At 40.5% G+C, this 143,400-nt stretch overlaps 9 protein-coding genes across 24 annotated transcripts in view; 5 read left to right on the top strand and 4 right to left on the bottom strand.

Annotated features, from left to right (window-relative positions):
* Positions 1-5,946: 5,946 nt before the first annotated feature.
* Positions 5,947-49,009, bottom strand: kif21a (kinesin family member 21A). Of its 5 annotated transcripts, XM_044035598.1 has the most exons (35): positions 48,563-49,009; positions 32,578-32,800; positions 31,106-31,288; positions 30,018-30,158; positions 29,518-29,649; positions 29,007-29,177; positions 28,309-28,424; positions 27,819-28,014; positions 27,498-27,687; positions 27,225-27,291; positions 26,488-26,691; positions 25,790-25,861; positions 24,775-24,862; positions 24,580-24,694; positions 23,728-23,916; positions 23,406-23,605; positions 22,992-23,099; positions 22,828-22,896; positions 22,402-22,550; positions 22,051-22,195; positions 21,603-21,797; positions 21,254-21,355; positions 20,606-20,771; positions 20,009-20,029; positions 19,308-19,365; positions 18,805-18,859; positions 18,514-18,716; positions 17,761-17,886; positions 12,757-12,893; positions 11,935-12,109; positions 11,437-11,601; positions 9,914-10,031; positions 9,516-9,686; positions 8,558-8,757; positions 5,947-7,856 (listed from the first exon to the last, which is right to left on the bottom strand). In XM_044035598.1, the coding sequence occupies exons 1-35, from the start codon at positions 48,604-48,606 to the stop codon at positions 7,766-7,768; spliced, it is 4,785 nt and encodes a 1,594-aa protein (XP_043891533.1). In that variant the 5' UTR covers positions 48,607-49,009; the 3' UTR covers positions 5,947-7,765. The 5 variants fall into 5 exon arrangements, with proteins under 5 accessions (XP_043891533.1, XP_043891530.1, XP_043891529.1 ...); XM_044035595.1 differs by lacking the exon at positions 25,790-25,861 and having other exon boundaries at positions 17,761-17,874; XM_044035594.1 differs by lacking the exon at positions 25,790-25,861.
* Positions 49,010-51,861: 2,852 nt separating this feature from the next.
* On the top strand, positions 51,862-60,363 carry LOC122776112. 3 transcript variants are annotated; one of them, XM_044036492.1, is made up of 5 exons: positions 51,862-51,970; positions 54,817-54,914; positions 55,021-55,101; positions 55,521-55,705; positions 55,909-60,363. In XM_044036492.1, exons 2-5 carry the CDS (start codon positions 54,827-54,829, stop codon positions 56,788-56,790), a joined length of 1,236 nt encoding a protein of 411 aa, XP_043892427.1. In that variant the 5' UTR covers positions 51,862-51,970; positions 54,817-54,826; the 3' UTR covers positions 56,791-60,363. The 3 variants fall into 3 exon arrangements, with proteins under 3 accessions (XP_043892427.1, XP_043892425.1, XP_043892426.1); XM_044036490.1 differs by having other exon boundaries at positions 51,863-51,970; positions 53,302-54,914; XM_044036491.1 differs by lacking the exon at positions 51,862-51,970 and adding an exon at positions 53,253-53,829.
* Positions 60,364-61,640: 1,277 nt separating this feature from the next.
* Positions 61,641-73,583, bottom strand: exoc3l1 (exocyst complex component 3-like 1). Its single transcript, XM_044036014.1, has 15 exons — positions 73,324-73,583; positions 69,415-69,590; positions 69,072-69,291; positions 68,653-68,865; positions 67,608-67,807; positions 67,299-67,517; positions 67,123-67,193; positions 66,497-66,614; positions 66,261-66,386; positions 65,852-65,952; positions 65,645-65,761; positions 64,950-65,220; positions 64,196-64,351; positions 63,792-63,925; positions 61,641-63,218 (listed from the first exon to the last, which is right to left on the bottom strand). Exons 1-15 carry the CDS (start codon positions 73,364-73,366, stop codon positions 63,032-63,034), a joined length of 2,352 nt encoding a protein of 783 aa, XP_043891949.1. The 5' UTR covers positions 73,367-73,583; the 3' UTR covers positions 61,641-63,031.
* Positions 73,584-76,041: 2,458 nt separating this feature from the next.
* Positions 76,042-89,197, bottom strand: si:dkey-30c15.10 (uncharacterized protein LOC559353 homolog). Of its 2 annotated transcripts, none has more exons than XM_044036013.1 (23): positions 89,080-89,197; positions 88,398-88,497; positions 87,954-88,121; positions 87,562-87,654; positions 87,128-87,300; positions 86,793-86,885; positions 85,760-85,841; positions 83,421-83,740; positions 83,238-83,332; positions 82,905-83,034; positions 82,473-82,608; positions 81,793-81,981; positions 81,320-81,446; positions 81,042-81,090; positions 79,936-79,989; positions 79,826-79,858; positions 79,707-79,728; positions 79,422-79,531; positions 79,108-79,161; positions 78,760-78,846; positions 77,719-77,826; positions 77,475-77,623; positions 76,042-77,211 (listed from the first exon to the last, which is right to left on the bottom strand). In XM_044036013.1, exons 2-23 carry the CDS (start codon positions 88,489-88,491, stop codon positions 77,049-77,051), a joined length of 2,529 nt encoding a protein of 842 aa, XP_043891948.1. In that variant the 5' UTR covers positions 88,492-88,497; positions 89,080-89,197; the 3' UTR covers positions 76,042-77,048. The 2 variants fall into 2 exon arrangements, with proteins under 2 accessions (XP_043891948.1, XP_043891947.1); XM_044036012.1 differs by having other exon boundaries at positions 88,398-88,522.
* A 1,487-nt stretch (positions 89,198-90,684) lies between these two features.
* adpgk (ADP-dependent glucokinase) lies at positions 90,685-96,008 on the top strand. Of its 3 annotated transcripts, none has more exons than XM_044037025.1 (8): positions 90,685-90,951; positions 92,037-92,308; positions 93,039-93,264; positions 93,353-93,415; positions 93,701-93,821; positions 93,931-94,127; positions 94,424-94,522; positions 94,648-96,008. In XM_044037025.1, exons 2-8 carry the CDS (start codon positions 92,085-92,087, stop codon positions 95,209-95,211), a joined length of 1,494 nt encoding a protein of 497 aa, XP_043892960.1. In that variant the 5' UTR covers positions 90,685-90,951; positions 92,037-92,084; the 3' UTR covers positions 95,212-96,008. The 3 variants fall into 3 exon arrangements, with proteins under 3 accessions (XP_043892960.1, XP_043892959.1, XP_043892961.1); XM_044037024.1 differs by having other exon boundaries at positions 90,686-90,951; positions 92,068-92,308; XM_044037026.1 differs by having other exon boundaries at positions 90,690-90,951; positions 92,068-92,308; positions 94,651-96,008.
* Positions 96,009-98,343: 2,335 nt separating this feature from the next.
* On the top strand, positions 98,344-102,927 carry ppib (peptidylprolyl isomerase B (cyclophilin B)). Its single transcript, XM_044036874.1, has 5 exons — positions 98,344-98,603; positions 100,277-100,390; positions 100,768-100,861; positions 101,614-101,798; positions 102,563-102,927. Exons 1-5 carry the CDS (start codon positions 98,469-98,471, stop codon positions 102,683-102,685), a joined length of 651 nt encoding a protein of 216 aa, XP_043892809.1. The 5' UTR covers positions 98,344-98,468; the 3' UTR covers positions 102,686-102,927.
* A 14,432-nt stretch (positions 102,928-117,359) lies between these two features.
* Positions 117,360-126,125, top strand: oaz2a (ornithine decarboxylase antizyme 2a). Its single transcript, XM_044035928.1, is given in 6 exon segments — positions 117,360-117,563; positions 123,268-123,334; positions 123,336-123,416; positions 124,629-124,801; positions 125,282-125,367; positions 125,836-126,125. Coding segments are annotated over 6 exon segments (558 nt in total). The 5' UTR covers positions 117,360-117,543; the 3' UTR covers positions 125,967-126,125.
* Positions 126,126-130,290: 4,165 nt separating this feature from the next.
* LOC122775776 (proteasome subunit alpha type-4-like) lies at positions 130,291-133,565 on the bottom strand. Its single transcript, XM_044035927.1, has 9 exons — positions 133,505-133,565; positions 133,023-133,053; positions 132,763-132,805; positions 132,516-132,678; positions 132,069-132,146; positions 131,889-131,977; positions 131,455-131,585; positions 130,780-130,903; positions 130,291-130,574 (listed from the first exon to the last, which is right to left on the bottom strand). The coding sequence occupies exons 2-9, from the start codon at positions 133,023-133,025 to the stop codon at positions 130,420-130,422; spliced, it is 786 nt and encodes a 261-aa protein (XP_043891862.1). The 5' UTR covers positions 133,026-133,053; positions 133,505-133,565; the 3' UTR covers positions 130,291-130,419.
* Positions 133,566-140,014: 6,449 nt separating this feature from the next.
* The window catches only part of LOC122775378 (unconventional myosin-IXAa-like), a 120,650-nt gene continuing 117,264 nt past the window's right edge, over positions 140,015-143,400 (top strand). For 6 of the 7 annotated variants that reach the window (XM_044035211.1, XM_044035214.1, XM_044035217.1 and 3 more), the window contains exon 1: positions 140,015-140,357. The gene's annotated coding sequence lies outside the window, so the exon portion shown is untranslated. The remainder of the gene's footprint in view (positions 140,358-143,400) is intronic. The other variant, XM_044035218.1, reaches the window with a different exon arrangement.

Below are 143,400 nucleotides of genomic sequence, written 5' to 3' on the forward strand. Positions count from 1 at the left end.
TAGAGGTGTACTAGAGGTGAGAGACTCTTCCACCCTCTCTTTCCAGCCATATTTTGACAAGCAAAAAAAAACAACAATCTGCTATTTTCTTATTTGATCACTGTATTTGCTTAATGCAAGCCTCTCTAATCACGTTGATGAGATTGACCTATACCGTCAACCACAGGCATTATATTAAAATGAAAGAAAACGAAAATCAAGGTAGAAGAAAATGTAAATTGGTGTTCTCTCTCTCTCTAACACTTACTGCAGGACTCCAACGGAAGTATTTTGATAAAGTACAACTTTATACTAATAAAACTAACACCGAAGTCTATTGAACGTGGTCAACTTTGAATTGATTAAAGATGCGTACTGGGTTAATTCATTCATTCAAATTGTAAGTTCCTCTTCAATAGCTGTCAGGTAAAAAAACAAAAAAACAAAAAAGAATGAGCTGGTGTCAGATGGTCAGACCCGAGAAGTTTGACTGGATAACGTTGTGATTGGACAGCAGAGTAAAGTGCCACACTGAGTGCAGATGACAAAACCACCTGAGCAAAACAAATTCAATTAAACAGACCGCCATGAACCACCGAGCTAAAAATAGCAACGAGTGTGTCAGCTTCAGTTAGTCTGAAAGAAAAGACGTTAGGTTGATTCTGTACATCAAACACCTGTCAGGGGAGCTACACCATAGAGTAGTGAAGTATAGGTCTCACTACATGCATACTACGTATACTATTGCTGAGATATTTCAGTTTCAAACCAAAGTGTTGGACGAACCAGCTGACACAGGCACGGAGGACTTCTTACTTGTGTTTGAATAAATACTTGGTTTTCTACAGAAAACAAGACATAAACATGAATCGGATGAGAACGCCGTTGTTTAAATGTGTACATTTAAATTTAGGAGTGCAGCTCCTGCATCCTGAAATTGACATCATGTGCTATTGAAGAAGACCTGAAACTAGCAATTGAGACCATCATGACGTGTATGTCAAGTGAGTATTAGGTTTATTTTCCCGTAGACTTCTTTTTGCAAACGGCACAGTCAGCACTGGTGAACTCCAGCAAACCAGAGGACTATGTCCACTTTTATTGTAGGTCGATGCAGATGACATAAGGCGATCTCTCCATCTCTGAATCTTTTTGCCTACATTGATGGATTAAAATGCTTTGCTTTCTTTGCATTTTAATAATTTTACAAAGTTGCTGCTGCAGTCAACGGGAGGTCCCTCTTATTAACATTTATGTATCACATTATCCTGTTTTAAGACAAGTTTTTGTTGCTGTACTGATTAAAAAGTGACTTTTTGATTTCAGTACATCCCTACCTTTTCATCATTTTTTAATCTTTATACAGCCAAACTTATGTAATGACACGTAACCCAAAATCCATTTCATCCTTTAAATAGAAAAGTCCGACCAAACCATGACAAGGTTAATTGAGTTTTGCCCTCTCTTCTCTACAAGGTAGTTTTAAAGATTCCTTTTTTTTTTGTTTGGACACCAAGTCATTTTTGATGAGGAAGCTCAACGTTGCTTCCAAAATTCTGAAGTCTGCTTACACCACAGCTCTCATCTGCACCTGAATTCAGCACCTGCCAATTTGCACAAACAAGAAAGGAGCTCGAGATGTTCAGACAACATCACATAGTTTTCTCCTTCTAATTGTATTCAGAGAGAATCGACATCAGCAAATGACTCTGAGAATTCTGGTTCTGCGTCAAGCCAGGGGAAACCGAGACATTTGAAAACCTAAGTGCAAAAAAACAGCTTCACACGTTTAATTGCGTTTCTTCCAGATTGCTGTCATTGACAGGTACACTGTGTTCAAATGAAGGACTGTTAAGAATGCAAGAAAAATAAAGGTAATAATAACCATCTGCGTACAAACACCTTTTAAGTGTCGTTCTTGTGTGTAGACCCTCTGAACCCGAGACATTTTCTAAATGTTCGGATGCATCATATCTTTCAGTACTAAACTAGTGTGTTTAGCATGGCAGCAGCGTGGCAGAGGAACATAAGTGTCGATCTGTCATGCATTCACTCAGACAGATCACAACAACAACTTCAGAGCCGACTGCCATGTGGTACAAATATTTACGCAGATGGTGCATCCTACAGACAACCTCGGTGTCCTCAGCAGTAAAAGACACAAGTATTGTTGTTGTTTTTTCCTCGGAGCTGTTGTGTTACAATAAGCATTTTTATGTGGAAAACAGGAAAGATACTGAGTCTTTCCATTGCTGTGCGTTCTTCTGCAAAACCTCTGTCCAGGTGGACGAGACAAGGGCCAGTATAATCTCTTTCATCCATCTCTTTCACACTGGGAGATCACTTTTAACATCATAATGACACAGGTGTAGAGTGGCGCAGTGACTAACATGCTCACCAGTCATCAGGTTAACTGGACACTCCTAATTGACCGTATGAGTGTGACAGTGAATTGTTGTTTGTCGCTGAATGTTGGCCTGTGATGGACTGACAACCTTTCACACTGTGTCAGCTGGAACTGGTCCCCTGTGATCCTCATGTGGACAAAGCAGTAGAAAATGAATAAATGAATGAATGACAAATTGAGAAAATAAAAAAAGTAATCAATTTAAAGGAATTCCGCACTTTTTAGAGCCACTCGTATGGGGGCGGGACCTCATTCACACAATGTAAACAGTGTCCACCATCTTTGCTAACAGTTACACTAACAGGACCAAGTGTCACTGGTGGGCACGAAACAAAGAAAAGAATGAAGATAGTTCTTGACTCAGGGAAAACTGTCGTTGGGAAGCACAATTTTTTCAAAAATACTAACCCTTCTCTAGTGATACAAAGCTAAATGCAAATCGGTGAAGTGTTCCATTTGGACGTTCACCTAAAATCTTCTGGAGAGGCTGTATGTGAGTATGCAAATGTCCATGAATGACACTGAGGACATTTTCCAGAACTTTTTCCCCGTCTGCTTCCTGGTGAAAATTGATTTTCATTTTCTAAACATTAACAAAATCCCGATGTGCTCATTGTAAGCACTTTCCTGCTCTTGTGGACATTTTCTGCCACACCCCCTGATGTCCAATCTCAAATGTCTCAACATATTTCTGCAGCTCACGTCTACAAATAGCTTTTGATGACGATCCCCTGACTTTTCCCACCGAGCTAACATTGGTCGTTTTGAGTGAAATGATGCCACGAGAAATGTCAAGCCCATCAGCTGTAAGCTCCACACAACTCTCTTTGTTTCCCAGTATAGCAGTGGTGTGTGTGTGTGTGTGTGTGTGTGTGTGTGCGTGTGTGGTGACACAATTCATTTTATTTAAAAGCTACACACTGGAGCTTTAACTTTACATGCATTCATCCTCTCTAAGGATAAACATCATAGTTGCAGCATGTGAACATGGCAGAACCTCGCAGACAGAAGCACGGCTGTAGTCAATCTGTTGCAGTTCTGTTGGGAGTGATGGGCCTGATTCATTTCACCTCACTATTTGCACTATGTTAGCTGATACTGCAGCAGAGGGGGTGATCCACAGAAAGGTAATTTGGATCATTTGTAATAATAAAAGGTTGCTGGTGATTTAGAGATGACTTTAAACCCCTCGATGTGGTTTCTTAATAAATGAGCTTTATTACAGGAGAACTTTTTCATCACTGCTTGTACTTCCCTTAAATTAATTTCACATCATTGCTTTGAAATGAGTTCTTTGGCAATTCATGCTGGTTATGAAAAACCACCGAGGATTTGAATTTGATCAAAACAACTTTATTGAATCGCAAACACATCATTTTTTTGGCACTTATTCTTTATTATTGCATCTGAAGTTTGAGTCGGGCGAGTTTAAGTCCTATCAAAATGTGTGCATAACATAAAGTTTGTGCTTGATTCGTCGACGTGAAAAGGGTTTTAGGGTTTAATCTTTCAGTGCAGCTGACTTGAGAGAATTGTATTGTTTTCATGCCCCAGAGTCACAAGTAGATTTCAAATGATCAGAATGTGAAGCCGCTCTGGCTGCTCCTAATCATCGTCTCTTCAGTCTTCCCTTCCGTTGATTAGCCAAATCGTCTTACTGTGATAGATGGGTCGAGCTCTTCTAAAGTGCATTATCCTCCTCCGCCCTGCCTGACGGCTGAATACATTATAAACTAATGATGTGCAGGCAAAGACACACAACTTTACATCTGAGCTACGGACCCCAGAACAGCAAATATACCAGTTATGTCCATAATAGATTGACCTCATGAGCCAACTGTCAAGTGTGCAGTTTTACTTGAAAAAAACAGCGATTTTTCAGCAATGATTATACAATAAAGTTTGTTTCCGGTGCAAGTTACAACATTTTAGACCTACTTTCAGACCAAAAACGGTAGTATTAACATTACTTCAGTGACTTACTACTGCTGATTAATGTGCTTTTCTGAACAATTAAAGCCTCATTAAGGCTTTCTCAGCAGTCTCAGTGAAATCACTCACTCTGATGTTGCTCCATACAGTTCTAAAGGGTGTTTCAAGCCTAGTTTATGCTGAGGTAGGTTAAAACAATCTTTCTCTAAGGGGCAGAGACCTGCACAGTAGTGAGCAGCAGCGGCAGCAGCAGGGCAGAGTAAAAATGTGCACATCTTTGCATCTTGGGGAACAGCTGGTTGTGCAATATTTTTCTTTTAATGAGGATTAATCGACTTGCATCAAAGGACGAGGCTGCTGACCAGTGACGACCTGTGTTTTCTGTGCAAAATCCATCTATATATAAAATATTAATAGTATCTATATGGAGCAAATGAAGGCACTGGTTTTGTTAAACTAAGTCATTTAAAGCAGCCTTTGGAGTTTAAAGTCTGTATACATGAAGGTCATGGTGGAAAAAGAAGGCACTGGTGAGTGTTCTGAAGTTTTCTGGGTTACATTCAACTCACCGTAACTTCAGTGACATCCACACACACTCATCACTGTAACATCACATCAGGTGGCCGGTGATTGGCGCCGCTTGTCAGTCGGTCCTGCAGATTTCTGATGGCGAACCCTGATGGACTCCTGTGTTGTTCATTAATCATCTGAACAAAAGTTTGAGTTTGTTCCGACAACATCACACCTCTCCGCGTTAGACACTGTAGCACAAATAAAGTGTTTGTACAGCATACAGTACATTGATTCACTTGATGGTGACTTTAAATGGAATGAGATTGCATCATCACAGTCAGCATGCAGATGGGTAAATAAAATGTTATTTAAATAGATCTATGGGAAAATGATGAGGGATAAAGATAGGCATCACTCAAAATTAGAGCACATAACTGAGCAAACATTAAGTTTAACAGAGTTTGAATAAAAACAGTGTGAGAATAGTTAACTGTAAATAAGATGTACTTGTCTCCTGTGATGTCTTTTTACTTGACGAAGAGGTGTGGAAGCAGTGGCTATTTTTCTGCCACAGCTGTTGAATGTAGAGCTGGTTCTAAGTAGAATTCAGTTTAGTTTAGCAGTTACATGCACAAAGTCATAAGATAAAGGGATTTTATCTTATGACTTCTCATGTTTTCTCATTATGTTTGATCCAAACATAATGATCTAAAGTCCATCAGCTATAACATTTACTCTTTGAGCTGGATCTGGATCAAATCCCAGCAGGCACCGGCTGCGTAAACTCTGGACAGTCCCAGCTAATCACACGGTCAACGTACAAACAACCACTCACACTTGCACCTACAGGCAATTTAAAGTCAACCAAACCTCAATCAGTAATATGTTTGGACCATGGGGGAAGGTGTAGTGTTGAGGAAAACCCACAGAGAAATTGGGAAAACACGTAAACAGTAGACAGAAAGGTCCAGTCTGAACCACTAACATATCATGGTGCCCCAGCCTAATAGAGCTAATCTATAAACGATCCAAAACAACTAGATCTATAGGTTAACTTAACTAGCCTGCAAATTCTGTGTGTTACCTGCAGAAAAACCATATCAAAAACTACACAGTTGTTTTTGACAGATGACATTTATTCTCACCAGGCATCTGACATTAGAATCGCTACAGCCTGCCACAGGAGTGGCTACCAAAATTCCACAGGAAAAGCCCACACTGTGAAACAGGGTAACAGCACAACAAAAATAACGCAAAAATAACAATAATAATAATTATAATAATAACTTTAGGCCATCAAAACATAAAAGATGCTGCTCGTCAGTGCCCCTGCCAATCCTGGTCCTAGCGGCTCTCAGAAGAGGCCGTGTTCAGATCAGTGGTCCCACAAAACTCCCATTCAGTCAGGTTTCTTTTGTTTACATACATTAATTATGTATTTGAAAAATTCCTATAGCCGCTGTTTCACAGAACATTGAAAAGTGACAGCACACAATCCTGACAGACAGCTGGTTACACGAGGGAGACTGTGAGTGTCTCCAGAAAGGCCCCACAAAGATCAGAACTGGGAGACAGATGTCAGTCAACATGGTCAGGCTCACAAATCAGACAGAATCCGACGGCCCTGCCTCTCAAAAGACATTAAAATTGTATATACTGTACATACACACTGCTACGGTAGCAGGCGGACTTCACCTGGAGTCCACGACTAGCAGCCCTCTTAAAGGGTGGAAAGAGGTGAGCACATGACTTAGTGGCACAGGAAGTTAGACAATGACACAGTAGTGTAAGTTCAGTGAGTGTGAAGAAGCAAACATACATTTTTATATGACGTCAAACGTGGACAAGTGTAGAACATTCTCAAAATCTCAACCCGCTCATGTGTTCAAGCGATTAAGTGTCAAATACTGATCGTGTCTGTCTTCACAAGTGCTCGAGAGTTCAAGGAAATACATTGTTTTCTACCTGATAGTTAAGACGAGGATATCAACACCACTCTTGAACAGTAGATATAAAAGCTATAGCCGGCAGCCAATTAGCTTAGCATTAATCAAAATCCATACATTTCAGACCAAAAACAGAGTAAACAGAGTGGGGGAAAAACAATCATGTGCGTACACAATTTCTAATACAGGTTTTTATACAAATTAGGCTGAAAAGACATTCAGTGTCAACAGACTAGCTGTAACTCCATGCTAAGCTCAGGCTGTTCTCTTACATTTACCACACTGACACATGACAGATATGAGCGGAGTAATAATCTTCTCATCTCACAGTCGGCGAGAAAGCAAAATGTGGTGCAGTTTACTTTTAAGTGTGTGCAGGACAGTGAAGTCTACAAGTGAGGAAGGGAAGTTCGGGGGAATGGTGATTTGTCTTTTTCACATGAAGACACTTGATAGTTAAAGTGGAAAAGGGGGCGTGGAGACATTGGTCCTGCTTCAAGTGTCGAGAAACAATCCCAAGACACTGGAGAACTGGGTTGTGAAGACCAGCTACCAACCTGTTAGCTCTGCCACCTTTTTCCTCCTCTACACTAAACGTCCTCCAGTTTACTTTTACCTAATCTAGCAACAACACATTAATGTGTGTTTTATAAATGTAGTTTCCTGGCATAGCACTTAATACACAGGAAAGTTGTGTTAAACACCTACATAAACGTTAACTGTCTGCAGTGGAAAAGAGAGAAAACATTTCCAACTGCAAAGACTCACTAACAGCACAGAGGACTAAACGTGATAAAGCGAATACCTCTGAGAATACAGAGTAAGTTTGAGATGACATTAGTTTCCTCCTGTCATAAAAGTTTACAGAGCAATGAAGGTGGGTGTTGAAGGAGTGAGCGTCGGGGCTTCAGTGGTTTGGTTTGCGGGTCAAAGTGCAGGGAAGCAGCATCAGAAGATGCTGTCAGTCTTTCCAGAGGAGGCGCTGTGTTTAATTGCTCGCCACCTCATCCGCATTGTCAACCACTTCTAAGGTGCTGTCCAGTCCGCCACGCGCACGCCAGATCTTCACCGTCCGGTCACTGAGGGAGAAATACAGAAAATAATGGCACACATATTAGTTCATCAAGATCATTCCTTGATCCTTTATTTGTTTAGATGATATCTGGCTTCATATATCCTGATTAGGAATATAATAACTATCATTTTTGATTTTATTATTGTCTGTGGAAAAACAATGTCAGTGGCCCCTGCTCATCACGGAAGACTTTCCAGAGACTGTTTGACAAAAGTGATTGGACTGCTCAGGGCAAAAGGAGTGACTAGTGTCACATTTCCACAAACAACAATCACTTCCAAACTGCAGAGAGTTCATGCAAGAGTTCACCAGATTTCTCTGCCCTTTTTTTTTTTCCGCGTATCAAAAAACACTGATGGTAAGAAATTCCTGTAGTTTTGCTCGTATGACCTTTTTGAATTGCACCGTCCAAATACATATTGTGCACCGCGTGGTACTGCAAGTCAGTGTGAATGCATCTTACACATTCAAATGTAGCAAATGTGAGTCTATAAATACACTAAGACACGGTGACAAGGTCCATATGGTTCAGCTGCTCAGACTCGGAGTGAGAGAGAAATTCACTCTTTTGGCTCCAGAACAGCAGAGAACAGTTTTGCCTGGGTGACTCGCAACAAATACACTTACCAGGAAGTAATACTAATATAAAATTTAAAAAAGTGGAGAGGTTTTGGCGGGTTGTGTGTGTCTGTGTGTGTGTCTCACTCTGATGCAGTGAACAGGTGGCTGCTGTTGGTAGAGATGCTGTTGATTGGGCTCTCGTGACCCTTGAGCTCCCCCAGTGCCCCTAATGTGTCCGTGTGCCACAGCTTGAGCACTCCTCCTCTGCAGCCGCTGAGCAGGGCCGGAGAGCCGGGAACCACTCCGAGTGCACACACCCAGTCACGATGAGCGTTTGGGACTTGCTGATGGAGAGAATGTCACAGAAGGAATTGAGGAGTTGGTGCACACACCATCTCTCGACACTTTCTCATAAAAGGAGTGAAAATCTCAAACATCAGGGGACTGATTCTTTACTGTGGGACTGTGTCATAAAAACCTATTTACTGCCAATTATTTGTGCGCTCAAATAAAATACAGTATCTTGTTAAATGATACAATCTGTTATGATATAATAGCTTTCTATTTAGCACGTCTGCCACTGAGATTTTAGACCGTGTCTATCCTTGCAAAAAACAAAGACAGCAACATTTAACAACAATGTTTATCAGTAAAAAAACAACACACACTGGTCTAAAATGCAGCTACACAGGGTTTTAGCTGAAGCGATTAGACGTCTAACTGGCAGGGTAACTATGTATTGGCAAAAAGGCAATACAATACATATTCTCATACACGGGTTACAAGACAATAACGTGATGTATCTGAATACTGTAAGCAAGGAAATGGACAAGCATTGTGTTTTCCCCTCCAAACATACTCTATTTTAAGACGAAAAATATAAAAATAAGTCAAGAATATTTCCTTGCACCCCAATGACAAAAAAAAAGAGCTGAAAAGAGTCATATATAAAGTCACAAATAATTAAATATAATTCTAAATTTACAATGGAATACATAAGTCAATGAATATGTTCTGTTTTATTCCACTAGAGGCCAAAATGTTTCATTGCATCCTATAACTCTCCTCAGTCTAATCTTATCTCTTATATGCACATCCTAACCTGCAGCAGGTCTTTGCGGTCCAGGTCCCACTTCTTGATGCCATTGTCTCGAGAGCCGCTGAAGAAAAAGTCTCCCTGCACCACCAGTGACTCGATACCATCATAATGTGGAGGTTCAAAGTTGTGTGTTGGGCCGATGCTCCCCAACGAGCCCTCGGTCACTTCAAACAGCTGCAACAGCAAGGACATAGATATATATGAAAAACAAAACATGAAAAATATTGTTGTGAAAACATAGAGCATTATGTAGCATTCTATAATGGCTATAATCCCTCTTTGTATATACTGTATGTATAATATTTTAGTTTTATAGTGCTCCAGGGACTCTACATCTTGTCCCTATATTGAATAAAACATGTGGCTTTCTCTCCCAGGGCTCATACACACTGTTAACTCACCTTAATGTAATGATCCTTGGACCCCGTGATGACCAGGTCTTGGTTGCTTCCGGACTGATCCACGGTCAGACACATTACGGGGCCAAGATGACCAGTAAGTTTACCAGTGGATGCAAATCTGATGTGGGGGAAAAGGATTACGTCATAAAAAGAGTTACAGCCTTCGTGACATAATATGGTCACTGACATTACAGTAAGTGAAAGAAATATTCCAACAATAAAAAACACTTTCATTCATTCATTTAGCTAGTGTGTCTAGAGCTCCAGTGTTCAGTCTCAGCCTAAATGACTGTGTTTGTGCAGGTCACATTGATTCAAAGTTGATTTAATCTTCCACACTGTCTCAATCGACTGTTTTTATTCTCTTACAGGAATAAAGAGGAAATTCATCAAGGCAAACAGCAGCTGAGACTAACAACAGCTGGCTGACTGTGATGAATGATGGTATAGATAGTATATCTGTCAGACTAAATCTTCCAACTACAGACAAACAGAGAGGTGTGTGCATGTTTGTGTTTTGAGCATCTGAAGCAGTGTAGTGTATCAAAGTGAAGAAGAAGAAATGAATACAAATGATAAGCAGGGTTCATATCAGTCCAGGTTTCATTCGCATGTTCCTCCTTTTTCGTGACCTTGCAAATATTGACTAATGTAAAATTATAAATGTTATAACCGGAGTAGAAAGGTTATTGAATATTGTAAGTGGCGTTAGACTCAAGTAAATAATATATTCACCTTTCTTGATTTAACAAGGTGATGCGGTGACAGAGATGTATGACTCCCAACTCCAAGACCAGTCTCAAAGCTTAAATGTTTGGAATTTTCAATTCAAATTGAGCATGTTGTTATTTATCAACATTTGCACTGGATTTCTCTCATGTAGTTTATAGGCGCAGCCTGTCATGGTTTCATAGAAGTAGATAAGTAGAAGAAGAGTTGTTGATTAAAACAGCTATATGTATAAAACTATCTTGCTGAGTGAGGGCAGGTCTACATCTGCAGATTAAAAGGGAGCAAATCACCTTTAAACTGTAAAAATTAAATGCAGTAGAACTGCAATTAATGATTATTTTCATAATCAATTTTCTTGATTAATAGGGTAATTGTTTGGTTCATAAAATGGTGAAAAATGTTGCTCGGTGTTTCCCAAACTTTGAAAGATGATGTTCTCAAATGTCTTGTTTTGTCCACGAATGAAAAATGAAAACAGTTACATTTAAGAAGCTGAAAAATCAGATATAATTAAATATAATTATACCTGAATATAATTATAAAAAACCCTCTAAAACTGAATAATTGATTCTCTAAATAGTTGACGATTAATTGAATAATAATTACAGCCTTTAAATGCAGCCAGTTTTGAGAAAGATTACAGTGTTCAGTCACTCTACCAATCTGTTAAAATAAACCTCATTTATGCTTCGCTCACACTTGTTAGACTTGTTCTCGGTTTGTCTTTTTTCTCATTTCTGCATTTTAAAGAAATTATGAATACGAGAAATCTATTTAAAAACCAAGTTTACCTCCTCAGATCCCAGACTCTGACCGAGTTGCCAGCAGCCGCGTAGAGAACTGACCCGTTGGGGTTGAGAGCAATCTCGTTGATCTGGTTCTCGCCGGGTGGGATGGTGACAGTTCGACTGGTGTTCGACCCAGAGATGTCCCCAACGTTTACCTGACCAGAAGACCTAAAGACACACGGGAATGCAACATGTATGAACATGCTTTAGGTAATCAGCGGCGAGGTTTACACAGTCAGCCACACATCTTTTTAAAAAGACTTTTACCCGTGAAAACCTTAAAATAAAATCAAAAATAAAAAAGTGCTGCTGCTTTAACACAATTGTTTGTCACAGTCCGTCACTTGACATAGTTAATAATAATGGGGATTTCATTATATAATAATGTACATAAAATATAAAAAGGGAATCCTGTTTCTGTTAGTGGTGATGACAACATACTCTGATCAACAAAGGGATTTCAAACTGCAGCCATATTATCTGTTAAAAAGTCACACTCACGTCAGCGTGCGGATGCACTTGGCCGAGTCACGGATGTCCCAGACTTTGATGCAGGAGGTCGACACAGTGAAGACTAAACTGGAGCTGTAGCGGACCGACACCACATTGTTGGGGTGACCAGCAAGGGACATTATCTCCTGACCAGTCACCAGGTTCCACACCTTACACGTCCGGTCTGCAGGACAATACACCTTTTGTTATGTCTATCAGCAGCATTTATTCTTCATTTAAAAATAGTGTTACTCCTTTGACAGGAAGCAACAAAGAAGGACTGGAGTTTATCTTACAGAGTTTGAAACACACTCATCCTGAACTTCACAAGTCTTTTTACAGGGACTAATCCCATATAAAGGGGTCTGTTATGCATCTGTGATTTGCTGGTCTGATTACTGCCAATTTAATATGGTTTAAAGGTTAGTGTCAGTGTCAGATGTTGTGTTATCAAGTTGCTGATGAAGGATTGTTAATCAAGAATTGTAAATGTTCAATTGTAAATGTGTATTTTATGTGGACCCAGGGAAGATGATCTACCACCACTGTGGAAGCTAACAGGGACTACCCATATAATTACCTCAATTTATAATGCTTAAAAGCTCATTGACTTTTACGAGTACATTATTTTATTTCATCACCTCATTTGCATACTGTGCATGTGACAATTGAGCACCGTCGAGTTTTATTTGCGATGATATAACTGCATGTGAAAATGTAATAAAGTCGCAAGTCTGTAATGAGGATATATATACATGGACTACTGATGAGGAGAGAGAAAAAAACGATTTGTAGAGAAGCAGAGAGGGAGCAAGGACTGTGGGTGTCGACCTTTGGATCCAGTGAAGAGAAGGTCATCAGTGCAGTCCACACAAAGAACAGCTTTGCTATGTCCCTCTGCCACATGGACACACTGCAATGTCGCTGAACGACTGCTCTTGGTGGATGGCACAGGGTTAATGACGCCCCTGAAAAAAGGCACACGTTATCACCTTGTAAGCATCTAAAAGGAGCTCATGTAATAAGCACAAATACATTCAACAAAAGTCATGCGCCACATGCTACTCTTATGGATGATTAGTATGATGCTGTAACTCAAAAAAATAGACAGATGAGAAGTACAAAGGAAAGCAAGGAGATCACTCTATCACAGTCACCATTTTGTGCTGAAGAGAGGAAAGAAAATGATTCCACAAGAACCCGATACCTTCACATAATTCCCTTTTCCACGGTGACAGTGACAGACATTCAGTGCTGGATCATCAGGGGCCAAAGGGTCAATAACATTACACAAACACGCTCAATCACTAATTTGCTGGTCATTCTGACAAAGTGGCAACTGACGGTGAAATCAATACAATCACTTCTCTTTAACAGGTATCTATCGGTATCCGTGGAGTGGCAAGAGCAGGTGCTGTGCCACAGAACCAGACATCGATATTCAGGAGTTGTGGATGAAAGAGGTCTGTAGTGTGAAAAAAGAAAAGCTCCACTGAAATGAAAAGTGACTGATGAACAAGGGATTAGTGAAGATTCTGGCTCAATAGCAGTAATAAGCTTAACAAGATTACTCTGTCTGGGTTATTGTCACTATCTATTGATCCCAGACATCCCAGGATAGTCATCCTTTGTTTTTCTACCATATTAACTGGTTCAGTCTGGCTCTCGGACAACACCACCACTACAGCTGTGTGTAACTAAACTCCTGATTAGCAGATGGTCGCATGAACCGACCCTCTGCTGTACAGCCGCGCTCAAAGTCGCATCATTTTTAAAACGTATATGTTATGTTGAGAAAGGGCTGCAATCCACAAGTTCATCTGTGTTTCATAATCACCTTTTCCCCAAAAAACACCAGAGGTGAAAGCCTTAGAGGTCCACATGACAGAATTAAACACAAGAAGATATACTTTGTTGGGTCGGAGAGAGGATGTGAAACAGCTCGGTGTAAGCGGCTGGAGGACGAGTGGAGACATCCATTCTTCCTGGAGTAGAAAAGAAGATCTGATATGTCTGAGAGATTATTACCTCTTCATCAAAATACTTACTATTTTTTATTCTTATCAATTTCCAAAAGATTATTTATGCTCTACAACATAACATAGCTACAAAACTACAAAATACATTCATAATCATGCCGCTTCAGTGCTGTAGTACATAAAAAAAGCCTTAGTCTTAGCTTTAACATGTTCTATCTTCTATGCAGCCACAGCTTTCAGGTTACACCTGAACAAAAGTTTTTCTACTGTCAGTCATCTGCAATCCAGTTTGCTATATTTAGGTCTGCCATTTTATTTAAGGGCCTGAGTGTGTGCCCCAAATACTGTAGTGCCCTCAAAAATGTCCTATACAGCATGATAAACTAGTGCTCAAAATCCCACAATATAATGCTGAAAATTGGAGTGTAAATTATTATTTATACACACTCAAACTGATAGTGATGATGCCAAGTGTCCAAGGTTTAAATGAGCATGCTTTACTACAATACAAAGTACATTTGCATGTTAATTACACTGAGAAAGGTAGTGATTTTGGACACAATACAGCAAACCACAGGAATCCATTTGCAAGCAGAGACTTCACCTTATTCTGAAAATACTGCTCTTTTAATGAACCAATAGGACAAACAATAAAGCAACAACAATTTAGAGGGAAGGGAAGCCTTCCGTCAGCAGACAACCAACAAAATTAACTACAGAATAAATGATATGTTCTCATGACTAAACTGATGCTATTATATGATAATGGCACATAATGGCAACAACAAGGACCTTTCTGAATGGAGTTTACATGTTCTCCATGTGTATGAGTGGGTTTCCTAAAGCGTAAATCATAGACTAGACTAAATCTAGACTACCTGTGTTCAGGCACGATTACTGGTCTTCAGGTAATTTGGCCCCTGGTGCCCCCTTGAGGCTGCACATGGAAACAAATTCTGTTATTAATTCTTCACTGCCGGCTGTACTATTCTCGAAGTTGGAGAAGCCTGGGACTATTAAGAGTGGTCTGAGTTTAGGCCTAAAGAACTGTTAGGATTCAAAATCAAATCAGCACAGAGATTAAATCATTCCTTTCTTCCTTTTTGGTCAGATTCAACCATCACGCCTGGAGATAGAAGGGCTTCGTTTCAATTCAACATTTAAACACAGCAGGATGATTTGCCTCTTTTGACTCATTAAGAGACACTATGTCTGAACTAAGATTCATCATTTTTAAACTCTTTCTTGGAAACATGACTTCTTTGACGTCCTGACTCCAGGTGTCTTATGTACGTTTGTTTGGTCATAATATTGTCACCCCAGAAGCTGGATATAGGACTGTCTGTTGTCGATTGGGACAATCTATCTATGATCCATGCCTGTTCTGCTAACAGCAGACACCAATTGATTCAATTTAAAGTTGTTTACAGTCTCCAGGAGGACTTTGATCCATGTGACTGGTACTCTAAGGCCTATAAAAGGCCCTCCCCATTAAACCTGGTCTAGCCATCTTTGGTTGCTCACTTGCTTCCATGTGCCTCCCCTGCAGCCATGCAACAATCTCCGACGCTGGGAATGACTGTGGCCAAAAGACTGATTCTGAGAGAATGGAAGTCACCTTCTCCCCCTTCTTTCAGAGGTGTGAAGCAGACATAACATCACTCATACAGATGGATTCTCATCTACTTCCTTACTTGCCTACTTGGACGGGGCCAGAGGGACTGAGAGATTAGCTCGTTCTGCCTGCTATGGACTGATGCACAGCTCTTTCCTTTTGTGTATGTCTGAAAGTGTCTGGGGCCATTTGTTCTATTGTATTCTCTTCTATTAAAAATAAAAAGTAAAATAAAAAAATTTAATATATAACAACAAAATAATAATAATTATAATCTGTATTCAAATGTGAATTTACACTCCTAATTCAACATGTTTACATTAACAGAAAATAGACTGTAACCCTGGTAATGAGGCATTGGCCAGCATTTGACAAAATGATTAATTTTAGAGTAGAAATCCCTGCTGTTCATGTTTAGATTCTCTTTTCTGCAACAATCTGATCCTCTGTCAAGCCAGTGTCAATTTAACTTAACTTTAATTTGTACTTATCCTGTAGGACCTGCTGTATGGCACAGATAACGCTATCATATGGCTAAACATGTGGTTTCAGGGACGAGTGGTGGAGGAAAGGGAAGAGGAAATGGTGGGCTGCTCGTCAGGTTCCTGAGGGCGAAGCTGTGATGGAAGACAGTGGGGTTGCCAATTAAGCTGCAGCATAATTAAAGTGTGTGCTAAGCTGTTTACACACTGGCGGTGGAAGTGTGGGAGGACTGTGTGATGACAGATGGGAGATTCATATGCTGCACTCATGTCAAAGAAGAGCAACTGACAGGACAACATAGCTGCAAAGTGCTCACGTTGTTTATCAGTTTTACATTTCAGACCAACACTGTTCCGTCAAAGTTATAGATGGTCCAGTCTCAGACCTCCTCAAAAATATTTTATAATAGTAAATTAGTAGTTATTATTTAAAGTAAAATTAAAGCTCCATTGAATAACTTCTATTGCCACCTGAGGACTTCTGCCATTTTCAGCCATAGTCATGCAATATGCAACCATATATACAGTATATACCTTATGTTTTACTTAACTAGCACTGTGTAGCTGTTGAGCTTCCACCTCTGACATTCATATGAAAACAGGCTCCATCACCTCAGACTGGACTGAAGGGAAGAAGTCACTTTTGAAACCTAACATGGACATTTCTTTGTGTTTACAGTAATACTCCAGCCTCTTTTCAGCCAAATGACTTAACTACCGCAACGTTGCCGTTGCCTCTGCTTGTGTCGACATACAATGAATCACATCTTGTGTGCAGCTCGGCAATGTTGCCAAATGACACGACATCCAAGCACCACGATAATGAGAAATGCAGAGACAAAAAAGCTTCACATCGTTTACATTCACGCCTCTACATGGCCTCCTTTGAATTTGTCAACCTGCAGCATTTGTTTTGTAGCCTCTAAGTGTAACAAGACAAAAATCTATAGAAAGCAGTTTGTGTTGTAAATAATACACAACGACATATAAAATAATAACGCATTTTGCATCTTTGCAACAGCCAAGCATACGAAAAGCTAGAATAGTTATTACACACAAGAAAAAATATCGATTCAAATGCCATGTTTAGCCTCAGGGTGGTTGTGGAGTAAATACTGTGTAGTGGCATTAAGGATTCATTCTGTGGTGTGGTGTGGTGCCCTAGTGGCCAAACAGTGTAGATGCAGCAGCCTAGTTCATGCCAACAAAAGTAAAAAACAACTAAACTATTCAGACTTCATAAGGGACTATCATTATTATTATTATTGTTATTATTATTAGACTGAAATTGAATTGATCAACTGTGTAATTCTTTCTATCATGCACTATGAATACAAATGCCATCATATGATCATTTCCAGCAGACAAGAAGAGTTCACCCAGCACAAGCTGCATCCCTCACAACAATTGACCCCCAAGACTAAGACAGAGAGAGGCCGGTGATTTTCTCAATCAACAAACTCAGCACCGAGAATCATGAGCAAGTTGAACACTGAATTTGAGTCAAAAGAAGCAGAAGTAGTAAAAAGATGTCTAACTTCCACCATTACAGAGAACCACAAACATTTGACCTTAAATTCAGTAGAAAACTTGGCAGATGAAAGGTTATCACACCAAGCATTGAGCATTTCAGATTCAGTTGAGATCACATGCGTCTTCAAAGCAAGAAACCGAGAAAAGGAGTATTAGTAGAGTTGATGTTATTTCTTTTCTCTTTCTTTTGGCTTTTGTAGCCACAGTGTCGGCAGCAAGCTCTTACTGTTTAATCTCCTTGACCTTTGCCCTGTCGGCTGCTGCATGCGCCCTGTCATACGTCTTCCTGCGAGAGAGTGGGGAAGGCTCCGGAGTTCGCTTTTCCAATGCTGGTGATGTTCTGGAGCCAGAACTGACCATTCAATTTCATGACGTCATTCACAAACAACAAAAAAGACAATGTACAGAAATAATAATAAACAACTGATGGATTTTTCAACAAACAAAAAAAATAATGCAACAATTAGACAGACGCATGCAGAACATACAGAAACACAGTTACCTGATATTTAAAGTCCCCAAACAGTGATGGTTCTTCACCAAGCTCATGTCTAACTACCGAGGACACTGTAGCTTTTGTGCAACTCTCAAACATAATACAGCCAAGGCTCTTTAACAAACAAGTCAATGTACACTCATGTTTGAAGCATGGCCTTTCATAAACCAGTGATCAGGTTAGTAAGTTTGTATACAATATGTAACTCAGCAGGTAGAAGGGATTGGAAAGAAAGTGTATGCACTGGATAATATCTGTGAAGGCATAAGCATGTTAATATAAGTTTATTTAAGTTTATATAAGTTTCATGCTTTTAACTCATAGGACTTATCAGGTGGAGGAAGGCATAGCTAAGAGACATATGAAGGCTAATGGACAATGTGAACCAAAGTTAAATAAAGCAGAGGATGTAGCAGCAAAGATTCAGGCAACAAGGAAATGCCAATAAAAGGTGTTAGCAAAGAGTGCCAGGCCTGGACTTACATGCTGCCCATTTTAGAGGAAAAGCCAGGGGAGAGAGCTGTGTAGTCCCTGACTGATGAGCCTGATGTGTCCATGTCTCCTCCTCCATCTGGTGTTTCTGCTAACAGCAGCATTGGACTGGAGAAGTCCGTGGTTGGCGCCTCAGGGACAGAGTCAGAATTTGCATACAGCAACTCCATCTGAGTGGTGGTCCTCCTTCGAGCCTGCAGAGCACAGATACATGACAACCTGAGTGAAACAATTGTTGATGTAGAAAAAATAGGACAGAAACACAAACTGTAGTGGTAATACCTTATTCCTGGTTTTGGTTTCTCCACATAGTTTCATGAGGTCTGACGCTAAAGTGCTGAAAGGGAAAGGTATATGTGGATTTTATACACGAGTGTCAATAAACACAAAACTTTATTCATTTCTGGTTTGTTAACAAAAACATTTATCATAAATCACCAAAGGCTCAGGGAAAGTCCAGCCCAGGCCCAAACTAAATATCAGTATGTTTAGTTGGATATATAGTTGTGTTTGTCTTATATATTATTTGTTTCCCAATACCTTTACACACAATATAAACATATAGAGACAAGAAATAAACACATATCTAAATAATATATCATTAAGAACATATTTTAACAAAATGTAATGCAACATAAAGTAATGTCAATGTAACTCAATGTCACTGTGTAACATACAGTACATTTGTATGATATAACAACAAAATGTAGCATAAAGTGAAGTATTATTATGGTGACACAAAGCATGAGATCATTCTCATCATATCTTTATTAAAATGTACTTACGTCCCCTCTGCTGAAGGGCTCTGAGCAGACTCATCACTGCTGCTATCATCCCCATTTTCTGTCAAATGACATCAATGAATACTGTTAGGATTACAAAAACCTTCTTGGCTAATGAGTACAAGATGATGCCTAAGCACTTTGTCAAATTCACTTTACCTAAGACTAAATCATTTATAACGTTTCACCACAGGACAAAACACTCTTCAATAATCTGGAATTTACTGCCAAAAACTGGATGTAGAAAAGATGAACGAGGGAAGCAGATGAGGGCAATATCAGTGCAATGCCATGCCGTTTTTAAATCGACAAACAGAAACTTCCTCACTGAGCTCAATATGATTGGATGGATTGAAAAACGTGAGACAGCAGTCAGGCTCTGGATGGGTCAGCTGACCTACAGGGTCTGAAAGAGCTAAAATATCCATGTTGTACGGTTCCTGTGGGAGGGTCTCAGGTTATCAGGGTGCTAAAGCATAGAGGCTGTAGCACATGGCGAGCTTGGAGAAAGAGGAGGAGGAGGAGGAAGAGTGTGTGTCCAGATGAAGGGAAGTGAAGGGTCATCAGACAGATGGAGAGAAGTCGGGTCGCATTGCAACTCATGCACCTGTTAATGTTATGTTTTGTTAGTTTTCAAAGCAGAGGGAAGGAACCATGCATCATTACATCATTACACTGTAAGAGTCTAATATGATATGACTTACCAGCTGGGATGTTACCTAGCTCTGTGAAAACATCAGAAAACAAAAAAAGAAAGAAAAGGGGGGAAAAAAAAATGGGGGAACAGAAAAAGGCAATGCAAAAAATCAAGAACACATTCCCCCAGACTTCTAAAACAAATGAATAAAATAATAATAAAGTGCATCTACTGTAAACGGTGCATCCTGCAGAACAAAAGCTGGCAAAAATACTTCAAAATTAAAAATGTATGTTAATTACAGACTTTTTGCCTCATGATAACGGTGGAATTAATTCTGAATGATATTAGGTCAGCTTCTATTCAGCCGAAGGCAACAGGCAAGAGAATCTCAATACGCCCAATCATGCAACTGACCATTAACCCAGTTCACTTTCTGAAAGGCAAAATGCTTTGTAGCTGACTTAAAAAAAAAAAAAAAGACTCTGAGAAACCTTATTAACAGCACGGTCATCCCATAGTAAAATCTGATCAATCCTACTTTCACTTGATGTGATACTAGCAACGCTCCCAGGAAGTGGACTGAGTTAAGACAGGGTCTTTGTATGTTTTAGTCTCGTCTTCTCCCACAAACCAAACTGCCAAACTGGTTTTGTTTTCTAACCTTGCAGAGCATTCCCCAGCAGGGCATCCAGCTCCGGGTTGAACTCTGCTTTCTCCTTCAGCATATGGAAGAGCAGCTGATTCTGTGTGGCACTGGTGATCTCGGTCTGCTTCAGCCTGCCCTCCATCACCTTCACCTGGGACTCTTTCTGTGCTGCCTGCAGACCCTGAAGAGGTCAGAACACACATAATTAACCGTGTCCGTTTAAAATTCACACCAACGTGTTGCCAGTACGTCACAGGACAATAAAGAAGAAAAAAAAAAAGCTGCACCAATATATCTCAATTACCATGTTTTGATATCTGTTGGAGACTGGTGTGTTTTTCTGAACTTTAACTGACAAAAATCCATATTTATGCTTCACATTTAAACATTTGTATCAACAAAATCTCTACTCTAGTTTGTCCAGCTGCAAAGACTCAGCTGCACAAACTACAGTATATTCACAGGTACACTACTCTTGGCGCATTGGCTTATCTATGCACAACAGTGTTTATACAGTGCTGTTATTGTTGCTCCATCACACAGGCTCAGTGTTGGGCCACATTATCTATGTTGCCTATCAATGTAGCCGTTATGCTACAGTACAGTGAACAGGCACTGTATACACATTCTCTCATAACCTGGTCATTATTAGCACTTATTTACCTTATTTATGGCCATTGTCATGAAGTGATCGAGAAGGAAACGAGACTCTCCCAGAGTACATGAACCTATCACAGCAGAAACGTCCACTGTGTCACCCTCCTCCTGGAAACATAGAGTAAATTTATGTTTTAACCCGGTCAACTAATGAAGGCATGAAAGCATTTTTATGGGGAGCTAAGGTCTCTTACTCTTGCTGAGAATATTTATGTCATTACACAGTAAACTTCATATGAGTCATTAAGTGTAAAAGATAGAAGATAGAGATAAAACTTTCTTTATTAATTTAACTAAATTGTACAGCTAAATTAACATTTTTAATATCGAACTATCGTCATCATCGCTTTCTCACCTTGGTTTCCTCCATCTGCATAATGTTGGCCTGACAATCTGCGATGCTGTCATTGATGTAGTCGATGTTGGCCGTCAACGCGTCCACTTCTTCGTTGAGGGGAGGCACTGCCTTCTCTACCTCTGCCCCCTCCCTGGTCAAACGGTCCTTCTTTCTGAGGACCTTCTCCTTCCGCTTGGTCAGTTCCTCTCGTTGCTGCACTCACAGACAGAAAGGACAGGACATTTTTACACTTAGATTTGTGTTTGCAACTCACCGATAATTAATCACACAACAATAACAATTACACAATTTCTGAATCTGAGTATGAGGGATCCCACATTTCTGGGCCATTTATCATCTGGGCCTGGTCACTATGGTCTATAATGTGTAGTCAAGGTCACATGATGTTCTGCCTTCTTCAATTCTGGGCGTGTGCTTCAAACTGTGCTCTGCAGCAGGACTTTACCTTGAGAAGGCGGTTCATGTCGGCCTCCATATTTGAGATGGTCATCCTCTGCATGATGATGTCACAGATTCGTCTCTCAAGGCACTGCCATTTATTACGAGCAACTCTGGTGGAGTAAATCCCCACTGTACGCCTGTAGTAAGAGCTGTACACACACACAAACAATAAGTTGTTGAATGATCTCAAAACACCAATACTCATTTAGAGACAACATTGATGAAAATGTTCCAGAACTGCTCAACAAAGGAGATATCAGATTTCACAAATAACTCAGATATTTTGTGTGTTATTCAGGAACACTTTTGATATCGACTCTTCTTAAATGAATGTGTAAAATCCACACAGACTCACCGGTTACCATTCGGAGCTGCATTGCCAGAGGAGTACATGCGGCCAGACGGGGGTCTGTGGGCCGAGTCCTGTGCTGCTGGTTCTGGGAGACTGACTTTCCTGATGACTTTACCAGAGGTGGGCCTGGCCTGCCTCCTCAGAGCTGTCACCTGAGACAGACAGACAGACAGACAGACAGACAGACAGACAATTGAATGCTATCGGCAAGGCAAGGCAAGTTTATTTGTATAGCACTATTCATACGCAGGGCACACAAGGGCTTTACAAAGGCATAGACATACATTAAGAATATCCCAGAATAGGGGTAATACATTACATTAATTACATTAAAATCAAAATTAAAATTAAAATAGACATTAAAATTATGAGATAAAAGTCTGTATTTTTACTGTTTGATGTCAGGAATAAGTGCATATAGCTGCTCACCTCCTCAGTCTTTCTCCTCAGAATGAGCTCCTGCTGTCTCTTCTGAGCCTCCAGTAACTTCAGTTGATGCTGACAAAGCACATAATCGATAAGCATCAATTAAAGACCTGAACTGGTTGCAGCCTAAAGGTCAGGAGGCAGTAGGGGACCTTCCTGCCACTAACCTCTTGCTTGCGTTGGTCTTTCTTCAAGGTAGCAATTTCACGGTTTCTGCGCGATTCGTTCATCCTGTTCTTTTCCTGTTGCTCCTTCATCTGCTTCATGAGACGGACCTGGTCCAATCAAATCAAAGATGAAGAATATATTACATCTTTTCATTATGTCTTCTTAATAATTAGAATGCTGCTTGTACGTGCCATCTGTGACTAATCTGGCACAATGTACAACGTGACAACATAGGACTTCATTTAATTAAGGCACTGGACTACATGTTTCTTAACTTCCAAGTATCATGTCAGCTGTTTTTGGTCAGATACACAGCACAAAAATCACAACCACCTCAGGTTTCCAAATTCTAGCTTCTAGAATAATGATAATGACATTTGGAGTGGGCATACAGTACAGAGCACTGATCATACCTTTGTCTTCTTCATTTCTGCCACATCCATCTGAAGCTTCTTCAGCTGCTTCTCGTACTGTGATTGGTTCTTCAGCAGACGGGCATGTTCCTTCTGAGCAGACTGGAGCTTATGAAGCTCCTTGTTCATGACACTCAGCTTCTTCTCATATTCAGCCTTGATTTTGCGAGTCTTGTCTTCTGTGCCAGTTTCTACTGAATCTGAAAGTACGGAACACAATCAATCATGGACAACTGATATTTACCAAATAAACTGTTATTATATTTTGCTTTTTTTTAATATCATCATACAGTCGAGATACACTCTGGCATCCTGGTCTTACTCATGTTTTGGAGGACTCGGTCCCTCTCCAGCTGGGTGTCCCTGATCTTGCACTGCAGCATCATCAGCTTCTGTTCATACTGCTGTTTGAGTGTGTGAAGACGCCGCTGGCTGTTTTCCAGCTCATCAATCAGCTTCTGCTTGATGGCAATCTCACAGGTGATGTTGGCCAGATCTGCTTGGAAGTTCTCTGTAGGACAAAGACAATATGATTTGACCTCAAAACCTGTCCGTTTGTTGATCTGTCAGTCAAAAACTACAGAACTAATTTCAATTACAATAATCAAAATGTTTTTCTTCCTTTAACAATACATTTTACTGAATGTGTCAGTGGAGGTTTAAGCTCTCTAAGCACCTTTTATACATCTTTGGGGAATGATTTTTAACATTCCATTTGCTAATGCTTTAGAGTAATGTTTTCAGGCCATGTTTAGAAACCTGGTGATGTTTCATTATGAAGTCCCACATTCTTATTTGTTCAGTTCCTTAGCATGAGGAGCCACTTTGCATTAGACACCACATAGATCGACGAGCCAGAGTGGTTTTCACAGATTATTTCATAACATTTCCATGTAATTTACAGGGGAATCAGAGGTAAAATCATTTTTTCTGCCAGTATTTTCCATGTAGTCTACTTACTAATATTTTTGAGTGGTGTTCATGTTTACTGAATACAGGACATAAATAAAATGCTGGCAGGTGTATCATTAATGCATCTTAAATGTCCAAAACCCTTCCCTCGATTGCATAAATAGTACTGGTTTGCATTAGCACAGCTCCCCCATGTGGGCAAACTGCAGCACACTCTTCTAACAAAAAGAGAAATCAGGAAGTAGGACATTGGTCTAAATACCTTTTTCGTCTGACTCCGAGTCAGAATCATCAGAGCTCTCTTCCACATCCATCTCCTCCTCTTCCTCCTCTTCTTCCTCCTCTCCTTCCTCATGATCACTGGCCTCCTGGATGTCCTATGTTCAAATGAACTGAATGTATTTTGATGTATTTTTTAAAATCGATACAAAGATGAAGTACGAGACATCAGCTGTACCATCTCTGCGTCCCCGCTGACTCGCTCCGTCATCTCCTTCTCAATGCCCTTTTCTTGCTCGTTGTCGGGAATTTCTTCCTTGTTGACACTGAAAGATTTCGACATAATGAAGAGTCAAACACATCATGTACCTGCCATGAAGGTTTGTTTTTTTTTAACGGTCATTTTTAAAAGGTAACTATTACACATAATGCAAGTACAATGTGCAATCTTTTTAGTATCAGCCATTTTTAAGTTGGTACCGTGCAATGTTTGTTTGGTCTTTTTTGGTAAATAAGATTTTTAAAATTGCACTGGTATATGTAAACAAAAAAAAGACTAAAAAGACTTGTTCTAAAAAAGAGAAGTGTAATTTTCTAACAAAGGGAGTCTGAACAAAGCCAAAAGAAAATGGAAGGAGGGAAAATGCAGCAAACAAAGAACATTTGTGAACCAAATCCTTGAAGCAGATCTGTTGGATAAATATTTTTATCCAAACTCGGCTTGGGAAGCCATGGTGATGTTTCAAACAAAAACAAATAATGATAATAAAAACATTAACACCCAAGAAAAAAAAGGGATTTGTCATCCAATTTAATCATGTTCCAATACATTTAATCATAAAGTCATCTGTCAGAAGTGACTGAGACACACTTTTTGCCCATGTGCTCAACCATAAGGCACTTACATTTGTTTTGATTATTTACTGTATTGTGTTGGGAAATTTCTCAGAATAGACTCCAGTTGAAAAGTTTCAAGATGTTTTCACTGCATATAACAAAAGTCAGCAAAAGACACAAAGAAGCAGGGATGTAGCAGGATGGATCAATTGATGAGCAAAGGGGTTCACAGAGAAGATCTAAAGAGAGAAGAATAAGGTTTATTTTGTGGGAGTGAAGTGCTGCTACAGAGGCATGTGTCACTCCAGGTGGAGAAAAAGTACCTGCCAACAATATATGACAAGTCAAATAAAATGCTGAGTTAGGGGAAGCAAAGGAATGGAAGAGGCAAACGGAGGGTGGAAGCTCTGACAAACCTGGCATCCTCAACCTCTTCCACCACCTCCTCCCTTTCCTCCATCTCTCTCTCTTCCAAGAGCTGCTGGAGTCTTCAGGGAGAGGTGAAGGATCAAACGAGAGAAGGAAGCAAGAGATGAACGAAGGAAGGAAGGAAGAATGGAGGGAAGAATGGTCAGAGAAAGCTCTGTACTGATAACCCCCAAACTTCATCCCCCGCAGCACTTAACATTACTTTCAACCTGCGGCCTCTGTTCAGTCTCTACTGCTGCTGAACAGGAGTGATCATGGGCAACTTCTTCAACAGACATTAATCTTAACATTCACAGTGGATTATGGGCCTTAATCACAGCAGAAGGTCTGCATGGTTAACGAGGGCTGAATACCATTTAACTTCCTCAGGTTCAAGGTGCAATAAGGACTGTCATCCTGTTCTGAATACACCTAAAACAGGCCAAAGTGTCTGCGCGGGAAAAAAGGCCTATGAGCACATTTTGATTAATTTACAGGTTAATGGAGTGAAAACATGGTTGGAAATTTAATTTTGTTCAGATGTGCAAATGATCTACTAGTTCAAGAAATAGTAGGACTTGAATGACAATACTAGTTTGAAGTTTGAAACTCAATCAGATGTAAAGCAAAATATGCAACAAGACATAACAGCAACCCTAGAACACATGTTTTGTTAGTGACAATTCACCTCCACTAATGTCATTACCTCTTCTTTTTCTTTTTCTCTCGTTTCTTCAGTTTCTCCAAGTCTTTCTTGGCCAGTTCAATGATGTCAGATGTCTCCTTCTCAGGAGCCAGCAGTGAGGAGGAAAAGGAGCCAGACCCTCCATAGAGTGACTGACGGTTGGAGGCACGAGACAGATTTTTCCTCAGATTTTCATTCACAGCTTCACTCTCCAGGAGTTTGGCTCTAGGGACACACACAAGACAACATTCACATCAGATCCAGGTTTAAGAATGTTTGTACAAGCACGTTCCCAAAAAAAATTTATTATATTATGTCCAGATCTTCCTTCACTTCCTTCTCACCAACACTCAAACCACAAGAGAACCAACCAACCACTGTGCAACTTTCACCATGCTCAGTTTATTACATATCTCTCTAAAACTACTACAATCAATGATATTAATGTCCTGCACTAAAGTCTTTGTTAATAAAAGTTATAAAAAGCTCAGTTTTGTTGACACTCTTTAAAACTTGATTGGTCATTCTGGAGGCTGCAGTATATGACGCATATAAAGAGTAATTACAAAACCCACTCACCTCACTCACGTTGTTAAAGGTTTGAGATTTTTTAGTTTATCTTTATGTACAAAATAAAAATTGTATGAACTACTCCTTTTAAATAAACAAAATCAAGATGCCATTATGATTTAAGAGGTGCCATACATTTGCACTTAAGACTGACGTATAGAACACTGTGGAGACTCAAAGATGTCTACCTGAGGTCTTCAATCTCTTTGATGTAACTCTGAATCATGTTTCCAATCTCCTCTGTTCCTCCTTCCCCTGGGAGAAAAACAACATTCAGATGAGATACTGTGGGTAAAAAGCACAATGGCTTCATATTTACAACTACAAAATATCAAATGAAAACTGAACCATGACACAACCTGTCATGGAACTGCAAGTCACATGGGGGTGTACGGTTTAGCTGAACTGCACTGTTCTGCTTGGTGGAAACAAGGATTAGGAGTGCACTTCTGGACCCTTACCCGCTCTGGCGAGGACTTGGTTGGCTTGGTCACTAAGCAACTGAGTGAGCCGTGCCCTCTGAGCATCGATGGTCTCCTGCATGGCCTTCACCCTCACCCTCAGGTTGCTATTCTCTGTGTGCAGCATGGTGTTCTCATGGAACATGTCACTGAAGCTCTCCACACCGTCCTCGCCCACCATGCGTTTACCCTACAGGGGAGAGAGAGGAACATTACACCAAGAACAGTTGTGATTTTTATATACAGATATCAGCATGTAAATGGCTGCACCGTTAAGTTAAAAAAAATAACCACTTCACAATGTTCTGGTACACTCCTCACCGCCTTGTACTCCATCAGCTCCATCTGCAGTCGAGCTATTTCCGTCCTCAGAGCGCTGATCTGCTGGCTGGCCTTGTCCTGGTTCACCATGACCTTGTTCTTGATGTTGCGAGCTCGGTTGGCATATTTCAATGTGTTCAGCGTCTCCATGAAGTCACGATCAGATGGGCTGATACATGCTATCATCACTGTTTGGCTTAGAACAAAAAGGAGGTGGACGTCAGTATCATTCTTTACAAATGCTGACATACTGCTGAACAATATAACTGAGCAATGTTACATTTATGATAACTGATTACATGCTGCATGCTTTCACAGGTTGGAATATCAATCAACATTCTTCATGTTGCTGGACATTCTTTCTATTCCACTTCCATGAAAATAATCAACTTCAAACATAAGCATAAGAGTAAGCAAGAGCTCAAGGTCAACTTACAACAGAACAACACAATGAGAGACATTATTGATAGGACAAGGTGAAATGAGAAACCTGTTTCCTCCTAATGAGTCCTGCAGAAGCCGGGTCAGCTTGGAGTCTCTGTAAGGCACATGTGATGACCGCTTGCTCCGGTCACCCAAAGCACTGATTACATTCCCCAGAGCAAGCTGCAGCAAAAGAGAGGGCAGAAGAAGAGTTTCAGGTTAATACAGATGTTTACAGATAAAGAATCTTTGATATACAGTATACGCACATTTACATGTCAATTTATGGCTTTTTTTTTGGTTTAACCCTGAAAGCATGACAGCAAAGTTTGATCAAACAATAAACAAGTCAAAGTACCAAAGATTTTTAAGTGAATGATATTCAAAATTTCACAACCTCCCTTGTTATGAAAGAAATTATCAAATATCCTTGACAAATAATAATAACATCTTTAGATTTTAGATTGAAATGCTTGTTTCCTTATGAAGCAAAACCACATATAAATCAATGAATAATTTAATCTTAATTAAGTTCCTCACAATCAGATATAAAGTGTGTTTTTTGGTTGGTGAAACAGAAGAGTCTCCTATAAAGGGAATTTATAATTATTACACTATTACCCATTATTATTTTGTTGGGACAACCTTTGGACAATCCAGTCACTAGATGGCAGTAGAACTCTAGAATATCAAAGCCTCTGTGTGACACTGGAGGATTTTTATTTTAAGTGCTACAGCAGCCAGGCAGAGGAGGGAGAAGCTCACCAGTCCACAGTTGATGGAGATGCCCTCTTTGGCTCGATCGCCTGTCGCTCCAGTTCTTTTCAACCTCTCAGAACCGGCCAGATCAACAAAGTGAAATTTGGCTGTCAGCGTCTCATACTCGTCCATCTCAGAATTTCCGTTGGAGACTCTGTTATCGGTCTCATTTTCTTGCTGAGTGATAATGACACACGCACACACAAACTCCATTAGGGACACCAGTGTTTCTTAGTCATCATTGCAACACAGGGTTTGTCTTTGTCATGTGAATGTTTGTGCACAATAAGAAACCAGTAACCTGAGGCTTACTCATTACAAAGTAACCGAGTGTGCCAGTGTGGCAAAGGTTTTCATTCAAGATACAATTACTTAACTATTTAATGCTGACAACTGTAAACAAGCTGAGACGGGCAGACAAAATTAACCTGGATACATTTCTCTGTATGTTTTAATTAAAACAAAAGGAACATTATGGTACTTGTTCAGTTGTTGTACAGTGTGAGAGTGCACCAACATTGTCAGAGGCACAAACGCGGACTTGGCACAGGTGGATGGTGAAGATGGCGTGTGATCGAGAGCTCTGGACGTTCATCTGGGTGCTGGCTGTGGTGCGAGACAGAGCGCCCAGTTTCAGGCACTGCATCATCTGAACAGACCGGGAAAAGTGTTGAATGTAAATATGCTGCTTGAAGTCAGCTTACACACTGTGGAAAAAAACACTAACAAACACTCTCTGGCATTTAGAAGAGTAAACACTGAGTGCAGTAATAAATTATATATGAATAATAAATAAATTCAAGTGAATTTTTAAAAGCCTAGGCGAAGACGATCACGATCAATCGGCTGTAAATCTAATGAAAGTGTCATAATCAAACATGCATTCAATAGTCAGACTCAATTTATTGATGCTTGTGAGAGAAACAGTAAGAATGTATATGACTCACAATTTTAGTTTTGTATAAGTCCATTTTTCTAAAGACTGATTAAGACACACACACTCTCTTCGTCCCATACCTCAGCCTCTGAGGACACGGTCCGTGTGGTCACACCAACTGTGTAGATTCCTCCCGTGGCGTCTTCGTGGATCTTAATGTGGGATTTTTGCTTCATGTCTCGTGTGGAGTCAAACAGGTCCAGAACTTCTTCATTATAAAGCTTCATGGAGGCAAAACACACACAAAAAAGACAGATTACTTTAAATCCTGGGCTGAATTATCAAAAGTTCAGAGAAGATCTTTATGTTTCACTGTTGGCACATTTCAGCGACAACCTTCTGATCTAAAGACCATTAAATGCACCTCCAGAAAACAACACATTTGTAATTTTGAAAAATGCTCTTGTAATAACCCTCAGGTGTCTGTAGAGAGCATGAGCATGAACTATATCCAGGCTATTCTAATATACAGTAGGTCCCTAAAATGAAAGCTTTTATTTTCAAAGCGCAATAGAAAATTGCAGTAGAATCTGTTATCTACATGTACCTGCAACAATATGTTTCTTAACTTTTCCCTCAATGTTCCATTGTTTGTCTCTGTGCCTGGTATCAGCAGACTCCCACCTCTGTCTAACCAACCAACTGCTGCCCATAGTGTTGTGGGGGGAGGGGGGGGTTGTTCCGGGTGATTAAAACACTTAACACAGTAACTCCTTTCCCCTGAACTACTGCACAGACAGCCTTGAGGTGCTGTGCTGTCTGTTCCTCTTGCGAGAAGAATAAAACTCACAAAGGCAATTGTTTTTATTTCTACACTCACCACAGTCCTGTTAAAGTTTTGTCACAACTGTAGTTTTCCATGGGTCCGTTCCTGTTTTTTCTGACCTGTTTTCTATTTAGAGCCTGTAGTTAAAGTATCATTGCCTATGGGTAATTTAAATGTTTGTGTCAAAGAAGCTTTTATCTGGAGAAAAAAAGTGAAAAACCTGGCATTTCCGAAAAGGTTCACTTACATTACATTAATGTAATTCAATTAATCCAAGAAACATATGAGCAATATAAGTTTGACCATGACAGCGCTGTAAAACAAGTTCATCATTTTTGGCTCAAAGCAGCAGGTAAAGTAAGAGAATGTTATTGTCTATGATACAGTGAGATGAGTGTGAACCTCAAGGAACTGGGCGTTGATCTTAAACTCCGGCATGGGGCGTCCCTGCTCCTGGGCGGCCTGACGCCGTTGCTCAATGCTTTTAAAAAGGTGATGGACGGCGCGGGGGATGATGCCCAGTTCTTCCTCTGCAATGTTGACATCAAAGCCCGTCCCCATAGTGTAGGTCTTCCCTGAACCCGTCTGTGGGAGCACATGAAATTTCAAAAGAATAAGCACCATGGAAATGTACATAAACATTTAGTAAACAAAGTTTTATGCCATTTCAACTGAACTAGTGAACTGGATTGATTTAAACTTGGTGGCAGAGTGGGGCATGGGTCAAGAAGGACCATTAACATTAGACGTAAATCCAAATGGATATCGGGCATTTAGTAGAGGTGTGTGTTCGGAATCCTTTCTGCAATTTTGCTTTATACACATTTCCTCAGCCATCTTCATTTTCTCAAATCTTTTCTTTTAACATGCCCTACAAAAGGCATGTACAGTACTTAAGTGTATTTACCTGGAGGCTACATATGCAGTTGGAGAACAAGTTTTTCTTGTCAAAACAAAAAATGTGCAGCATGGTGACTCTAAAACTTCAGAAAGTAGAATAGACATGGCAGGTTTCCCACAAAATAACAAAAGAAGCAATATTTTTCATCATCACCCACATCTGTGCTGAGAACAAACCAAAGAACTTTTGATAAGATAGAAGATTTATTTTGAGTGTTTATATCTGCAATCCAACTGGCTGAGTTCTTGTGATGAAGCCAAGTGGATTGGTCTAAATCTAGATTAGTCCCAATAAAGCCACAGAGGAAAACAAGTCTTATCTAGGACATACTGTCAGAAGTAGGCCAACAGTCACAGAAACAGTGAACTTGGGAGATGTGGATTAATATGGACACATTTAAAGATGCACAGTAGGTCACTGTGTGTGTGTGTGTGTGTATGTTATTTCACTGTGAGTGTCAAGCAGCAGGAGTTCCATTACCAGGGTAACATGAGCAGAAGGCGAGGTAACAGGTGGAGGGCAAGGTTATGATGCCCAAACAGGCAGAGAACGATCATATTAAGTTTACAAAAAAGATGTAAAACCTCCCTAATAAAGATGATCCTGTATATAACATCTAAATCAGATCAGTTCCGATAATGTAGTGGTTTCTTTCTTAAGTCATGCCCCACAAGCTCTTTGACAGGGTTAGTGATAATGATCCAGCTTTTGTGCAAGTGATCATGAAGTCAAACACATTTGAATTGCACAAACACACTTTTAACTGCATTAAAACAGATGTAATTTGTTTTGTACTCTTTAACCTCTTCCTATAGTCTCCTTTTGCCCAAACATCATTCTCCATCTCTTTGATACCACTTCTTTATACCCTCAGCTTGACCTCATCCATCCACAGAAACCAACTCTCTCCATCCACACAGCTATAAAGCACCGTCAGCCATGCAGGCTTGAGAGACCAAAGACAAAGACTCGCCTGTCCATATGCAAACACAGTGGCGTTGTAGCCTTCGAAGCAGCCTTCAATCAGCTTCTCGGTGCATGTGCTGTAGATGGCGTCCTGCTGGGAGTCCATGTCGAACACATAGTCGTAGGTGAAGGACTTGTCTTTCCCGAGGATCACCTGAGGCTCCCCGGGCATCACACATGTACAGATGTGACATCCTTCGATCTTCTCCCTGGCCAACTGAGGACGAATCCTGAAGCAAACACAGAAGAAAGGGATGAGGTTTTTGTTGGTGTATAAATTAGGAAATAAAAAAAATAAAACTGGCAATTTGTATCAAACACTGAAGAATACATGAGGATAAACAATTCCATAACAAATCATATCGATTCAATATTTTATAAAGGTCTGCTGCCACATTGGATGCAATTGTTGATTTTTGTGTGTTCCTATATGCCTGTTGTTCTCTGAGCTTTTGTACTATGGCCTGGTCTTGAGATTTCAGGGTGATTTATTTGTATTTTAGGTACAACTTACAGTTCAATGAAAAAAAAAGAAACAGAAACATTTTCCTCTATTTCTATTCCATAAATCAGGAAATACAAATAAGCATATATTTGCCAATATTACTTGACAGCTAAATGCAACAAAATGTGTGCTCTGTATACATAATCAATAAACAATACAGGGAGTCAGATGTCAGATTTATGTCAAAACTTTACCCCATCTTGCAGCATTAAAGTAGACAATAATTATTATATTTTATTTGGTATGAAATGTGTGAATGTCATACGTTGATTTTTTATTGCAAAAAATAAAATTGAAAGCAATATCCAAAGTTTACGTTGCTGCACATTGAATATCAATACTCTATTTAGTTTCTATTACAACAGGATGTTCAGTTACTGCATTACAAAGATTCATCAGGTGACTCAGCAGCTTTCCTCTGCTTTACTGTCCAGAACAAATCACCTGAACATCTAGGTTCTCCTCTCTCACTGTGACAAAAGTGTAGCAGTCTTTTCATTGCATCACATTAAACGAAGTCTCCTCATGGGTACAGCTCACAAAGAAGCTTAAAAGAAAAACACCTGACAGCAGGCCCTGCAAATCTCTCCATCCCATGTGGATAAAGGCCTCATTGTGCCCCCAAGTTTAGAGGAGAACAATACTGTGAGTGGAGTACAGTGTGGCCATTGTGTTCATCAGAATGACACTGGATCCCAGCGCTGACACCGACGCCACGGCTGAAGGATTACACAGCTGAACGCGGGCGAGGGAGGAGAGGTAATGTCCTGTGTGGGGGTCATGACATATCCAAGGATTATGGTCAGTGATTTGGGTCAGAGATTAAAGGAAAGACCTTAAAATTCAGCACTGTAATAAATCTTTTTAAATCTGCATTAAAGTACAAACATGAGCATCATTTATTAGGTAATGCTGAGAAATCTGGTGCTCCCAGCTCATTGAGAGGCTGCCTTATTGATGATTGTAAGCCTTATAATGAAATATCCATCTATGTTTGGACTTGAGCTGTTCCACACAAAACTAAATTTGGAAAAGCACAGGTAATAATTTCATTGACTGATGGGACCAGGTGAGCTACAAGGTGTTTACCACTACTAACGTAGCCACGTAGACACATTTCTTTTGCGTGTGGGACTTCAGTTTGTTTGTATATTACATCCTCTTTTATTTTTATGATACTAAACTGACGATGGCAGAAAAAGCAGCAGCAATACAACACCCGAAGGCAAACAAGGGAAAAAAGAATGCATGCTAGTAAACATGGATGTACAGCAAATAAACCATTCTGATTATTGTGCAAAATGGCACAGGGCAGGAAGATTACTGAACATAATAATGTAGAAAAATCATGTCCAGAGATCAGCTTTTTCTATGATATATAGGGCGGTAGAGTATTACAAATCTAATGTCAACCCCATATAACTGTGGTTTGTGTAAGTGCAGTACAGTGGAGGGGAGAACCATCCTCTAAAGCTTAATCTCACACAGATTTGCAGCCAAAGCTTAAGTTTCTGAATTTCCAGTCCAAATAGTCCCAAGGAGTTTGCTGGTGTGACTGTGATTGGACAATAAGTCATAAATGCTCAGAATATAATAAACCCTAGTTAAAGAGATTACACAAAGAAAAAAACATCTGCTCTTAGACGTTACTCTATAGAACGTGTGTTTCCTATTTTCTTTCAATTGAAATGATTCTGTTGTAATGTACAATAAATGTAATCCTTGTCAGAAAACCAATTATCACTCCTATAAAAAAAAATGTTTTCCCCATTATATGTTTGCCTGTCCTGCAAGAATGTTCTCTAATGCTCTGCAGTTACCCCACAGGGAGGGTTCTTTGTTTAAGATGATTTACCACACTAATTGGGTGTGTAATCATGTCTGTTTCAGCACTCTCCCAAAGTACTTGCACACCCAGGAACTCTAAAATGATTTGATATGCATGAGTAAGACGGCTATACTGTCAAGATTTTTGACAAGGAATTTTTCTAGCGAGCATGGTTTTAATTTTGCCATGGAATACGCCAGGATCCAACTGTTATGTCGGTGAAATTAGGCATTTTTGTAAAGAACACTTAAGCTCTTAGAATTGACAACATCCTAAACACTGTCTGAGATAATTACCTTTTTAGTTAAGAAAATATCAAAAACATTGCTGAGTTAAGCCATCTTATCCAGCCCTACATCGTCTATACAAAATTGGTGGTAGCTGTACAGTAAGCCATATTGAGTCACACTCACAGATTCTGTCTTGTATGTGATCATTAAAGTGAATGTCTATAATTAGAGGATCTGCTCCTTGCATCCATGCATCTTGTCCTTCCTTTCTAATACAAGTTAAAGACATTTTGTAATCACAACTCGAGTCAAATTTAGCTGCGGGCAGTCAGCACACGTGCAACATGCAACTGCAACAACCCCATAAAAACCACCTCCCTTACTGCACTTAATGCACCATTGCAAGTGCTGCAAATAATTGAAAGGAAGGGCTGTGTACATGTCTGTGTGAGACCACCACGTGTAAACTTTCATCTGAGGTTTCAGTTCCTATTTAGCTGTAGAATCAAAAGTAGATAGAACTAACGATTATTTTAATAATCGATTAATCTGTCGATTATTTTCTCGATTAATCGTTTGGTCTATAAAATATCAGAAAACCTGAACAAATCTTGATTGGTGTTCGTCAAACCTGGAAATTATGATGTTCTCAAATGTCTTGTTTTGTCCACAAACCAAAATGATGGACTTTTAATGATTTCTTTGTTATCCAGAGCAAAGTGATGAAGAAAATATGCACATTTAAGAAGCTTAAGCAATCGGAAATCTTGTTTTAATCATATAAAAAACCCTCAAACCGATTATCGATCATCAAAATAGCTGTCGATTAATTGTGTTGCAGTAGGTGTAGGAAATGATGCATCACCAGTGGCGCTATTCTTCATTGGTTAGCTGTAGCCAATGGGACTTTGTCAAGTTTGAAGACATTTTATCTCATCATCCAAGAGGCTTCTTCAGTTCTTAAGTTGTGAATATGGTTTATTTGCTGCTGCTTATTAAATTAATTGACTACTTTGTTGTCGCTAATGCTTACATCTTAAAAACAAATGTGTCCAGCTTACACTGAAAGTAATGTGCTTCATAAGAATGCAATTGTTGTTTCAGTTTAGTATTTCAAACAAGTATAATGTGAAATGTTACTCTATGGATTCTTATTTGGTATTTAGTAGATAGTGACCTGTGCAGCAGAAAACCGGGCTTGTTCCAAGATAGAGAGAGAGAAGGTGGAAAATAAGACTCAGAACAACCTTTGTTCATGCACACAGCCAAAAATCAAAGCCACACACACACACACACATACACATTGGTGAAGCTCCCCTCCCTGTGGTTTCTGCAGAGAGGAGAGTAAACGCACCAGATCTCATCTTTGTGTGGAGATTTGCTGAGGGAAACAGTCTGGCTGCTGCAGTTGACGTCACCACTGTGCTGTTCACTCAACTTAAAGTGTAACTACTCACGGTCCCTCACAGAGGACACAATAAGGTTGGGCGGAGGACAAAATACAGAAAGAGTAGTATGTACACAAGAGAAAAGGTATTAAGCAGGCAAGTGTGCATGTCTTCGTCACACACACACGTTTGGCTTGTTGCCAGATGTTGCAGGCAGATGTCTACGTGCCTTTTCTTATGGCTAAATTCAACATGAGGCTACATTGCAGGAGGCGATTCCTCTACTTCCTTTCTCACCTTTCACTCACTGCAAGTTACATCAGGATCATTCAGATTTAGCTGCAAGTTATGGGAGTGTAACTGATAACCTTTGCAGCTCTATGCTGTCAATTATGGTAAAGAAAATGTAAAAACCAATACAGCCTTACCTCTGTGTGTAAACCATTGCCTTCATTATTAATAGTATTGCACTATGTCAGAAAATAGATCAAATTCAGCATTCAATTTCTGAAAAGCAAAGCGTCTTTGACAAAAACAAATGTTTCTCTAAACACTTTAAGTTTCAATACTGTTCTGTTATTATTGTACATGCAGAATCATAACTTTACTGTGCATTAATATACTATACTGCATAAGCTATTAATGTTATAACCTTCAGCACAGGGAAGGGATAAGTGCAACACAGCTCAGCTAATGTGTGAGGAGAAGGGGACTGTGTGCAGTTTTACAGTAAAGGGAAGGACCTAATGACAACTGTAATGATAATACTTATAACACGAGTATATATTTAAGGGAAATGAGGCACTGTGTCATTGTGAACAAGTGGATATAAATATATATTGTCCTGGTTTTCACAGCACATTTGATGACTACTGCAATTTGGTCTAAAAAATAGCTGCCTAGCAAAAATACATGAAGGAAAAATGAAGACAGAAAATTCTTGTTTGCAGTACAAGCGCAAGACAAATCCATGACAAAGGTCCTGTGCAGCTTCAGTGGAGAGGAATGCTTTTCAAGTACCCCACAGTGGAATGAGAGGGTACATTTTTAGTATCAAAAACCCTGCTAAAAGTGGTTTCATGGTCAGCTCATTCAGCCAGGCAGGACCACCTACAGCACCAGACAAAGAGCTCTGCAGGAAACCCTAACCTCTGCAGGAAAACCACAAGCACATGCAAGCTGTGTGACAGTCAAACACAAATCCATCACTTATAAAAGCTTTACATCAAATCTGTGCAGAATTTGTCTTCCCCCCCCCAAACTGTCTCAAAGCTTCCTTTTGTCTGCACTTCCCTAAAACACACCATGCTCCACACGAGAAAGGATGAGGTTGCCATGGCAACGGATAGTAGAAGCAGTAGAATTGAAGAATTAAAGTCATAATACACTCCCAGCAGGATATAATTCTGGTCTGGTCTACTCGCGGGTGCAAGGGGAGGGGGCATTTTGATGAGAGGAATTCGCTTGCCAAACCAGCTGCCCATCAAAGACTTCAGGAGGAGGTTCATTTAATGCCATCCCAACATTTCCTCAGTCAGTGCCTTCATCCCTGTGAGTTGATCATATAATTATTCTTAAATCACAGAGATGATGCATCCTGCTTTCGAGTGCATCCACTTACACGGGCTTGTTAATTACACCAAAGCTGCCACCTAAAGAGGAGTTTGGCTGTGTTCATTAACGGAGTGTGCCTGAGTGGTGCGAGTACATTCTTCAGGCTGCATCACACGTATGAGCAGCATAAATTGAACAAAGGTTTGGAACTCAAGTGAAGAACCATAAAAATTCAACTATCCTAAGGCCCTAAATTAGATGGTGAGGCCTCACTCTGTCAAACATGTAAATGTCACAAGCCTGAAGCAAGACAATGTCCTGTGTGACCCTGTAACACGAACTCTGAAGTGCCATTTTTTTCTATTTGACAAAGGTTGTATTGACATCAGTGCTAGGACTAATCCTAAAACAAGTAAAAGCTCATCCCTCCAGGAAACAGAGAGAAAACTCCCAAACTCCTGCTCCTTCAAGTCCTTCCTGCAAAACTTCAAACTGTAGTAAAACACAGAGGCGATCGATGCTGCAGTGAAATATGATAGAACTGAAAAAATGGGCCTCGGAAAGCCAACCTTTCATTTGCACTTCCAGCAACTCTTGAGCATGACACAATACAGAGCACAATCATTTCTATTCTCTTCAGAGCAGTGGAAAGAACTGCGTCCACATTTCAAGATAAAAAAATATGTGACTTGAACAAATGTTTTCATTTATTCTCTACGATTTCGTCCGTTACGGGGTTGTAGGTGGCGCTGGAGGGAATCCCAGCTGGCACTGAGGGAAAGGGATGGGGTACATTCTGGACAGGTCAATCATCCCATCACAGAGCCAGCATACAGAGACAACAACTATTCACAACTACTGTCATTTTAGAGTCTCTAAATGAACTAAACCCGACTTCCATGTCATCAAAGACTGAAGGAGGGAGCCAGAGGACACACAATTACACTGCCAAACCCTAAACTAAAAGACCAGTTTAATTGTTCAACACCTGATTACCAAACAATAGTGGAACTGAACTCAGCATTTAACTATTTGTCAACATGGACTTGTTTCTGGGTGTGTTACAGAGCAACTGTAGGGAGAACTATTTCACCACATATTTTAACATGAGGCTTTAAAAACAAGATACACACCTCAGATGCCTGGCAAAGTGCAGTCAGTGCATGTGTTTTCATACGTTCACAGAGGGCTGGTAATGCCCTGCAGCTGACCTGAGCTTAACGCATCATCTTCTTCTAATAAAGCTTTGGATATGCCTGGGCATGGCACCGATCGTGGAAAATGAATATATTTTCAGAAAACAAACGAAGCTGTGCCGGGTTGGTGTGGCGGGCCGATAACGGTTTTATTGCTTCCTGCAGGTCAGGGGTCAAGGAGCAGACCACCGTATCATTATCGGGGGCGGGGAGGGGAACAACAACAACAAGGTGTTAGCAAGGGATCATGGGTAGCTGTCAACGTGGAGAGCTACCACTGTCAACAGACCAGCATCAGTGTTTGAGGGAGACATGCTGTAGATCCTTGGAGATCCTCTTATTTGCAGACATAAGCAATTAAATACAAGTAGCGGAAAACATCTGTGGCTTTTCCCAGTTTCTAAAAGTCACAATTAGCAGTATCACCAAACGTTTGCACGTATGCACGTATGCACGTTTAAAATAAAACTTAACAAACACTCTCGATACATTTATGGGGGTCATAGCCATAATCACAATATTTAATAACTGTTTAATAGACTCAGAGCAACTGCACATACATGAGAAAGCATCATTTCATTTACACAATACAAGTTTGGAAGAATACAGGTCACCTCACGAATGGTGTATTTTAAAAATCACACTGTTCCCACCTGCCACAAGAAATCTGACCAAAGCGTATAAAGTCCAAACAAAGCCTGTGGTGACTACAGCCACAGAAAAGACACAAGAACAGACTTCAGTTTCAAGTATCATGTTACTAAAAACCAACGGTGCTGCAGGCTTTTTAAAGCCTCCCTCTTGTTTCTAGCCTGACTGAACCGATTGATCATGGACACAGTCACTGTTCTTTAAGGAAGCATTCTTTTCAGGACTGGAGACATTCACCCAAACATACACACGTGTACATATTTAAAACGTCACCGTGTTTTATCACCATCACTAACACACTGTAGTTGCTGGAAAGTATCTCATATAGCGGCAGTCATCAGAAGTTTAACCAGGTAACATCCCAGTGTGTTAAAATGTTAAATTGCACTTGGCCAGACTAAAGTAAATATAACATTTGATTTACTGTACACAAAGAAAATCTGCATGTATCAGAGAGCTGAATCTGGAGCACAGTGTCAGTGTTAAACAGGTCCCAGAAACAAAAACTACGACTGAAAATGTTGAAAGTGTGCGTTGTTTGCGGGTGAAGTGAAGTAGACATAAACTACGCCGCCATCTGCAGCTTTCAGAGCAGTCAGATAGCAGATAATAGGTTAGACAAACATATCAGTCAAGGTCGAGTGGAAAGCAGTTCAGCTCTGCAGTTAACCATTTGCATCACGGTCAGATTTGTATTTTATTTCGGGAGAAGCCGAAAGAAAGAAAAAAATAAAGTATTTATAATCATTATTTGGCAGTGGGTGGCCAATCAACACTACAATGTTAACAAAAAACACCCACATTCACACTTGCAGCAAAAATCAAATGACTTGCGCTGCATGAATATGCAGATTCAGACAACTGCTCCATGATCCTTGCAGATGGCTGATGCTACTTTCAGAGGTGTTTTACACATGCTTGCATTCAGGTGCGAGACTGTCTGACACATGAAGGTGTCTATGAACTTCACTCACACGTGTGTGCGTGTGTATGTGGTAGGCTGTGAGGACAAATTTGAATTCGAAATGATCTTTGTGGTCATTTTGACCATGTGCAGACATTTTGAATTGTCCTTTGAATTGTGACAGTTAAGGTTAGGGTAAGGAGCAATGAAATGTCGATGAGTGTCCTCACACAGTATGTTTTCATGTAGGCAGGTTTACCCACCAGAATGACAGCTAGTAGCATCCAATAGGTGACCAGTTGCAGGTGAACTTCTGCTTGCAAAAACTGTCATGGAGCCTTTTGCAACCAGAAGATTACATCAATTTCTACACATACAGCCTATAAGCCAGAGCTAAAATCATCTATTTATCACTGAAATTAGTAGGATTTCTGTAAATTGAAAAATGGTACAGTACGGTACAGAATGATTCATGAATCAGCTTAAATTCATCCGTTACCATTAACTGCAGAGACAGCCTCTTGACATAAATAACAAGGAGGCAGCACACTATGCAAACAGAGCTATTTGTGACTGTCAGAGACCTATTTGTGACGATCTGCTGGCAGTTTAATGATGGAAGTTAAGTTGCATCCACATCTTATTTGTGGCACTAGGTCCACATTTAGACGTTACCCATTTGACCTGCGCCCTTAACTGGACAGGTCTGTGCAGAGAGGATAAGACCAACATCAAGAAGCGCTGAAATCTAGAAACTTAAGGGAGAATGAGGACAGAGTAAATACCAGAAGAACAGAGAACAACATAATTGCAATGGGTGTGGTGTGCATGTAAGTTACTCTATAATTACAATGTGCATCCAATCAATTTCACACAAAAAGCACGTTTCTGAAATACTTTATAATGAGGAGAAGGAGGAGGAGGAGGAGGAAAAGGAGGGAGCGAGGCCATTCTTTCTCATAAACATGTCCACATGTGGTATATGTGGTTCCACAAGGCCCTCTGCATTGAAACAAGTGCGTCTGGCAGAAATGTGCTGACTCCTTAGAGGTTGTGATAAAGATAACTGAAGTCTTCCAGCAGTGGCGGGGCAAGTCATGAATCTATTCTAGAGGAAGTAGAGTTGAACTGTAGGCTATGATTAGGATCATCTTGGAATGGAAGAGACTCCTGTCTGGAAAGAGGTCATGAAGGCTAAACACTGGAAATGTATCAGGGTTCCACTCAAATTACTGTATTACAGGGAAGCCTGTCACTGTGACATGGTTGGTCATAAACGATAATGTGAATATTGAACTATTATGGATTGTTTTGACAATGTTTTTGTTTATAATAGCTTCAACTTTTTCCCAAAAGATAGCTTCAGACTACTTATTTTGACTGATTTTGTCTTAGGGTGAGCCCAGACAGCCTGAGGAGAAAACTCATTTTGGCCACATGTATCCACAATTTAGTTCTCTTGGGCACTACCCACAGTTTGTGACCATAGGTGTGGGTTGGAACATAGTTTGTCCGGTAAATTAAGAGCCTCGCCTTTCAACTCAGTTCCCTCTTCACCCCAACAGACCGGAACAGCGTCTGCATCTCTGCTGACTGCCTCCGACTGCCTGTCAATCTCTCACTCCACTCACTAATGAACAAGACCCTGATATACTTAAACACTTCCACTTAGGAAAGTGACTCCCCACCGACCTGAAGTGGGCATTCCTCCTTTTTACAGCTGAGTACCACGGCCTCAGATTGATCTCCTGACGCAATGCAAATTTGTCGCACGCCAAGATTACATACAAAGTCAATGCACAGATGGGCCGAGCAGCGAGATACACGCGGTGGGAGCATCCGGTGTGACCACAGCTTTGCACTCTGTCCACACTAAAAACTGTTCCAGAGCAGGTCACTGTTCCATGAAGCTAGAAGAACTAATAAGACGACATCATCTGCAAAAAGCAGGGATAACCTCCCTTTGCTTCCCAAAATATGATTCCCTTCCCTAATATTATTGCAACTGTCTTGGAATTTGAACAAGGACAGTAGGCTATGTGTTACCTGTTTATCACAGTTTTATTAACTCACTGCCTTTATCATAGGTACAGAACATATATTAGTCTATTACTTAAATAGAACTGCAGAACTATAAAGCCAAATTGACTGGCAGCCCGAGTGCTCCATTTGCTGGGCCATTAAATGTAAGTGATTTACGTCCAGCTATGTTAAACTGTAATGACTTCTGAGTATATTAAAAGCTCCTCGCACACTTCTCTTGCAGTGACAGGCAAAATAGGGTGTTTATTCATAGCTTCCGTCCGTGTCACTTGACGCGCACTTTAACACTTTGGCTAACACTTAGCATGTAAGTACCATGTAAAACAACAAATGACGTGAGCAGGTTTACACCGATTAATTACTAATCAAGCATTATATCAATTTCCAACATTTTTGATAAGTGAATAATTATGAGTGTTTTTAATAAAATGAATCTAACTTCTCTGATTTCAGCTTCTTTCATCCTTTGCTCCGCTGTGACAATAAACTGAATTTTTGGACCAAACACTAACCATTACTTGAGAACAATAATCAACAGACGAATCAAAAATAAGCGTGAGTTGCACCCTAGATGTGAGCTCTCTTCAAGCTCTTTTTCAAATATAAAGATTTATGATCATAGGAGACGGATGCAGAGCTGACATGACGTGTGTCACTTACATCACACAAAGCAACAAAGTAGAATGCATAAACACTCCGTCAGTTCACATAAAGCCAATATGAACAGTGGTTCAATCTTTGCCTTTTTAGAAAATACAGATGATTACCATACCTTCCTACTACTATGTATAAAATGAGGACCGATAAATGTCGCATGCAAGTTGGTGACTGAAACTGATTACAGAAGTTATTAAGTACTAGTGGAAGCATACATTTCATTAAACGTTTAAAAAGATGTCATACAATTGTCACCCAATTTTCTCTTATTCAATCATCTATAAAAGGTCAGAACAGAAAATGTACCAATATCCCAAAGGTTTTCAAAAGTGCTTGAGACAAATCTCAGAAGCTACAAACCCAAAAGTTTTTAATTTCACAACTGTACATAATACATAAAAATCGATGTTTATCATGCTTGCTTGAAAAACTCCATTCAAGTAAAGGGTTCTCCTTATAATATCGGGTAGTAGAATACAATCATTTCACCAAAATAGAGGGGGTCAGTACATATTGACCTGCAAATTTTAACTGAATACTAAGACAGGAATATACTGTCATCATATTAAGCAATGGACCTGTGTGTTCTTTGCAGTAATTGGTTTAAAGTGGGTTTTTATGCCATCATGAAAGAGTGTGTGTGTGTGTACAGGCTTTTATGTGCACTGGCAGTGAACACAATAACATTCAACAGGTAAAGTAATTAGCCCAAAGACATTCCCAGGGAAAGTGTCATCTTTGACACCATGGATGGTTATTACAGTGATAGAACAACGGGAGTAAAAAAAATAAATTTGATACAGCTAGACACCAAAACACACAGAGGTTCACAGGACCATGGGTACGTGGCTAACCGACTGACTTGGCTCAGTGGATGTGAACAAAGCACAAGGTCTGGAGAGGCTTTAGACTCCACTGGGGCTTTTGTGTTTGCATGGTGCTGCCATGGGTGATGAGAACACATCTAAATGTCCCATATCTGTCCTCCCACTGCTCCTCTGTCAGTTCTCTACTGGCCCTGTCCATGTTTTTGCTCTGTTCTACTAAAAGGTATTCTATCGTTTGGCCGTGTTGTGTGAAAAATGTCCATGTCTTTGTACTTAAACATTTGGATGTCATGTTTTTGTACTCAAAATGTAAGTTTGCAATATATCTTGACAAAAACATTATAAACACTGGCAAAGATATAGCTGTTTAGCAAAAGTTATGAGCTGTTCATTGTGAATACTGTCACATTTGTAGCTGTTCTCTGGCTCTTAGCTTCTGTTTGCAGTGTAAACCCCCACAGCCTTTGTCAGCTGCTGTCTCTTGTCAGCTATGGCCTGTCCTGGTCTTTAGGTAATAGTAGATATCTGCTCTAATCATGCAGCTCATTGTAACAAGCTTTCTCCCCCACTGTTAACCCTGTCCCTACACTTGGATCATGAACTACAAGCTGGGCTTACACTGAGTGACTTACACCAGTCACTGCATGTCTCCATGCCATTAGATTAAGGAACGCCTGAAACTTAAGCCTTTAGAGGTTTAGAGGCCCATTAAATTTCATTATTATCATTGCTGTGCCCTCGAGCGAGAGATCAAAAGCAACCAGGTCTTAAAGGGAAATAGGAAGAGAAACTTTCATTGATGTGATACGTCTTGTAACTTTGCAGACTGCTTCACATTATTCATTGGTTAATGCTCTTGGCAACGGCCGCTAAACACTTAAGTTGTAACAGCATAAATATAAACATGGTCTAAGCCATTCCGCCTCACTTTGATCCAGGCTGCTCATCTGTCACCACCTTAAAAATAAACGATAGTTGACTTGTGTTTGCAGTTTTGCAGTAATTACCTCAGCTGGCAGGTTCAGCAACTTCTCAGCCCTTCCCATCAATGTACACCTACCATTTAAGCCTATCTATTATGACGTCATGCACTGAGCAAATAAGCTGACTTGAGTACAATATACAGTGTATATATATACTGTAGCCAACAAGGAGCATTGTGCAATTCTTTCTCAAAGCACTAACAATACTCACATTTTCGGTATTGCATGGGTTAACATGCCATCAATGCAAATGCACATTCTAAACCAATGTTTTGGACATTTCACTCCTTTGAAAGGAACAGGGCAGCTTCTGTTGAGATAAGCTGGGGCCATAAACTGATTACAAAACCCACCATGTTTACGGTAATAAGCACTCTAAGATCTGGCATCATGCCTCACCATTGCACTGCTGGTCTCCAAGAGAGGCTCAGGTGTTTTTCCATATACATGTGGCACATAGCAAGCGTCTAAGCATACACAAATATCTGGGAGCTAACTGGGATCATTTGGATTTGAAGCAGCGGAGAGGATGAACTCTCACACTCAATCTGAGCCGTTGCACATGTGCACGGTGAGACATGTCAACACTGCCTTGACAAACTATTTTGCCAGCTGGCAGCAGTTAAAACATGCCGATGTATAAGGCTGGATGTCACAGAGAGGGAAAATGATCAAGGTGTAAACCTCTGTGTGACAACACTGGTTATAATGGCATTGTTGCAGCCTGAATGCACAAAACAAAGCTCAAACATACCCACATTCATTTTACTGAGAAAGATTAACTGTGCCTCAGTTTCTGAAACTGCTTTCCACACAGTGAAATGCAGTGTGCTAAAATCAGAGCTGTAATCTTAGTTTCTCGAGCCAGAACACAAAACATCAACCTCTCCCTGGATGAATGCCATCCATACTTGCAGTTTGCCTTTTGACTGGGTCTTGTAGAAATAATAATAACCTGTGGAAAGTGCAAGTCATTTTAAACATATGCTTGCATTATAGAGACATTTACTGTGATTTTTCTTTGCAATTTTCCTCATCCTGTATACTTTACACAGAGCCATGAATCATGAAACTGTGTGTGTGACACATGGGTTATTTTAGCTCTGTGGTCAGTTTTATGGCTGTTTGTTTGTAGTCATGTTGTATACTCCATAATATACATTTAACTACCAGTTTATCAGCTACAACCGGTGGAAACTAAGCCAGTGTCATAGTCCTGCTTGCAACAAAGACATCCAACCTTCATGAGAGTTTAAAATGTTGTTTTATTTAGATCCAACTAGCCAAGTAACATTTTATTTTTTTTCCACCCCCGATAGGCTGAAGAACAAAAACAACATCAACCTCAATCTCAAGCAATCACTGAACTCTTCATGTATATAGATACCAGTTTATTCCTTCACACTCTGAAATGCAAATATTTTGTTGCTTAATCTGAAGAAACTACACATTTCTAATGAGGTCAACTTTCAAAGACCTTTACAAGGCAATTCAGATTTATGACATCAGTACAGCTGCTGTTCAGTGATAACAGCATAAAGTTCATTTCCTGAAACTACGCAACACCAGAGGGATAGAAAGTGACAAACAGATCATCTGCTATTCCACAAAGAAATGATATTGTGTATTCGGTATTTGTTCTCCTGTAATACCTCCAAGTGCTTCATCCAAACAAGCTGACATTAAATGACATTGTAAGGTCAAAAAGTCATATTTGGGTATAAAATTGGAAAAAGAAATAAAAGGGCCATCATTCTTTGATTATCAATGTCACCAAACATGACAATGATTTATTTCCCCTCACATGATTGTGCAACAAAGAGTTTACTACCCTTCTAACAATACAACATATTCCCTTCAAAACCACAGCGGCAGCCCACAAATGTCAGCTGCATGACAAGCAGCATCAAAACGTGGATTTATCCCAAGAGGGACTTAGTAAAAGAAAGGCTCTAGGCTAACCCGACTCCTCAACGATGAGTCACTAAAAATCACAAAAATGGACAAGACAATGGAAAACGTGCAGATATCTATGAGAGACAGGGAGGTTTCAGTCACTAGTTTCTCCGTTCAGCCACTGTGTCTGTGTCACCTCACCACATGGGTGGCAACAGCCCACTTCAGCACAATAGCACAAGGCCTAAAAGGCCAGAATGAGGCCTGATTCTGTGTGAAAAAGAGCAACGATGGGGATCTCCTGAATGTACATAAAGAGCAGACTTGATGGTAATCTACCCATTTTCCTTGAAAGAGAAGCTCTTCTTTCATTGATTAGCTGCTTCCCTGCAGGAGGTTTTGACAAGAAGCCAGGTTTCAGGGGAAAAAAGCTGTCTCTCTCCCTACACCATCACTGTCTTTCTTTCTCTGAATCCTCAGCCACATACTCATGCCAGTGTTGAGAAGATGCTGTGTGCACCTGTGCTCTCAGTGTGATGCTTCAAATATTTTTCTGTCAGCACACAGAAATTATATTGTGAGTCACACAATGAGGAAACTGCAAATGTTTGCCAAGGGGACCCACAAACTGACCAATGATGTGTCCTTAAAGGCCTGCAGCAGCAAGAGGTGTCCGGTGGAACTGGGTCACAGTGTTGCTCAACTGACATGAGGCAAATAATCTATCGATACAGTGTATGTGTGAGTATATTTCTGGTATCAACACAGGATCAGTTGTCCTCATGGCAAACACAGATCCTTAGTAAGAGTCAGCACCTCATTTCTGTGGAGCTGACTGCAGTTAGAATTAAAATACAAGTTGTGGTTGGATTAAGATTAGGGTTAGGCATTAACTTGCTGTGGTTAAAAGATAAGGCTTTGGTTTTACCTGTCTAAATTAAAGTAAGTCGATGCAGTGTCCTAACAAGAATAGCTGTGTAAACATGTGTGTGTGTAGTCATTTCTTGTAACATTTACAAGCTCTTCTCTGGCATAAACACTGACCTTGTCAGGACCAGGAGTCCTAGTATGGACCATGGTCAGGTTCGGCATTAAGATGTAACTTGTGGTTAGGCTTGGGTTATCTGGTTAAGGTGTGGGATAAAGTCCTGTGTCATAAAAACAATAGCTACGCAAACCTGTGTGCGCGTATGTGTTAGCAGGTGCTGCTGGTGACCGTGCTGTGTTTTATAGGCCCACGGCGCTGACTGACAGGTGGCACCGGCTAATTAAGTCGCAAATACATTCACGCATTTGATGGGAATTCACATTTACATTCTTCTCGACTTACCTCAGTGCCACGCGGACTGAGCTTTCGTCCTGTCCCGTCGTCATGGTTCCTCATGCAGAGAACAGAACAAAAAAAGCGGATTTATCAGCCTTGGCTGCTCACTCTGTAGCAAACCAGCGAGAGGAGGAAAATAAGTGCGCACTCCACCGAGCAACGGAGCCGCTCACCTCCGCTTAAACACGGCCATTTCAAAACTAACGCGCACAAAAGACAGCATTGCATTAAATATGATATGAGCGTGGAGGTGAGGCGGCGCGTCCGCATGCAGCGTCTACGTGCGCTGCATCTTTGCGCAGTTCGGTCCGGATGCTTCAGTTCATTTGCAGATGACTGTTGCTGCCGCTGCGCGACTCATTGCTGCGTGCGCGAACCACGGCGCACACAAAAACATACGCAGATTTAAAAACACACAAGCGCGTGCGTGCCCCCCGTGTGTCTGCTCCGTTTACGCACCGGGAGGAAACCGCAATGCGTCAGCAAGCCACGCCCTCTCCGAGGCACCAGCTGTGAGATGACGTCATAACAGGGGAGTTATAAACGTTTAAGAAAGCAATACAGAAAAAGTAGTTGTAATATAAATCAGTTTTCTACCGATTTATTTGTCCTCATGGGGGTCGAGGGAGAGCTGGAGCCAGTGTCAGCTGAGGTACGGCGAAAGGTGTGGTCCATCCTGGACAGGTGGTCGCAAGACCATCGCAGGGACAACATATGGGGACGCACAACCGTTCACTCTCGCAATAGTCTCACAGTCAGTTTAGTGTCCAAATATTCCATGAGTTGTGCATGTTTTTGGACTGGGGGCGTGGGGCCAGAGAAAATCCAGGCACCCCACAGACAAAGCCCTCAGTCGGACCGGTGACCTTCTTGCTGTGAGGAAATATTACAATTCTGTTTTAGATCAGTACAATTATAGCTGTGGGTCCAATAACTGCGGAAGAGTATTAGGGCCACATGTTAAAAAAAAAAACATTAATACTGAGATTAAAATCAAAATTCTTAGATTAGTCAGAGTTAAATTACTTTAATCTCAGAATTCTGATTTTTAATCTGGAATTCTGACTTCCTTCTAAAAATTCAGATTTTTTCTTAGAATTCTGACTTTAATCTCTGAATTCTGACTTTTTTTTAGAATTCTGATTTTAATCTCAGATTTCTGACTATACTGTACTAAATGGACTGATGTCAGTAAATGCTAATCAGTCAGTCAATCACAGGAAATAAATCAATAACTGCTTTGGTAAAAAAAACTTTGGTGACTTTGCTTGTGGGAAAATACTAAAATCATAGAGAGAGATTTTTTAAAAAACCCAGGGAAAAAACCCACAAAAACAAAAATAAAACAGTCAAGTATGAACAATCAAGAAACACATGTTTTAATGTAAAGACGTTAATGGTGCCTTAAGATCAAAATCATACTTTAAAAAACACATAAGGTTTGATGATTAAAGGTCAAATGTGACAAACATGATGTCAGGTTGTCAAAATGATCTCTGAACTGTGACACAATCTGGTGCGTTTCAGATTAAAAAATAGATGACAGAAGAGACAGTGGGACCTAAGTGATATCAGCATGAAGTTAGTTTTGCATTGTGAGGTGACTATTAAACCGGTTGGATGACAACAAGCAGTGAGCCCCACCTGGTGGCATACAGAGGTATTACAACAAGCTCATGCTCTCAGAAAAAAGCTCTAGTTTCTGCCTCATTAGAAACTATCAATGTGTTTACCCAGAAAAAAAACAATAAATCATTAACATGCACAGTTTGACTGTGCAGAGCTTGTAGTGACGTCATTAAAGCTGTCATTGCTGTAAAAGGAACTTCAACACACTTTCTACTATTGTAGTAACATTTGTCCTTAACCCACGAGAAAGGGCTAAACTGTATATCACCCCTTGTGTGTCTGAATGCTGGCTAGATATTTACTTTTTAATCACAGCCATGTATGTAAGTGTGTCCTCTTTCAGTTACCACTGTCTGTCTGTCTGTATGTGTCTACCATGATACCGTGACTGTCTATTTGATAAACTCCAGACTTCCTACTCTGACAGCGTCTAAAAGTCAACAACATGCTGTAATCTCCTCTGGTGCCATCGACAGGAAAGAACTGTGCCCTTTTTAACATCATCATCCACCGCATGACACATCAGCTCTCTGGTGTGTGTGATCAGCACTGGGCCACCAGATGTTCAGTCCTCTTGCAGTTCTGCACCTGCTGCCTCAGTGAGAGATTTACAGGAGGCAGCAAATCTCAATGATGAGCCGAGGAGCTCAAGGGGCCTCTTTCAGATGCAAATGTGCCGCCCACCGATGCAGCTCCACGCTGATGCAACAGTTTGCATCACACCTTTCCTCTGTCTCTCTTGACCAATAAAACACCACCTCTCAAAAACATCCTCTTCTACTTTGTGGCATTTAGAGGATTTATTGTGAGGAAAAGGTTGAAAGTGAACGGGAAGATGTCCACTTAAAGCCATGACCGCTAAAGATTCAGCTCATCTTGAAAAAGCACCCTCTCTAAAAACAGTAACTATTGACTGAGCAGTAAGCACAGCATATGCAGCTCAAAAGAAATTATTTAGTCTCTACAGTAAATTGGAGAACATAAATACATTTATTTGACAAATACTCAATTAAGAAATTAGTTTTTTTTCATAAATTTAACTTAACTTGAGTGGCGGTGGCTGCTCACTACAGTGGAACAGTGACATTCATCACATTTATATTCCATAATGATTTACAACTAACCCTATGGAGATAACTGACTGCTGTTTTTACTTGGTCTATTATTCCTTATCTCAATCATTTTTTAACTTACTAACTCAACTTAATCCCCAGTAACCATGTGTGCCAAACCTATTTTAACATGTTGAAATAAAGGAGTCAAAAGGATTTAGCTTTTAAATTGTGTCCTAACCTTGATTTCAGGGCATGTGTGAAATACTGGCTTCAATGAAACATATAAATTCATCGACAACATGTTAAGGTGGTTTAAATAATGGAAATAATCCACAAGCTCACCTTACGTACGCTAATTATTTCGGACCCAGAGGAGCTGAGTGTGTTCTCATCACATCATGGGAGACGTGGCCTTTGTTGTCGGCCTTATCTCCTGTGAATTTCCCTGCCTGCTTATTGACAAAGGCAGCCAGATACACTCACTCTTCATTATGGAGAGCAGTGACATCAGTTGCTCGGTGTGTTACCAGGATACCTGGAGAGAGATCCAGACATCCAATTAAAACACAAGAAGAAGGGAAAAAAAGAAGACGATGAAGGGGGAGATGTAAAAAAAAACACAGGCTCCAAATCAGCTCCCGGATAATTGTTTTGAAACAGAGCAGCAGCTCAGTCAGTCTGCTGACAACTGAGAAACAAACCAACAACCATCACCAGCATCACAAACAAGGTGAGTCCCTTAATAAACCTAAAAGTGTGAGGTGGAAAAAGTTGTAGCTTTAGATGTCACAGCAGGAAAAGTGTAACTTTATTATTTTTCAGATGGCTCTTTCTTATTTCAACAAAGGGGAAAAGAAGAACAATGAGAAATACTGCTAAATCAAAATGTTCAAAGGGCAGTTTGTCTGTTATTCAAGTTAAATGAAAAGCAACAAGCTGTTTTCACAGATTTAAATTTTGAACACATTCTATAGAATCCAATCATCTGATGTTATTCTTATTCTTGGTGCTTTTATCATTCAATTCTGACTGTAAACTGATAAATAAGCATCTCTTGAATGGAACACACCCCTTCACAGTATGGACAATATTGTACTTTTTTTGCAGTGCAGATTAACAGGCTGACTGCACTCTCTAAATTCATTATGCTGCAAACTTTCAAGTGAACATTAGTTTGTTATAAATGTGTGTGTGTGTCTGTGTTATTTGGTCGTGAGACCAAAACCTTCCAATGTGGTACAGAGAGAACAAACATGCGACTTAATTCCTGATTAACTAAATATTGCTGAAAAAAATCAGGTAAAAATCAGAGTAGTATGTGGTGTGTGCAACGGTTAAACAAACTTTAGTTGGAAATTCTGACTCAGCATGACTTACTAATAAATGGTGGGTCTTCTCAAAACATCATTATTATTATTATTATTATTATCTACCATATTCCTGGAGGCGCCTACTGGAGAAATGACTGTTGGTGGAGCTTCCGGAGCAGAAGCGGAAGCAGCAGCAGCAGAAGTTCTGCACCAGGCTTGATGATAAGGGACACTGACTTGGCTTTTCGTCAGCCCTTAACTAAATAGGATTGTGTTCCACCTCCTTGAACAAAATGCGACAGACCTTATTGCTGCATACACACTGACATGCTGCCTCTTTATTCTTTACATCTATTCTTATTTAAGTAATACGGACACTGTTGCATCTCATTGTTCTAAGCAGTGGTGTGCACACAACAGGGGGCAGGCCAAGTCCTTAATGGACAGTGTGCTTAAGTGTCCTCTTGAGTGGTAAAAACATGAGCAAAGTGTCCCACTGGCTGAAATGGATTGTTTCTAAAGGAGTGCATTTCTAGAGGAGAAACATGATGCATTTCCCTATAAAACGCCATTTGTTTTCTGAATCAGAATCAGAATCAGAAGAGCATTATTGCCAAGTATGATTTGCACATACAAGGAATTTGTTCGGGTGTCTTTGGTGCATAACAAGCATACATAATTTTAAAAACAAGTTAAGTGAAACAGTATACGTATATATACACAGTATATAAATGTTTTTTGTTTTCTCCAGGTGTCCTTCCAATCAAAAAGGTTGATGTCATGAAGTTCCTTAGTGTCCCTACATAACAGTGTCCCAAAGGGTGTCCTCAGAGGAAATTATCGTCAGTGATGTATAGAAAATGCACACCTAGGTGATAGAAATTAATTGAACAATAATGTGTGGAGGTCCAGATAGAGGTCCACGTGTAATTCAGTCCACAGGACTGCCTCTGGCCCCAGGTCACATTTTGTACATGTCTATCTTAAGTGTACACCAGTGCACATTAGGTGCCCTTTACATTCTAAGTTCTACAGTGATATTTATACAATAATTATACAAAAAAAGCAGTCTGGCATTGTTAAAGTAACCCTAAACAAAGCCTTGACTCTGAGCGTTACGTTAACACTTAATGAGTTTAATTTAACACAAAGCATGATTTATCTTGTCCTAGATCAGAACTGGTGTTAGTTTGACGCTTGTACTGTTACTTTCACACTGCGATTTACTGTGTAGAAGACGAAGAAGACAGGGAACATCGTCCCTTCTGAGGTGAAACAGGTGACGTTACCAGTTAACACATGTTTCATTTCACAATCGCCCTCAGTGATTAGCGTCCAGTTACCATGGAAAACGCCGGCTCTGCTTCGGAGACGTTTGTTTTAGTTATCTAAATCAGTGCTGTCGGTCGCTGAAGTTAAACTCGCCTAGCCCCGCCCGTCTGAAAAACGCAAGTACTTTCACCAAGCAAGTCTTATCAACGAGCACTTTTCCCACAAATTGTTCTTACAGGTAGATTTTCTCTTTAGGTACACACGATTACACACTCTTTCTTATTCCACCCACCCTCGCGGTCACTCCTAACTTATTTACAACAACATATCAACCAAACCGTTTGGTTAGTTTACGCTGACATGAAGTTCAGTTTCATCGCAGCCTGTAAGACTTCGCGCAGGGTACAGCAAACACACAGCAAAGCTCCGCTGGTGACTTTGGAGGGTGATGTAGCTCGACTGGCTGTGCTGTAGAGCAGCCTACAGAGCTGCACACTAATTAGCTCTACCGCGATGTTTGTCCGCGACATGGATTGCCGATAAACTCATAGGTTGTGGTTGTACGAGTTGTCAGGGCGTAATGAGTCGTAAGCATCCGTACAATCGCTGCAAACGGCGGGTAAATGCGTTTACCAACTGCGGCTAGCTCGCCTGCGTTTAGCAAATGTTAACCAAAAAGCAACAAACGCTTTCGGTCGTCATGTTTGCACAGTCGTCCGATGTGCACGCTTTACTTTCCCGCGGTGTCGCTTCTGCACTCGGTGCAGTGGTAACGGACGGGTAGGGTCCGCGTCAGCTCCAGCACCATGACCCCCGCTCAGCAGTGAGCTAGCAGGCTGCTGTTAGCGGCTAACTTCGTAGGTGATGCTAGCAGCGGACTCCGTCCACGCCGCCCGCTGTTGAAAACCACGTCCGTCCCATGGAGCTTGAGTGTCGTTCGGCTTGCCGAAGATGACGGGCCGCCTGAGCCGGGTTTTTGTGCCTCTGTCTGCAGGAGGCGGAACATGGAAGCCGAGGAAGAGTGGAACAAAGAGCTGAGTGCGCACACACTGCTGGATAAGAAAGTGCTCCGCAGGCAGAATGGAGGGATTGGTAAGGCCGATGTTAAGTACTGTTCTGCAGCAGATCTTCACTGTCACGCTTCCATGCTGCTGTGCAGGATTGTTATTTTTACAGCAAGGTGACCTCTCACTTCCAGGTATAGTGAGGACTCTTCACAGCCTGTTGAGAACCCAGAACACACTGCAGATTCAGTCCATCACCCGCTCAGAATGTGCAGGTAGGTACAAAACAACTCAACTGAAAAAGTCTGATCTCCACAAAACACTGTCAAATCTAGTTCATTATACACTGAGGTGCTGGTAGTGGTTTCAATCCAGCCATCTTTTTAATTATGTTTGGTCATTTAGTTGCTTTTACTGATTGTTTGTTTTCCCATGTGTTTATTTTCACTAAAATGGTGAGTATAACACACATAGTCATTGCTGCTTATAGATGTACATTAATAGCAGTTGTGTAAGGCATGTAATGGTCAGGTATTTCTGCCAGGCCATTTATTACAAGACATTAGGTTAGAGGTTTTTCTTCCTCAAGAGCTAAATACATTGTTAAGAGATTCAGCTGTGTGGCAGTGACCCAAAGTGATGAAGTCACCACAGGCAGATGTCACTGATCTAATCATTTAACGTCATGTCCCAGGCTCCTGTCCAAATCTGATGATGAGTAGGATTGAGCACACAGATGCGAGGCCCATCCCCGTGGCCCTCACCCCCCAGCTCCCCCCGAGAGCTCACAGGCCCCTCTGCGTGTCGGTCTCCTCCGACAGCAGTGGACGCTTCAAAGCTCTGGAGACGCAGGAGTGGAAGAACAACCTCAAAGCTCAGGTACATCCAAGCTTCTGCAGCATTATTTCTTAAATTATGGGGTGTGTAATCCACACTCGTAACTTTTTTTAATCCTAATCCATCTCTCAGACCAGGAATAATTATTATAGAGCTCACTTCATGCACTTAAAGCTAAAAGTAATGTTCAAATACATGTAACAACCTGATATCTTGACACTAGAGGTGTTTGTGTGTATTTGCAGATGGAGCAGGCCCACAGTGCAGGAGCCGCCAGCAGCACAGGTTCTCTAGAGCGAGCATCCCTGTTCTGTGCTTCAGCTTCCACAACAGCGTCCAGCTCCGGCCTGTCCAGTCCGGTGGAGAACCTCAACAAGAGCAAATCCTCCAGCCGCTTCTCTCTCTTCTCTCCACCCTGGAACAGCAGCTCTGAGTCTGACTCTAACCCACCGTCGCGTTCAGGCTCTAAGAAGTTGCGCAACTACAGCAGGAGAGCAGCCACTGGGCCGGCGGGAGCCAGAAGCCCTGATACACCCGAGCCCAAAACCAGCGGCCCTGAACACTTCCAGTACTCTGAACCTGTCATCTCTAAGGTGACGGACTACATCTATGTCGGCAACCTGAATGCGGCATACAACGGACGCACCCTGTGCCGCAACAACATTGACAGCATCATCGACATGAGCAGCGTGCCGGGAGAACCGGGGCCCAGCCTCAACCTCATACCCTGCACCTGCTCCCGCGGCGCCCGCCACAGCTGGTCCCGTCTCAAGGTGGACATTGAAGATGTGCCGGACGCTCTGGGCGACGGCCCCGCCCTCAAGCAGCGCTGCTTCGAGGACATCAACGAGTGCATCGACGCCTCCACCGAGAAGAGGAAGCGCGTCCTTGTGCACTGTCGGGACGGGTTCTCGCTGGCTCCAACGTGCATCATCCAGTACCTGATGGTGAGGCAGAACATGAGGCTGATTGCCGCCTACGAGCTGCTAAGGGCCAAGTACCCGGTCAACATCAGGGAGTGTCACCAAAACGTGCTGGTGAGTCTGGAGAGGGCACTGCGTCCTGGGGGCAACGTTAACCCTGAGTGCTTCAAACAGGCCATCTCTCGTAAGGTGGCGTGGACCTGACTTTGTTTTCAGACTTGCTCAGCTGCTGCTCATGGATTTACATATTTTCCTAAAAACAACATGGGCAGCTGAACATTCCCCCCCGTAGACTGATCTATTGGATATTATCGTCCACACTTGAGTTCAGTATCTGTAAAACTTGATGTGTTTCCTCTTTAAACCTATAAATGTGATGTGGCCGTGATGCCCTATCCCCCCCCGCCTCACACAACAGTAAACGCGATAGACTTAACTCTAATGTATACAGCTTCATGGTAAAACGATGTAATAGTGATGGCTGTATAGTCCTGCTTCAGTTCTGTGCCACGTCGTCATGGTGATGTTTTATATCAGGGGAAATTCTTAACGGGAGCTCTCAGGAGATGATTGATGTCATTCCAGTACAGGGTGGGGAAATTACTCATTACACAAAATTGCAGCTGCATTCACACCTGGAAATAAAATGCATCTTGGTGAGCTGCGTGTGGCATTTAAAGATATTCTTGAGATTTTTAAACAATAGAGCAGATTAGGTGTGAAGGAGGGAACGACTGAGGAGTAGAGATACAGCAAAGGGCTGCAAGTCGGCATTGAAACGTGGTCATTGTAGAAGGCTGCAGCCTCAAGGTGGCCAGCTCCAACAGGTGAGATATTTGCTGCCCTTGTTTGTGGAAGTGAAATCAAAATACAAGTTGCAGCTCGAGATGCATTTTAGGAATCTTTCAGGAATGCACGATATTGGGTTTAAAATGTATTATCGAATATCAGCAAACACACGAAGATGCGCCGACTACTGACTGAAACAGTAGGATTGTGCAAAGAAGTTATTTTATATCCACATCTGCTGCGACATGAGTATGAAAAATATTGTGTTCATTTCACTACAGAAGAGATTAAATGACCTCTGCAGTTCGGCAAAAGGAAAGACATATTGGTCATCAGCCCAAGCACTCTCGATATATCGGCAAAAATCCAATATCGTGCATCCCTAATTGTTTCCAGGGGTGAACTTCGATCCATATCATATATTCGAACATATTATCATATGTTCGAGGCTTGATTTTCTTCCTAAATCATCTGTTGTGCTGGTTAGTTGTTTGTAGTCGGTGGGTTAAAAAGGTTTAAATTCTGACCCTTTTTTGTAAAAAAACAAAACAAACAAACCTGCCCCTCTGAAGGACTTGATGTGCGAGTTGTCACCACTGGATACATCACCACTAACTGGATATTATCACTGATTAATCGGCTTCTATCGCAAGAGGGAACTTTGCACACAGACACACAATTTATACCACTAGGCTTCTGTTGATTGTGACCTTTTGTTTTAACGCCGCTGCGTGTTTTTTCCTGAGGTCATACTCGACGGAAGATGGACGTTTTTCGACCTCTCCTCTGTGAGGAAGACTGTAGCTCCCATCTTCAGCCACAGTTTGTTCGAGTCAGTCTCTGGTGGTGCTCGGACTGTGGCTTTGTGAATTTGAACTTCAGTGTATGCAGTGAGGCTGGGTGTTGTGCATCTCTGTGAATTTTTCAGTATTAGTGTATCGGTGCCACTGAACTGCAATTCAGGGTTTTTACACTGCGGGAGATGATTTTTGCACTACTCACAGGGTTGTTCAATGCAAGCATTGCCTTTTTTATTATTTTAATATTGTTTAATTGTTTCTTTTTTTTTTAAATATCTGTTTAACAGCATTTTTACATGCGCCTAAAACTCCTAAAACACATTTAAGATACGGGCATATTTAAAATTGTTTACATTCCCCAAATAGATATAGATTACCAAAATCCTATATTCAGTTATCCATAACTGGCCTAAGAAAACCAAGGTGTGACATTTTTTTATAACCTAAGGATTGTCTGATAATCATATGATGAGTGTGTGTGTGTGTGTGGGTACATGAGTATGCATCCTTGACGATATAATTTGGCGGGGAATAAAAATAAATCAAGTTATTGAACGCACTCATCGGTTAAGCTCTAATCACATCTGCACTGGTTCATGGTCCTTGTCTCCTGCACGTTTAATGAATTAAGAGCTGCATTTCTGTCGTCATCCTGTGATTTTCTGGACCGTATCATTTGCAGAGATTGGCATTTATTGTAGTTTTATGCATCGAAAACGTGCAAGCCAGAACGGTTAAAAAGAGGTATGCAAACTAAAGTTAAATTAAAGTTTTGTTTCTTTGATTTTTTTTGTTGTTTTTCAACAGGTTAGACTCTGACTGCTCTTGTACAACATCTTTAAATTGTTTCATCACCAAACCTGAAAGCAGATTATTTCTTTGCTCGAAACTGGAGCCACTTTCTTCGCAACAGTTGACTAAAGCAGATTAATACAGATGGTTATTTCATGACTTGATGACTCATCAAAGCTAAAGTTGTTTTACCATAGTACAAATCAGGTGTGATTCAAGGAGTTCGACTGAATTTGTCCGTTAATCATTTCTGCTCCTGAAAATTCGCCTCTTGCACACATTTCTGTCACGTTCCGAATGCTAAAACTGTGACATCCCACCTTTTCACTTTCAAAAGTTTCTCTCTGCTCGGCTAACAATTTGCCTCCCCCCCTTTTTAAATGTGTTTACGTCTTCCTCAGTCGATGCAAACTAACCTCCCTAACATTTAACTTTGCTTGTTATCCACATTTTAATTTGGAAACAGCAGCTAAAACTTAGTACTTAGCTAATGGCTCCGTTTTTGCTGTTGAGTTTATTCTGACTCTGATTATTCTTGATTTGCGTTCTTCGCTGTCAGTGACAAAATGACCTTGTGCAAAATTTGAAGGTGTATTTGCGGCACAAAGAAAAAATGTCAGTCATTTTCAGGAATGTAAAGTGTTTGAAAACTTCATCGGCGGTAGAACCACAATACTGACCACAAAGAAAACCTTTTTTCTTTGTGGTCGACAAATCATGCAAATTCTGAAGTGATCTCATTCGTTTACGTGACTTTGGTTTGTTTTTCGCTCGGCCTCGGTGAGAGTCAGTTGGAAGCAGCAGTTCAGTCTGGATGTTAGCGTTATGGTAGGAGTGGGAACCTTTAAAACAAAAAAAAACAAAACAAAGTAATTAAAAAAAAAAAATTAAAAAAAAGTATGGTGCCTTCATTTGAAGTCGTCTCGTGACTGTATGGTGAAATTTGCACACTTTGTATGACTATCACTGCTCTTACTATGTTGTGAAATGTTGAATATTTTTGGATGTCTTATTTTGACCTCCCCCACCCCTCGAAAAACGAACATGATATTTGTGTGACGTGGTCCTTGCTATAATATTTGCTGGTGATTAGTGTACAGTATACTGGTGTTTTACTAATGCAGCTGGTGAGACTGAAGGAGACGATATAAATCCTCCCGTGGATGTTTTAAAGCTCACTCACGGCACCGTAGTAGTGGACAGAAGTGTCGACAGAGTCGTCATATCAAACTGAATAGGTTTTCTAATTCGTTCTCTCAGGTGATTCCTCAGTGGCCCAGAATGTTCTCAATGAATATGATGTTCAGAAATGTGAAGCAAAGTATTTCTCATGTCATGTTTCCTAAATCAGATTTAATTTGTACTGTTGAAATATTAAAGAAAACCATGTACCCAACTGTTGTTTTGCCGTTGACCTTTCACACGTCTACAGTAATGACTGCAATGGCATTATATTGTATAGTACCGAATATAACAGGGGCATACAGGCCACAGCAGGCCAGAATCAACAACAACATGATAGACTCTGTTTTAAGAAGAAAAGTATGATGTAACATATATATATAATAATTATATTATATACAGTGTTTAACAAATAACCACCCAAAGCCACAGCTGCTCTAAATGAACAGCATTGGTAATTATCAAAATAATTTTAATCATGTTTCTGGAATGGTTAATACACCAGTATGTAGAAGCTCTTTAACCGAAATTGAAATAAGATTATTTTTGTTATCTATGAATTTTCTAATTTACCAGAAAAACTGAAGAATAGTATTATTTCTTGATTAAGATGACAAATTATAGTTATTTACTTGCAGAAAAATTAGTTTTAGTGGTCGAATGTTATGCTTGGTTGATTTATTTATGACTTCTCAGAGAAGCCCAGTGAATCGACTCAAAATTAGGTATAAAAAGGTGAATCCAGTTTGTTATTTCTTTTTAGTTTTAAACAAGGTTTTGAATGATTTCTAAAATATTGTATGTTTTCCTCATTGATTGTTTAAGAAAACAGTGTAATATATAAATTATTAATAGCCTACATGCTTTTGTTTTGTTTTGGGAAGACATTTTTCAAGATCCTGATACTGATGCTGCACCCTGTCCACTCATTGCTGTTTTACAAGTCCCCATTCACCACCCAGAAATGAAATGTCTTAGCATTTGCTTCTTTGATTGCCCGTAGATGCATATCCTCTTACACTAGAAGTCACCCAGACCCTCATCAGAACATGCCTGAATAAGCGTTGTAAAGTTGTTCCCAGAATCTAGTAAAATATCAAATTTTCTCTTCAAACATCAACTAAGAAGTTATATAGAACATGGCAGACTTTCCGCTCTTATTTTGATAAAATATCTTCAGTGCCCCATAACTTTAAACCAGAAGAATGTGGATATATATTAATAACGTGTTTTTTTTGCTATAGTACCTTTGATTATGAGAGTGGAACAATGTGGGGGGTGAGGCTGGGTGGGCTTTCTCCTCCTTTTCTCCTTTCCTGGTGTTAGTCTTTGTTTGTCATCTGTCGGTTCTAAAACTGGACACATTTAAACCTGCACAGAAAAGATATGTATAGTGAAACTATGTCCTAATAAAACAAATTATAACAAAAAAATGTGTAATTCATCACCACTACTACTACCACTTATAATAATAACAATAATAATTGATAATTTACAAAGCAGTTATGTGAGCATTTATTTAACAACATGGCATCAAACCACACAAGCAAATTACCCTTTAAAAATGCCACAGAAGAAAGAACACACACAAATACATAAATACAATAAATATATTTAAATCAAATATAATACCAAATCTAAACAATGGCACACATCTGGAGAAAGTAAAAAAAATAAAATGTAAAGGTGATGTTCAGGTTTGATTTAAAGCTCATGATTTGGGAATTGCTAGCACGCAGTTTACATACTGTACTTTACAACCTACAGTGCTGTGCAAAAGTCTTAGGCCACCTTGTTGTTTTAGAAATGATATAATGAGTATGACAAAAATGACCTTTTATCCTTACACACGACCCTGGCTCTCAAAACTGAAGTGGAAACCAAATTAGTGTTGTTGATAAAACCTCTGTTCTACCATTTCAAGTTTAGAAATATCTGATTTGAAAAAGTTCTATTAGACGAGGGTTTGCACAGTAACTTAATCCTCGTCTGTTACTGTATATTCTACAAAGCAACCACCAGAGCCTTTGAATTTGCTGACATCCTGTGAGTAAACGCTTCTTTCTGGGACATTTTACAGTTGAAGGTTTCCCTATTAGCTTTAGTTCATGAGTTTATCAGTGGTGTTACCAGATCCTGGTTGAATATCTTTAATAGATTGCATCACACAAATGGCTTGACGTAAAGAATCTGTTTCCCCCCCCAAAACCAAAATAAAGAAAGAGTGCTTCAATACATACAGTCTTCAATTGCATGTATTACAGTTTGAAGGTTAAAACTTCTGCTGCAACGACAGAGTCCTACATAAACACTGAACTTTTCCTGTGGCTTTGACTCTTCTATACTTGTGCTGTGGTTAAATCATGTTATCTTTGCCATAATATAGATAATTCAGACCCCAACAACCCTGTTTAACACAACATTCTTTCAATATTCTTGGTGCCTGAGGCTGCATTAAATCTAGAACAGCCAAGAACAGCTGCTAACAGAGCTGTTCTACCCGTAATGTTTCTTAAGGCTTTATAGCAGCTGAACAATCAGTCGTTGTAGCTCGTAGATTTAGACTGATTGCTTTCTTAGGTAAGGAAAGGTAGAAACTGAACCAGCACGGACAGCTCTAAATTAGTGGTAAACTGAAGGTGCAGTGGAAACAAACAACAACGACCATAAACCTGCTGCAGTGGGCAGCAAAGGAAGACTGTGAAAACCATGTGTGTAAAACTGTGAGGGTCCAACGAGGAGACTAAGGAGCTTTAGTTTTCGCTCCCCGGAATATGTAAATAATGAAATGACTGCAGTTAAATGCAAAACAAAGCAGGAACAGATTCTGGGGAATCAGGTCCGTTCTGATGTCAGTGAGAGGAAGTGAGTTTCAGTTGTAGTTATGCACACTTGGCAGTGGGCAGACAGAAGGCCATGGTGGAGGGAGGCACCAGGATATCAGTGAAGATAGGCCGATATCCTGCTGGCAGAGGGGGGGCGCTCTCCTCCAGCAGGTCCAGCACAGCCCCTCTGATGTCCCTGGAGACATCACCACGGATGTCCAGCAGAACAGACACATGCTCTTCACTGAGGGAGCAGACACAAACATGTGAGTGAGTAACTAGTCTCTATGTGGTAGAAGATGGATAGATTTTTGCTATATTGTTTTGCCAGTATACAGCCTTTTTTTAACCTGGAAACTTAAGTTTTGTATTGCTTAATATACCATTTAATATTTGCCATAGAGAAAATCAGGGATTTTACATCATGGCACAAAGTAGTGGTTGATCCACTGCTGCCTCCATTAGTACATTCAAATCTATCAACCGAGGCAGCAGTAGTCCCCAGCTGCTCCCATGTTCCCACAAGCTAAAACACTGATTTCCTCCATGGACTTTGGTCTGAGAGAGTGAGCAGTTTACAAACTTGCGTTTCCAGTAAGAAAAGGCTGTGAAACAGCAAGACAAATCAGCAAACATATTCTCAAGAGTCCGTAGATCCAGGCAGGCATATATTTTATTATCTGAGCCTCTTGTTAAGCATCTAAAATGTGTTGCCACAGGGGTGTGTGCACATCAAACTGTCAGTACCTCATACAACTACACTTTGAAAATAAAATGAACTATCACTCAGAGGGCAGAGTGTGCAGCATCAGGTTACCTGATGTCTGGGTATTTGGCTGCGAGTCCAGACACTTCCAGAGTGAGCATGCTGGGGTCTTTGAGTCGGATGAATTCAGCCAGGACAGGAAGTATAGCCAGAGGGTTCACTTCAGGTACCGAGCCTTCGCCCTCCTACACAGACACATGGTTATCGTTACACCACAGCTTGACTGACTATGGGATTGTGAATGATGTTGCCGTCGGTTACAGTTTTACTCGTTCTTGCACCCGTGTCATTGATAAATGTCTGTAAAACTCCACAGTTTAAATATGAATGTATATTTATGTTGAATAAATATTCAATAAGTTTGGGTGCATGTGAGATGAACGTGACTCATATTTCACACCAAACGTCTTTCCACTGCAAAAGGCTGCGAGTTTCTCACTAGAAACGTCTCTCACCAAGCCGTGGAGGACTTCTCTGAGCAGCTGTTCGTCCTGAACCATCTGCTGAGCGAGCTGCCTCCTCTCATCAGCGCTGCGACACACCAGCCTCTTCTGCATCAGAGCTCTGACATACTCCACCACCATTAGCCACTGGGCCTCCTCCTGCAGACGCTGCAACACACAGACATACACATATATAAATGCAGTTTGACTGATTACACAAAATACGGACGTGTATTTCTGGGACACCGGGATGGAGTGAGACATTTATATTATTATTAATTTAGGGAGAAAACCATTGCCTCTTGCACAGAGCAAATAGTGGTGAAGCATTTTAGTACAATTCTAAAAGTACTTTAAGCCCTGATACTTAAAATAAATGTTCGCTTTACATAACTTCCAGAAAAATACTCTTTTACAGTAAGTCACTCTAACGCAGGGGTGTCAAACTCAAATGACCCGAATGTAATCGATTGGAGGGCCACATGTGGCCCCCGGGCCACCAGTTTGACACCCCAGCTCTGACGCTTTGTTACAGCAAAGAGTTAGCCAAATAATTGAGCAGATACATGATTTAAGTAAAGATTTTAACCAAATAAACCAAATATTAGAGAAGTGTTCCACATATTCCTCCTCTTTTGCTTCACATCTGGGCTTCAGTGTGTTGTGATCACACAATCTGCAAGCTCCACTCACGGTTGAACCCCAAAGAACTAAAGCTAAACTACAGTCAGCACACAGCATGTTTGAAACAGAGCAAAGCTGCAACCTGTCGGCAGGGTGGCCGGACGCGGCCGTACAGCTCCAGGTGGTGCTCCAGGATGTGGCAGAGTTTGGGTGTGGGGCCTCCCTGGACGAGCCAGGATCGGGTCACCAGGCCCGGGAGGAGGGGCTGAAGGTCCAGCAGGAGCTGATCCATCACCAGGCGACATGCACGTCTCACTGCCCGGTCCAGAGCTGCCAGCGGGTTGGGAGGAGTCCGAGAGAACTGGCCTGCTGAGCGGGACGACTGCTGCTGCTGCAGGCTCTCTGTGGACTTTCTGCGTTACACACAAGAGCACAGTGAATGTTCTGTCCACATGCTAAAGGTTCCATTCAGATTTTGCCACTGCTTTTATCTGGAACGTTCTTGAGATTATTTACGTATTTTGTCATTCCTAAAGGTCCAGTGTGTTATGTTATTAGTGCAGCAAACAGAAGACTCTTCCATGCATCCCTCCCTTTCCCTAGCATGTTAGGAGACTAGGATGACGTTCACATTCCAGAAAGGATATAAACATTCTTTCTCAGCTCTCGCCACATTTCCACTGTCTCTGCTGCTTCTCTCCTTCTTCTTTGTTGGTTTATGCATCAGATTTATGTGGGTGGAGCCATTCTCCCAAATTTGCATACTAAGGATTTGCTTAAAAATGTGAAATGTACATTTATTTGGCTACTATAGAGACCTATTCTTACTAATCTTACTTGAGAATGATGCAGTTGCAGATGGAGGCCAGCAAATAGTGGAGGTAGAACTTGTTTTTGTTGTTGCTCGGATCCCTGCGATGTTCTTTGCCAAATTCCACCAGAGCTTCCCGAAACCTAGAGATCAAGAAATAAGAAAGACATGAAAAGTTGACAAGGAGGCAGTTACCTAAATGTGGTCGCAAAGCTAACACAAACACACTCAACCTGTTTAATAGGTTCTCCATCTCGTACAGTCCCATTTGTATCGTCTGATCTCGTAGTGATTCTCCGATCATCCGGGCCACGCGGGCGTTCTCCTCCAGCATCTATCACAAAACCACGTACATAACGGAGTGTAACATGTCACACGACCCATGGCGTTGTCACTGTAGTGATAAAAATATTAAAAGCAGCCTGTTTTGTTTTTCTTTTAAAAAAAAGATCAGTTTAAAGGAGCAATTATCATGGTGTTACAACTGTGTCTCCAGTGAGTGGACAGAGATTAAAATGTTAGATTACTGGACGATTCTCACTTTTCAGCCTAAACTCTTAACCTCTACCATTTTGACTGAGTATAGTCCCTTTTTGGTCGACAGCAGTTGTGTTGTTGCATCTTGTGCTGCAGATTTCAAACCTGTGTGATGATTGTAGGCAGGCTGGTGTGGTAGAAGCCTTCATGGTCTGTATCCGGTTCCTGGTCTCTTTGCCAGTCTTGCAGCTCCACCTGTAGAGCTTTGTGCATCCACTCTGACACACTCTTCTGTAACAGTGACAACACGCAAACACACAGTCAGCTTTGACGAGTGTCCAGTGCAAAATAAGTAGTCCTGTATATCTTCAGACCAGGACCCGGGACCCTGGTCGACTCACTCGAACACTCTGCACATATTTTCCCTGCAGCTGCTCCAGGCCTTCAGTGGAGATGAGAGGTCCCAGCTCTTCTTTCTCCAGCTCAGTCACTAGCTCTGGGTGACCCATCATGTCTAGGCTGCCAAAACAAGATCAAATATAAAATAAAAACAACATAAAATAATGATTATATGGCAGTTGATAAACGTGTGTCCACAATGGTGTCATGGTGGACTATAAATCTAATACATTATATTTGGATCGGGATTGTGGCACTGAACAGGCTAAACTCATGTGAAGCCTTGGCCTTGTCTGATGTGTCGTGTTGCCGTGTCTTTTGTGGCATCCCCCAGGGATCCATTTCGGGACCACTCCCAGATTTTAATGGAAGAATAATAGTCTATTCTATTTTGTGCCACTGAATTATGTTTTCCTTTTGTCTAATGTGTGAAACACTGAATATTAATTTAAGATGATTCCACCACAGAGCATAGCTGCGCCATTGTTTCTGTTTATTTTTGCATTTCAGCGTCTTGAGGTGCTAATTAAAGAAAAGAGCCTGTTCATTTGTTGAGATGCATTCAATCCCGTAACCACTTGTAGCAAAAAGCCACAAAGTATTGAAACAGAATCTATGCAGACCTCACCTGTTGTAGATATGTAGCACCCAGTTGAGCACAGCAAAGATTTCCCCGCTCTCCAGATCCCAGCTGCTAACCTAGGCCACAAATATCACTTACATATGTATAGTGAGGTCCTTTCAAATGATTATCAGATAATTTGAATATTAATGAACAATATCAAATTCTCTCACAACACTCACCTGTGCAAGGTGAGCACGTAAACATCGATGGCTGGCCCTCAGGTAGGCTCCTGTTAGCCGATAATGTGGTGGCACACAGTGCTCCAGTAGGTGGCGCACAGTGGCCAGGTCAGTCATTGTGGCATGCTGGAGCGCAGAGAGATGTCCTGCCAGACCTGGACCACGTGTGTGCAGGTAAGAAACGCTACGAAACCTTGCGGAAACTGCCTCCTCTAGTACCTGAAAGGTGAGGTTGAGAGAGAGGATGGACTATGACACACAATCAGTAATTCAGAAGTAAACACGGTGTCAAAGGTGACTGTCCCTGACCTGGAAGAAGCATGCTCTCCAGCATCGAGGTCGTCCAGGGGGCAGAGGCCTGCTGTTGCCCCCGGTGCTGCCTCTCTCCTCCTGCAGAGCTTGGTCCAGAGCTTCCTCCCGCTCCACTATCCTCACTGCTGATACAAATGGTGTGGGATTCTGTCGGGCCAGAGCCAGAGCACTGCTCACCACTGCCCACAGCTCCTTACCTGCAGTTACAGGGTGGATGTTGGGGATGGTGCACCAAGAAGACTCGATTTTCAATAATGCTGCCGGTATTCGCATCACTGCTCATATGGTCTGATATTTTTTCCTTTATTTCCTACAATTCTTTCAGTGAATACTTCATGCCGCAAGAAATTTGAGCAAAAGTTTCAGCAGCACAGTCACAACTACTCCAGGCCAGATATCTTTGTGGTCCCACAGTGATGCAGAATAAAAAGAATAATATGTATGAAGAGCTAGTCATGGATAACTGCAATGTAGGGCTGTAATACGTTCAATACGTAATTGTCTAGAGATGTTGGCTGCAGAGGTTTCGTGGGTCAGAGCCTCTACAACACCTTGAGTGCATCACCGGACTGAGAAGAAGAACCATCACCAACATCAGGAGGATTTGTTCAGGAGCATTATTGAAGAGTGTGAATGCATTTTATCAGTCAGTTGATCTCCAGCATCAGTTAAAAACCACACATTTTTTGTATTAACAACGGCATAAAGGAGCATCGATCACCCTTAACTTAATCTCAGCCCCACAGCTTTTTTTCTGTCATGTGTGTAGGGCAGCACAATCGCAAAAACACAGAAACTGCAGTATGGCCAAGGGCAATATCCAAACTAAAAGACAACTGTGAGTATTTGATAAAGATAAGACACAACAACAATGGTATTGCAGTGTTGCAGAAACTGTTTGTTTGTTGGATCACAGAATCGAACGTCAACTCACCACAATTTCAATTTTTTTCCATCATTAAAAATGATAGGTAAGGTGCCATTTTAGTTATGATCCAACCATATGCAAATTACTAAACCAGTAACCGTGAAGCGTCCTCACCCAGGGCGTCCACAAGCTGCCCAACACCAGAGAAATATTTGGCCACCAGCTCTTTGTCTTCGCTGCCGAGTGCACTTCCTGTCGTCCCAGAAGCTCCATGAAGCTGCCAGAGAATGTCATCCTGCCATTGCTCCAGATCCATCAGCAGAGCGTGGGCCTCCAGGAGCCGCCGGGATTCCACCAGACGCTCCGTCTCCAACACCATGCCGCGCACTGCAAAGGTCAAAGCAAGGGAGCAGGAAACTGTCAACGATGTACACAACTGCTTGCTGCCACTTGAGGCAGTTTAAGAGTGAACTTGTCCATTTTCATTTCCAGATCATAAGAGCCATGTACAACAAACATGATGGACCTCATCAATGGTGAAAAAAGTCATTAGGAAACTGATTTTTTATTACTGAACCCTGTGCAAGTCTCACCAGAGTAAAGCCGAGGCAAGTTGCTGACAGCGGCGAGGAGCTGCCGGTGGTTGACTGACACTTCTCTTAGTCTCTCCAGTGACTTCACTCCCTCTGCGTTTTGATTGGATTCCAGTCCTGCTTTCCTCAAAGCATGTGACACCTCCTTCAGCTCTGATCTGGCCTCCTGGAGCTGCTCCAGACCCCAGCCTACACCCTCCAGGTAGGACTGGACCATGGACTGGGAGGAAGCAATAGAGTAGTACTGATTCAAGGATTCTAGTGCATATTAGCAATCATTTAAGAACACATTTGATAACCTTAGATGCATGCGTGTGTGCGTGTCCCTACTGTCTCTTGTCACCTTTAGCCTGGTGTGTATGGAAGTCGTCCTCTGACTCTCTCTCTTTTTGTAGTGGCTCAGTCGCTCCAAATGCTCAGGTCGACAGAAAACACCCGACGCCCACTTCAGGGCAGCACCGCGGGCCAAACGCTCGGCCCTCTCCACCTCTGGCCATACCTCTGCCGCTGGCACTGTGTCTGTTAGGAAGAGCGAAGACACATGTGATAGACCTATGAAACCACAAACATGCTACAGTCATTTTGGGTTAATGCCCCAAAAGTGTAGAATGTTGTACACGATTACACTCACCTTCTCTGACAGAATATCTTCTGTAAAGCAAGACCCTTATACATATATATATATATATATATATAAGATATATATTAAAAAAACCAAAACATTATTATTTTTAAGTGATTTTAAGTGATTGTAGTATATTCAATTTCTGCCAATAAACCCTACTAAATGTTATACAACATTTAGTTTAAAAAGTTGACAAAAACATATCGGCTACATTCTGGCTACAAACGCGTGTTGTGATGTTTACCTAATATTCTTGTGAGGTGATTTGTTAGTCTCAGTGAACGTATGTACTAATGAAATCACATTCACACAGCATGAGGCCATAGTGTCTATGACCTTTGACCCCAAAAATCTAACCGGTTCATCTTTGACTCAGTAAACCATTGTACCAAATTTGAAGACTGTCATGGCAAAATCCTAATCTCATGAGAGATTCCTACGTATCCCTGAATATTTGCAGAAGAGAGAACACCACAGACCTTCTCTCATTCTTGCAAGATCATTTCAATCACAAAGACATTCTCGAGCAGACTTCCTGATATGTCACATGTGATCGGACAAAGGGGCACGTTCAGGTCTCTATATGTAACAATCACTATTATTATAGTTACAATATGTGTTTATATGTGTAATTAGGGCGAGAGCACACAAAGTGCGGCGGACCCTATTGAAACGGAATTATTTATTTGACTATATGACATCTCATTCGCATTTTGTGTGTTTTGGTGTGTTTTTCTCACTGAATCTGAACTCCTGTTTTGTCGCCTCGAAATTGAACTTTATTTATTGGGGAACTTTACAAGTATTAGTGTCTCTCTAAACAATGTACAACTTAAATGCATAGGAATTGATCTATGTGTGGCTAATAAATGCATTGCAGTGTCATGGAAACCTGATTCCCCTCTCACTATTGACATGTGGTCTTTGGAGATGAACTGTTGTATGTTGTAAAAATCATTTAGGTCTTGTGTTATACCATGTTGTTAAGTTGACATGTGTATATGAAAATATATATATAAATTGGAAAATAAAATAGTCCAAAAAAATATACATAAACTTATTTTTTAATTTGTTTAGGGGCTCCACGTGTGTCTGACTGTGTTTTCCGGCCCTTGCCTCAGGAACACACCACAGAGTACATGTGATAAGATGTGTTCTGCTAATTTTGCCTCATGGTCCACTGGCTGTATATTCTGTGCATGCGCTGGGAGTGGAAACAAAACAGAAGTCTGTGATGCAGAAACTGCAATTTCTTCAGTAGTTACTTTCAAGCAATTGCCTTTGCAACTGGGGCACAACCTTCCCAGAGAACGAAGCAGGAACTAATCTAATTATCAGCCATATGAGGTTTAACTTAGTCAGCCAGCATCCTTAATAGTTCTGTTTTCCACAGCAGCTCTGCCTCGAAGAAATGTTTGTTTCAAGGTGAGAAGATTATTGTTTCTCATTTCTGCACTGTCCTCAAATGCTCACGCAGCTCTCTCTCATGCTTTCACTGCTCAGTGGCTTGCTGAGTAACAGCAATATTGACGATCAGGACACGAGATATGCTGTACACTCTGAGTCAAACACATCGCTGTGTCCTCATGGAGAGGGATTCTTTTACAGCGGTGTGCGCTGACGCTCTGCTGTCAGTCTGGGGCTGGATATTATTTGCCATCTCTTAGCCTGCAGTAGAGGCAGCTCAGCAGCCGTCCACGTCTTAATCGGACTTAACTGAATAATGACCTGGTTGGTGACTCAGCAGAGAGTAATGTGCAGTGTTGGGTCACCAGCACAGAGTAAATTACAATGACACACAGAAAAGAAACAGGGATTCTGTCTGAAAATTAGGGTGAGGTGGGTCTGAAGATGACTCTGTTACACAAAAAGGACAGTGTCTGCCTGTCTGTCTGTCTGTCTCAGAGGAAGGTTATGGGACTCTTGTCAGCAGTAGCTGTTTAAAACAGCGAACAACAGACGAGTGTCAGGATCAGGAGTGTGGGGAGAGTCATTTAAGCTGCTGCTGCAGCACATTAAAAACAGCCACAGCTGCACTGAGGACGACACAGCAGTCCCTCACTGATCATCTGTGACACGGACATTCTGCTGTAACAGCGTGCAGCTTTAAAGGCAACGCGACAGAGAGAAGAGCAACTGCAACCTCTCCTTACTTTAATTATACTCAAATGGTTTGTTAGGAAGACGTCATCCTCATAAGATTGAGGATTTACTGTCAAACCGAGTAATGAGTAATCATAAATGTAGTTTCAAAAGCAGGCTGCAGAGTATCACCATGTTATACTACTGACAAATCCAAATTACCCCACCGGCAACAGAAAGAGCTATTCTAATATATTCTATTCTATTCTACTCTATTCCACAACTTTTTCTAGCTGATGTGTTGTATCCAAATAATTGTAGCCTTGAAAGGAGAATTACACCATCATTACATTTTAATTTCAAATCAACAGTCATGGGACAGTCAAAAATCAAAATTGAAAATCATATATATATCTATATATACATATAGATATATATATATCTATAGATATAGATATAGATATATATACACCGAGCTCTCAGTGCTGATGTCTCACCCTGTTATTGTCAGTTATTGTCAAGCCATCAGCCACCGGGGTATGAGCCACATATTTTAGCATCACTTTTGGGAGCTACTATTTTGTCCACATTTATAATGCATAGTTTTTGGAGCTTGAGCCATTCCATGCACTAAAAGTCAGGATCTACAGTATCTCATCATTTTTTGTTGTGCTAAAACAAATGCAAGTGCAGGATTCCCCCTTTGAAATATTTCCCTTGAAAAAAAATAGAAAAAAAATGTTGTTTCCTTTTTAGGATTCGGGAAGTCATTAAAATGTCGACCTTCTGCAAATATATTCTTGGCTTTGGAAACAGTAGTTGAGGTAGTCTCACCCTCCCAAACTCCATTTGGAACGTGTTGTCATGCTTGCCATCATTTCATATGACGACAGTCATCATTCAGTGAGTAAAATGTTTTTGTTTCTAAGTAAGCTAAAATCCTCCACAGTGAGAGTCTGACGTCCTCGCACTTGTGTCACGTGTTTTACGTTGACTTTTCTGCACAAATTGTGTTAACCATGTCTGCGCCATCTGTAATATGTGTCGTAAAACTGCAAAACACAAATAACTGGACCAAGAGATTCTGCTCATAAAGACGACAATAACCACTTAAAGGACTTGGCGGTGACATTGTTTTCTCAGCTGTTTAAAACTGCATTTGAACCACCAGGGGACACTAAAAGTTTCTCTTCAAACAGAGTGATGGACACACACACACACACACACACACATACAGTAGAGCTCTTTGTTAAGTCAGAGTTAACAGATTATTCAGCCTGTTCAGTGTGCGGATGTAAACAGGAAGGAACCTCCGTCACACTGAGGGTAGATTACACTCGCTGCTTTTCAACATGTAATCCAAAGCACAACAGCCAGTTACTCTGACCCTGACCACTCAATATATGGACATTGAAGAGTTCATTCATTTCTCTCACCGAGAAGCAACACACAGTCATGCACAGCTCTGTTATGGATTTAGACGAGGAAGTGGGTGTTGGCCTTCACCAGTGGCCATCAAGTGTGTGAGAGTGTGTTTCCCATTACCTCCTGGTTTGTCACCACCATTCTTCTGCTCTCCTGCTGACATTGAAGTTCACTTTTCAGCTGCCCATCCACCGGACGAGTCTCCTTTCCCACTGTGGGCGCCCGGGGTGCGACACTGTCAGAGGAGGGTGAAGGAGGACAGATGAGATGGAGGAGAGGAGAAGAAAGGGTGGAGGAGAGAGGGCACAAATCCATTCTACTGACGGCTTTCCTTCTTTTCCCCTCACACACACACTCTCTCTCACCCAGACACATCCTCTGCTGAGAGGCCAGCAGGAAAGGGAGGGAGCTGGGGAGGAGGAGGGGGGTAGAGAGAGGGTGGTTAGTGGAGGAGAGAGAAGAGGAAGAGGATAATGCCTGAGGGAGGGGAGGTGGGAAAGGGGAGGGGAGAAAGAAGCAGGGACAGGGAGGGGACCGGTAGACATGCTACATTCAGGCACATATGACGAAGATAGTAAATAAGACGATATTCACCTCAGTGTCCTGATTCCTGTCTTAGAGAGCAATCCCAACTAATTATCAACTCACTAACATCACATCTGTCATGTTGCATCAATGTGGCATTCGTGCCTCCTTTAACCTTTACCTTTTAGAGAACACTGTTTTCAAAGGACAAAAATCATGGCATGGAGGAAGTCTTTACTGCTCTGAGCTTGCAGGTCAACTGTTCTGTTTCCATGACAACGGAGCAAACCACTCATAAAGGGAATGCGTTGAAGAATTTGACATTATTCATTCAAAGCAATTTTCTCGGGTATAGGGACTATTTTGGTCTGTATTTTGTTTTTGACATTTTGGAAAACTGTAAAATGGAGAGATTGCATATTATTTTTGCATGATATGAGATTAAAGCTAACAGCTGTTTAATCAGCAGACTTACAGTTCGCTTATGATCGTGTTGAACATCATTTGTGCAATAATTCATATTAAAGTAAGTTAATATACGTTGTCTAAAGAGAATTATTAGCATATAGTGGACTAACGAATACAGAGGGTGACAGAAAGGGAGAGTAAGTGGCAATGGTGATCTTTTGTGAGTCTGAAAATCTCCTCGAGATGATGTATAATGCATAGGTTAAATGGGATTGGACAGCCAAGCACTAATGGAGCCATTACTCTTCCATTTTCAGGCACTTTACAGGTGCCTCAGATGATTTAAACCAAACAGGAGTCATGACTCTTCATAACTCGATTAGCCAAATCATTAGGCGTTCACTTCCTTGAACTCTTTTTTTTTTCCTTGTTTTTTATGAAAAACAATCAAACATACTGTGTCAATCAAAGCCTCTGATCCTCTGCAACTGTCTAACCAGATGAATCCTCTGACTCCAACACCATGTTTATGCCTCTAAGCTTTAAAGAGCTTTTCATTCAAAAAAAGAATTCAAGGCTCTGATTTGTGAAAGAGATTTGTTTTGCTTTTGAAAACCCACTTGAATACAGATCTGTGTTATGGCCACCTGGGGGCAGTGGAAACAAGCTGTTACATCCAGTATACACTTTTGTAAAGCTGACCCATAAAGGTCAAAGGACAATATTTCATAAAGCACAACATTTTAGATAATAGGAAGGGTGGGACAACACTTGTTTGTGACGGGACAGAAGCCAGAAACTTGGCATCGGTTCCATGTAATTTCCTGTTTCTGTTTTCTACCTTGAATTTTAAACTCAAGTTTGAAAGCATGGAAGAGGAGTTTAAAACCTTAAGGGAATAATTTGGTCAAGGGCATTCATGGTGTGATACTGAGTCATTTTTCCAGTGTTCTTTATTTATCATAAAAAATAAAAACCCAACTGATATTTACTGTCAACAGCGAGCTGATCCATCCATATAAGGTCACTCCACCTCCCACAAGTTTAAAGGTAAAATATAGTCAGATTATTAGTGGTTTATAGTTAAGTTCTTTAAATAGTTATGTTTCTTTTCATAACCTGGATCAGGTTATTATCTAATACAGTGGCAGGTGTGGTCCTATCCTGCTGGAGCCCATGTGTTTCTAAGTTTGATGCGTTGTGTTCAGGAATGGTCCTCTGCATACCTTGGTTGTAACTCTTTTTCAGACCATTCTCTCTAAAACCTACAGATGGTTGTTGCATAAAAATCCCAGGAGCTGGTCTTCAGCAGGTCATCTTGACCATGTCTACACGCTTAAACGCATTCAGTTGCTGCCACGAGATTGATTGGCTGATGAGATATTTGCCTGAACGAGCCGTTTAACCTGTGTACCTAGTACAGTGGCCAGCGAGTGCAGACACATCTGTATGTATAGCACCATTAACCCCATGGCCTGAACTTAAATTTCTGACATAAACCAGTCAAGGCTGTGTTCTGTGTCACCACCCAGTCTCTAAGGGCAGTAACAGTCAGTGCAGTGCAAGTCCTTAAAGCAGAATGAAGTGCTCCACCCCCTTGTTGTCATCACCTTAAGCTCCATAACATCCAGCGGCGCCTCCACCCAGCGTGGCTCTGGGAAGAACAGGATGTCTAATTCTGGACCACTTCCTGTATTACATTCCTGACCTGAGCTGCCTTCCTGCCAGACTCTCTCCTGCTCTGTACGTAAAGACGATCCATGTCTCAACCTAGAATGTACAAAGGGATGAGGAAATACTTAATAAGTGAGGGAGGAACACATGATGTACCAAGTAAATTGATGCATCAGCTACTTACATCAGCACGTGCACACAATGCCACTGGTGGGATTCATCAAGTGAAACTTTTTTGTAGCCAATTTATACCATTTATTTATTGGTGCAGAGAAGGAGAGTCAACATGTAGAATATTTCAACAGTGACAGACCGATAGGTGGAAATACATGGAAAAGGAAAGGACGTCAGACAGAACAGACGACATTCATTAGTACAGCATCACTGCAGTGCCTTCTCTGACTTCTCATCTATAACATGGTTTATATATATATATATGTGTGGCTTCACATGTGCAGTAACACAAGTTAGATCTGGAAATCGAGAAGACTTCAGGACACTGGGAAGGAAAAAACACCCTCAACACACCAGTGACACTTTGTGTCAACAATAAGAGCAGACAGATTGTGACGGGTTGTTTCAAAAACCCAAATTAACTTCTACACAGAATGGCTCAACTGTGTCAGTGAACAGATACTGTAAATCTAAATGACTACACAGCTCCCACTCCTGCACTAATATTCCTTCATTTCTTGCATTTGCAAGTACATTAAAGTTAATTGTATTATCCTTCATCGATAATTATTAGTGTTTCTATATAACTTTGTTTATGCTTCCAGTTTAAGTGATACAAAATAGAATCTGAATACAAGCTAGTGTTAATTATTCCAAAAATATATAAGCCATCCCCCTTTACCTCCTGAAAGTGACTACACGTCAGTGCCAACAATGGCTAAAGCAGCTTATTGCCATTGGAAAAAAAGTACCAAAATAAAAACAGATTCTGACAAAATGAAAAAAGAAAAAATCAAATGGCAACTGTAATTTGAAAAATAAAAGTGTAAACCAACAGTAATGATTGGATTCAGATTAAAAGAAATAAACAAAAACTCAAATCTCCAAATCTATTAATAACTCATTAACATTAGAGGCATAATATTCTGCCTGGTTATACATTCATAAAGTTGGCCGTTTCATTTCAACAGTGAAACAGAGCCTGTGAAGAAGCTCGTCATCATTTACCAGACACTTAAAAGCTGCTTCCAGACACTAAATGTGAGTGCTGGTTTAATGATTACTTAGAGTATGCTTTCTCTCAGGTTGCCACTGCTCGTGTTTGACTGCTGACTTTCAGTTTTGGTCGCTGATGTTCGGTTCCACGTGTGAAAGTCCAAAAGAGCTTGGCTGAGTTTCTCCATCCAGTCCAGTCTCTCCTCTTTAGTGTCAGCAGAAAACCAACACCTGAGCAAGAAAAATAAACAGCAAATCAATTTGTGTCACCTGATCAGGAAGAACACTGCAGAGCTGCTCTCAGCCACAACCCAACTATGACATCATGTCAACTGCCGTAAGTACAACACCCACAGTGACATCACTCAGTGCTGTGCATTTATACATGGGAAGTATGTAAATCATGATCAAGTAACACACAAAAAAAGCCAAATTCCATAACTAGAAATATACACTTCTTTAACTCCCAAATATCTATTTTTATTGTTTCTTACTTGGCCTTGGCTTCCTGGCTGTCGTCCTGCTGCTGGTGTGGGATGTTGCTCACCAGCTCGAAGGTAAAAGGTCGAGCACACGAGTCCCTCTTGACCGGCCTGACACACTGACTGGGAGAGCTGGACAGGTAGAAGCAGCCCTCTGCTTCCTGACAGATTAAAAAAAAACAAAAAAAAACAGAGTTCAGAATCGAACCTGATGACTTCATCTGCACATTTCACCTGTCTGTCTGTTAACTCATACCTTGGTTTCTTTGTCGTTGGGGTGGTTCCAGTAATACATGCTGCATCCCTCCAGGACAAAATATCTGCGATGCCACACCCCATATCCACTGATCAGCTCAAACATCGTCTGGGAACAAGACCAGGAAAAACAGAGGCGTGTGAGTCTACTGCTAAATGCAAGAAAAACACTAAAGTGTAAAGTGTTGTATTCCCACTGGAGTCGAGTGTTAATCTCACACCATTTGCTTTAAATGTCCCACTGTTTAACGACAAGGAGGGTTTATCGGCAGAAACCGAATATACTACGCAGAAGTATGTTTGTACACTCTACTTATGTCTGTATTCATCTTTACATCATAGTTGTGTCATCTTTAATATTTATACTAAAATCTGCACATATTCATATTTGTGTCTGCACTACTCGCAGTTATATACATATTTTTACCTCATTGTATTTTTTTACATTCTATATTGATGTGTTTTTTTTTCTAACTTATATTGATGTGCTGCTGTACCTGAATTTCCCTGAGGGATCAATAAAGTTAGTTTCTATCCTTCTATCTATCTGTAAGTGTAAAAGTTTGACTTTCACTTTAAGTACTATAAGGAAAAAGCCTCACATTCCTGAGGCCGCCAGCAACGGATAAACCAGCCAAACCATGCATCTTGCATCTTTAAGCAAAAGGTTACTAGACAAGAGAAGATGAACATCTTTTCTGGTACACAATGGCCTCTGTAGTTTCCCCAATACACTCAAGAGTGAAAGTGTAATAATAAGCCTAATCGTTAGCAAAGTGTGGATAAAAATTACCACTGTTCCTTTGTGTCTTAAATCGTCACAGTGGCTAACAGAAAAGCATAGTGAGAACAAGGCATTATGGGCACAAAAACATTGTTGTGTTTTTATCACCGTTAGATTGTGCAATGACTTTTAACATTATAGTGATACGTTTAAGAGAAAAAGAGTTGTCCATTCCAGCTTTAAATTATGTGTAATTCTGAGTTAACATATTCATTTTATATAGCTACAGCTGAATAAGAAAAAAAACCCATCACTGACCAAGAAGCCTTGGTGCTGCACATTAGAATGACTCTGGCTGTCCAGTCGTAGGTAGATGTTGCCCTCTAGAGGAGAGAGAAAAGGCACCTACAGGCCAGAGGAGAAGAGAGGGATCACACCGTCAAGATGGTTTGAATGTTGAAGACGCAGAAACACATGACAATATTTTGAGGCAATTCATTTCAACATCATCTGCCTTCACTTTGTCAAGAAACACAAAGATAAAACATGCTGATTTTGCAGTCCAAATACCGACAAAACTTATTTAAAAATGGAAAACAGAGGAAATTCAAATGCAATGAAGACTGAGTGAGAATGTGAGAGGTGAAGGGGTGAAAGGGTTGACACCTTTTCCTGAAACTCATCTCCCAGCAGCCTCCTGATTTTGCCCTCGAGTTTCATCTGAGTGGAGGAAGCAGGACAGACGGAGGGAAGGGAGAGAGACAGATACATTACATCACCAGTGAGCCCACCATGTGAATTAACTTTTAAACAGAGAGACTGTTGTGCTGTGATAGCTGTGCTCAGTTTTGTGTTGATGATCAGAAACATATTCATCCGCAAAGGCAGGTGACAGTGAATGTGTGATATGAGCTGTACCTTCCTATTATTAACATGTTTTAAAATGAGACCTCAACAATGAATCACTCATACTTAGTTACCTTATCCAGAGGGAACTTGCTGTGTCCCAGTGAGGTCAGGGTGAGCTTATGGGAGCCTACAAGACAAAAGTTACTGGAGCGCCGGGGGTTGAGCGCAGGCAGTGCAGCAGCTGAAGAATGAAAAAGCACAGAATGAAACCTCAAAACAAACACAAAGAGCTCATGGTCAGCTTTGTTATACCAGGCTTTAAAAGTTAACAGGTTAATAATTGGTTACGTCCCCAGTTGAGTTAGGGAAAAGGGAAAAATTGCATCTAAATTTTGACCGAAATAAACTGGACTTACCTGCCAAAGTATTACTGGATCTCTGTGGGAAAACAAAAAAGATTCAGGTCATTCTTCTTCGAAGAAAGAAAAACACACATACAACTATATTTGGACTTTAAATAACAATGTGTACTCACTGTGATAGTGTTCAGTAGTTTTCTTGGTGTAACCTTAATAGGTAAACAATCCATAAGTTAGATAAACATAAATAGGTATGTTTTTATTCATGAGAAATTCCCTCACTTACCCGTGACTTGGTGGTTGCACGGTCCATGCTGCAGTGACCACCTGAAGTATGGGACTAGAGGGCACAAAAATAGGCATGTTTTTAACAAATAATCCACCATATTATCGCAGTTACAATATTTGTCACAATATTTTATAGAAAATCAAAATAAAAGTGTTTGTTTTGATATTGAATGAAGAAAATAGTTTAGAACAGGGGTCGGGAACCTTTTTGACTCAGAGAGCCATGAAAGCAAAATATTTGCAAATTTATTTCAGTGAGAGCCATATAATATATTTTAAGACTGAATTTAACTAAATGTGAGTATAATAAGCCTCTGAATTTATTCTTTTAAATAATGTTGTTATAATACTCTTCACGCAGTGTGTCACCAGCAGCATATCTTGCAATCACACTGAACTGCAACAAATGACTTACGTCTGTTGACTCATCCAAAGCCAGGGAATAGAACGGTGCTGCATTTATGTCATTCACTTGCGTTTCCTCCACTTCCAAAATCGATGGATGGATTAAAACAAGTGATAATATTTTATGTTTTATCTGAAAAGCCGAAATCTGCGAGCCAGATGCAATCATCAAAAGAGCCACACCTGGCTCCCGAGCCATAGGTTCCCTACCCCTGGTTTAGAAGAATGTATTTATGATGCAAAATGCCATATAAAAAAATCTGACAAAAATAACTTAATATTAAGTGAAATGGAGGCCACAAGTTTGAGACCTCCGAGTTATGTGGATTTAACAACTTTTAACATTTGGGAGTTTGGGGAAAAATAAATCGGGACTCGGTGTGGTGGCTGCCACTTTTATAGTTGGTTGGTTGGATGATGTCCATTACTACTTCTTTCCTTTTATTATGAACTAAAATAAATGATAAATTCAAAGATCTCAGGGGTCTTTCACTGCTTCTCCTTGTCAAACACACAGTGACAACAACACTAAGCAGTATTTTCCTCTCATCCTCTACTCCCACGTGTTAATATACAGGAATATACAGGAAAAATGAGAATCTTCTAAATATAAATTAATGATCATGAATGAAAACTATTTTATAGTGGCAGTCAATCTCATAAATTACTGTAGATCAGAGTGTCAAGTGTTGGTCTCACCAGACTGTAGACTTCCACATCAATCTCGAAGGTTGAGCGGATGTCCTTCCTGAAAAGAACAAAACCAGACAAGATTTAATCTACAACACAGTTTTAATACAGACTGATTAGAATGGATCGATTAGATCAAGAAGCACATCATATTTCAGAATCTCTACAGGAAACCTGTGCAGAAGAATATACATTTTAAAAATATATTTCCATTAAGAAAGCCACATTATTATTCCAGGAGAATACATCAGATAAACAAACAAACTTGCAGATAAAGCGCAGCTTACAGAGTGACAGAGGTTGGGAAGGAGATGGTGTCTCCATTCTGAGCGTCAGCAGCTGTGGCAAGTGGAGTGGCAATGATGTTGCAGGGTCCGTAACGGATCAGGATGAAAAAGTAGTGACTTGGCCGACCTAAACAGTAAATAAACAGTTATTTTTAACAGGAGGTCTTAAAAAGGTGCAGTAAATGCAAATAGATATTTTTGCTGGGAAATGTTTCATTTTTGACTTTCATCTGCTGGTCTGTTTTGAGACCGTAGCTTTCGGTCCTGAGCATCTGACACATTTTGTGACTCTTTTTTATTTTTTTTTAGGTTTCTTGGCAGAGCAGGGAGGAGCTGCTTATACTGGATTAGCGAGATTTACGAGTTGAGTTAGGACTGTATATAATTAACCAAGAGGCACCTAAAGTGTTGTGGTGTTATCCTACATTTGAAAACAAAAAAACAACTGTGAAATGGTCTCCTTGCCATCATACCTGTCCGGCTGTGGGAGGAGCAGACAAATTCAACCTTCAGTGGCAGCTGGATGTTTGTGATGCCGACGGTCCCTCTACAAGGTTGCTGAGAAATATGCTCCCTGTCCTCCTTTGCCGAGTCTCCAGTCTCAGAGTTCCTCTCTGCCCTCAGTCTGGACACCTCTGCCTGCAGAGCAGAGCGTTTCTCACCTGATGCGAACAGATCAATCACAGGAAGAAAGGAGTAAAAATGACTCATCATTTTTAGTTGGAGAGCCTTAATAAACAGATACATATACAAGTATTTTATTATTATTACGCCTGCTGCTAATCTAATGATTAAACAGATATAATAACTGAATATAAAATGCATTTGCTGATGAGGCAACTATTTTTATTTAAAAAAAACACAGTAATAAATCTATATTGAATAATATGAATAGTCTGTATATGCCTGCTATAGACTGTGTATACACACACACACATATATATATATACACACACATGTCTATATACACATATACACACACACACATATATACATACATACATACATATATACAAACACATACATACATACATGTGTGTACACACACACACACACACACACATATTATATACATACAGTATATATATAAATGTGTGCATGTGTAATACATAAATAACATAGATTAGACCAGTTAAACATAAAGCCTACATACAGGACACCAGCAGTAGTTTTTCTGCTTCAGCCTCCTCCAGTGAGCCTCGTCCATGTTCTGCATCAGTACAGCAGCTCAGAGCCTGCAGTGTCTGGTTGATCACAGTCTGCAGTTTCCCTGCTTCTTCATTGAGAGCCTAGAGAGACACGGATCAATAACTGGTGTCACAGCTAAATAAATGTGTTTAAGATTTAACGCAGCACTTAAATAATGATATTCTGACAGCCATTGTGAATGTAGAGTGTTTGGTCACTCATTTTGGTTTCTCTGCCTCAGTAAAACTAGGGAGAAACTTTTTGAGTAACTCATAACACTTTAATCAGGGGAAAGAACTCCACAAAGAGGCGGTCCTTACTACTTGTGAAGATTAGGCATAGTAACAGATCCAGTGCGAGAATAATTGGATCAATATTCAAATACTGTGCTACACACCGTGATCCTCTCCTTGGTGTTGACAGAACTTTGAGGCTGTGACTTCTCTGGAGCTCGTCTCTGAGGCCCCGGTGTAACGCTCAGAATGGTGGGCAGTTTACTCTGCCTTTGTGTGCGGTAGGCATCAATACTGTCAGGCACAGAAACATCCCACGTCAGATACACACTTTCAGCAATTTCATCAGGTCACCAGTGTGATGATTTCAATGGTGTAATATAAAGACATATGAATGTTGCTTGACAAAAGATAACTGATTCGAGAATGAGAATTCAATTTGGGATTATTCTAAACAGGGTTTTTAGAAATGGCTGTGCTACTGCAGTGAGCTATACCTGTACAGAGGGGCAGATTCAGCAGGAGGGGTGGAGGTCTCCCCAGGACTCAGAAGCAGAGATGGAGGATTCGATTCCTGACTGGCTGCGAACCGCTGTTGGTGAAATATGTAGCATTAATACTTCAAATATTTTCCCAGTTGCTGTATCTAATGGCCTCCCCGGCTTTACTTGTTATTTTACCAGAGGGGTGACCACAGCCTCCACAGACTTGCTGAGAGGGGAGAGGATGCCACTGGGAGGGAAAGTGAGCAGGTCATCTCCATTGCTTTCAAGCTTCTTGCTCTCATCACACTCCTCTTTGGCCTCTCCCTCTTCTTCACTTTTCTCCTTCTCGGACTCAGTGTCCATTTTATCTTTGTCCCCGGAGCAAACCCCAATGCCACTATCACCATCCTCATCACCGCCCCTCTCCATCCTTCCAGCATATTCCAGTACCTCCTCAAACATCCGATCAATTATTTCAGCAGTGTTGGTCTCGTCATGAGAGCTCAGCTCAGCATCTAAAAACAAAACATTTTTAAAAAGTTCTAAAATTACTTTCAGAGGCAAATTGATGAGATTTGTAATAACAGGAAGGCAGGGCTGGTGAATTTCGAGAAAAAAAGTCATTTAAAATGTAAAACATCCACATCTCAGTTAGGGTTAGGTGTTGCTTTTAATTCCTTCAAGCGCAACTGTGAATGTACAGGTATTTTTCCACATTCAGTCTAATAGTTTTGCAAAAACACATCCATACAAATATCACCAGTTTGTTTGTGCCTTTGTGTCTTAACATACAAGCAATTTATCAAGGATGATGGATTTCTGGCCAACCAACAACTTCACCTCTGTGTTCCACCTCCCCTCAGGCAGCCCAGTGCTCACACGTACAGTGCATTTTCTTACTGGCCTTACCTGAGAAGCTTGTCTCTGCCATGTGCTCCACAGAGTTGCTGGTCTGAGACAGTGCTGAGTCATCGATAAGCTCAGGCTCCAGGATAAAAGTAACTTTCTTTCTGCTCTCTCCTCCTTCCTCTGCCTTGTGAGTTTCATCTGACTGCCCATGCAAACAACCCTTTCTTTCATCCACTGATTCTTGCTCCATTTTTTCTGTCAAAACACGATCTGAAACCTTGGCCTCCGTCGAACCCAGAGCTGTATCATTTGCATCAATGTCTAATGGCTGCTCTGCCTTTGGCTGTGCTACATCTTCAGTGTTTCTCTGAAGGCCTATTCTTACTGCCTGGATTTCTGACTCAGCCACAGCAGGACAGGACACTATTTGTTTCACTATGCCATTTGACTCAATTGGTTTCACTTCATCATCAACTGTCTGGATGTCTTCTGACTGTTGACACACATCTTCCTTGTGGATAAACCCCTCTGGATCTTTTTGATCTTGCAGTATTGTAAAAATATCAGGATCTCCACTAGTTGCTTCCTCCTTATGTGGTTCAAAGGACTCCATGTTCACTTGATCTCTGTTTAATGTAGACTGAGTTTCTTCTGCTCTTGGTTTCTCATCTTCCTTCAATCCAGAGGAACTGGTGATCTCAGAGGAGCCTAAACATTCACTATTATTACTGGCAACATTGGCTGCTTTTTCCTCTGCCTTTACAGATGATTTAATCACATCTTTTTCCTCTTGAGCACACAACTCCTCAGACAAGAGAGACTCTTCCTCTTTACACACCTTGTCCTGAGGATATCTCCACAACTTAAACTCCTCATCTGTTGAGGGTTCAATCTCCTCCTCATTGAAGATTGAATCATCATCCATCGGTTCATCGTCTTCAAGCAAAAAACTCTCTGGGCTGCTCTGCTCAGGGACAGTGGAAAACCCACCCATTTCTGTCTTGTTTGACTCATCAGCAGGAGTCAATTGTAGCAGTCTCTCTTCATTGTTTGACACTTTCTGATCTTCACTGAAAGACAACTTCACAACAGTCTGTGCTTCTTGGGACCCTAGCTGCTCTTCCTCATTTCCAATCAATGGCTTGTGGTCTCTCTCTTTCTTGAGGTCTTCACCCTGATGAGCATTTTGCTCTTTCCATTCTGTTTGCAGCTGCCCTGCTACAGGTGCTGCCGCGGTTTCAGAGTCACAATGTGCCATTTTACCTGTTGAAAGATTAATCTTACATTTTAACACTAAGTGCCTTCACATAATACCCTTTAAATCTGCAGGATAAGATGCTCAGTCAATGATGTTTCAGTCAATACACTGCAATAACAAGTATATTATATGGTCCAAATGCTGAGCTAAGCTTGTGCTCAATCACAGTGTAGTAGTAGTCACATTACAAGTGTACAATTCTCTAAGACACCATTCATATATTGAAAGTTACAGATAAACTGTAAGGTATAATTAAGACCGTTTATATGCTACTTTGGCTTACATGCAAACATCACTCAGATGTCACACTATGAAATGGCCTACAAAAGTGCAGCTTTGTGGTTATTTAGTCTGTAGAAGGAAAAATAAGTTATACATTCCATTAAAAATACTATTCTGGGGGAAAAGATCATTTCAGACGTCTCACCTGTTGTATTAATAGGTAGATTATCTGCACCTGATGAAGAAGCTTCGGTGAAGCTGCCGTCTTTCATCTCCTTGTCCTCATCCTGACAAAATTAGAATAAGAGGAAGATACAAGCACAGCACTGTTTTATGCAGGTTGTTGTAATTAAATAAGTAAAATTCAAACAAGAGAGGAACATATAAAGCTCCAAATATGCCATTGAACTAACACAAATCTACCATCTAACACACATAGACATGCACTGTAGTTAATTAACTGAGAAAGGACAAGGGGGAATAGTGCTAAAAATAAAAAGAAAGTATTACCTGATACAGTACACCAGACTACACAGGTACACCAGACTATAAGTATTTTGACTACATCAAATAAAAAACCTGACAAAAAGTGAGAAAATACCTTCTTCCCCAGAGTGACACCATAGACTTAGAATGTGTATTGACTCTATTTAAGTGAGAGGTGAACAGGTTTGTCTGAGGAGATGGAAAGAGTCTTATCTTGTGATACACCATATTCCCAGTCAAAATGATTTCCTGTCAAGTCAAGACCACCTTGTGTGTTGGCTCAGAGTATTGCCTGTGTGTGCAAAGTAACCACCAGTGTGTTATTGTTTTTTAAATCCCTGACTCACATCCCAGGGCTGCATAGGAGGCCAATGAACTCTCATTCTAGATCTAGGGACCCAGGAGGGAGATGAAGGGCCAGGAGAGGTCCTTCCCTGCTAATGTTTACACAAACAAGTGTGTAAAAAAACTCAAAGTGTAAAAGAGAACAATATCTAAAAAAAAAAAGTTTAGCAACATGTTAATTAGGCCAGTTAGGTACCAATTAGGTTTCAATCATACAGTATGTAGTAGTAAAGTTATTTTGGACATAAACGGTGAGCAATGAGGAATGAACTAATCTACTAATTTTACAAAATCTACTAAAATTGTGATAAAATAAAGAAGCAAGCGAACAAACTTTTATATACATATTTACACAGAGACCCAGAGCCTTCAGCCAGCCAGGCAAAGTATCACAATCCCAAACCCACCTGAGTCAACGAGGGATCAGAGCTGCTTCTCTTTAGCCAGGCATTCTCACTGATTGGTTGGAAAGTTAGCTGGTGCAACTCCTGCTCCCGTTCCTGATGATGTCAATGTCAGATATAACATCTCACGATTAATAATCAAATTACTTTGTTAACTGAACATGAACTGCACATATGGAAAATCATTACATTTATTCAAAGGGCACAACAGCTGCTGTACGGTGTAGTTAAGAAATACTGAAAGATTTAATAATCACCATTAAAAGACTACTTTAAATAAAGATAGATATGTGAATTCTGAATCTAAATGATTTCAGACAAAGGGCCATTCAACTCACCTGGCGTATACGAGAAGCCTGCTTGGAGCTGGGTGTTGTATCACCATGGAGTTTGTGGTGAATGTCAGATACTAAGTTGGAGCGGGTTCGAGGGCAGACTTTAGCTGGGCTTGGTGAGGGACCAGCCTGGAAGACTTTAAACCGCTCCACTCGCTGACTGAACTCTCCCTCACCTGGAGAGACAACAATATATACAGTAAACATACAATACATATTTGTAATGAAACACAATATACATTTGTTAAAAGGCGACAATAATATTAAAATTGAGTGTTGCAACGCTTTAATAGGGCGGTATTGTGGTATTGTAATAAAAGAGTCACTTGCACCAGTACACTAAAATATTTCACATTTGCATGCTTCAGTTTTCACTTGCTTTTGCAAGTAGATACTTCAACTTTCTTTCTTATGCATGTGTTTACATGCATTTTTACCTAAGAGTTGCGCTTTGAAGCCCTTCTCAGGGATGCTGGCTTTGGAGCTGTCAGTCCCAGGGTCAGACAGGCACCTCTGGGACTGTGGAGTTCCTACAAAAAAATTAAATGCATAATTTCAAAAAACGTCATTCTCAAACCCATTAACACCTGGTATTGACATCAATCCTGACAGACTTGATCACAAGTGAACAGTGTTAAGTGCAACTGTTCACACCAATGGCTGGTACACATTTCCCCACAGTGATTAATGAAATATTCTGATGAAATGCAATCTATTGCATCAGCTCTGCAATAAATTCTACCCGCAGGGTAGCTAGTATTTTCTTATTTTGTGAAATGCTCTAATTTATTTAGTAAACCTAACTGTCAAAATTAAAATACGGGATTACCCTCTCTTCTTTGTGTGAACTGCTGGACTCGGGAGATGACTGAAGGAACCATTGGTGTATCTGGCTTTATCCCAAGCTCAGCTAAGCGCCCAGAGTTGGATGGTTTGGGGCTTTGATTCTCCCGACCTGCTGCCTCCAGACGCCGCCGCTTCTGGCCATCTTTCATCCCTGGGTTACATATTACATTACATGTGATTAAAAAAAGTTATAAAAAGGAAAGACATATGCAAGTCACAGATACAAACAACTGCAAGCACAGTTTGAAATATTCGTGGACAGTCTGCATTTACAAAGATGTGAACCTCATCATTATGTTTCTGGTTGTTTGAAGGATGGAGTTTGATGTAATTATCGTGGTATACTGGAACCTTTCTGGTGGTGATCTGGACATGGGTACTTATTCAGGATTTTTTAAATAAATTACTAATACATGTGCAAACTTACCTGGTGATGAGAGGACATTGTCTTCAGAATCTGACAGAGGTGCTCTCTGTCGCTTCAAGCTGGCATTGCCACTGTTTTCCTCCCCAGCTTCCATACTGAGCTGCAAACACAGTGATGTTACTGACCTGGAATGTGTTCCATATTTGTTACTGAACAGGGAGGGACTGAAGTACAACAGCAGCAATAAAACTGACAGCTTAATCTACAATGACACCTGCTTACAAATACTAGGACTAAAGAGGTACAACTACGTGGCAGGAATGTATTCATATTCAATTTATATAATCGTCACACATAAAGTTGATACAGGTTTAAATTCTTGACAATGGAAATAAAAATATTTGACTAAAATGACACAGGCTACCTCACACAACTACACCAATAGGATTAACGCGTATCTCACATTAACTGAAACACAACAACGCCCATAAGTTTCAGGTAATTTTAAAATCAAACACATTCATTGTTGATGGCTGCGAGCTTAAGTGCCATCTTGCTGACGCCGTTTGTAAGTATTAACAATCGTTACAACGAGCTACATTAGCTATTATGTTAGCAACACTGCCCGTCTCGTCAAGCTATCTTCTCCAGAATGTTGGCCTACTTAAAAGAAAGGCGAGCTCATTTCAACAGAAACTAACTGTCTCGAGAGCCTTGTGCCAAATTAAGCCGCGTGTCTTACCTGAGAACAGACTGACGCTAACTGACGGAAAGCGAGAAACAGCTTTCTAGTTAGTTATTCTGAGCTTTCAGTCTCCTCCTCCTCTAACTTTGAATTTCAGCGGGTTCTGAATTGCTGACGTTCTTCTTCTTTGCTTTCCTGTTTTGCGGCGGATGGCATCCAGCTTTCGGTGCATTACCGCCACCTGCTGCTCCGGAGGACAGAGGACTTGCAGTAATTATCAGGACATAAATGGTGGGCGGACTGACAACGTCCTAACCGGACCCGGATCTATAACTGATTGCTTCAAGTCTTGTAACAGGTCTTCAAAATTGAAATGTTTTACTGGACACCTGAATTATGTTGATGTTCTTTAAAATACTGTTGCTTGTTCTGGTCAACTATGCTGCAAATTGCACCTTTCTTTCAAATACATTTCTATGTTTTTATCTGGAAATAGTTAGTCAAGAATTTGGGGTGGACCAAATTATGTGAAACTGTCTGATTTATAGATGTATTGATGATGTCCAATGCTGTTGTTGTCCAGCTAATAATTAATAAACTGTCAAGTTATGTTAAATGTAGGTTTTCTTCACTATATTTCACTATGTTGACCCATGTGTGCATGTGATTGATGTTCAAGTGGCTCATTAGAAACTTTAAATGCATGCAGCTTACAAAGATAGATTATGTACTAATGATGTAAAATAAACAAGTAGCTTTCAGTTAAAAGTACAAATGACAAACCCCCAAAAGTACCAAGGTACGTTGAAGCGCGTGAATGGGTATGAAGAATGTGTGAATGGCAAAACTGTAGTGTAAAGCAGCTCATCAAGACTAGAAATCCACTTTATAATAAATCATTATTATAATATATATAATTATAGACCATTACCAACTCTTCTTCTGATTTTATTTGGTAGTAACGAGTAACAAAGGTAGTTAGAGGAAATGAACACAATTTATTTAGGAAATGTAGAAGTTGCTAGAAATTTAAATAAAGTAAAGTACAGATATGTGAATTTGTACTTAAGTTAAGTTACAACACTGAGTGGTACTTGGTGGAAAATCTGAAAAATTGTTCTACTGTATGTGCCAGGGTATGTGTTCTTTCTTTTTTTTTAACCATTCCATAAAGTGTTTCTAGGGCGGATGAGAGCATGACACCAAAACATATTCTGTTGTTTCAATAAAACAAAAAAATAACATTTCTTCATGTTATAATAAATTCACTGTATGGCTGGATTATTTTGAAAGTGAATTTCTTTCCTGTACTTGAGCTCTGTCCTCAAAATTGGATTTGGCTGAGGTCATACACTATAATAATAATACATTTAATTTAAAAGCGCCTTTCAGGTCACTCAAGGACACTTTACAACACGATAAAATTAAAATCACACAATTTCGTAAAAAAACAAAAAAGGAGCACATAAAATCAACACAATAACTTAGGGGAAGTGGTGGTGAGATAGCAGGGGTTAGAGGGAGTAGGCGGTCCAAACACTGCCTCCTGCTGGTCAAGTCTGGAAGTGATAAAGCCACATACCAAATATAACATTTCAGACAGTAGTGTGTGTGTGTGTGAGAGTTTGTTTGTGGCTGAGACGGTGATGTCATGGACTGAGGTGACTGATATACACATTAAATGATGAACTGGAGGTCATGAAAACAGAGAAATGCGGTCTACGCATGTGCAGGGCGGTCAGCGGAAGTCGCCGTGTATATATGTGTGTGTGTGAGTAAATTTAGCTCGTCGCTGCTCCTTCAATGACTTACACACACACTCCCATCTCTCGCTTCACTTTTCCCTGTACCAGCAACTCTCCGCAAACGCTATGTCCCGTGTGTGAAATCCTCTTGTCGACGGACTAACTTGACACCTACACTCTGTCGGTACGTCCTGCGCATATAACCAAACTATGAAGCTACTTACTCTTCTAACGCTGTTAAACTGAACCGGAGGTCTAAAATAAATGTCGTGCGTGCAAAGTCAGGCTCTAAATTAGCATTGAAAGCGGCTCTTCCTAAAGCTGCTGTCAGATTAGCTTTAATTTAAGGAAGCCACAGATACACCCTGTTACTGTTAGCACGTGAGCTAACTGACTGTGTTGTGTGTCCACGTTAGCAGGAACTGAGCCTTGGATACACGGCACCAGTGTGGATGAGGGTAGTCAGTGAAGGGCTGGGTAACACGAGCACTTCAGTTGCCTGTTGTTTTACCTGCACACGTTGATGCGTCTAACCTTTTTGCAGCTAACGCTGTTGTAGGTCTTACGTCAGACCCATTTAATTCAAAGGCGTAAATCCCCGGGGGGCAGGGTCAGGGGGATGTTTGGGTCCCCCTTCCATTAAGTTGTGCCCCCCATAAGGGCAAAGGTCCTGGGGGGGACAGGGGGGGACATTGTGGACACAACTTAATACTTTTAATTAGTATAGTAACATTTGTTGAAAGAACAATGTCAGCTGTTTTTATTTTAGGATATTGTAGGATTAGAATCCCCCATTCCACAATGGTTTGGTTCATTCCTAACATTTAGATTTTTAAATATGTTGATTAAATGTGCTTTAAATGTTCAAAGGGTTGGGTTAGGGTTTGTACCTGTATCATAACTGTGTTTTCTTCTTGATGGTTGAATGCTGTGTTTTGTTCATTTGATGTGTTTGATAATTGTATACGTCTGTGTTGTTGTAATCTGTGGCTGTTGTGCTGCCTTCTTGGCCAGGTCACACTTGGAAAAGAGATTTTTGAATATGTTCATACTGATATGCAGTTTTTCCTAATAAAGTGTTCAGTGTTTGTAAGGTAAAAATTGTTAACATATTGTACTGACTTTCCAACCTTCTTGGCTTGTAAACCCAAATGAAACCTACTTGAGAATCAATGCATATGTTTTGCTCATACGTTTTATACAGTGGCTAAAAATCAGTTGATCTCTTTTTTTTTTCTTTTTTTTTTTTACTGTGATGATGAATTCTAGGAGGGAAACTGAGAGATTTTCTTTGTCGCAGGAGTGTGTGGGAGCATCATGTGGAGGAAGGCTTCAGCAGCGGCCCTGCTGGCGTTAGCTGTTGGATATTTCTATCATGGCAGGCTGAACTTGCCCGAGCAGATTTCTCAGTATGTCAGCCTGCCAATTTTTCACTCATCTCCCAGTCCCAACATCCAAAACGGCGTGGAGCAGGTGATCTCGACTGCCTGGGAAACTCTCATAACTTTACCAACACGTCAGTGGAGCAGAGTGGCTGTAGGGTGAGTCTCAGAGTTTAACTTTAACAGTTCACTGGAAGAAATGTATGTTCTACTTTAGGCCAAAAACTCTCACCTATATTTGGTATAGCTTTCTACGCAAGTGCATCTGCTGTACAATGAAGCATGCTTTTGAGAGAAGGAATGCAGTTAGTTGCAGAAGGCGTAGTCTACTGTCTGTACTAGGGATGGGCATTTCAAGTAGAAAGTCACTGTGTGTTACCTAATGAATGCCCATCCCTCGTCTCTACCTAACCCATAGCCTCAGGCTGCTTTAGAGTATCTAACACACACCAGATTTGAAGGATCAAATGAAAGGTTACTTTTTCTTGAATTCTATACAGAAAGTTGCTCCTCACATCACTTTGAAACTCCTCCTTCATTTACAGTGAAAGAGAACATGTACATGTGGTTCACAAGAGGCTTAAGCATATATTTATTTTCACTGGTTAATCCATTCTAGTTCTGCTGCTTATCCAGGTCTTGCAGCTGGGAGGGAGTGACAAAAGTGTAATACAAGTTATGTAATTAAATCCATGCATTTTATTTGAACTTTAATTTGGTGAATCCATAGAACATTTGGTTAAAATAAGAGTGCATGCCTTTTTTTCTTCCTGGAAGGGCTTTGTTGATGTTATTAACATTTTGGCAGTTTAGTGTAATTAGTGTGCGGCTACCAGTAGACTCAATAAATGTTAGGAATTTAATGTAAATATTTCTCCACAACTTTCAGTGTGAATGCCTGTGTAGATGTGGTCGTCTCTGGAGTGGGATTGCTGCAGGCTTTGGCTGTGGATCCTGGCACCGGCCTGGATCATGAAGTTTTGCACTCTAAAGATGACTTGAAGGAAGCCTTCATCCATTACATGGGACGTGGAGCAGCTGCCGAGCGCTTCTTCAGTGACAAAGAGGCCTTTCAGTGGATTGCGCGTGCAGCAGCAGAATACCCCGGTGCAAAGGCAAGGCTACCTTACTTTTATTTCCTTATTTAACACAGTTTTCTTTTAAATAATCTTCCTTCTGATGAACTTTCCTTTTGTCTTCCAGTTGTATGTGGGAGGAAATGCTGCTCTTATTGGCCAGAAGCTCGCCTCCTACCCCGATTTAATGGTACAGTAGAATAATTGTACATTTATTATAAATTAAATTACTGTTCTATTAAATATTTAAATATTTTAGCTGCCCAGATCATTCAGAATCCCTGGGCTAAGAATATCGTAACATTGTGAAGTGACAAGGTGTTGAAAAATGTCAAAATTCCCCTGTTATACATGAAACAACAATTCTGACAATGCAATTACTCTACTCCCTGGGGAGCAGATCAATACTGATGTGTTAATAGTGAAGTGATTATGGTTTATTTGTAGCGTTCATGTTGTTTTTCTTACACCGCAGGTTTTGTTATGTGGGCCAGTTGGTCCTAAACTTCATGAGATGCTGGATGAGCAGATCCTCGTTCCCCCAGACTCACTGCAAGAGACGGATGAATATCACCTCATCCTGGAATATAAAGCAGGTAAAAGGCGACGGCTTCTACATAATCTTCAGCATTAAACTGAATCCCTCTTGTCGGCTGAGATGTGAACTGCAACAGCTACAGTATGTTATGCGTTCTGTGCCTTTAGGAGAACAATGGGGCTCGACTCAGGCACCACAAGCAAACCGCTTCATCTTCTCTCATGATGTCTCCAACGGGGAGATGAGCTCCTTGGAGACATTTGTGGCGAGTCTGGAGGAGTTTGAGCCCGACCTGGTCGTCCTGTCAGGGCTCCACATGATGGAGGGTCAGGGCAGACAGCTGTGGGAGGAGCGACTGAAGGAGGTCAGTGTCTGAATGCTGTAACTGTATCACTCTATTACAGCAAGCACATACACAATTTAACCACAACAATACAAAATGCATGTCAGTTTAATCCTTGTGTAGATTTTTGTTCATCAAATGTGCAAATATCTCTGTGATCATATTTGCCACCTGTATTGAGATCGTTAGTAATCTCTTTGCACACAGTCTGGCATGGCAACAAGGGTGTTAACAACTATGTTCTACAAGTATGAATTGTAGGATTACATGATCACATGGCTTGACAAATAACAAATTGATTTGCTTCCTGTTTGCAGGCTGTGTCGGCCATAGCTGACATCCATAAAGATATCCCTATCCACCTGGAGTTGGCCAGCTTGACCGACAAAGACTACATGAACAGTATAATGCAGGAGGTACACCTGAAAAAGAGTTGACAGAGCTTTAAATGAAGTGAAATGCACAAAGTCAATTTCACTGAAGGTATGACAATTCGCAAACCTTATTAATCAGTAAAGTTTTCCCTCTTGTTTCTTGTTAGCAGGTTATGCCCATTGTCAGCTCCATTGGGCTGAATGAGCAGGAGCTGCTCTTCCTCTCTCAGGCAGGTGAAGGGCCTCATTCAGATTTGGCTGCCTGGCAAGGCATCCCAGACGTCGGCCAGGTCAGTGACATTCTCTACTGGGTCCTGGAGCAGCATGGCCGCATTGAGCCATCATCAGAGGCGGACCTCACTCGCATTCACTTCCACACACTGGCCTACCATGTCCTGGCTACAGTGGATGGATACTGGGGGAACCAGGCAGCAGCGGTGATGGCTGGTGCAAGAGTGGCGAGCAGTCAGGCCTGTGGTCTCCAGTCTGTTGATGTTAGCAAAGTGGAGCTCAAAGTTCAGCTAGAGTTTCACAGCTCACACTTTGAGCCACGAGAGAAGTTGACCCTGAACCCAGCAGAGCCTGTTACAGTGTGGCGACGAGGAAACATCACCTTCCACCTCACACCAGTGCTGGTTTGCAAACAGCCACTCCGGACAGTTGGACTTGGGGACGCCATCTCAGCAGAGGGACTAGTTTACTCAGAGTTAAAGACCCAGCAGCCCTTCTGAGGTTTACTTAACTCTGTCACTATCTGGAAAATATTGACCGGGTGGTTGACTGAGGCTTGGTGAAGGTCCATCTGCAGTTGTGGTTGTTGGGTTGGAGTCATGTTTCCAAAACACTTCAAACCTCTTGTGTTCTGAACCAAGCTCTGTCTTATCTCAGTCTAAGAATGTGACCAATGGTGGCAATTTGAATTCCTGTCAAGTGACTCCTCCAGCCTGCTCCGATCCCCTGGTTTAGAAACTGAGACAGAACTGGATCTAGGCTGTGAGGTGGCCTATGCACTTGGCACAGATATAAGCCATCTTCACAAATAATATTCAGACAGAAAACTCCAAAGAGTTTGTTGGCTCATTTTATTTACTTTGACCTGCATATCTTTAAGTATGCTGTGCCTTGGAAAAAGTTATAAATATTTTATTCCTGTTTCAGAGCCAAGCAAACTTAACATTTGTGAGTTATAGATGTATAAACACATACAGTATATGAGTGTATATGTAAATGTTTGACTGGAAACAAATAGGCATCTTACTTTATGGTAGACTCCACTTTATGTTTTTTATGTTTGTTTCTCTTAAAAATGTCAGGAAAACACTTGAACACTCATTCGATCATGTTATCTGACTTGTCCAGATACTTTTCATCTATGTTACTGCAAGGATGAAAATACTAGAGTGCCAGCTTTTGTGTTTTCTCAGGTTTTTGGTCCAAACACTCCCACTATAAAGATGATGCAGTTAAGAGACCACATTAAGCAGATGAGAGAGATCATCATGTCAGTTTCTTGCTCTACATTATGAATTGTGAATGCATGGTTCTTTTTTTAAAAAAATATTTATGCAGTAAGGCTTGATCAACAAATTAATAATTACAAGATTAAATCGGTAAGTTGACGGTAAAACAAATTTATAATTGTGGTGATGGTCTTGCATTATTTGGTTGATATAGTTTTTTTTATTCATGTTTCTGCCCTCACATCTAGTGTGATTGTGTAACATGGTTGGCTGGAAAATATCTAAACCCTCTGATTCACCTTCTAACATGCAATTAAATTATGCTGTTTTGTTGGTAGTTTATAATTTGTAAGTTTCCTTCAGAGTGCTTAGGCCATGTTAGATGTACTGTATGTAACAGAACATAGTTGGGTTCATGTGTTGTGTTTGTATACCTCAAATGGCCACTGAAGGCATGCAATAATTATAGTCTTAAATAATGCAAACATACAACAAAAACAATGTATGGCATTTAGCAGATTTAATTCTTTGCACTAGTGGAAAGTGGCAGGATAGGTGAATGTAACCCCCCCATCCGGTCACACACACATGTTTTAGCAAGTACAATCTGTTCAACTCTTTTTCCATAGATTGTCTCATGTTTTATTTTTATTTTTTAACATTTACAACTGTCAAGGTTCATTTATGTGTATTTTGTCATTAAAAGATGTATGAACAGTAAAGTTTGGCTTGTGTTACTGCAAAAAAATAGGGTATACCTGTACTATATGTACACACCTGTGTTGCGTCAGTGCTAAAGTGTATTCGCATCAGTTTGTCTCATCTGAGGTTTGAAAATTGTTCGCAAACGTCAACATACAGACATTGGTTACTCTGTATTCTCTCATCGTAAATGTGGATAATGAGATATAATGATAATGAGTTGTTTTCGAAACAATCATCATTTGTCAACAATCATTTGTAGATGTCATCTCTCAATATGAGATATTGTAATGAGTGTATTTTAATACTTCCTGCTATTTTAATCCATTAAACAAAGTAGTAATTGGAATTTAAAGTGTTAGTGGTAGGCTGAAGTAACTCACCCATAGTTAATGGGTGAGCAGTACCAGTATTCACTGAGTTGTTAACATTGTTTTGACTGTAGAGGATGAAACAAATCTTCTCTGCTCATATTCACTTCATTTTGTTGTAACCCAAGCAGTTCAGTATCAGGGCCTCAAACTCCCGGGACTCCCAAAATATCCTGGTTATACTGGAAATATCTCTCTAGATCAGAGGTCTCAACCCACCCCAATCAATTTGATTAACTGGATGATATTTAAACAATATTTAGCACTCTGCTACTTCTGTGTTCTTTTGGTGACTGCTGAAATCTATGAGTGTTTAATTTAAAACAGTGGTCTGATAATGGCTGTGGTAAAGTTTAAACATTACATTAACTACATATCACTTTCATGTCTATAGTAGTAAAGCTGTTCTGTTTTTAAGAAAATTAAAGACACAGTCAGTAATTTTTTCATCAACGACAACAACCATGATTTGCTATTGGAAAATATTACTTTCTTAAAAGGACCCGGGGTTGCCCACTGTCTTCATGACAACGGACAACGTTCTCATACTGCACAATGCTCAGCACTTATCTGTAATACTCTACAGTAAATTGAATAAATGGAGTCAACTCAGCCTTCAATAATGACATCTATAATTGTCCTGCTGTAAAATGTTGATAATTACTTCAAAAAAACTTAATTCAAAGTATCACAACTAAAAACACATTTCTTCCGACTCTACCTCGACTAAGACGACAAAAAAAAACTTGTACATGGCACTTATGACTAGCACTTCATAGTTTGATCTACTTGAAGCTCTTACTTACTTCTAGCTCTTATTTGTACCCACATGTTTAAATGCACTTTTGTAAGTCGCTTTGGACAAAAGCGTCTGCTAAATGACATGTAATGTAATGTAATGTAGATATCTTGAATTGAGGATAATTAAAGCTATTTTAAAACATGAATAGTGTCTCGTCATAATGACGTTGTAGATGTCTGAAACGGAATTGATGATATCTATTATGACAAAGCCCTTACACATGAAAGGCAAAAGGGACGTCATTCTGAAACTGAACTACAGATATCTGGAACTGTCGTTTTGACTTGTAAGAATGGCGTTGCAGATATCGGTAAAGAGTATTCTGTCATATTCACTCATTTATATTCTTGCCATAAATACACATCCATTGCTGTGCCTAATAAAGTGGCCGGTAAGTGTCGGTGGTCTCGCGACATACGCGGCTGCATTTTATTGGCTTAAACTATCCGTTACGTGAGCCAACCGGAGCCCCGTACGTCAGTGTCTCTCTACGCCGTGTTGACGTTTAGCCCGTGCGGGACGCAGGCCAGGCAGCGTAGCCTTGAGGCTGGAGCTCAGAGCGGTCTTTGCTGTAGTCTCCACCCCTCTGTTTCTCGCCATCACCCGGCGCCTATAAAGCTAACACGACGACCGAGCTTTTTTCCTCCTCATTGATGGTGAGACTGTGCGACAGAAGGATGAAGTTTCTCGTCGCAGTCACGGTCATTGTTGGGTCGCTGGTTTTTCTTGCTTTCCCCGATGGCTCATCCGCCGACGAGAAGAAGACAGGACCTAAAGTAACAGCGAAGGTGGGAAAAATCCGTGCTATGCACCGCGGCTAATCATTGCTAATCACTACTGACTGATTGTGAAGCCACGTCACTCGCTGTTAGCTTGTAGCCGTTCAAACTTCACGGGTTCGGTGGGCCTGTGTGCTGCTAAGCTAACTAACTGCCGCCAGATACGTTGTTCATGGTAATAATTCATGAAACCAGCATGTGTTGCAGGGACCAGACCGTTACTTTAATGAAGGGGAAGCGTTTGTGCAGCGGTTCTCCGGCCTAAACGGTCGGTATCTGCTTTTAAGCAGCCACCACAAGTTGCTCCCCATTCCGTTACGCTGCAGTCACTGCAATTACCAAGTCCACAGGCTACTTTCTTAATGAGTAACTCTCCACTGATTGTGTGTTTAACCCACCTGGCTGCAGTTCAGGGATTGTTGCCATATGAGGGTGCAGCAGGTTTGTCCACGTCAACAGGGAAGTGACTCCGAGGCTCTTTGTCTAGATCAAAAAAAAAAGTTATTCTAATGGATTTTGTTGGGAAACATCAAAACAAAAATTATTTTCAAAAGTCACTGAAAAGGGCTTCCCCTGATTGCAAGAATGAAATTGATGACGGTATGATAATTAATTGTATTTAGGAGACTGAAAGATTGACTTAATTGTTTGTCTATGTATATTTTTTGTATGTTTTTCTTGAAGTAGGACAGAACGACGTCTCTCTCTAGGGTTTATTTTATTTAGTTAACCAGATGGAACCCATTGAGATTGAAATCTTTTGTCCATGGGTGACCTGGTCAGGAGTTGAGGTCACAGTAATAATTTAGTGTATAATATAAGATGGAACAAAAGGCTCTAAAAGTGAAATCAGGTCAGACATTTTCAGTTCAGTACGGAGAGTGTTCATGCAGAGGGAGCCGGTGAAGCTGAACGTTCTTTTCCCCATTTCTGTGAAAACATACATAGTAGTGGCTTTTGGTGTCTTTGATGAAATGTATGCAAATATGAAGGAACTAGGCCCAGACGAGCCAGTGTGTACTATGTGTGTGTACCCGTGGAGAAGGCCATTCAGATTTTAACGTCACAGTGACGTTTGAGTTGACAACAACCAGTCACATCTCAGGGCACAGTGATAAAAAGTATTCAAAGACTGTAAACATTTGTCCCAATGCCAACATCTCTGAAGCCACACTTATATTACAGCTTTCTAGGAAGCATAAAACTTTACAGCAGGTAAAGTTTAGTCTAAAGTACTGCAGTGTGTTGCGTGTTAAGTGCAGTACTGTTGTCCTAACAAAGGACAACAGTATTTAGAAATCAGGACAGTGTATGGCCAAAAATACTGACTGTGCAAAGTCTGTCCCTCCAATCTGAATTTATAAATGTCTACATTGTATAGCACTTATGCACTTCGAGTAGTACAATTAAACAATCTTTAATCCACAGAACCTGTAATCAAAATACTATACTTTGTCAAATAAACATGGGAGAGATGCAACTGTTATAGGCTTGCAGCCCTATAAGCACTAATTGCAATAAGACTATGGTAAACATCACAAGCCAAATTCGTGTGGCTCTAAGATGCTACCCATCCCATAATGCCATATCATGCAAAGTCAACTTTTTTGTGATTTAGAATTATAGCAAATACAAGATAGTTTTTTGTCCTCCAGAGTTTGTAATGACTTTTTCTTTTTTAGGTCTTTTTCGACATTAGAATCGGAGACGAGGATGTGGGAAGAATTGTCATCGGAGTGTTTGGAAAAACTGTTCCCAAAACGAGTGAGAACTTCATAACACTGGCGACAGGAGAGGTGAGAAATTCTGTGGTTTTTTTGTAAGTTTGTCACAGTTTGGACAGAATGAGCTCCCACACGGTGACTGACTTACTGTGATGGTGAAGAATCCTCGATGAAGCACACTCTGAAACACATTCACTGCATCATTCTTTTGTTCTTGCACAGTACTCCAACAAAAGAATGATGTAGTGAATGTGTTTTGATGTGTGCTTCAGCAAGGATTCTTACTGGTGCACATTGTGTTCTGTTTTGCACTGTAAATTTACAAACACCGCCGTGTCATGGAGACTCACCTGGAATCGGTTAAGTCGTTTCACTCTTATGTGCATGGTCTTAACATTTCTCAAGTGTTTATGTTGTTTTTATGTGTGTGTCCCCCCCCAAATGAACAGAAAGGATTTGGTTTCAAAGGCAGCAAATTTCACAGAGTCATCAAGGATTTCATGATCCAGGGTGGAGACTTCACCAGAGGAGATGGCACTGGAGGTAAGGTGCCACCAACACCAGCAAACTAAATCAAATCATGTTTTCCCCACCATAAATCCCAGTTTCCACCAATCAGTCCAGTTTCATTCAGTATGTTACAGTTTCAGTTATCTGCATTTCCAATGTTAAAAAGGGTACCAAAATAAATTGTTATTATTATCATTATTATTAATAAAACGTAGTACTGATCTTTGGTACCCTTCCATTGAAGAGCTTGACCACTGGGTTCGAGTTATACTGCATTCCATTGACATCGGCAGAGAATCATCACGACAGTAGCAAGAATGCTGGATGTCCTCCATTGTTGCTAATGTTTGTTTACTGTGTCACATTATTCCTCATTGTGGAGCTACACTGTGTCGTGCTGGAATGTTGTTACACTGTAGCTGATGCATATTGTATAAATTTACGAGTCCGTCCACACAAGTCAGATCAGAGTGCACCGCTCTAAACTGCACTATGGTGTGCTGAAGTGCTTTGTACTGCTTGGTGGAAACAAAAGTCAAGATTGAACTTGCACATCTGTCCAAACTGTAATGAAAATGTAAAATTTCCATCCACTGTTCTTTATGTACAGCTGCTATGCTCGCAATTGTTCTCCACTCAGATTTACTACATTGTGTGGACATTTTAACTTTTATGAAATGATAGCTCAATAAAAGCATTTTACAATTAATAACCTGCTGATTTAAATAATTACATTTCCTCATGTAGAACATTTTAAATGGAATGGTATTTAATTCTTCTTGAAGGCAAGAGCATCTATGGAGACCGTTTCCCCGACGAGAACTTCAAGCTGAAGCATTACAATGCCGGCTGGCTCAGCATGGCCAACGCTGGCAAAGACACCAATGGCTCCCAATTCTTCATCACTACAGTTAAGACTCCCTGGCTGGACAACAAGCATGTTGTCTTTGGAAAGGTTCTGGAGGGAATGGTGAGTGTGATCACATACTGGGGTTGAAATCTGCTGTTAGCCTTTCTGACACATGGACCACACGATCACAATTTGACCCCCAGAGACGCATCAGTTTATTTTCCTCAACCAAATGACACTATTTGCTAGTCTGCTAGAGAAAAAGTGATCGATCATGGCTAAATGCAGGCAGTGCAGCAGGCAGTGCAGCAGGCAGTGCAGCAGGCAGTGCAGCAGGCAGTGCAGCAGGCAGTGCAGCAGGCAGTGCAGCAGGCAGTGCAGCAGGCAGTGCAGCAGGAAGCCATGGCTGAAAATGAAAGGAAAAACACATGTTTGTCCCTAAAAAGATCTTCACCTCCGTTATATAAGTTTCTAGAAGTATAAACAGTTATTTGAAAAGCACTGACGTTAACGGGGCGTGTGCTAACTCCCGCTGCCTGAGAAACCGCACAAGCGGGCCTTTACTTCTCGCCCCAAACTGGGCTTTACTTTTCAAGCCGGGAGACCACATCACCACACGTTTTTATATTCAGTCAATGGGTGCACCATGAATAGGTTTCAAAGGAAATTATGAAATGTATGTAGATTGGCCAGCTTTGTTTTTCCAATCTGCTTCTACACACTTTAACTTCCCTCAACTTGAACCGTAATGGTGTAAAATGATTCCGAATGGTAATGTTGTTACTGTGGTGTCCCCGAGCACAAAAACTGTTCACCTGTGGGAGACCGCTGTATTTCCCAATATTTTAGATGAGGTCTAACACCCTCCCCTCTTTGTCTTCCAGGATGTGGTGAGGAAGGTTGAAAACACAAAGACGGACGGCCATGATAAGCCTCTTAAAGACGTCATCATCCACGACTGTGGCAAAATCAATGTGGACAAGCCATTCCCAGTGGCCAAGGAGTAGAGTGCTGTCAGACAAGTTCAGGGGGGAAAAAGGACTTGGGGAGCCTGATAAGGGGAAATCGTGCAGTCGAGGAGGGTCTTTGGGTCATTCTCTATAAATGGCTGCCGTCTTAACGCACCACAAGAGCATAAATATCAAGCAATCATGATGACACTCTGGGCCCATTAACCAACAAGCATTCCAAGGTGCACTTAGTGTTTGTTGTGGGGTTAATTTTTTTTTTTTTTTGTAAAAAATGAAATCCTAAATAAAGGTTTCAAGTTTTTTTTACGTTTTTTGTGTGCGAGTTATTATTTTTACCTGTCACCCTGAAATCTGACCAAGGTTTGTTTCTTCTGTATTAAGACAAATATTTTGTGGAATATTTTTGATTCCTCAATTTTAGGGCTGTAAGAATAATAATCAATTACTAAATTAATCAGCAACTATTTTGATAATCGATTGTCAATCGAATATTTTTCGGTTTCTTTGCACAAATCTTAAAAACTGAATATTTTGGTTTTGTGGACGCCATGAGATATTTGAGAACATAATTTCAATGTTTAGCAAACACTGATCAACAGTTTGTGGACCGAACAAGTGCTTGGTTAATAAAAAAGAATCGACAAATTAATGGGAAGTTCTGCTTGAGACCACTGGTGATGCTGTTCACTGAAATACAGCCATCAACCTGATTTAAGAGCCAGTGTAAATAAAATTAAGACACTGTCCCTGCACTCCAGTAAAGGTCAACAACAGATAAGCTTGAGACAGAATTTTAGTCAAAATTGGAATTGATGCAGTGGGATGAGATGACACTTGCTCAAGCAACAATGGAAATGCACAGGGAATAGTTTAATATTGCACTTTAATCTCACTTAATGCTCAGGATGGGAATAAATTATTTAAAAAATTACATCAGGCTTCTTTTGAAATAAGTTAAATATCAGCAGTTTGAAATATGTGATTCACTCTTAATGGTAGACATGTTGACACAACTTTTATTTTGACAGTCTGTACAGCAGAGGGCGCCCTTGCAGCAGAGAGCTCCACTCTGCAGTGCAGTGCAGAGCAGAGCAGAGGCCATACATGTTTGTGGTTTCACATGCAATTTAAGAGCAATTAAAGGGAGCAGTTGTTTACTGCATGGTTTTTCAACTGTTCATGACTGTTTAGGTCCCACTTGTTTATTTCCATCTCTATCACACACACTATCTCTGAGGAGGAAAAAAACCAAGATGTTAAGTTTTAACTGTAGTCGTCTCCTCAGTAAGTACACTTTACTACACTAGGATAACATGCTTCATGTTCATGTGATCATCTGCTGTACTCGTGGCAAAACCTCTCACATCTGAGCCCACGACATGTTCAAAATAAAACCTTGCAGATATAATCAGATCTGCACTGATGAATTAAAATCAATGGGAGTGGGAGTGACTAGTTTATTGTTGCCTGTTGTGCAGACACAATATTTGAATGGAAAATATGTTTTGGACTTATCCCAAACCCTTATCCCAAATCTACATGTGATTATATCAGAAAATGATGGTGTGATGTGCACAAAGAAAGAAGCTCATCAAAGATATTAGAGGCAGAATTTGAGGGGCATTGGTGATCTCATTCTTACGCACAATGAAAATTAAGTGATCTTAGAGAGAAAGAGAGGAAATAAGTGGGTGGTTGTTTGTCTCTATCTGTGGCCCTGGTGTACCCCGCCTTTTGCCAGCTGGGATTGGCAACAGTGCCCTCTCGACCCTCATATGGAGGATAAAGTAGTAGAAGATGAGAGAGAGAGAGAGAGAATGACACTTCTGGGCTCTGTTCATAGCCTTTGCACGATCTGGCCTGGGACTTTGACCAATCACAGAGCAGTTGAGAGAGAGAAATGTCTCTTAATGGCTGTTTAACCACAATTGCTTTGCATATAGGTCCTTCTTTTTTCTTTTTTTAAAACCTTTATTTATACAGGTTATCCCATTGAGACAAAGGCTTTCATTTTCAAGACCTTGACCTTGACCTTGAACACAGAATTACAGACAGACAACCTTTGAAGTTTTGTAATTTGCTTGTTTATCTTAACAACAAGAAAGTGAGTGGCTGTTTTGTGTGAATGAAATGAAATAAATATACCAAACTAAACAACATAACAGAAAGCTTTCTAGTCCAGTACTTGCAGTAAATGTGGACTCACACCTGTGTTGCTTTAAAGCTTTATGCAGGGTGGACCTTTCAGTCCTGTTGAAGAAGACCTGGAGAACCTTCAACAACAACAACCTCAACAATCAACCATCGTTCTAGCAATCCTGCCTACTACAGCTTTAAGTTAATTGCTGTGCATACATTTGATCCTCAGTAAGACACGTTAAACCATTAACTATCACATTAACAGTGTATTAGAGCTTCTTTGACTCAGGCTGTCCCGTTTGTCCCCGATAATCACTGATGCATGTTTTAAATAAAGCAACTTTTTCCCATGTCACTATTTTTATAAGCAACATGTGGAACCACAGAGGCCATGGGAACAGCGCTGGGTGAGGGAATGTTCAAATTCCTAAACATGAATCACATCATCCATTTTGTCCCAACCCTTCTGTGACAGTCATTTGAAATCTGCCTCATTAAATTATGCTCCCAGTGAGAGAAAAATAGACAATAGTCTGTGAATTTCCTTTTGCAAAACCTCAACGTTGCTTCCAGCCAAATCTCAGTCTCGAGGCTTCAAAATGGCTGATGGTACTGCCAGTACCAGATTGATATTTGGTGTGGTCTTGAGGACGTTGATCAATGCTGTGCTTTTATTTCTGATTGAGAAAAATGAGGCTGCAGCCATCTGCCAGTTAGTTAAACAGATAACACATGGAACAGGAAAAGACGAGATGCAGTGGACGAGACAGACCTGAGAAAAGTCCCACAGAAAAACTCCATGTGCATGTGCGCCGCTCTTCAGTGTGGGTGGTGCTCGGAACCACACGTCCATTAAGAAAACTAACACATTCCTCATCTTAAAAGTATTTCCTCTTGCAAAGCTGAAAAACACAGTTGCAAATGCCTCACATTTCTAATGCTTGTCATAAGGACAGTGATGAGAGCATTACAGCGTGATATACCCTGTTTCTCTGTGTGCATCCGCCACAGTCACATGCAAACCTCTTCTCGCCCCAAAGTGGGCAAAGACGAAAGTGTTCCAAAGTTATTTTGATACGAGACACAATGGTGGCATTTGTTTAAGCAGTATTTTTAGTTTGCCAGAGACAGATTTAAAGGATGAGGATGAACTTCTTGTTTTTAAGCGACAATAGTGTCTGATTAACTGACCTACTTCTGTAACAACGTGGAACACGACTGCTTTCTGATTCAGTGGGACTTTCTGGGACTGTCTCCCGTGGTTGAGACGAAAATGGGCTAGGAAACTGACAGCTCTGTCCAAATTCGACAAATTCTACTCATGAAAATCACTGATAGACAAAGCATACCTCCTTTGAAAAGTACAAGAAACAAATTGGTCACACATTTTGGTTTTATTTGTTGATTTTCTTAGCTTTTTTCCTCTGTAGCTTCATACATTATATAGTGTCCAGAAACAAGAATTAGATCTTTACAATCCTTAACAAACCAAGATTGGTGGTTATGGTTCAACTACAATATTTCACTATTAGAAATCATCAGAAATGCGAATGAATGTCCAAGATCATCTGACTCATACATGAAATATCATTTGTTACAGGCTGTTTTGTGTTTCTGCAGGTTCTCAAAAAGACTTGTGATGCCATATTTATTTCCAGACATGGCTTGGTGTAAAAGTGTATCATTTCATAGGAGTGTGTTGAAGCTATGAAAGATTTCTTTACTTGTTCTATATTTGAGCTGTGATTAAAGTCTCCAAGTAAGCTGAAGTTGTACTTGTGGTGCGTTGGGGCATTGTCTTTGCATCTTCAAGCTGATGGAAATTTGCGTCAACATTGCTGAACAACAATTCAGCCAAAACAAGCTTTTTCGATGAGACCAGAGGGGTATTCCAGAAAGCAGGTTCAACAAACTCTGAGTCTATCCCTGAACTCTGAGTTGACTTACTCTGAGTCGGGAAACTCTGAGTATCCGGTTCCAGAACAGCTGATCTGAGTTAGTTCAATCAACTCTGAGTATGTTAACCTCGAGGTACGCGCGTGCACAACCACTATAAAAAGCCATCATCAATGGAGCCCCGATACCACGAGTCACCATGACAACCGAGAAAAAAAAAAGATCAACTTATTTCAGTGCGAAGGAGTTTGAGAGCCTTATACTGGCCTATGGAGAATATGAGCACATATTTCGCTCAAGGAGAGAGAGACCGCATGGGAGAAAATTGCTGCCCGAGTCAACGCGTAAGTTTGAATGTACTATTCCATTGACGTAACATTTAACCGTAAGAACAAGTTGATTTTTTTTTTATTTTTTTTTATTGACTTAGGCTATTAAACGTAACGTAAATATTAATTCAGATTGCAAACATTGAGTTCTGCTCAGCCAACAGACCCAGAGTTTAAGTTACCTCTCTTTCTGGAACGGATAACTCAGAGTTTCCCTCATCTCAGGGTTAACAAACTCAGAGTTCTCACATAACGCGCTTTCTGGAATACCCCCCAGAGAAAGCCAGTCTGTGCTCCACTGTCCTTGTTTTGCCCAGATTCACTCAGGCATTGAGTGACTCACCAGGAGGAAAATATGGAAAGAATTCCCAGGAGTTGGCACAACTGTGGTCTTGGTTAAACCCTCTGTTGTTGGGTCTGTCCTTGTTGTTTTGTGATTGGGGATTGTCCAGTGAAACAGTGTTATTCTTCACTAACCGGCTTTGCTGGAAAAGCCACGATGGGCCGGACATATCTGGCATAGCTTACTGATGGAAGCTTTGTCAACGAGATTAAAGGAACTCTGGAGAGAATGACAACATGAAGCGTGGAGGTATTCTGGCACACTGTAGGACCAAACATCCACATCCTGCCCCCTGTCAGGGTCCAGTGCAGCATATTTTTATGTTTGCCACGTTACTTTCAGTGTTAGATTATGATTATTATTGTTGTGTATTGGATGTAGTGTTCCATATATGCATTCAGTCCAGAGTATGAGTTACAATATACATGAGCTTCTGAGTATTTTTTAAGCCTCTAAATGTTACCCAAAAGTTTCTGTTTAGTATTAGCATTTTAGCCTATTTTAGCTCTTCGTCTTGGTCCTGAAGTGTACAACTTAATTGTTCGTATTTTACTAAATCTGCCCCCCAATTTTTTTCTCCCAAAGTTCCAACATTATATGGTACATGTATAAAGTATTCCAGAAAAACAGGGCAAAAGGCAATAGTTGAAGTGTTCAGGATCTTAGAGCAAATATTCATTTTGACCGCTAAAAGGTCTGCTTACTGTAAGAGGTTGGCTGAAGCTCACTAGGTAGAAGTGTTTTTCCACTCATCATGTGGCCTGTGGTTTGAGCCTCAGCTGCTCTTGTGCTCCATGTGTTGAAATCTCCTTGGGCAGATTCTGAAAATGTTTGTCTCCTCACAAGCTTCTAAACCAAAGTCCACTGGTCACACACGTTCATGCATTAATGTGTGTCACTGTACTGTAAACATAGAGGTTGTGCTGAGATGACAGTAAGAAGAATAGTATTACAGTGTGATATTTTTGTGATAGATCAACACTTTCCTGTACAAGTGATCTTTAAAGACAGGTCACAACATTTTAGTCCTCATTTGTCGTGTGTGTGTTTGTTTCATGCATGTGTGTGGTGTCGAATGTCTGTGTTGGTTACAAAAGTCCCCCAAACGAACACACGCAACAACACAACAGTGTCAGATCATACAGTACATACACATTAAGCTTGCATCAATATTCGACCACATATAAACAAAATATCATATTTCTTTACATTGTTAACAACGTATTTTCAGGTAAGGCCTACAGTCCTGTTTGTTATGATATTCATATATGGTTCCCAAAGCCAAACCAAGTCTTTCCACTTGCCCTTTGCAATAGTCCGATACAATCAGAAAGGTTTTTTAGTCCAGAAGTTTAGTCTGTTTCGAGGTTTGCACAAAGTCTTTCAGACATATTCCAAGCACACAGAGTTTTGCATTTAAAGGAATTTTGGTATTAAACTCTCTGACGGACAATTTATGACATCCTTCCCGAAGTCTCCCTCTGCCACCCTGTTGAAAATTCTATTTAAAAGAAAGGAGAAAAATAGGTCACAAAAACAGCAGTTTAATGTTTCTCAATGGGAGAAAGTAGTGCCAATGCTTTGGAATGTTTCCAGACGTTTCCAGCAGCCAAAAAATGGGGGTCCCTAATTAAGAGTAGCCCCCCCCCCAACAATGGTAAAGTAAGTCAGTTCAACACAATGACAAGTTTCATTCAAGCATCTCCTTAAATTCTGATTAGAAATAGCACATCGCCATGTGTTGTATTCCATGTTCTTTAACATAGAATACATCTGCTATGTAGGTTTGATTTGTGTTTGGCAGGACATGAAAGTGCCAAGTTACAGACGACATCCACATTACTCTCAGGTCTCTACTTTCAGGTTTAGTTTAGTCGCGTAAAACTTTTCACCATTGTTGTTTCTCTTTTGTAGTGCCCCATGAAAATAAGCAAATAACTATAAAGTTATATATAAACACCAGCATGCGCATAATTGGTCACTTAATATAAATTTTCAGGTGTGTTAGTATGGATGCAGATTGCCTCTGATGCAGTGCTGAAAGCAGATGTGAAAGACATTGTTGTACTATGGGTGTAACCTCAGATACTTCACAGAGATCTCTGCAGTTAAAAGGTGTGGAAAAAAAAGAAAGAAAGAAAGAAAGAAGCTGAGATCAGGTTCAAAACAACAACAGCCAGAGCACGTCCACAAAGATAAGGAACACAAACATGCAGTGTGCAAGTCAGAGGGGAAACAGTTCAACAAGAGAAGTATAAATATACAATATGAGCAGCAGCGTGGGAAAGGTCACCGTGGGAACTGGGCCTTGTTTCTTGTCAATGAGTTTTTGAAGGGCAGGCTCTGACTCCTGCACAAGACTTTTGGGCTCCCACCCAGAACTATAACTGAGCAGTAGTGTCACATCCATTGCTTCATTGTTCCCCAGTTTCCTCCCTGGTTTCTTTTCCCCTATATGTTGCTGCTCGCAGAGTTTGTCATGTCGTTCTCTGGAAGGAGCTGTCTTCAGGACGTGGCCGATGCCTCTGTGACACGCTGTTTCCCACGATCTCCTGCCCTTCCTCCAGATTTACTGCTTGCTCACGGCTCTGGACAGGAAGACAGAAAAAACAAGGCCACGGAGAACGTGTGCTAATTTAGGCCTGCTCTGCCGTGTCTCCATTGTCTCAAACAGGAATTTACGTGAAAGTGACTATGTCTTCTCTGAAGCTCCTCGCTTAACTAAACGAGTATTACACGTGAGAGACGCAGGTTAGACCAGGGTTAGAGAGTGACACAATGTCCCACAAGACAAACCTTGCTCCAAGCACCATGATGTAGTCATAATCTATGTCCGTTAATGTCTTTGGATTTTAACCTACAAAATTAAATCAAATTGTATAGCGCCAAATCACAACATACATTATCTCAAGGCAATAATACTACTGCTAATGATAACAATAATAGCCTCGAAACTGGATCTGAATCCTACAGCCTGCAAGATGAGGACAGAGAGAAAGAGAGAGAGGACAGGAAGGACATTGATTAGTTAAACTTGAGTAAAATGACTCAAAATGACTTGACGTTTTTTACATTTTCTCAAATTATGTATTGAGGGCTTAACGTTACAATTTGTTTTTGAAACACGAAAAACATTGGGTGTCTGCTTTTGTGGCCTTGCGTACAAATCTGGCAACCGAGTGATACCATTACATGTCATTTAGCAGATGCTTTTATCCAAAGCGACTTACAATGGAATCAAGTACAATTAGCCAGGGGTGGAATCGAACTTGCGACCATGATGTCTTTGGTACACAAGGTAGGGTCTTAACCACTGAGCCACTCCACCCACCAGTCTACCAGTCTACACTTCAAATCCCACAAAGGAAGGTAGGACAGGATGTCAGTTGGTTGCTATTTAATCTAACGCTAGTTAACCTCTTGTTGGGTACATGCTGTTTTTTTCCAGGCTAATAATTGAATAATAGTGCTGCTAACGATAATAATAATAGCCTCGAAACTGGATCTGGATCCTGCAGCCTGCAAAATGAGGGCAGAGACAAAAGCAACCTCACAGAGCTGCTACCACCTTTGCATGTCCAAACATCAGTTTCTACGGTTGAGTGTAAAAAAAAAAACAAGAGATCAACAGTTTCTGTTACCAACAACCTTGCCACATTCAAAGTCACTTATATCACCTTTCTTCCACATTCTGATTCTCGGTTTGAATTTCATCAGGTCGTCTTGACCTTGCCTACATGTCTAAATGCTTTGAGTTGCTGCCATGTGATTGAATGATCAGATATGTGCATGTAGGTGGACATGTGTACTTAATAAAGTGGCTCTGTTAGTGTATGTTATAAAGTCAAACTTTAATCAAACTATTTTTTTTTATCATGTTTTCACCGTTTATTAACATGGCTTCACCTCATTATATCTTCATCTACATCTCGGCTTCAGGATTCTAATTAAAGTGTAGTTATTAAGTAAAATCACAGGGGACAGCAGCTTCCCCGTTTGCTCAGAGCAGACCAGGTGGCCTTACTGCCCTGTATGTTCAGCCTAGTGTGCTTGGCTAATTAAAGTCACATCCTCCCAGCCTGGGTGCATATTTCTGGGGACAGGATAAAACGATAAAATTGTGGTATGGGGACGCAGCTAAGTGCTCTGCCAGAGACAATAAAAGTGTTGCTGCATTCCAGCCTGCCTCGTGGAGCTGGGTAATAGCAGTGGCACTGGGTTGTGCTGACTAACTCACCAAGAGACTGAACTATCTATCACACGGAAGTTCCTTTTGCTATGGAATTGCTGTCGAATGCGCACGCTAAAGCTACGCTGCGATGCTGGCTTGAATCAGATGAGGTTTTAGGAATAGTTTTGAGTACATTAATTTGTATGAGAAACAAGTTGAAGTTTTATGAAAATGTTGAAATTGACATGGATTTAAAAGACATGAAAGTACAAATAGACAAAAATGTACATAAAGTATTTTTTGTGGATTATACCTTAAAATAAAATAAATAAATAAAATATCAGCACATTAAGCAATGTAAGGGTGGAATGAACCTTTAAAATGTTGTGTACTTGGACAAAGTCGTATTTTGGGCAGAATGTACCTCTAAACTTTTTTCTGTTCACTCTAATTAGCTGATGTGAATCAGGTGTGTGCGTGTGTGTGTGTGTGTGTGTGTGTGTGGCTGCTCCACACCTGGTTCCAATCATCTCCAATCACCTAACAGTACAAGAACCTTGGCTCTTCCGCCACTCATTGCCAGATTGTCAAGCCATGCAGTTCTCTTGGCTGCTCAGTATTTTATTACTTGAGGGTCTTTTTTGCAATTATGGAAAGAGAATGAGCAACCTGCTCCAACCTGCCTGTGACAAAGTATTGCTACAGACTCTCATTAATTGATACAGTGAGGCTGGAATTAGGTGAGTCTGAAGATCAGATCAGCTGCAGGGCACGGAGACGGCTCTACCTGAAAACACTGAGACAATCCAACAGCACTGAGACAATCAGCTTAGTACAGTGCTGAGTATGACTGCAGGGAGGGAACAGCTCATGGTGAGAGAGAAACAAGGTGACACATGAGAGCAATTAGACTAGAAGCACATCTAGTTACTGAATATTTATCAGGATATACTAACATTTGATCATTATCTTCTAAGAATGTTGAGTTACAAGCAGTTTTCTTAACTACTGGTTGATGATTTAACTAATTAATTACTATTTAACCCATTTTACAATAAGAACATTATAAAGGACCCTAACCCGAAATTAAATGTTTGTAAAAGCTGCAAATTTAATTGGGGACCTAAAATAAATGTCAGATGACCTGGTAATGAGTATTTAATCGGGTGTTACACACAGCCTCTGCCTTGCGAAACCCTTTTCACATTCTCAAATCAACATCCAAAAGGACAAAAGCGGAAACTGTCCTTCCTGTGGACTCCTTTACGCCCAACTCTACTGAGGACCACACCTAAAACAATCGCTATTATTATCACAAGAGATCGTGTCTCAATAGTGTCTCAGTCAGGACATCACCAGAATCAAATTTGAGGTTCTTGGTGCGTCTTTGACTTTGTTGTGACCTAAACGAGTAAATGTCGAAGGGTTGAGACATGGCTGTGTCTTGTCTCACACAAAAGCAGAAACACTGGAAACATTATTTCTTTTTCCTTTTGTGTGCTTTGTAACAGAGAGAGTTTAGCAAGCACGAAACCTTATATGTAGAGGTGTGTGTCCCAGCTCATGTGTTTTTCCTCACGTGTTGCACATATATTTTGACAAGTGAATGTGCACTAACAATGTATATTTGGAAATATGATCATTTTATTTTTCCAGGAGGGGGTGAGATGTTTTTATTAAAGACTGAGCTGCGCACCTGCTGTCTTCTGCTGACATTTGAATACAAACACAGCCAGAGCAGCGTCTGCAATGACAGATGTTTAACTGTATTGTAGACATGGGACAATATAAGAAATACCCTGTCACGATTATTGTGACAAAAGTAATTGTGATTCACAATATTGTTACGGTGAAATATCGCAGGTAGGACACAAATCCTAGAAATAGATCATAATAATTCATGAGGACTGTATGTTGGTGAGGTTGATGGTCAAGCTTTGTATGTCACTCACGTAAAAAGATATTCATGTTTTTCCTCCATTCATGATTATCACGATCATAGAAATTCACCACAAAATATTGTAAGTGATTTTTATCACAATGAGCAATAATATATAATGTGCCATAACAAGTCAAGAGCAGGTTGGAAGTGGGATTGAGTTGTAAATGCAACATGTTTCAGTGTAAACTCATAGGAAATCTAATCTAATCCACTTTATTTGTAAAGCACTTTTCAGATAAGTACTGTCCAATAAAATAAATAAAAAACAGGTAAAATCAACGTCTCATACTGGGTCAAGAGCTAAAAAGTAAAAGAAGAAATGTGCTATGCTGCATTCATGTCAGTTATAGCATAACTGCATAAAGTGTTTGTTTGGAAATACATTATAAGCAATTACAAGTATTTGCTCGGCAGAATTGGATTTCATTTCAATATTTCTTTAAATCACTTGAAATTTGGGGGAAAACTATTGAAACTCAGCAAAATAAATAAATAAAATGAAACGTAACTCTGACTGCACCTTGTATCGTGACTGTAGTTTTCACATATTTCTCCCCTTCATGTACTATATCTATATAATAAAGCTCTAATTTTGTCCATGTTCCAAGAAGAAAAGTTTTTGTCATGCACATTAAAGCTTTGGTAGTAACTGTACTACTACTCATAGTAATTAGCTGTGCAACACCCTCACAAAAACACTAAACACACACGTCCTGCACATAACGTCCTAAGGTCATTGAGCAAAATTTAATAAGCACTATTGCAGATAGAAGATAATCAGATAGTGGACTAGTTTTGAGAGATTATGATAAATTTAATTATGCAGAGGAAGTGGCATGGAGGGGGGTTGAATATAGTTCATCTCAGTGATGGCTCTTGTCTGTATAACTCTCAGCAACAATTCTCAGCAGTCAGACCCCACTAAGCTCCTGCTGAATATTTCATCTTCAGAGCTGAGATAGAGTGTCTCGTGCAGTTTGTTCACACGATCTGTCTTTTGTTTTCGGTGTGAGGAGTGAAATACTGTAGCCGGTCAGCGGAGTCGGCCTCAAACGGCAGCAATGAGACAGGTTGAAACAGGAGGAACGTTTCTTTTTTCATCCTGCATCTCATGTGTAACTCTGTGATGCTCTGCTAGAGTCCATGAAGGGCAGCTGAGGGACAGTTTGCCCCTGTTCACTGTTCACCTGAGATTCAGCAGTCGGCTCAGATTGCTTTTTGTCTGCCGCTGAACACGTGCTGCAAACAGTGAAACAAAAGAGTGGGCCCTTTTTTTTTACAGGTCAGAGTAGTACAGGTCAGTACCTGTAACTATCATGATGTCAGATAATTTAAGACGGCAGCAAAAATCAGTTCATTCATTGTTTATGAGCAGAAAAACAAAAACACTCCACAATGCATAACGCATTACACGATACGCGATACATGGTCCGCGATACCAATAAAATCATGATACAACGATTCTGTGATAATCAATGTATTGCAAGACAATCATATAGCGATGCATCACAATATCTGTCTAATTGAAGAAAACAAAACATCCGAGTGCAGGATTTCTCTATTTAATCACGACATAGAGAACGTGGATGGGGCATCTATCACGTAGCTTTCTCCACCATTATCCCACTGTAACTTCCCTCTTCTTCAGCCAGGTATCTTACCACTCAAGTTTCCCTCATTCATTTGAGCAGCACCACTGTGTGGAGACATGAAGTAGTGACGTCCGCGATTGAAACTGGCAGAGACTGTTTACTATAGAACGACTTCCTTTGGACGATGAAGGGGCGACAACATATCATCAACACGATATTATGACCCACCCCTAATAAATGTAATATCATTGCTGTTGTTACAGTCACACAAACTGAATAGAGCCATCGTTAAGGTGATCAGTAACACCTGTGCTTTACTTAAGAGCATAAGTTAGGACATATCGTTTCAGAGGAGTTACATTTAAAGATGGGGTAGGCAGGAATAGCAATAATCTGTCAGAGTTTGAGACGGACAGCAATGCAAATAGGGCAGCATGCAGGGAAACAGCATCTCAGCACATTTCTTTGCATTGCAAATAATGAGGCCAAGAATTTGACCACGGTTTCAGTATTTGTTTGCCATCTCAGTGTGACTGAAACGTTCTAGCGATATCACACAAGAGGGATTGTTGTAGTTGTAGAGTGTCAGCACGGCTGTGATAAGGCCACAGGTGTCAAATACACAAACCGGGAGTCCTTGCTCTCTCACGATGACCATTCATAAATTAAGTCAAATGTTATTCTAGCATATTTTATAATTCCTGGATCACACTGTGTGACTCTATTGTGTTTGTGTTCACATACCACTTTAGTTTCTGACTTAGACAGACGGTGTAATTATTGATTATTATGCACACACGAGTTGTGATACTAAACTAACTGAATGCTTCTCGTCCAATCAAATGACTTGCTTGCACCTGGCCGGAACTAAAGGCCTGTACATACATACTTTTTCTCAGGGTGGCAAGAACAAGAACAATGTCAGTTCTGGCCAGGACATTTCATACGTCATGAGAAACTCCAGTGCAGCACTCCTGGGAAGTGCTCATAAAGAATGATAACATTTCCGCATTAACTACGCACACTTCAAATTTCTGGCTAATCACACAATAGCTGTCAGACACCACACAAGAAAAAGGTTCTGACTGGATGATGTGCCAGGAACAAGCTGCAAGAAAAGAATGATGTCATTCTTTTCTTGCAGCCCTGGGAGAGAGTGAGCACAATTATCTGTTCTTGTGGAGTATGTACAGACCTTAACTGTTGCATAGTTTAGTCTTTGATAAATGAATAAATAAATAAATAAATAAAGGAGTACATAATGAGTAGCCTTCCTACTGTATCTCACTCAAGTATCAGTGCTGGTGTTCGTTCCATGCCACAGACTGCCTCAGTGGATTTCTCACTCACTCTCACTTACATCACAAAGGTGCCGTTCCATGATGGTTGGCAGGTGGCACTGACCCCCATGTCCCCTAGCAAGCTGGACCGCCAACATTAATGCTGCGATGTGCCAAGTTCAAGTAGCTGGTCTGCTATCTTGTTACTAATCTGATGATCTGCTTGGCACAGGAGCTCCCTTTCCATCCCTCCTTACATAACTGTGTCTATGTTCAGGTCCACACTAAGAGTCTGGGTCAAGAGGTGACAACAGCAGGGGAAAGACTGTCAGAGGTAGAGCAAGAGTGGTGGTCGCTTCTAGGCAGTTTATTCAGTTTGTTTTTAGTTTTCAAATGTCCTTGCTTCACTTTGTTAGGGTTGTTGGGTTAATGGTCCCACATTTGATGGATACTATCAGACTTTTTTTTGGGTGATTGTATGTCTTTTGGAAACAAAAGAAACAATTGTGTCGATGATATGAATGACGATAATAAATTTTTTTATTGGGCACCATTCACAACATTCGAGGTCCAACCATCCATCCATCTTCTACTACTTTATCCTCAACCACATGAGGGTTGCGGGGGGCGCTGTGCCAATCTCAGCAGGACTAGCCCGACAGTTCGCTCTCCTCTGGTCCTAAATCTTGTTTTAGAAACAACAGCCTTTTCACAGAATCGTTGTATTGTGATATTATTGGCATCATGGACCCTGTATTTGTATATCATATCATATCCTGAGTTACGCTGTGTTTCCCACCCCTATTTAATTAAACTGTCAGTATTTAAGTAAATGTGAATAAGGTGTGTATTTAAAAGTATACACACATGTGATTGATCATAACCGTTTTGTTTAATGACAAAAAAAACAAAAAAAAAAACAACAACTCTTCAATGTGTGACGTAATTACCCATGATCCTCGGTCCCCGGCTGCAGCTATATATACGCTGTTCTTCCTCGGTCCTTCGCAGTCTGTCTGCTAATCACGTTCCAGTTGACCGTGTTTCCTCATAAACACTCGTCTTTTTTTTTTTACCTGAGCAAGGCTGGGTCTTGTCTCACGGATGTTGAACTTCTCTGTGGAGTTTCTCTTCGACATTACTTTTGCTGCGTTGTCTGTCAAAAACCACACAAAGAGCCTCCGTGTTTCCTCGAAGCTATCATGCTGAACACCGAGGAAAGGTAGGAGCTAATATTCTCCTGGAAACAACAACAGTGTTCAACGAGAAGTGCTATTGTTGACGTTAGCTAGCCTGGTTAGCACCGACTGCTTTTGCTTTGAGGTAAAACATTTTCAAATAGTTTTGTGCTCGTGAAAATAGCTTTAAATGACCCGTAGGAAGGAAAACAACTTATAAACAAAGCACCGGACTTTGACAGTTATCAACAAACATGACAGGAATAGCAGTCATAGTAGTCTGCACATTAGCGCTGCAACTCATTTCACTCCTCCATCCATCCATTATCCGCTTTATTCTCCACCGGATGGTCGCGGGGGCTGCTGTGCCAATCTCAGCTGATAACGGGCAGTTAAACTTTCTTTTTTCGTCAATTAATCGGTTAGTTTTGTCTTTTTGTCCGTCAGACAAATGTCAGAAAGTGGACCACCAATTGTCCAGTTTACTGTCATAAAGGAGCCAACAAATCACTTTGTCCATATAGTATCAGAAGATTGTGTTAAATGTCAGTCACTGTTTTCGGAACCACGCAATGGCAATGTGCTTAAAGGTTTTTTGTTTACAAAACTATAATATTCAGTACCATCATAGGCAAATCAAATAAATATAACAATAGTTGTCCTTAAGTTTCATGCGATTAGTTAATTGACTAATCATTTCAGCCCTCTTAAACATTGACATTAAAAGACCTGTCTGTTATTTCAGTGTCAGGTTCAGGATTTGATGACATTCTTATCTTGCCTGCCTCCAGTTGCACAAAACAACAACAATGTAAAAAGTTTACACTACAGTTAGGAAGCATTCCAATGAAGTGAAGTTAAGTAATCTTAATTTAAATTTGGCACTGTTTTGGCCACAGCTCATTTATTAGACACATTGATATGAAGGGGTTTGTGAGTTATTCATTATTGCTGTTGTTACATTATATTAATTTGCAATTTTGCTTTCAGTTTTGTTTACTGTGCGATTGTCTGCGGTTATGCACATACTGTTCTGAAGAAAGCAGTGCCCTGAGACCTTTGCTGTGACTCTACAGTGCTATGTTGTATTTTTGAACTAGGTGTTTCTTTGGTCTCCTATTGCATCACCATAGTAGACCAAAGGATTTGTTTTTAAGTCATCTTAAGACAATTGTTTTCTTTAGCAATAGCATGTGAAGGTTCTCAGGACACACTGTAGTCATCTTCATTAGTCAGCTGTAGGTGACTGGACATGCTTCAGTTAAGTTTGAAAGAGAGCCTGTGTGTCATTGTGAGTCTTGTTTTTGTCCCATGGGTTTATCATCTGACAAGAACAGAGAGAGTAAAGTAAGAGAGGTTCATTGATGCATTGACTTTATTAGCACTCTGACTTGTTATGGAACTGTCAGCTGAAGGCATCAAATGGCCTACATTAGCCCGGTTGCATAACCCTCTCCTATGCTACTGGTACACTTCCCAAGCAAGGAATGTGTTTGTGTGAGGAGTACAGCGATGTGTTTGCTCAGACACGGTTGGATTGTCTAAACTGAGTTATGAAACTGTCACATGTAAATGTCCCATACAGTGGCTGCCACACTGATCTTGTCAGAAGTAGCTGTGGTTGCTGGAAGTTTCTGGTTTTCTGGTATTTTTCCTGCAAGGCCATTTCAGATACCAGTTTCAGCAGGCATCTGAAATTGTCAACTTGACTGTAAACATTGACTGCAGGCAATGCTGTGATTCTCAAGCATGCACATACAAGTGAAAAGTGAGTAACAGACGAGCTTGAAATAAACACATTTCACTGATAATGAAAGCCATAGAGCATCTGTTTTACACCTGTATCTGCCATTATTTTCATTACCAGTTCAATAGATTTAATTCTTAATTAATGGCTTCTGTCATTTTATTCAGGCAAGATTAAATTAAACACAGTACTATACCAATACTATTCTCTTAATTTCATGAACAAAACAATAGGTTGAAACTATTAATCAATATTGAAAACATGGTGTCTTATCTTCGTAAATGTATAGTTTTTGTTACTTCCAGTAGCAAGAGAGAACACCAGGTACATGAATATCAGCAGTGCAACCTACCTTCTCCTGTCGTCCGTTTTCTCAAGCTGTAGCCATTAACTGTTTTACTTGGGCAATATATAGATATTGTATCTATATCGTAACTTGATGCCTCTTAGATTTTTGGATATAATCATATCTGTATCTGTGATGGCTTTTCCTGGTTGTGATAATCATCATATTGTCCAGGGTGTGACCCCATCACAAAGTGGTAGAAGATGAGTAAGTGGGTGAACTTAACTACACTTATTTAATTAAAAGCCTAATTATTTGTGCTATAGTTAAATTTGACCTTGTTTATTGGCGATTACATTGTTTCTTACACACTTAATATATCCTTGATTTAATATCAAAAAGCCAATGAAATAATCTTTTATGAATTTAAATTAAAATACCATCTGAAATAAAGGGTAATAACTGTATTTTAAGCTTATAATGCAGGTCATAAACTCAGATATTTTTATTTGAGTGTAATTACAGTCTATGGTGACTCTCCCTTGAGTAGTTCAAACATCTCAAAAGAAAACTTTTCATGAGCCCTTAAACAAACGATGCAGTGTGACCAAGGCAATTTTAGGGCAATGATATATTTTCTGTAGTATTTGGATGTTTTGGATCTCTGAAGTGGCCTGGTTGTTTTTGTTGTCCTCTGTGTTTTGTTCTAGTTGTCCAGGGTTAAAGGACAGGGATGTGTCCATCCGCACTCAGGTTTCAGAGCACGTGTGCCTTTCCTGTTTCTGTCTCGACATCTTTCCGACACACTGGTCTGCCAAACTTCCAAAGAGGAGGAGGACTGAGGATACTTGTTTACTTTCCTGCTGACTGCAGCAACACAGTTTTCACAATAAGTCAATAGGCTTGTTTGTGTTGATGATTTAGAGTCTGTTTTTTCTCCATTATTTAAAAAGGAATTTACATTGTTGGACGTCTGGCGTGTTTTGCCTTCCTTGGCGGACATGCTGGAGCACTTCCTGTTTCGGTTGACTCGTGTGTTCATGGGCTGTCCGCCAAAATCTGCTTCAGCAGTCAGCCAATGTGGGATGTTGATCCCTCAAACAATTAACCAGAATCTGTTCTCAAAATAGCATCTCAGAACTGACAGTGAAAGCTTTCATCCATTGAAAGTAATGATAAAAATATTTGACACACACACCTCTACTTCCAGAATCAATGTGTGACGCACTTGGCATCTTAAACTGTCACTGCATCTCTCCGGCACATCAGTGTAGCCCTGGTTTGAGAGGGGGGCTGCACCACTGTCTGTTTCACCCATCACATCCACCATTTTTAAAAACATAACCTATATTCTGTTTATAGGTGACCTCCTAACCTATTGGGGGGGACTAAAGGGCGCAGCTCTCCAGCTGGAGTGGCATCATGGGCCAGGATGGTGGGGCGGGGGTTGCTGAGAGGGTGGCTGAAATGTCAGGACAAGAGTGTTGCCTTTCAAAACAAGCTGGCATTTCCATCAAGGACAGGCTCTTCTGTCTGCTTTTGAATTAGAAGATGGAAAAAGAAAAGCGGGTCTTGACATCTTGACACGTCCGGCGCATCTCCTCCCCATCTGTGTACTACCTGTTGAATCCATAAAGTTAGTTTCCCTTTTGTGTCTCTGCTGTACATGAAGAGAAACTCTTCTCTGGAGACCTTTTCACTTAATATATTTTGCAGTGGCTCCTACTGCTCTTTTTTTCCATCTCCAGAGCAACAAAGTACCCCAGTTTATATTTACACTATTAACATTAAGTAACCACTATAATCTTTTAATTCTCACTCTTTTAATTAATTGTAAATGTAGATTGGGATTTCCTAGATCCTAAGGACCATTTCAACAATCCATTTCAAAGGGAAATATTGTACTACATTATAGAAAGTATTTTCTCCAGACCGGTTAATCAAGTATTTGTAACTGTACATAAAACTATTCTTCTGCTTTGAAAAGAGAAGCCCTGGAAGTAGGTGGTAGCAGTCAGCCCCCACGGGGGTCTAAGTAGTTAATGCTCTGCTGTTTTGCAACCGGAAGACTTCATGCACTTTTACATGGTCTATGTATAAGGATCAGCAAATTACAAGAGGTCTGCTATTTAAAGAAGAAAGAGGTGATGTGATGTGAGCCACAGGTTGAGGTGAAAAGACGTGATTATAGTGAGCTTTGTTTTCATTGAGCCCTGTCTATCTTCAGTTCTCACTCTAACCGAAACATGTGGTTACTTGAGTCTGATGTTGTTCTTTGGGGCATGGCTCTAAATATGCCAATGTTTGCATGCAAATATGTTGTCGACCTGATGCAAGGTAAAGGTTAAGAAAAAGAAAGAAAGGTGTGAGGTTTCAGTAAAAATGCAGATGCTTTGAAGGCAAAGTTGGGCTATATTTCTTATTTAACAGAATGAAAGTGAATCGAAAATGCTCAGGCCCATCTGAGCAGTCCCACTGTCTGTGTCAGCCGGCTGCCATCATGTCTGGTCTGAGAGAACTCGTCTGTAACTCAAAACGCTGAAGAGGTGTGTTCCCAAAAGCCTTGCAAGCTATTTGCAGAGGTGTTTACAGATCATGTGCTTATTTATGATAGATGCCTTCTACCGATATGTGTAACCTGGCAGGAACTCTTTGAATGCAGTTACGAATCATCAGCTTTAATTTAGTCTGTGTCATAAACGAACAGCGTGAGAAGACTTTTTGGGTAATCTAAAACATAGAACAAATAATTCAGTAATATATAAAAAATAATGTGCTTGTTGACTTTTTTTTCTTTGTTTATGTATTTGTTTTTAGTTTAAATTGACATCTGAGGGTTGGAAAACGGTGTTGTTCCTCACTTGAGTGTCTTGCTGACACAAACACGATTTATGTGAAACGTAACTGTAGACGTTTGTTTGGATAAGCTGTCGAAAACCTGCAAATTACACAACTAATGAGCAAAAGGTATATTCATGTTTTAGCCCTCTGTCTGCTCTCTACACAGTCAAGGTGTGGTGTGTTGCCATAGATGCCGCTGTTTTCTAATGGAAGCAAAGTGCTTAATGAAGTCATTGTGGAGCTGTGGGTGTATGAGGCAACAAGCCTCAGTATTTACGTCAGTAACTGTTCTCTTTACATTTAGTGGCTGTATGAAGTTGACTTCTAACAAACTCACAACTCTTTTGATATTTTAAAAAACAATGTTTAGCAAATTATTAAAAAAATATATCAAATTGTGAAGAATTTTCTGAGAACAAACCCAAAACTTGTGTACAACTCTTAATTTAAGCTTGACTGTATGCCAGAGAGGCCTGTTACTCTTTATAAAAGACATATTCCTTCCAAATGTTTCTTATAACAAGTGACTGGTCTTTGTTTACTCAGTGGAGACTACAGTGGAGTCAAAAGGTCTGGACCCCTCTGTTGTTATAAACCTGGTCTAAGTTGTGACAACACACAAGAACCGAAACAAAGATTGGGATTAAAGCAAGTTTTACTAGTTTTCCTTGTAAACATGACATCATTTATATTCCCGGTGTTGTCACAACTGTCATTGTTGCGCTGTGGAGTTTAAATGTACTGCCGAGGTGGACTACAATATTTATTTTTGAGATGGTTATAAGTTGTATTTATTTAAGGCATTAACAGGACAGAAGATGCAACTTTTCTGAGAAGATGTGAAACAATAACTCATTCATCTTTCTCCCTGCAGTTCCTGGTTAGCGGGGTCTCGGCTGACCAGCTCGAACCCTCTGGCTCCAGGGCCTCTGTGGTGCTCCTGATGCCCCTCACCCACAGCTGAAGATCCCGTGTGGGCGAGGGACTGTCAGGGATCACTCTTTCGGCGTGCTACTACATAAGGTGCCTGTTCTGGACTTCACACACATCACTCACAGAGATCTGTTGGCCATCTTCTATTTTAAGCTTTCTGGAGAAATGCAAATGTACAACATAGGATATCAAATATCTCAGATTTGTATATTAAAGGCTTTTTAGTTCAAATGCTTCACAGGGTGATGGTGGTTGTTTTTTTTTTTTTTTTTAAAAAAAAGGTTATTGTTCTCCTTTGCTGTAATCACTTTAGGTAATAAATGTGTTAAGTGCTTAATCGTCCAGGGACCAGACTGACTCTGACTCTGCATTAAACACAAGGACATGTTGCTCATGAGTTGTGCCCTCATTTTGCAAAGTTTTTACGGCTTCCTTTGGTAATCCTTTTAGTCTCTCCTGCTCGCCACCTGCACCTGCAGTTCTTTCATTCCTCAAATTCTATCATAATGAATTGTTCTGTGTAAAGTTATGTGTTTGGAAACATCTACAATAAAAGGGCCATTTTCTTTCCTCTTATGTGTATGAGTGAGAAATTGTCCCCTAGACATGTGACTGCCTGTCCCTGAGGGATTAGAGGTTTAGGATCAGACAGATCAGTCACAACTGTCATATTAAAGCCCCTCATCTGTCCTTAGTGAGCAAAACTCCCCGGCTAACATTACTTGTACTTTAATTATTTTTCACCTTTTTATGATGCAGCTTTAAAATGAAAGGAAAATCGCAAATAAGGCATATTTTACTTTGTGTTGCACTAACAGTAAAGAAAGTAGTTGGCATGAATTTTAGTTCTCTTCATCTCACAGTGTCCAGATATCACATTAAGTCTGAAACTTGAAATTCTGCAAAGTCGCTTCTTACTTCCTCTCACACTGGCAAAGCACGTTTGCAGGGAATAAAATAATGTGCCAGTTAAATCGGACCACCAACTGTCACATGCCACACAAAGTAACGTGTCTCTTAAAATCAGTGACTCAGCAGATTTACAAAAGCAGAAGTGTTCAGTCTGCTGCAGCCATGACATCCAATGCCAACACTTCCTCTTTGTCCTTCACTTAAATGTCTCGACCTGTTATTACAATAAAGTATTATTCTGAGCACCATTTAGCTTTTCCAAATGGTTATAAATGGATAATACATGTCCGTAATCTGAGTTGAGAAAGCGACCAAATTCAGAACGGATAATGACGAATAATAATCATACAACACAATCAATAACCTCACTCATTTCTCATTTGAATCCAGGATGCAAAGTTAACTGTAACACAGAGCTCTGCAGCGAGTGGGAACCCCTCTCGTCTACTCTTTCACTACCAGCTGAGTGAGCGGCGCTCGGCCTCCTGGAACACGGTTCTATCAGACGACAGCCTTTTCCTGGAGATCCCTGCTGGGGCGCTGGTCGAGGGGAGCAAGGAGGGGTGAGCATGTGTTCCAAACCTTTACTGCAGTCTAGTAACATCCAAAAATTAAGCATCACTTATATAAAAGTGATATTAGACAGTGTAGCAATTTCTCTTTGACTGCATTTATGTTGCCTAAATAATATCATTTAACTGACAGGGAAACTTCTCTTGACTTAGGGTCATCATTTTGCACGATCCCACTCAAAGATTTTGTTTTATTTTAGACCTTTTAAAAAGACTATTATCATGTGTTTCAACGCTAGCTAACATAGAGGCTGCTAATAGTGACCAGTGTCAGGAGAGAGTGACCTTGTGTGCTGTGATCACTGAGCAGCCTGCTTCACAGCTGCCACTGCATTATTATGTAAAGTTGCAGTGCTTATGTAAAAGGGACCCAAAAAAAAAGAATGTGTGTCAGTGATGGTTACCCTCTCTCTCTCTCTCCTCATTCACAGACTGATGCTTTGTGTCTCTCTGTGTTCATGTCATCCTCAGGCTAACGGCTCTGCTCGAGTTTGCAGAAGAGAAGCTCAAGGTTAACTACGTCTTCCTGTGGTTTCATAAAAACAGAGAGGATCGATGTAAGAGATCCTGCTTTTATCTTTTTTTTCCCACTCATTTTCTCTTTGCATCTTTTTTGTTTGTCCAATCTTTGTAGCGATGGAAAATGGTCCCACATGTACAGTGTTGCAGAGAGAGAAACAGTCAAAAAAGCTTCATTCTCGTCCCAGAAGGCGACTCCCACTTAAACTTAAAATCATTGCATTTAACCTCTTCATTCTCACTGAAGGGAAATTTATTTGCAACAAAAATCAGACTTGGAAAAAGTCTGACCCCCCAATTAAAACAACAAAACACATTCTGCTCTAAATGAATCATGATTAATGCATTAATACTGACCAAATTTGTCAGGTAACAGGATACATTTCCCCCTTAGTTGCCAGTAAAAACAGGGGCTTTTGGTAACCTGGCAGGTTGACGTAGGGTTTAAGGAGAATGAAAGTTTCATTGTTCTTGTCGTGTGATCGCTCTCCCTCTCTTCTCACCAGTGTCCATCATCAGGACGTTCCATTACTTGGGCTTTGAGATGGTGAAGCCAGGCAACCCAATGGTACCAGCCCGGCCTGATCTGGCCTTCATGGCTTACTCTCTTGAAAACAGCAGCTCAGACGAGGAGTGACTCCCACATCAAGTCCTGACCCCACACAAACACACACACACACACACACCGCTCATCACTAACTGGGAGGTGACGCCCCTTTCTTTCACAGACTTGTGATTCGAGGTGCGTCGTCATGATTTCCATGTGACAATGACGCCGTTACCTCCCCTTTTTCCCTTCCCTGAGAGAAACTGCAGACTGGAGAAACAGGAGCTGGTGACGGTTGAACAAAGTTGTCGCATGCATTGTGGGATTTTTTTTTCTTCTTCTGCTTGGTGTTTTTTTTTTTCTTCTGCTTCTTTTCTCGGCCATATTGTTTGTTTGTGTTGCCACTGACGAGACGAGACGAGACAAACGGCGGTTAGACATTCAGCATAAGGTGGTGTTTTACATTAAAATGCAGCATATCTAACACCTGACAGCTTTCCACCTGTCTCTGAGATTTTAAGAAGTTTTTGGTTTGTTTATGTGCTGTATACCATGCAAGCTGTATTTCGAAGGAGTAAAAACGGAGAGCAGAGGCTGGGTATACTTTTTAAATGTTGTTTAGCATTATTATATAGATGGGGTGAATGCCAGGTCTGTTATCATTAAAGCACATGTAAACTTTTATTTAGACCTCTTCCTAAAATATGTCAAAACATCATTCCAGCACATGTCATTAGCTTTTTTCACACAGAAACACATTTTATCAAAAGATATTAAGCTCAATAATTGAGAGAGTCCGGTTAAAAGCTCCACTTGCTGTAACTTCAATTAAAAAGTGCATGTAAAGGTTTAAATCTAGTGACGCTGCCGCCCGCAGTGTGGTTCTCCCATCAACGTCACAGAGCTAAACATCCAGTTTAAAAAATGGAAAACCTGAATCAGAATCTCAGAATGCAGCAGTATACTGTGTGGTACTGCTGAACCATGTAAGCTACCGCCCGTGTCCCTTTTTTTATATTCTCATTTGCTTGATGTTGTAAATGCTGAGTGCGGACACGCCATCGACTGTGCAAGACCAAAAATCTGAGCTGCAACTTTGAAAATTGGTTTGAATGTCGGGTTTGAACCAGGTAGTTCTGGAATCCCTTTAGAGCAGAGTTGAGATATGGTGGGTTTTTAAAAAAAAAATAAAACTAAAAATGGATGTTTATCTCAGTGATTTGAGTGTGATGGTGACACAGTGGGGCCACATGAGCTTGGCTCAGCCCTGCAGATTGGTTTCAGTAACGGGGCTTTTTGTGCCTAAAAGAAGGAAAGTGCAATGTTAATTTGGTTTTTTTTTGCTCTCAAGTCTTATTGAGAAATGTCTTTTATTATTATCCATTTATTTTCATCCCATACGCGGGTTCAACCCCACATTGTTGCTCATTGTTGAGTAAAACTACAGCACTTGGCTTTCAACATGTATATGCAATTAGTTAAAAAGTTTTATTTGTGGCTTTTTGTGCAGACGTTGACACCAAAGAACTAATTCTGTCTGCTGTTGATTTGAAAGTCATATTTTGCTTTTAAACTGAATTTAAACCTAGTGTGGTATATAAAGCAATATTACCCTACATTCCCCACGGCAGCCATTATCACCCTCGTGATGACACACATGATGGTAGACTGTTCAGGTTGGAGTTGGGAAGGGCCTTATTTTTCTTCAGAGTCTTCATTGCTACTGATTGAACCATGACTATAAGCTGTTAGGAACTGTCAATATTTGATTTTTTTCTCAGAGGTATATTTTTATCTACGTATATTTCCCAAATGTCTTTTGTGATAGCTGTGGGATTTGTGTTTAGTTTTCAGTGATTTAGATTCAATGACAATCCACACGTGTATACTTCAAATTTTTGTCTTGGGGAGGGGGAAAAAACAATAAAATTTAATATCTACTGTACATGATTATATTCTTTTGTCCTCCTGTTAATGTTAGAAATGTTTGAGGAAACAAAAGTGGGTTTTTTTGTTGTGTTTTTTTTCCCCTTTTCCTCAGGAACAGCAGTTGTGGAAATCGTCGTTTCAGCCGATTGCTGACTCAAGCGTTAATCTCCAACCAGCTCGGCCCACAGCACATTAACAGCTCACTGCTGGCCTCTGGCCAAAGACTGCGACAGCCTCCCCGGTCAGTTGATCCAGAGATCTATTTTCAGAGCTGGGGCCAGGATGGACTCAGTTGTACTATATCAGCTTCTCTAATACAACAGCAACCTGATTTTAAACACGACCGTCTCAGTCTCATGCAACCGTGCAACAAACCTGCAACGCTGATTTTAACAAAACAGGAAATTCTATTAGACACATGATAAAGAACACAATGGCAACATGTTCAGGTTTCTTGCACACAAGCACAACTATCATGTCAAACTGCATTGTTAATATCCACCAATAAAATATTTCATTGCTTATTTTCCACTATTTAAACCCCAGACAGTTCACAAATCTGCATCAGCTAACCACACAAGGACACACTCAATAAGGAGCGCGAAGGGGGTGTTGCCTCTCCTCTTTTGTTCCGTCTGAAATACTGTTGTGTTTGTGATATTATGGAAATGTGATTTGTATTTTGTTGTCATGCATTGCTCGGTTATGTTTAAGTACAGACTTCAAATCTGATGTCTGATGTAATGATGCATTCATCTCTGTTTTAAGTGAACTAAGGTGAATTCTGCTCTTGGACCACCACTAGCAGCTCTTGTGGGCTGAGGCTGCAGCGTCTCTAATCCCCTCACTAAAAGACAAGAGTCAAAGAGTCCCCTCCTGGCTTTAATCTATGTTGACATGTTTACATAAAACCTTACCTCAGATTGAGGCTGATTACGACATCAGCTGCACACCGCATTAAAGTTCTCAGAAACTGGCTGAAACGTCTCAGTTTCTAGTGTGCAGTAAGTCGAGTTAAAACCAGCCAGTGAACAAATAATCCCCTCTTACACTGCTGCAGTCTCCACACTGAAGCCTGAAGATATAATGTGTATCACATATAATGTGCTCGTATGGGGGGGAATAATAATCTGTGTGGGTACATTAGTCAGTGTGGTTACTGCTAAACAAATAATCTCATTCCCAGGTCTACTTGGTTGCTGTTCTGGAGGCTCCTGTTGCCCAAATCTTCACTTTTTATTTTGAATTGTTCATGCTTATATTTTCATTCCCGGTTTTTCTTTATTAGTCATTTCCCTATTACATTACCCTACAGTACTTTTGGGAATGTGACACCTGGGATTAAAAGCTAGAGCAAATGAACAGGTATTAAAGAAAGATTTAAAACTCTCAAGGGTCTCAAGCTCTTATATCATCTGGCAGACTGTTCCGAACAGCCACCACAGAAAAGATTGTCACCTCTAATTTGAAATCAGGAACATCGAAGGAGCTGCCAAGTTTCAAGTTGCTTTCTGGACAACACTGTGGAGACTGAGCCAACCTGAAGTATTCAGAGTTACAATAATCCAAAAAAAGTTGGAAAGTTGACACTCAAAGTTAAGTATTAAGTATAACATAGTGGATGGAGATATGGGATGGGAATATAAAGATGATTTATTTCTGAGTACGTTCTTATTCCACATCATGTTGACAAAAAATGTTTTATTTGAAATTCTTCCTTGTCCTGAATCAAAGTAAACAAAATGGTTAACAAATTTGACTTCCCACTAGATCCACTGAATGTTGTTGGGAGTCCTCAGTGACACGCGATGGCAAGGTCTTTTGTAAACTTGCTGGACTGCTGTTCTCGACCTTTTGTTTATGGATATTCACCAGCTAAAGAGAATTTCAACAAATAACTTACAACTTAATAACAGCAGAACATTGCATCCAAATCCACCCTTTACTTTCTGAGTTATGTTGCTCACAAACAAACAGACTAAAAATAAAACCCTGGCTTGGAGGCAACTATAAATTGTAGCTGCTTTAAATGAATGTCATTGCCATTTTATTATTAGACTGTGCTCACAACATTCGGCCAAGAAAAAACCTAATGCACAACTAATTTTTTTAAAACATCCTGCTTCACAGGAGGGAGTGCACTTATGAAGCTATAAATCATTGTGTAATCATAGTTTCCTATTTCATGATGCTTTAAGCCATGCATTACCCAATTCCTGCAGAGTACTTTAGGACCATCTGCTCTCTGCTAGAACACACACTTATCTCTTAGCTCTGATCCCATTCTGACTACTGAAAACTGTCCACTTAAACCAGCAAAAAACAGTGAAAGTTAAATTGTTAAGTGATATTTTCTTTACTTGCTCAACGTTGTTCACCGGTTTAATGACATCACTGAATGCTAAGAATAAATCAGTAATAATATCAAATTTAAAACTTGCATGGTATAATGTGACTTATCTATATATTTAAAAAAGGCATCGAGTCAGTTATTATTGTGATTTATTTTAATAAACATCACATACAAACATGAACCGGAAATAATAGTCTTAACAAACACAAGCGCTCATTCACTTTTACACACATACACAATTCAAAGTGTGCACAGGCGTCACTACTTGTCCTTCTCTTTCTGCTCCTTCTCTTTCTTGTCTTTCTCTGCTTTGGCCTCCTCCGCCTCGTGCTTCTTGATCAGCTCCTCCACTTCCTTCTGCTTCAGCACTTTGATGCAGGTCTTGCCGTTGTCGCGGGTCAGGGTGGCGATCTCCACTGAAACGACAAAAACAAACACATGCTGAGGAATCTGCTCCAGCACCATCTTTATATAGTGTCACTGTCTATTTGTTACAATTACTTTTGAATGATAATAATAAATTGTCTCTATTACCCTTACATCATCAGCACAAACAAATTATATTTTTTGCATATATATATATGTCTTTACATGTCTCTTTCTATCTGGTGAAATGTGCACCTTTCTCTGCGGACAGTTTGCTGACGTCCATGGTTTTGTTGAGAACCTTAACGGCGAGAGCGAGGGCAGAGGACAGCTTCATCTCTCCCTCCTTGAAGTCCTGCTTCAGCATAGACACAGCTGCCTGTGAGTGAGTGAGTGGAGAAAGACAAAATGTTGTTGCTGCTGCTACAGACTTTACTCACATCAGCAGCTTTGTGTGCGCAGCACAAACACAACACTAACACTGTCAGGAGGGATCAGGTGTGTGTTACATGGCTGAACGTGTGTGTGTGTGTGTGTGTACTCCTCTTACTCTAAGGCCTCTTCGACAAAGGCGTTCAGACGACACTCTAAGGAGGCTCCGTTACCCAAAGTGCTTTGTGTGTCGGTCAATGAGTTTAGCAAAACACAATTGAATCTTGAATTACACAATTAACTGCACTAAATGTGCCATTCAGTGTTTGTTTATTTTAAGAATGCAGTCTTTGTTGTGGCCACTTTGTGTAGAAACTATGCGGCTGTGCCCCCTGGTGGTTTGAGGCGGAACATACATTTCATTTTTGTCACACCAAGTCGGTGATGGTTTTCTACAAAGTAGAAATCCAAATATTTAAATGTGTGACCCACTTACTGGCTGCCTCTCTAATTTGGCCTATTTTTTTTATAAAATGTTATAGTTGTAGGAAGACTCACAGCACTGTTGTTCCCAATGCAGGTGGCTTTCCAGCCACCGTAGTTTCCACTTGGGTCACTCTGGTAGAGCTGGAAACCATAATGTTTGTCCCAGCCCATGTAGAGCAACGAGACTCCAAATGGACGCTTCCCTGGGAAAACAAAGACGTGCAGAAAGAACTAGAACCACTTTTTCACTTTGAATGACTTAAAATGTTAGGGCATTCATACCAGTGGTGAACACTTAACTATTTAAATTGCAGAGGGCTAATTTGTATGCAGCTCAGACAAGTCTCTTACTAATGTACAGTCATGCTTCAATGCAGTTTTCACCTCAAAGATGCACAGTAATAGGAAGGATTCAAAGAGTAAAGTAAAACATGAGTTATAGTTTGTATCACTGCATCAAATGAGACTAGAAGAGAAGATAATACAGAGACTGAACAGTGCTGTACCTCCAAACTGAGTGTAGGCCTGTTTGATGTCACACAACGCCGTCACCAGCTGCTCACAGGGGATTGGTTCCTGGTACTGCAGCAGATACCTGTGACAGCAGCAAACATACATAATATCATCATATGAACAATAGCAAAAACGTACGATATTTAATGCAAAGCTTCAGTGTCAGAGCTCACCTCTGAGCTATAAGCCTCAGCTCGTTGGTCAGTACGTTGGCATCGGATGTGATTCCTGCTACACTGCATGCCATGTCTCTGCAAGTCAATAGAAACATAGGTAGGTTAAATATCAAAACAGGGACATACTTTTCTCTTTATATATATATAATAAGATAATCTAGTTATTCATGCTAATGTAAGCAGTTCAAACAAAAACTAAGAGTTCCCTTTGAAATTCATTAAAGGACACAGGAGCTGTTGGTCTACTGCTGCATCTTAGAAAAAGTGGTACAGACTTCGGGCAGCGCATGGCCAAGGGGAAAATAATTTGCCTCATAGTCGGAAGGTCATCAGTTCAATCCAGGGAAGGGACAAAGGGTGTGCAAGACACTGCTCCTGGCCCCGGCTCGTGTGTGTAAATGTGCCCTTTTACAGTCATAGAGTTACATGCAAGGAGTCACTCACTCGTTCAGCTTGTAGATTTTCTCAGAGAAAAACACTTCATCCAGCAGCTTGTGGATGTTCCTCCTCTCTGCAGCCAGCAGCACTCCATCGTTGGCTAAAATTCCCAGGCAGCTACCAGCATGTCCAATGGCTTCCATGGCGTACTCAACCTGGTACAGACGCCCTGCAACAGACAAAAATCCGGACATCAGGATCACACCGTAAACTTGTCACAGCCTCGTGAGTTACATTACTTCATGGTTCTTACCTTCAGGGGAGAAGATGGTTGTTCTGGAATCATATCGGCGAGACTGTAAAAAGAGTGAGAGGGATGTTATGTCTTGATGGTGCCCTGATCTCCAGCTAATTTAAGAGCAGTTTTTAGAGGAACAAGTAAAGTGAGGGGATATTCTTTTGAAGAACAGTTTTGACACCAGTCGCGTTTAGCAACTTTAAAGACATGTGGCAGATCTGAAAACCTGGATTTAAATAGTGCTTAACACTTCTAAACAGGAGGTTATAACTCACCATTCTTGGAGACGGCAATTAACGCTGGCTTCTGTGGAAAACAAATATTGTGTTCATGAAGGAAAACATTATCTACAATACTGTACTGAAGTGCAGTTTTACGGTATTTGTACTTTTTAAATTCTGTTTCATGATTTCATAGATAGATAGATACAGACACAGAACAACACAGAATTACTTTGAGCCAGATTTACCCGACGAGTCAGTTTATAAATGTATTGTTTATGGTTCTACGCTAACACTGCGCATTCTACGCTGCAATGTTTACTTATATAGAACATATAGAAATAAAATGTATGTCTGTGTGTCAATGAAAGTGAAAGAGACAAAAGCTGAACACGACACAACTTTATGTTCGAATACACTTAGCTAACTCACTATTTTTGTAAATATGTCATATGTATAAACATAAAAAGTTAAGAATTAAAAGTTAAAATACACATTAATACGATGTTGGTTGTAAAAAGACGAAAAATGCTTACCGCTTTAGGAGCTTTCTGTAGGTCGCGTTATGATGACTTCAACCGAAGGCGTGGTGACGTCATTAAAGCGCGCCTCTTTGTTTTCCTGTTTTGTGACCTCATTATGTATTATCTGTACCACAGATGTATAGAATTAGTACAACATTTGTTAATTAATTACCGTACGGCCAAATTGAGTCACTCAAAACCTTAATTTATAACATTTGGAAAGGAAACTGAACTATACATCAAAAACAAGCTGCTCAAACTTCATGTGTGTCCACTTGGCTCCTGTTTCATTGTTTGGATGTGTATTAAGAACTGCATTTGGAATTTGTTGCTGTTATTTTCAAAAAAAGTACTTGAGAAAAACAATGAGATTGCCAGGGCATGTATACATGGCCTGTGTGTGTGTGTGTGTGTATATATATATATATATATATATATATATATATATATATATATATATATATATATATATATATATATATATATTATTAATCTTTTATTTGATTCTTGTTTAATCAAGTCTGGTCAGGATATACATTCAAGATGATATAGCACATTTCAAAATAAAAGTGTTTTGCTTTAATATGGAAAGATATTTAGATATTTGTGAAGCAAAATAGGCAGAATAGAATAGAAAATCAAACCAATGAATACATGTAGACACAGTATTCATGTTTACACATAATTTAATAATGTAAGGAAAAAACATAACCTAATGTAAACCACAAAGTGGAAGAAGGCACAGACTATATCTATTTTTGTAATAACCCACTTTGACAGCCAGGGGGAGCCCTAGTATTAAATGTGCCTGGAATTGGAACTGTAAAATACAGCAGCAACCACTAAAACTTCAACTTCAGCTAGGTGTTCACCAAACAGGTCGACTTTCAGGTTGATGTATGGTCAGTGCAGTAATTCAGCTAAAGTTGTCCTCTATGACCTTTCTGCTCAGGTGGTGGCATTGTGATGATCAGACATTGTGCTCATCGTTTACTCTATAAATAGATACATTGTTTGGTTAAATCCAGTGTTGTTAACTTACTTAATGAACAATTATGCAAAAGGGGGAACATACTTCAAATCACATGATATTATTTAAAATAATAATTAATACTTGAGTCAAATGATAATTCTGCTCAGTAGCATTGTAGTACAGAGCTCTTTGTTTCTTGTTGGAAGTTTTCCTCTCAGTTTGTGCCAATGCCTGTCAGCGTACCTTGAGATTATCAACTGTAATCACATCCTCACATTGTTCTCCAAGGATTGGCACAGGAAAGTAGAAAGTTGCAGCTGCAGCACCTCAATAACAACCCATAACAGAACGCCGTTAAACTGTATATGCAGAGACGAGCGGTGCGCTGCACTTTGATTTGTTACGGTGTCTGTTGCTGAGCTGGATCACAGCTCCTCCTGGACCAGGTTTATATCTCATTTACCATATTAATATTTCAGGGCCTCCAACACATGTTTCACATTGTTCTCACGGCTCACTGTCATTTTGAACAGTTGAGCTGAATCCAAAACATATATCCTATGAGATATGTAGGTTGCTCCATCTCAAGACAGTTTCAAGTCCAGTAGATCACTTAGTACTAGTAATAAATCATTGTCATTTGTTTCATGCGTTGGCTGACAGGTTTTTGAGACACCCCCTTGTGAGGAGGCACCTGAGTGACACAAAACAAAGAGTGCAGCTGGATTCATGTGTGTCTGATCCCTGTGTAATACCAGCCAGTCGACCAGTTGGATCCAAGCGAGAAGACAACTTCTCCTCTAGTCTGTCCCAGCTAATGAGTGTGATGCAGTACTGTAATACCACATGTGACAGTCTGCCCACTGCTGTGAAATCAAAACATTGCCTCTGACCCTAACCATGTCCTGAATTATGAATACAGTCTATTACCATCCGACAGGAGGTACAAGGTTCCACAGTTAAGGGTTAGACTGAAAAATATCTTTGTATATCAGTCAATCTTAAACTAAATATGGAACTTTGAGCGGTCTTGAATCCTATTCATCTTGTAATGTGTGTGTGTGTGTGTGTTTGAGTCTGTGATTCCTGGGCAAATGTAATGACTAATGTCTGTAGTTTTTTCGCGTTGCGTCGCATCGTATAGTATCGTATCGTACAGTATCGCATCGTACTGTATCACATCGCATCTCTGCATGTCTGCTGCAAATATCAAATATATACTCAAATCACTGTTTGTGTTCTAGTCTAATTCATTAAAGCAAAGTTCACTTCAAATCCGAATCAAACCCTTGGGTGTCCCGAGGACACTGGCTCAAACACTAAACTCAGGATTCTTTTTTTTTTTTTGCAAAAATGGTTCGTCTTCTATGTGATGCTCTCAAACGATGATTTCTGTTTATGTAGAACTTCCTTAAACAAAGTGTTTATGGCCGGGTTTATGCTTCTCACTTCATGTTCTTAACTCATGATGTTGTAGTAATGTGTTTTTGCGTTGTTTGACACATGTCAGGTTTTGCTCTCCGATGTGAGGTCGGTGACCTCATACTTACCATAATGTGACTCATCAGACTCTCAAAACTATGAATATTCTTTGGAAGCAGCCATCTTGCTCTGACACACAGGCTGATAGCTGAGTGATGTGTGATGTGGGAGCTTATCTTGACTGGCCATCATTTTTTGGTATCATTAAAAAGGGCTTACGCTGTGATAATCCAACTCCAGAGAGATTTTTATTGGCACCTATAAACAAAAATCACCACAGTGGCAAAAAGTATATTCAGCATCCAGGTGAATTAATCGACACTGGAACCACAAATCACACATCGTCCAACTGTTTATCTGTTAAATATCAGAAAAGTTGAAGCAATGAATATCATGAATATCGTTGTAGTGTAAAATAATACTATAACCTGAAGGCCAGCAGACAATGTAAATTGAAACTGAAGTTAAATATATCTTCTACATAGCAGACAGGATGAGGAAGAGGAAGCAACTTTATCAGAAAGTTGTAGCAAAAACATGAAAACAATCAGTCTTCACACACACGCACGTATATACATATATATATATATATATATATATATATACTGTATATATATATATATATAGCTTCAGTCGTTACACGTATTTTCACTGCCACGTTTCCTCCTCTGGTGTTATATCACTATTCTTGGTGCCATGAATCACACACAGAGTCTCAACAGCATCACGGTGCCAGACATAATTGTGAAACTGTGTCACAAAGAAAAATTAAGCAGTGGATTTTGAAACGACAGGATATTCTAATGTGGGATAATCGTGTCTGGAAAGTGAGACAGGTATCAGACACTGTGTCATCCTAGGTGGGTGTGAGAGCCTGCGACTTTCTCAAACCTGCAGAACAATTCTACTACTTGTGGAAGGCAGGAAACCAGACGACGTGTGTGTGTGTGTGTGTGTGATGCCATTTACGTTCATTTATGCTCACATGAGAGCTGTTTCAGGTATTTTAGAATGTCTAGCAGATATCAAATCAGTGGTGCATACTTTTGAAAAATGCTTTAAATAGAGATGAAGCAAGATGAAAATACGTCTCAGATTAATGGGCTGGGTTTTTATAAATCTATTGAAATCTTCTTTTATTTCATTTTTCATTTTACGTTTATCCTCATAATTATTCATTAGTTTTAAATTGAGTACATTTTCATGAATGTGATACCTCCCGTATGCCTTTGGGACATTTTTTTTGGACATAACTCAAGAATCCTTAGCTTATTATGACAACAATTCATTTAAACTATAACATACAGTATGAGTTTGGACAGGATATGAATGTAAATTATAACTTCAACAGAGTTGATGATGCTGGTTAAACATGGACTCAAATATTTCAAGCATCTCAGTGAAATACCTTCTGGTTGAATAAAGGATTTTGCCACTCATTGTCTCCATCACCCTCAGCCCTCACTCTGCCCTCAGCTACTGTCTCTGTTATTTCATGTGAGGTTCCTTTCACTTTGGACACTGATGCTAGAGCGTGAACGTGCTTGCCGAGGGCCTCTCAGCGCGGGGTTAGATTCCAACTTTCAGGGCTGAAGGGAGGATTTCCTTTTCAAAATGTCTGGCTGGTAAATATGTCACCAGGCTGGAAATTGAACCCGGGGAAAACAGGTGGGATGTTTTCAAACCAGCCACAGGAGTGTGTGCGATCTATTTCTTCTCTCTCACACACACACACACACTCACACTTGCAGGTAAAGAGTGTCAATCCCCTGCCAGCACAAGTATTATCTGTCAAGAGAAAAACAGGCCTGAGGCAGTTTATTTGAGCTCTGCAGCTAAGTCTTCCCTAATTAGATTCATAGAAGATCCATTGTGTATTATTTCTGTACACCACAGAAAGAGCTGGATTTCGACGTGCAACCCCGTGATGACGATAAAAATAAAAAAAAAATTAAAAATGAAACGACACTGACCTTTCAACTGACAAATCCACCTTGACAAGGATGTGTGCTGTGAGAGCGGAGCAGTGACTCACAGGGAGCTGGTTGTCAACACAAGCCCTGAGGAGGAAAATAAAACCTGTTACTCATTCTAATAATTAAGTCAAGAGAAATACACCATTGAGTCCAACACAAATGAATCAATTCCAAACACCCACTTCTTATCTGTCATAACAAAACTCCCTGTATGCACACGTTTTAAAAACGTTATTTGAATCCCTCCAATTACATGACAAGTATTCAGACACTGTTTGACACATTATGATTAACGAAAACACACATCCAGGCTACCTGTTATGACTGAGGTGGAAAAACATTAAATCGACTGTATACAGTTCAGTCAGTGTGCCAATCCTAACCCACTTACAGTACGTGAACAAGGCTGCCAGATATATGTATAATTATATAACATATTATATAATATTTGACTTATTTTCACTGTGGTTGTTGATGAAGAAAAAGACAGCACTGAAGGAGGAGTCCAAGATCACAAAATTATACACTTTTGATAAACAATACGCACAATCTGGAATTAATTAACAATTGCAGTAAGATTCTTACATTTTTCTGCAAACAAAAATATTTAATACAACACATTGAACACACAAAATACAATTATTTGCTTGTTTTATGTTTTATGACTATATTGCCATTTACATCTCACTCAAAAGGAAAATATTAGTTACAAATGAAAACTGTCCTCAGTTTTTAGTGACAGGCTTAATCTCCGCTCAAAAACAAAACATGTAACATATTCTATGTTAGACGGCACTACTCAGAATTGCCAGTAAAAACTGAATTACCATAAACTAAATGATTGATCAAGAGAATTAAAGTGATACATCTATGTTTGTGTAGTTGTATTTGTCACCTCGTTTCTGGCATAAACACGATCTGGTCTTCATGAAGCAGAACCTAATTTCTGACAAACTGGTTAGGATAAGGTTAGGGTTGGGCATTAACTACTTACAGTTTAGGTTAACGATATATTTTAAAAAATATATATAAACCATAGGAAGTGAGGACATTTTTGTTTGGGTCTCACAATTTGAATTGGCTTTTTCAGGGTTAAGGTTTTTCTATGAGGAGTCATGGAAACCAAAACCTGGTCTTATCGAGGCAGAACCTCATTTGTGAGGAACTGGTTGAGTTTAAGGATAAGATTTGAATTGTAGTTAGGTTAAGGTCAGGTCAGGGTTAGGCATGACACTTTGTTTATGCTGTCCAAATGAATAGTGTGTGTGTGTGTGTGTATAGGCCGCACCTTATTTTGACCTTTACTCTGGTGTAAATACTGACTTTTCAAGATCAGAAATCCGAATTTTGATCAAAACCTGGTTGTTCTAAGGCAGGGTTCAGCAAGTACATGTGGTTGAGGGCCAATTTTTTTGTAAGCAATTGAATATTGGGCCAAAACATCGTATTCCATCAGGCAAAAGTGCCTTGAAACATTTTCAGTCAGAAACAAAGAAGATATTTATTGTGCATCATTTAAAGTTTAAAAATGATTTATATATTTGAGCCTAACGTATGCAAGTAGTTATTTTACTGTCCATGACAACAGCAGTGATTTATTTGTTCTTTTTTTTCTCAAAATAATAGCTCTGAACTCGACATGAAATCATTTTTTTGTGTGAAGATAAGCAAATAATTTAAAATCACATTCGTTAAATCATCTGCGGGGGACAGATACTGATGCTGTCAGGACAGTTTTGGCCCCAGAGCCACACATTGCTGACCACTGTTCTAAGGGGGTTTGGCACCAACTACAGCTGTGTGTGTGTCTGTGTGTGTTTGGGGGGGTGTTGACACTTTTGGCCACACCCCACACTCATGTCAGTCATGTGCTGAGTGACACCGCGCGCCATCAAAGCTAAATTGAAATCCACATTAAATAATTTTCTTCTTCACTTGAAAACAGGCGCTGTTGTTGTTCCACGGAGAGAGAGGGAGAGAGCGAGAGAGAGAGAGAGAGAGAGTCAGAGTCAGATCCCACCCGCCCATTACAGTCCCCAGCTCGACTCCCTCCACCCTATACGGCCTACGTGGACGCGCAGCGCGAGTGCACGCACGGTGCAGCCGATTGTAGTCGGTGAGAGAAGAAGGAGAGAGCGGTGCACAGAGAATCTGTGGGAGGAGGGCGACGTGACGGGAGCACTCAAAACAGCTGCTCCCAGCTGGACTACGACACACACACACACACACACAATCCTGGATCTTATGTGCGGCACGTTTGGAGGTTGGAGCAGACGGAAAGGTGGCGCGAACCCTTTTACGCACGACAGCGTTTTCCTGCGGTGAAACAGGGGCGACTTTTTTTTTTTTGGACAGGAGACGCGCGGCTCGCCTGCTCTACCTCGTCGCAGCGAGGAGGTTGACGGAGGAGCGGACTGAAGGCACCGTGGAGGAGGTAAGCTCTTACGCCCGTCAGGGAGCGCACACAGCCCGCGAGGTTCTGCTGTCAGTAACACGGAGTGGAGTGGGGAACGTCAAGCCTCCTCCTCCTCCTCCTCCTCTCGCGTTGGCCGCTGTCTTTTCTCACTGTCAGTGCATCAGCTGCAGCAGCCTCCTGCTCCCCTCACATTACACAGCACGGTTCTCCACGCACTGTCGTGATAGTGACGACAAGAGATGATCAGAGGAGCCTCCTCCAGCAGCTCTGCTGCTCCCTGCACTCCAGGCTCTCAGGCCCGTCACCTCCTCCAGCACCTCCTCCTCCTCCTCTGCTGCTGCTGCTGATAAATGTCACACTGTTTTCTTACATAATGCGTAAATGTGCAGTCACAGATGCTGCCTGGTGTAGGTATGCCAGACTCCACATGTGCTGTGCAGCAGCCTGTGTGTGTGACCTTGTATTTGTCGCCTCTTTAGGACATTTTCTGACACTAAACACTGACCTTGTCAGGACCAGTTGTCCTCAATTCTGAGGAGGAAGTGGTTAGGGTTTGAACTGTGGTTTGGTTAATGTTAGGATGAGGCGTTAGCTGGTTATGATCCAGGATAAGGCTTTGGTTAGGCTGTCCAAATGAATGGAGTGTTCTAGGAAGAATAGCTGCACATGCCTGTGTGTGTGTGTGTGTGTGTGAGAGAGCAATAATAATCAGAGCAGAGATCTAAATGTACTGTCACAATTAGTTGATTGTGCTGAATGTCTGTCAGTGGAATTATCAGGAGTGGAGAAAATCATTGGTGTGTCACATGCCACAACCTCTCATGATGCAAGTGTACGGGGAATATAAAGACATGACACATGATAGTACATGAGATGAAATGGCCTCGGGATTTAGCAGCAAAAATGACGACCCAGTCCAGTTATTTTGCCTCTTTTTTCTGTGTATTAGAGCCACAACTATTACTTCATTCATTCATTTGGTCAACAGGAAATGAATCAGCTTTTTCTGTCTGGGTACAGCCTCTCAAATGTGTCGACGTTATTCTTTTTTTGGGGGTTATATTTGCACTTGTTCTTTCAGTAAAAATTGGAGGAAATGTTTTTGGGTTCATTTATAATTGAAAATAATCATTAATCACAGCATTGTTGTGGATTGGATGTCAGTTGCGTTAAAGTGTGAACTGTAGTTTTAGACTCACTGACGTGTTAAAACAGGCCAGGCCAGACCAGACCAGACCATCAGTGCCCCTAAGGTCTCTGTCCACGAGAGGAGGTCCACCCTCTCCTTCCTCCTCCTCCTCCTCCTCCTCCTTTGGCTGTGAAGTGCTTATGTCAAGGAACAGCACAGAGTAAGCATGAGTGCATGTGACAAAGCTCTGCAGGCGTGTGCAGCTTTTTTGTGCTCCAGACTCGTCACAGGGCGACTTGAACACTTCTCACCTCTTTTCGCCACTCTGGAGTCGACTTGTCTGACTCCCCCCCCCGCTGCTGCTGCTGCTGCTGCTGCTGATGGTTCAGTCAGAATAAGTGTTCCAGTATTGCCGCGTCAACTTTGCTGACATTAACATTTCATTCAGCTTATTATGTAAGTGGCAAAGCCGTTGAGGGCATGACTGAAGACATTGCTCTGACAGCTCCAGCTGCCCAGAAATATCTTAGTTTAAAAACGTGACAACGAAGATGTCATGGCAGGGGGGGAAAAAAATCATTGACTGTAGGTGGGTTTTAAACATTAAAACAGTCATATCACATGCAAACCCGTGGTTTGGGAGACTGGAATAGCAGTCATTTTAAATAATTCATGTAGAATTAAAGCTTCTAATCCTGTTTTCCACACGTGTTTAACTCCTACTTACAGTGCAGCCGTTTTCCGTCTGTACCACCTCTCATGTTGTAACTGCTCTTGTACAGTATATGCTTTCCACTTTCCAAACACCTTGTGACAGGAATCAGCTGCTTGTGTAGTATTTATGAGCCCAGTGTGTGTCGAGGAGAGACAAGGCTGCATTCATCAAGCCTCTGCACTGAGATTTGATGGAGAAACCTGTCATTTAATGACTTTACTGGGTTTGTTTTTGAGTCAGTTTCACTGAGGCTGAGTTATGTTTTAGGTACTTTCATACCTCTGTCTGAAATGAGACTTAACCAGTATGTAGTTATCTGTTACACATGTAAACAAGATGAAAATGGGACTTTTTCTTTTTGTTTCTACAGTAAATTGCTTGGAACTTTACATTAACAGTATGGGAGAGGTTTGTTGTCACCTTTTGAAGTCGTGTTTTTAATTAATATTTTACAGTAAGGAATTACAGATTTCCCTGTGGAAGCGTGTATGACTTCTCCGTCTCCTACTGCTTTATCCTCCACATAGGCATGTCTCACAAATACTGTATAAAAACATAGTTCTCTAAATTATATTGTGCTCACTAATGTAATGTAAGTGTTAGGAGGTGGTCAAAGTGGGAATGGACCTAGGTTTGATTTCCCTGTGTTTGTCTGAAATGTTTCGTATTATGATTTTAAGAAATTGATTCATGCTGTACTATTTTTGCTTTTGGTGTAAAGGGGATTAATTGCCTCCTAATCTGTTTTTAGCAAATTAACATAAACATGCCTTCTCCGGGACAGATCTAAAACTGGAGGAGGGAATTAAATATTTCCAACCTAAAGATGTTTTACATAAGGATTATGGATTAATGACTGAATGAGAGAAGAAAGATGTTTTTTTTTCTTGACGGTATGATCTCATATCTGACCTTGTTTCATATAAGCTGATATCCAATGGTTTCCTCAAGATTTATTTCAATCTACAGGCTCTTGATGATGTTTATGATATGATATTAGATCATGGAGATGAGCTCATCATTAGACTTAGAGGGAGGAGCTTACGATCCCATCTACTGTAAACTAAGCTCTGAAAATCAATTGACTCCACAAGCGCACTGACCTGTATCTTCTGTCTTTGAACTGACGAGTTTGAGTGCAATGGTTTTCAGTGGTGTCTTCCACTTGAAGGTTGTGGGTTCAATTGCCAGCTCCGTGAGAGCCTACATGTCTGCGT

Source organism: Solea senegalensis, linkage group LG10 (genome assembly GCF_019176455.1).
Source record: "Solea senegalensis isolate Sse05_10M linkage group LG10, IFAPA_SoseM_1, whole genome shotgun sequence".
NCBI lineage: Eukaryota > Metazoa > Chordata > Actinopteri > Pleuronectiformes > Soleidae > Solea > Solea senegalensis.

Coding starts and splice junctions, on each gene's coding strand:
- ppib (XM_044036874.1), top strand. CDS start 98,469: ATGGTGAGACTGTGCGACAGAAGGATGAAGTTTCTCGTCGCAGTCACG. Junction 98,604..100,276: donor GACCTAAAGTAACAGCGAAG/GTGGGAAAAATC, acceptor TTTCTTTTTTAG/GTCTTTTTCGACATTAGAAT. Junction 101,799..102,562: donor GAAAGGTTCTGGAGGGAATG/GTGAGTGTGATC, acceptor TTTGTCTTCCAG/GATGTGGTGAGGAAGGTTGA.
- kif21a (XM_044035598.1), bottom strand. CDS start 48,606: ATGACGACGGGACAGGACGAAAGCTCAGTCCGCGTGGCACTGAG. Junction 22,196..22,401: donor GCAGCTCCGAATGGTAACCG/GTGAGTCTGTGT, acceptor GTGTGTGTACAG/CTCTTACTACAGGCGTACAG. Junction 20,030..20,605: donor GCTGGGGAATGCTCTGCAAG/GTTAGAAAACAA, acceptor ATGTTTTCACAG/AGCTAGGTAACATCCCAGCT.
- LOC122776112 (XM_044036492.1), top strand. CDS start 54,827: ATGGAAGCCGAGGAAGAGTGGAACAAAGAGCTGAGTGCGCACACACTG. Junction 54,915..55,020: donor CAGGCAGAATGGAGGGATTG/GTAAGGCCGATG, acceptor TCTCACTTCCAG/GTATAGTGAGGACTCTTCAC. Junction 55,706..55,908: donor AGAACAACCTCAAAGCTCAG/GTACATCCAAGC, acceptor GTGTATTTGCAG/ATGGAGCAGGCCCACAGTGC.
- si:dkey-30c15.10 (XM_044036013.1), bottom strand. CDS start 88,491: ATGGAAGCTGGGGAGGAAAACAGTGGCAATGCCAGCTTGAAGCGACAG. Junction 88,122..88,397: donor CAATGTCCTCTCATCACCAG/GTAAGTTTGCAC, acceptor TATGTAACCCAG/GGATGAAAGATGGCCAGAAG. Junction 85,842..86,792: donor CTGATCCCTCGTTGACTCAG/GTGGGTTTGGGA, acceptor TAATTTTGTCAG/GATGAGGACAAGGAGATGAA.
- exoc3l1 (XM_044036014.1), bottom strand. CDS start 73,366: ATGTCAGCAGGAGAGCAGAAGAATGGTGGTGACAAACCAGGAG. Junction 69,292..69,414: donor CCATACACACCAGGCTAAAG/GTGACAAGAGAC, acceptor GCTTCCTCCCAG/TCCATGGTCCAGTCCTACCT. Junction 65,762..65,851: donor ATGGAGAACCTATTAAACAG/GTTGAGTGTGTT, acceptor CTTGATCTCTAG/GTTTCGGGAAGCTCTGGTGG.
- LOC122775776 (XM_044035927.1), bottom strand. Junction 131,586..131,888: donor GGCCTACACTCAGTTTGGAG/GTACAGCACTGT, acceptor TTGTTTTCCCAG/GGAAGCGTCCATTTGGAGTC. Junction 130,575..130,779: donor CAAACTGTCCGCAGAGAAAG/GTGCACATTTCA, acceptor TTGTCGTTTCAG/TGGAGATCGCCACCCTGACC.
- adpgk (XM_044037025.1), top strand. CDS start 92,085: ATGTGGAGGAAGGCTTCAGCAGCGGCCCTGCTGGCGTTAGCTGTTGGA. Junction 93,265..93,352: donor CAGAATACCCCGGTGCAAAG/GCAAGGCTACCT, acceptor TTTGTCTTCCAG/TTGTATGTGGGAGGAAATGC. Junction 93,416..93,700: donor CCTCCTACCCCGATTTAATG/GTACAGTAGAAT, acceptor CTTACACCGCAG/GTTTTGTTATGTGGGCCAGT.